We start from the raw sequence: 144,179 nt of genomic DNA on the forward strand, positions 1-144,179 counted from the left end.
CCACCATGAACCCATGATCAACCACCAACCCGAACCATTATCAACTGATCATCGATTTCTGTTTTGAACCGAAGCAACCAACACCATCGAAGAACAAACCCAAACCGAAACCCATTTCAATTGTCTCCTTTCGTTCTATTTTTTTTATTTAAATATAACACAACCACCATATACACGTCTAATCCTATTACTTAACCATCACCTTAGTCGACAACCACCTTTACCTACTATGATCATGAAAAACCTCCACCTACTCCTTTAATCATCCATCGTTTTATTTTTATTCCAATTACCAACGAGACCCAAACCATCAACTTATAGTGGCTTACTATACAAACCAAACATCACAACATCTTGTTAACTGCTGCTAATTTCATTCCCGTTGTGTTTTGTTCGACAACCACCACCCGGGTGACCCGCTTGCTTGACAACCTCATCAAACCCACAAACAAATTCACCTTCGTGACTACGAACAACAACTAACCACATAAACCAACTAACGGCTTCTACTCCTGTTTATTTTTCTCCTGATAACAACAACAACAATAATGAATAAAGATAATGATGAAGATGATATCCAATAACCTATTTTGTTTTTGTTGAAAAACGTGAACCGCCACCATCCTCTCCAAGTTAAGCACCATCGATCCCTCTTAATTTTTTTTTCTTCTTCGTTGGCAGCATCAACAAGCCATCACCACCACTGCCATAATTATTTTTTTTTAGTGGTCTGATCGAACAGCAACTCAGGTTGCTGTTTTCCTGTCTAAATATCACCATATAACCCTACCATTTGAGTAGACACAATGATGCTATATATACAAAAAAATGATGAAAGGGTACATGATATGATAAAAAGTAAAGATAATATAAATGATGATTAAAGGTTAATAAGAATGTTAGAGTGCTGGCCAGCTTCGGTATCCACTCCATATTATATTAATTCCAAAACAGCTTTTTTAAAAAAAATATATTATACTGGCTATCTACTTCGGGTGCTATGTAAACACAAACGGGTTAATGGAGTTCTTTAAATTGGGCCAAGAGATTCTATTACTTTTGTTGGGTTTATTATTTAATCGTTGGGCTATTGATTGGGCTGAATTGATGAAGAAAAAGAACAGCAGATAAAGGTTAAATAAATTTAAGTTGTGATGTAAATCAGAAAGTAAGTAGCAGCGTGATGGTTTGGGTTGTTGATGGGGTAACTTGAGGTCGTGGGTTCTATCCTGGATAGCCGCATAATTTTTATATAAATCTTGTCTTCAAAGGTTGTACATTATTATTATTGTTATTATTATTATTATTATTATTATTATTATTATTATTATTATTATTATTATTATTATTATTATTATTATTATAGGTACTATAATTACAATTCAAAACTTATTAGTATTATCATTACTAGCAATATTATTGTTAGTATTATTATTACTGTTATTATTACTAATATTATAATTATTATCATTGACATTAGTATTAAAAACATTTAGAAATTATAATTATTTTTAGTAAAAGTATTATTATTAAGATTACCATTAGTAAAAAGATTGTTATAATTATTATTATTAAGTATTATGTACTAATATCAAAAATTATTATTTTCACTACCATTATTACTAAACTATTCATTTTATCAAAAATTACTGATATTATCATTATGTGATTTTTAATTAAAAACTATCATCAATATTATTATTAGCAAAATTATTAACTTTAATGTTTTTATTAGTAACATTAGGTATTATCATTATTATCATTTTTACCATTACAAATACTATTTTAATATTATTATAACTATTAATTTTAACAAACAAATGTTATATATATATATAAATATAAAAACAATATAACATGAGGAGAATTAATATTTTTGAATATAAGTTATTAAAATAAATAATTATACCAGTAAAAATAATATATAGATTTATTCGATTACATGTATGTATTAATACATATATGAATGATATATGTTCGTGAATCTGAGGCTAACCCTGCATTGTTCAATTGTTTAATATAGTCATATGTATTTTTACTACAAAATACATTAGGTGAGTTCATTTGATTCCCTTTTACTCTTTACATTTTTGGGACTGAGAATACATGCGCTCCTTTTACAACTGCTTTATTAAATGTTTTTGAAATACATTTTGAACTGCGAATACATGAAATGCTCTTATAAATGTTTGACGAGATAGACACAATCAAAACATTCCTCGAATGAATTATGTGGACATGATAATTGCCACCATTGAATTATGTGGACGTGATAATTGCCACAATTGATATGAATATTTTTCCCCTGATTATTATTGCTTGGTAACCTAAGAATTAGGGAACATTACTAATTTAGAGAATTAGTGCACGCCTAATTGACGCGAATCCTAAAGGTAGCTACCGGGTTTAACACCCCCACCCAGAATGTTCACTAGACGGAAGGGCTATTGGGCGTGGTGTTTAATACTTCGAAGTTTATATGATTATTATACCGATGAGATGTTCTGTTTTGGGGATATTATTATGCGCATTATATGTTTCGGTCGGTTACCAAGCCAAGCTATGAAAGCAATGAAAAGTGAATGTTATGTATCGAGAGAATGATTTTATACACAGGTTATGTGTATGTTATTTTTATGTACAAGATGTGTGTACGGTTACTAAGATTTATGAAAATGATTTTGTACACGAGAAAGGTGTACTATATTTAAAAGATATCGCATGTACATTACAGGTGGGTATAGGATTCGGGCCCATTTGTACCATGCAGCATTTAAATCTTGTGGTCTATCAAAATGATGAATTTTATTGTTTTAAGATAAAGCTATGAACTCACCAATATTTTGGTTGACACTTGAAAGCATGTTTATTCTCAGGTATGAAAGAAACCTTCCGCTGTGCATTTGCTCATTTTAAAGACATTACATGGAGTCGATCATCGCAACGGGACCAGATGTTGGTGACTTCGTTCAGATGGATTAGGACGGGTCTTGACATGTGGTATCAGAGCGGTGGTCTTAGCGAACTAGGTCTTGCATTAGTGTGTCTAACTAGTAGTTGTTTAGATGCATTAATGAGTCTGGACTTCGACCATGTCTGCATGTCAAAAGTTTTGCTTATCATTTAGTGTTGAAAATTATTTGCTTATCATCCTTAAAGTCTAGACATGTCTTACTGCCTCTATTGCACAAACTATGTATAGATAAATTCATATCTTAGCGTATCTGTTATTGTTACCTTTGCCTGACAGCTTCCGTAGATTTCTCCGTAACTTATGGGATTTTAGTATTATATATGCATATATAAATTATGTATTGCAGGGTACTAATCTACATCCTATAATCTATTTCTTATCAAAAAATCCTTCATCTGATCGTACAAGATGAATCCCTCAACCAGTTCGAATTCCTCGGATTCTGACAGCTATTTCGATATGGAGTTTCACCCAAGCTCCGAAAGCAGTGTCACCAGAATGAATCAACCAATTCATCAGATGGATTCGTAGCCTACTTAATCATTGGAGACAAAAAGAAGATGATCCTTTCCATCAACCAAATCCACCTCTTGACAAAGAACCTGAAGCACTTACCGGTGAACCAGTCCGAAATATCATTTTCACCCTCATTTATCGAATATCTCGTCATGATTACATAATATCTCAGATTTTAAACCTTATTCATTCACTCGTTCCAACCGATAATCATCCCGGAATAATAGAAGAAGTCAACAAACTTCGCGCTAGAAAAATAAATTTGGAGAATATGGTGCAAAATTTACCAGCATCGGCAACATCACCGGCACCAACAGTACCACCAACAACCCAAGTTTCAACATCACATGCCTCAACATCTCATTCTGTACCTCAAGAATAATCATCGTTCTACATGACGTTCTACATCATTTATCTTCGTTCGACATGATGGTTATGTAACCTCTAATGTTTTAGAGATTATGTACTTTAGTTCTAAACGTAAACCAAATGAGTTTAATATCATATTAACTCATTAAATCCATGATTACATCTGAAGAAAATATATACGTATATGTGTTTTCATAAAGATTGTAATTAAAAATTCTTTTGTACAAACTGTTAATGGTGAAAATATTTAACGGGTAGGTAATACCCGAGGAATAATTAGATTTCATCTTAATAAGTTATATTGTACATTCGTCGAAGCTGATTCAACAGTCATTTACTATTATACTTACAACCACCGATATACGTATCCGTTCACCGCAGAATAACCATTTTCATTCAATTTTATATTTGGATTTTGACCTATCAGAATCCAACAAGTGGCATAATGAAGAAAACATATGACAAAATAAAATTTGTTAGAAACAGACAAATTAACTATGAGAATTTTTGTTAAGAATCCACGCTAACTGTTCCTAGCTAACTGATTACATTTTTAATTATCGCAGTTTATATTCTCACAATTTTATTTATCGTCATTTAATTTCTGTTATTTATTTTATGCACTTTAAAAATCGGGACACGTATACAAGGTTTTGACATATCATATCGACGCATCTATATATATTATTTGGAATAACCATAGACACTCTATATGCAGTAATGCTGGAGTTAGCTATACAGGGTTGAGGTTGATTCTACAATAATATATATACTTTGAGTTGTGATCGAGTCTGAGACATGTACACGGGTCACGATACGTATTAATTAATTCGAATATTATAAATTAAACTATATATGAATTATTGGACTGTTAACTGTGGACTATTGACTGTGGACTAATAACATTGGACAATTAAAATGAATTAAAATATTGATTATAATATATGAAACTAAACATTTCTTCAAGTTTGCCACTTGATTTCATCTTAAACCTCATTGGTATTTTGACGGTTACAATCTGCGTTCAAACCTTTCATAATTCTTGAAAACACCTCAATCTAGAGGATGAACCAATTGCATCTCATCTACGGAAGAAAAGATTTATGCATATATTTATGCACCTGAAAAACTCTTGGAACCTGAGTAAAGGTTTAACACGTATCTGTGCTAGCTCCTTTGGCATTGTTATTACAGAAAATAACATTGAAATTCTTTTTCACAATAGTCAGTTTTGTCAAAGCTCTAGCAAGTCAACTTCGACTTTTCGTTCGAAACAATCTTATTATAACCTTGATATATATGCATGCTCTTTTATTGTTACCGGAGAACCTATTATATTCCCCCATATTACCAGCAGATGTACAAGCAACCTCGTTGCTCCTTGGTTTAAATCTCTCTGACAAATCACTATATTTATCTATTGAAGTCTTATCATGAACTCATCGGCATCTTGTAACGATAATTACCATACCAAATACCGGGAGGCATCAATCGATAATCTCGAATTCCTCAGGGATTCTACGACAACAATTATATATATATAAGTATATATATATATTCTATCTCCTGGATTTACAAAACTTCAATTCTGAATTTCTGAAAAGCGCTTTAGTCTATGAATCAGTTTTCTGAGTTTTGAAAAAGCTGATGAAATCTTTAGCGAATACCTTGCTCCTTAATCTAAATCTTTGCGGACGAATTTCTTCATCATCTTCTGATCTTAAATATTTTAAATTCTAAAGATATCATCGTATCTTTTGTTATAAATATCTTAGATATTTCTGAAGATACCTTCATAAATATCTTTATTCGAAATTATCTATCTCTTCGTGCTATCCGTGTTACGTCATAAAGGAAACTATCTTAGTTTCTAAATTTTTTTAAAATTCGAGTTTGAATTATGAATGGTTTCTGGAGAAGTGTTGGGAATTGAAGCATGAGTTAGTATAATATAATGACGTCAGGCCAACGTTGTAGTGACCCGAAATTTTCCATGTTTATATATATTAATTGAGATTGATATTTACATGACTAAATGTTTCCAACGTGTTAAGCAATCAAACTTGTTAAGACTTGATTAATTGAAATAGGTTTCATATAGACAATTGACCACCTAAGTTGACCGGTAATTCACGAACATTAAAACTTGTAAAATCTATACGATGACATATATATGGTTATATATATAGTTAACATGATTTTATTATAAGTAGGTATCTCATTAGGTATTTTAACAATGTGTTATATACATATAAATGAGATTATTAAATTAAGAAACTCGAAAACGATATATATAACGATTATCGTTATAACAACGTCTTACTAGGTACATATGAATCATATTAAGATATTGATACACTTGGTTAATTATGTTAAATGATAAGTAAATATATCATTAAGTGTATTAACAATGAACTACATATGTAAAAATAAGACTACTACCTTAATGATTTCGAAACGAGACATATATGTAACGATTATCTTTTTAACGACATTTAACTGTATATATATCATTCTAAGATATATTATATATCATAATATCATTATAATGTAATAATTTAACATCTCATTTGATATAATAAACATTGGTTTAACAACATTAATTGAGATCGTTAACTTAAAGGTTTCAAAACAACACTTACATGTAACAACTAAAGAAGACTTAACGACTCCATTAGAATGTATATACATGTTGTTTTTTGATATGTATTCTTACACTTTTGAAATACTTCAACACACATATCAAAGTACTTCTACTTAACAAAAATGCTTACAATTACATCCTCGTTCAGTTTCATCAACAATTCTACTCGTATGCACCCGTATTCGTACTCGTACAATACACAGCTTTTAGATGTATGTACTATTGGTATATATACTCCAATTATCAGCTATTAGCAGCCCATGTGAGTCACCTAACACATGTGGGAACCATCATTTGGCAACTAGCATGAAATATCTCATAAAATTACAAAAATATGAGTAATCATTCATGAATTATTTACATGAAAATAAAATTACATATCCTTTATATCTAATCCATATACCAACGATCAAAAACACCTACAAACACTATCATTCTTCAATTTTCTTCATCTAATTAATCTCTCTCAAGTTCCATCTTCAAGTTCTAAGTGTTCTTCATAAATTCCATAAGTAAAGTTTCATAAAAATCAAGATTACTTTCAAGTTTGCAAGTCTACTTCCAAGCTTTCTAATCCATTCCAAGTAATCATCTAAGATCAAGGAACCTTTGTTATTTATAGTAGGTTATCTTAATAATTCAAGGTAATATTCAAATTCAAACTTTGATTCAATTTCTACAACTATAACAATCTTATTTCGAGTGAAAATCTTACTTGAACTGTTTTCGTGTCATGATTTTGTTTCAAGAACTTTCAAGCCATCCAAGGATCCTTTGAAGCTAGATCCATTTTTTTCATTTCTAGTAGTTTTATCCAGAAAAATTAAGGTAGTAATGATGTTCATAACATCATTCGATTCATACATATAAAGCTATCTTATTCGAAGGTTTAAACTTGTAATCACTAGAACATAGTTTAGTTAATTCTAAACTTGTTCGCAAACAAAAGTTAATCCTTCTAACTTGACTTTTAAAATCAACTAAACACATGTTCTATATTTATATGATATGCTAACTTAATGATTTAAAACCTGGAAACACGATAAACACCATAAAATCGGATATACGCCGTCGTAGTGAAACCGGGGGCTATTTTGGTTTGGATAATTAAAAACTATGATAAACTTTGATTTAAAAGTTGTTCTTCTGGGAAAATGATTTTTCATATGAACATGAAACTATATCCAAAAATCAAGGTTAAACTCAAAGTGAAAGTATGTTTTTCAAAATGGTCATCAAGATGTCGTTCTTTCGACGAAAATGACTACCTCTTTAGTAATTGACATTTAACTTAAATTTCCAACTATAAACCTATACTTTTGCTGTTTGGATTCTTAAATTAGAGTTCAATATGAAACCATAGCAATTTGATTCACTCAAACCGGATTTAAAATGAAGAAGTTATGGGTAAAACAAGATTGGATATTTTTGATCTTTTTAGCTACGGGAAATGTTTAACAAATCTATACAAATCATATTCTAGCTAAATTATATTGTATTATACATGTATTCTAATATATTATGTAATCTTGGGATACCATAGACACGCATGCAAATGTTTTGACATATCATATCGACCCATGTATATATATTATTTGGAACAACCATTGACACTCTATATGCAGTAATGTTGGAGTTAGCTATACAGGGTTGAGGTTGATTCCAAAAATATATATACTTTAAGTTGTGATCTAGCCTGAGACGTGTATACACTGGGTCGTGGATTGATTCAAGATAATATATATCGATTTATTTCGGTACATCTAACCGTGGACAATTAGTTGTAGGTTACTCACGAGGATAGCTGACTTAATACACTCAAATCTTTAAAACATAATAAAAATGGTTGTAATTATATTTTGATCATACTTTGATATATATGTACATATTTGTATAGGTTCGTGAATCGATCCGTGGCCAAGTCTTATTTCCGAGGAAGGAAATATCTGTGAAAGTGAGTTATAGTCCCACTTTTAAAATCTAATATTTTTGGGATGAGAATACATGCAGGTTTTATAAATGATTTACAAAATAGACACAAGTACGTGAAACTACATTCTATGGTTGAATTACCGAAATCGAATATACCCCTTTTTATTAAGTCTGGTAATCTAAGAATTAGGGAACAGACACCCTAATTGACGCGAATCCTAAAGATAGATCTATTGGGCCTAACAAACCCCATCCAAAGTACCGGATGCTTTAGTACTTCGAAATTTATATCATATCCGAAGGGTGTCCCGGAATGATGGGGATATTCTTATATATGCATCTTGTTAATGTCGGTTACCAAGTGTTCACCATATGAATGATTTTTATCTCTATGTATGGGATGTGTATTGAAATATGAAATCTTGTGGTCTGTTGTTACGATTTGATATATATAGGTTAAACCTATAACTCACCAACATTTTTGTTGACGTTTAAAGCATGTTTATTCTCAGGTGAATATTAAGAGCTTCCGCTGTTGCATACTAAAATAAGGACAAGATTTGGAGTCCATGTTTGTATGATATTGTGTAAAAACTGCATTCAAGAAACATATGTCGATGTAATATATTTCTATTGTAAACCATTATGTAATGGTCGTGTGTAAACAGTATATTTTAGATTATCATTATTTGATCATCTACGTAATATTTTTTAAAACCTTTATTGATAAAATAAAGGTTATGGTTGTTTTAAAAATGAATGCAGTCTTTGAAACACGTCTCATATAGAGGTCAAAACCTCGCAACGAAATGAATTAATATGGAACGTTTATAATCAATATGAACGGGACATTTCAAACGTGGTTATATTACAGTAAGTCATGCTGAATTTCTAATGGAACGTGATGATAGTTCACAGATCTTACCCTCATCATGTGCCATGATACATAACTCTTTCATTCTACATAACCTCTAAACATATCAAGAGATTATTTTCTTGATAGTTCTATCCTTACCGTGATTCCAGCAGTTTGCTAATTAATCATGATATTACATTTTCTTTCTAATTAGAAGATTTCCTTAAATACCTTGAATTCTGGAAATCCGCCATGACTACGTCAAAAGTTCAGACGAAACTTTTCACTCTTTTGTGATAGCTTTACTCGTACGCTTCACATGATTGAATCATTGTATCTATATTAATCAATAATGATAAAACTCTAACTCATATTCGTCATGAAAACATTTTTATTGTTATCCATGACAACTTCACTCAAATTTCGGGACGAAATTTCTTTAACGGGTAGGTACTGTAGTGACCCGGAAAATTTCGACTAATTTTAAATCAAACTCTCGATACGATATTGTATTTTCAACACGATAAGCAAAGTCTGTTAGGTTGGATCTCAAAAATTTTGAACTGTTTCATATATTCAATTGACCATTTCCGACGATTCACGAACAACTATTTGTAAATAGTTACATATATATTTAAATATATATATATATATATATATATATATATATATATATATATATATATATATATATTACTTGTAAATATATAATATTATATTTAGTTGTTTAAAAGAATATAATTAATATATTTATTTACTTAAACTTGTTAATTAAGATTTGATATATATATATATATATATATATATATATATATATATATATATATATATATATAATGTGTATATTGAAAATGAATGATTTCGAGCCTAATTAGTAAACGTCAGCAACACTAGGTTGACGTTTCGTTAGTTTTAATATAGATATATTACATGTTCATGAAGGACTAAAATAAAAGTTGAACTGTAAATCGATTAAGAAGATGTTAGATTTGTTAAAAATATTTTTACCTTTTTAAATTTAAATATTAGTACTCCGTACATATAAATTGGAACAGAAAATAAATAATTATCGAACATTATTGATCAGGTTTCAAACAGTTAATGAGTGGAATAAATAAATGAACTTAATTTTAAAATATGGGATTTTTCTGAATTAAATTTATCCGTAACTGTTTAGTAATGGACACAATGTAATATCCCTGGAAAACTGTCGGTAGGATATATCTAAAAACTACGGCTGCTTCTCTGTTGCATAATTGAAACTTTAGATTCCTTTACTTTATGTTACTGTGTTTTATTTTTGTTTTCTTTTTCCCAAACATTGACATGCGGAGTAATATATTCATACATATACATGCAGTACATACATTTGAATGATTACATAACAAAACTCACTATTTTTTTCTGACTTTTTCTTTCTTGTCTAGTAACACACTCCCAATCACCAAATTACTTTCTGTTAACAATCTCTATCTATCCTATCTATTCTACCTTTCTATCTAATCTCTCTATATATAAACATTACACGTACTTATATATATATATATATATATATATATATATATATATATATATATATATATATATATATATATATCACCCACCATCTTGATTATATTCTCAATTACTTTCTTTACACAAACACCAAATTGCATAGTTGTTTACATGATACATTTTAATCTCTATATATACATCTATTTGCTTATTGAAAGACACCCACAAAACAAAACCCATTTCCTTATTGTGTTTCTTTTTCTCTCTGGTTGAGCAACCGAACACCATTTCATCTCCATTTTTCAATATCACTTTCAATATCCAAGAATTGAATTCGCTATCACATATAACATATATATTATTCACCTCTTGTTCAACCCAATAAACCACCATGAACCCATGATCAACCACCAACCCGAACCATTATCAACTGATCATCGATTTCTGTTTTGAACCGAAGCAACCAACACCATCGAAGAACAAACCCAAACCCAAACCCATTTCAATTGTCTGCTTTCGTTCTATTTTTTTTTATTTAAATATAACACAACCACCATATACAAGTCTAATCCTATTACTTAACCATCACCTTAGTCGACAACCACCTTTACCTACTATGATCATGAAAAACCGCCACCTACTCCTTTAATCATCCATCGCTTTATTTTTATTTCAATTACCAACGAGACCCAAACCATCGACTTATAGTGGCTTACTATACAAACCAAACATCACAACATCTTGTTAACTGCTGCTATTTTCATTCCCGTTGTGTTTTGTCCGACAACCACCACCCGGGTGACCCGCTTGCTTGACAACCTCATCAAACCCACAAACAAATTCACCTTCGTGACTACGAACAACAACCAACCACATAAACCAACTAACGGCTTCTACTCCTATTTATGTTTCTCCTGATAACAACAACAGCAATAATGAATAAAGATAATGATGAAGATGATATCCTATAACATATTTTGTTTCTGTTGAAAAACGTGAACGGCCACCATCCTCTCCAAGTTAACCACCATCGATCCCTCTTAATTTTTGTTTTCTTCTTCGTTGGCAGCATTAACAAGCCATCACCACCACTGCCATAATTATTTTTTTTAGTGGCCTGATCGAACAGCAACTCAGGTTGCTGTTTTCCTGTCTAAATATCACCATATAACCCTACCATTTGAGTAGACATAATGATGCTATATATAAAAAAAATGATGAAAGGGTACATGATATGATAAAAAGCAAAGATAATATGAATGATGATTAAAGGTTAATGAGAATGTTAGAGTGCTGACCAGCTTCAGTATCCACTCCATATTATATTAATTCCAAAACAGTTTTTTTAAAAAAAAAAATATTATACTGGCTATCTACTTCGGGTGCTATGTAAACACAAACGGGTTAATGGAGTTCTTTAAATTGGGCCGAGAGATTCTATTACTTCTGTTGGATTTATTATTTAATCGTTGGGCTATTGATTGGGCTGAATTGATGAAGAAAAAGAACAGCAGATAAAGGTTAAATAAATTTAAGTTGTGATGTAAATCAGAAAATAAGTAGCAGAGTGATGGTTTGGGATGTTGATGGGGTAACTTGAGGTCGTGGGTTCTATCCTGGATAGCCGCGTAATTTTTATATAAAGCTTGTCTTCAAAGGTTGTACATTATTATTATTATTATTATTATTATTATTATTATTATTATTATTATTATTATTATTATTATTATTATTATTATTATTATTATTATTATTATTATTATTATTATTATCCTTATTATTATAGGTACTATAATTACAATTCAAAACTTATTAGTATTATCATTACTAGTAATATTATTGTTAGTATTATTATTACTGTTATTATTACTAATATTATAATTATTATCATTAACATTAGTATTAAAAACATTTAGAAATTATAATTATTTTTAGTAAAAGTATTATTATTAAGATTACCATTAGTAAAAAGATTGTTATAATTATTATTATTAAGTATTATGTACTAATATCAAAATTTATTATTTTCACTACCATTATTACTAAACTATTCATTTTATCAAAAACTACTGATATTATCATTATATGATTTTTAATTAAAAACTATCATCAATATTATTATTAGCAAAATTATTAACTTTAATGTTTTTATTAGTAACATTAGGTATTATCATTATTATCATTTTTACCATTACAAATACTATTTTAATATTATTATAACTACTAATTTTAACAAACAAATGTTATATATATATAAATATAAAAACAATATAACATGAGGAGAATTAATATTTTTGAATATAAGTTATTAAAATAAATAATTATACCAGTAATAATAATATATAGATTTATTCGATTACATGTATGTATTAATACATATATGAATTATACAGGTTCGTGAATCCGAGGCCAACCCTGCATTGTTCAATTGTTCAATATAGTCATATGTATTTTTACTACAAAATACATTACGTGACTTCATTTGATTCCCTTTCACTCTTTACATTTTTGGGACTGAAAATACATGCGCTACTTTTACAACTGCTTTATTAAATGCTTTTGAAATACATTTTGAACTGCGAATACATGAAATGCTCTTATAAATGTTTGACGAGATAGACACAAGCAAAACATTCCTCGAATAAATTATGTGGACGTGATAATTGCCACCATTGAATTATGTGGACGTGATAATTGCCACAATTGATATGAATATTTTTCCCATGATTATTATTGCTTGGTAACCTAAGAATTAGGGAACATCACTAATTTTGAGAATTAGTGCACGCCTAATTGGCGCGAATCCTAAAGGTAGCTACCGGGTTTAACACCCCCACCCAGAATGTTTACTAGACGGAAGGGCTAGTGGGCGTGGTTGTAACAACCCAAACCAACACCCGACAAAACCTTGTGAAAATACGAAATAAAAAAAAAATTCTGTTGCAGACCATCGGCGCGCCGCGCCATATGGCCCGCGCGCCGCGCCATATCTGGCTGTCCCCGGGACTTTTAACCGCGAAAAGATTGACTAGTTCCCGGCACTTTTAGACAAATCGCTTTTTACCATACAACCAAATATGTAAAACTAACATGTTTCAAACATAAAATTAAAGTTTTACAAGCGGGGCCCACACGACCCAAATTACAATTTAGTACAATTTAGGAGTTTCGACCACCAAAAAGTTTAAGTTCCAAACTACACAATGAGCATGGCGTTTGGGATTAAACTACCCAACTATCGGTCAAACTCCGAGAGCTACTAAAACCAAAAGCGTCCCTTAGCAACAAGCGGGATCCCTAGTCCAAAACGATGCCCTTACCCTTGTCCAACACCGAACCTATAAAAGTGGTAAACAACGAGAGGGTAAGCAAAGCTTAGTGAATGCAATAATTACACATACATATATATCGCCCATCTATTTGCAATCACAACACAAGATACCTCGTACGAAACGTGTAACACAAAAGCATGTCATCAACCTCAAACACTTAACAAGTCATACAATAACATAACCGAGTTAGCATATACTCAACACAACCATAAATAATTTAGCATGCTAAATATCAACAAATCTTAATATGGTTAACCATGACGCTATGGTGCTACCGGCTCGTGGTTCACACCATACGCATTGAGTCTCACTCGTTTATAGTGCTACCGGCTCGTGGTTCACACTTTGTTTATAGTGCTACCGGCTCGTGGTTCACACTCGATGCTACCGGCTCGTGGTTCACATCAATTATTTTATAGTGCTACCGGCTCGTGGTTCACACTCGATGCTACCGGCTCGTGGTTCACATCAATTTACACACATGCTATGGTACTACCGGCTCGATGGTTCATACCATAACACCCACAAATAAACACGCCATATACACGAATGCATAATTATTCCACTCACCTCAAAATCTCTTGGTGAAAGATAACCGAGCTTGAACACTTCAATGTAACGCACCTATTACATTTATCACAATATCAAAATCACAACTCGAGTTGGTCAACACTCTAAAGCTCACTCCTAGTGTTAATTTGACCCATGGTGCAAATCTGACCCATTTGCACCCTTAACCCTAAAATCGGGTTAACTCATCACAAAACCCTATCATTAACCAAAGTAGGTTCATTACACATTTTAACACTAGTTTTAGGCTTCAACCACACATATTAATTAGCTTAGGTTCATTTTGACCCATTTGACACTTTCAAAGTCAACCTACCCGTTTTGGGTCAACCACTAACCCATTTACACCCATTTACATAAATCATGGTGTTCTAGCAATTTTACTAGCTAATTAGGGTTCTCTAACAACAATTAACTCTTCCAAACCCTAGTTAACCCAATATTGAGTCTACATGACTCAAATTACCCTAGAACACCCAAAACACTAACAAAATGGGTTTTATGTTCATCTTCACCCCAAGCCCTAGCCCTAAATCAAATTAAACAAAGAAATTAAGATTAGAGCATACCACAACTATCACAACGAAGCTAGAGGGAAGGCGAACAACTTTAATGCTTGGACTTAAGCAAGAAACCTTCTTCTTCTTCTCCAAAATGGGGTTTCCCTCACTAAAAGCCACTCTCTCTCTAGAATTGATTTGGATAAGTGTTGGTAGTTGTGGAAGGAGTAAATGAACTCCCCAAAACTGATCTAAGGCATTAAATCCGGCCTCCAAGTGATTTTACCAAAATACCCTCAAAATATCTAATTTAAAAGAAAGAGAGAATCTGTCCCAGACAGATGGCGTGGCGCGCCACTCTCCCAGTCCAGCTCCTTTTGCCTTTTTAAATATATACAACCAAACCCCGATTCGAGTACCGCACAATACACTTATATACACATGTGTACACTTCAATTATTCGGGTCTTACAACTCTCCCCAACTTATTCGGATTGCGCCCTCGCAATCCAAGCCGCATGACAAGAGGGAAGATACACTAACACGAACTCTTCGGGTTCCCAAGTGAACTCGGAACCCTTGCTACGCCGCCATTGGACTTTAAAAGTCCTCACTTCTTTATGTCTCAACCTCTTAACTTTCTCATCGAGTATGGCGACCGGTTCTTCGACATATTCCAACTTGTTGTTTAGCTCGATCTCGTCTAAAGGCATCCATAAGGAATCATCCGCAAGACACTTACGGAGGTGGGAAACATGGAATGTATTATGGATCCCCGCAAGCTCTTCGGGTAATTCCAATCGATATGCAACTTCACCAACACGAGCTAAAACCTTGAATGGCCCAATAAATCGAGGAGCTAACTTTCCCCGTTTTCGAAATCGAATAATACCCTTCCATGGCGAAACTTTAAGCATCACCATGTCACCTTCTTGAAATTCGATCGTTCGCCTACGTTTGTCGGCATACGACTTTTGCCTATCTTGAGCCTTCTTCAAATGTTCCCGAATAATATCAATCTTGTTGTTCGTCTCCAAAACCAAATCGGTACTCCCGATCTCTCGTTGACCCACTTCTCCCCAACAAACGGGAGTTCGACATCTACGCCCATAGAGCATCTCATACGGTGGCATCCCGATACTAGTATGATAACTATTATTGTACGAGAATTCCACCAAAGGCAAATGCTCGTCCCAACTACCACCAAAATCAATAATGCACGCCCGTAACATATCTTCTAGAGTTTGGTTCGTACGTTCGGTTGGACCGTCCATTTGAGGATGATACGCCGTGCTCAACTTCAATTGCGTACCCATATCTTCATGAAACTTTTCCCAAAATCGAGATGTAAAACGGGTATCTCGATCCGAGATAATAGATATATGAACCCCATGACGAGCGACCACTTCCTTGATAAACAACTTAGCCAAGGTCTCCGACGATATTGCTTCTTTAATGGGAAGAAACAAAGCGCTTTTCGTCAACCGATCAACTATAACCCAAATCGAATCATATTGAGTCCTCGCCGTCTTAGGTAACTTAGTGATGAAATCCATGGTAATGTGCTCCCATTTCCACTTCGGGATCTCTAACGGTTGCAACTTACCATACGGCTTTTGGTGCTCGGCTTTAACTTGCAAGCAAGTAACACATCGTTCAACATATTTCACAACATCGCGTTTCATGCCCGGCCACCAATAGTCTTTCTTCAAGTCGTGATACATTTTTGTCGCGCCCGGATGAATAGAATATTTTGACTTATGTGCCTCGTCAAGTAGCACCCGTCGGTAATCACCCATCTTAGGCACCCACACCCTTCCTTGAAACGACAATAAACCCCGCGGGCCCATAGTAATGAATTCCGATTGGCCCACAATTCGCTCCGCATGCTTATTGTGAACATAAGCCTCTATTTGATCTTCACCCATCTTTTCAAGAAAGTCGTTAGTGATAACTAAACGTAACGATGCTACACGTATCGCCAGATGTTGAGTCTTTCGACTTAACGCATCCGCGACCACATTCGCCTTACCCGGATGATAAAGTATCTCACAATCATAGTCCTTCACCACATCCATCCACCTACGTTGACGATAATTCAAATCTCTTTGAGTGAAAAGATGTTTCAAATTTTTATGATCCGAATATATCGTACACTTGACACCATACAAGTAATGGTGCCAAATTTTCAACGCATGCACAACCGCCGCCATCTCTAAATCGTGAGTCGGGTACCTCGTCTCGTGCTCCTTTAATTATCGAGAGGCATAAGCAATGACTTTACCCCTTTGCATAAGAACACACCCGAGCCCATTTAAGGAAGCATCACAATAAACTACCATATCTTCGACACCTTCCGGTAACACTAACACCGGAGCCTGACATAACTTCTCTTTTAACAATTGAAAAGCAATTTCTTGCTCGTTCTCCCAAGCAAACTTCGCATTCTTCCTTGTCAATTTCGTCAACGAAGAAGCGATCTTAGAAAAATCTTGGATAAACCGACGATAATAACCGGCCAACCCGAGAAAACTCCGGATTTCCGTAGGCGTAGTCGGTCGTCCCCAACTCTTCACCGTCTCAATCTTCCCCGGATCCACTTGGATACCGCCTTCGTTCACAATATGGCCAAGAAATTGGACCTCTCTTAGCCAAAATTCACATTTAGAGAATTTTGCATACAACTTCTCCTTTCTTAATGTCTTCAAAACTTCACGCAAGTGACGTTCATGTTCGTGCATACTTTTCGAGTAGACTAGTATGTCGTCAATGAACACAATGACCGACTTGTCCAACACAGGTTGGCACACCCGGTTCATAAGATCCATGAATGCCGTCGGTGCATTCGTAAGACCAAAAGGCATAACCACTAACTCATAATGCCCATAACGCGTTCGGAAAGCCGTTTTCTCAATGTCTTCCTCACGGACCCGCATTTGATGATAGCCGGACCGTAGGTCGATCTTAGAGAAATACGTCGCGCCTTGAAGTTGATCAAACAAATCGTCAATCCTAGGTAACGGATAACGATTCTTGATCGTCACTTTATTTAACTCACGGTAATCGATGCACATACGCATACTACCATCTTTCTTCTTCACGAATAAGACCGGAGCGCCCCACGGCGAAGCACTCGGTCGGATAAAACCTTTCTCAAGCAACTCTTGAATTTGATTCAACAACTCTTGCATTTCCGTTGGTGCTAAACGATAAGGAGTTTTAGCGATGGGGGTAGCCCCCGGAACCAACTCAATGCGAAACTCGACTTGTCTTTCCGCCGAAACATCCGGTAACTCATCCGGAAAAACGTCTTCAAACTCATTAACTACCGGAATTTCACGAATAGGTGGTGGCTCATTACGAGTATCAACCACATGAGTAAGGAAAGCCATGCCACCGGTAACAATGGAACGACGCGCCCGTGCAAAAGTGCATATCGGCACCGTTCTTCTTCTCTTATCACCATGAATAATCATTTCTCCCCCACTTGGGGCCTTAACACGAATAAACTTGTCATGGCATGCAATATCGGCTCTGTAATGATCGAGCCAATCCATACCAACGACAATATCAAAATCGCCCAAGGTCATTGGAATGAGATTAATTTTAAAATTTTCAGCACCAAAAACAACATCACAATTCCTACACACAACAACCACTAGCACCGTCTTGCCGTCCGCTATTTCGACTTCTACCGGACGACTTAACTTAGCTAACGGTCTATCAAGTTTAGGCACAAATTTAGGAGAAACAAACGACAAATTTGCACCGCTATCAAAAAGAATTCTCGCCGGTTTAGAATTAACCGTAAAAGTACCTGAGACAACTTCGTTCGATTGTTTGGCTGCATCATTAGTCATCAAATAGTTGCGACCCCTAGCCGTACCCGCCGCCCTCTCCAACCTTTTCACATTATCATTTCGCAAGTCGGGACACTCCGGCTTCTTATGCCCCTCTTTGCCGCAATTAAAGCAAGTAACCTTGGTCGACGCCTTAGGACATTCGCGAGCCATGTGCCCTCTTTGATTACAATTAAAGCAAGTGGGTCCAAAACTCCCGGAACCACCCTTCTTCGCACTATTAACGCTCTCGGCGCCTCTTTTGGACTTCTTGTTTGAAAAATTCGAATGGCTCGATCCTTCAAACTTCCTTTTCGAAAAAGTAAAATCACTCTTCCTAGGCACCTCCGGCTCAAAACCCCGAGCCAAATCAAACAATTCATCAAAAGTCTTAGCCATACCCCGGCTAATCTTGCTCTTGTAGTCGGCATTCAAGGTACGATAAAAATCTTTCATAAGCTTATGATCATCACCCACATACTCCGGGCAAAAACGAGTCTTTGCCAAGAATGTAGACTTGAGGGTAACTAAATCCATGGAACCTTGTTGCAAATGATGCAACTCGTCCCGGATTCGATCAAGATCGGATGAAGTTCGGTATTCCTTGAAAAACTCTTTCTTGAACTCCTCCCATGTCAAGTCCATGCATTGCTCTTCGCCATACAAATTGATTTTATCATCCCACCACAACTTGCCCTCTTCACGTAACATGCTAGACCCAAACCTCGTCTTCTTCTCGGGAGGACACTCCGCGGTACGGAAGGCCCCCTCGATGTCCGAAATCCAACAAGTACTTTTCAACGGATCCCTCACCCCATTAAACGTCGGAGGTTGAGTATCCTTAAAATTTTTGTAGTGGAAGTCTCTCTTTCCATCACCCCCTTCACCTCGAGGATAAACGTTTCTAGCATCAAGGGCCTCTTCAATAGTGGCCTTCATTCGTTCGTTTATCATTTCGGTCACTTGCCCATCGACCGACTCTTGGAAGACCTTTCGAACGTCCGCAAGAAAGTCCGATTTCAACTTCTTAAAGACGGCCTCGACCTTGGTCGAGAACTCGGCGTCTTCACTTGTACTTCCGTTATCGTGATCGGGACCGTTTCTCGTCTTCATTCTATAAAACGAGTTAGGTTAAACCACGAAACGAAAGGGCAAATATACACAATTACATACATATACGCCTCACTACCCCATCTCGCTCAACAATCGTCGTACATTGCTTGTTTGACCCGATTTGCACCCGTAGAAATGGTAGCTAGTCATTACTACGCGAGCACGTCGCGCTAACTCGCTAGTACAACGTCCATCTCGCTTGATGATTGCTAAACACAACACAAACAAATAGCGCATGATTAGTTCACATAACCCTATGCACTAATCATTCTGATCCGACCCAAAGTCCTACAAGTCCCGCATAATCACGCACACAAAAGTCTAAGTCTAGGCGCCTATCTCAAGTCACCTAAATCCCTTAGACCATGCTCTGATACCACTTGTAACAACCCAAACTAACACCCGACAAAACCTTGTGAAAATACGAAATAAAAAAAAAATTTCTGTTGCAGACCATCGGCGCGCCGCGCCATATCTGGCTGTCCCCGGGACTTTTAACCGCGAAAAGATTGACTAGTTCCCAGCACTTTTAGACAAATCGCTTTTTACCATACAACCAAATATGTAAAACTAACATGTTTCAAACATAAAATTAAAGTTTTACAAGCGGGGCCCACACGACCCAAATTACAAGTTTAGTACAATTTAGGAGTTTCGACCACCAAAAAGTTTAAGTTCCAAACTACCCAATGAGCATGGCGTTTGGGATTAAACTACCCAACTATCGGTCAAACTCCGAGAGCTACTAAAACCAAAAGCGTCCCTTAGCAACAAGCGGGATCCCTAGTCCAAAACGATGCCCTTACCCTTGTCCAACACCGAACCTATAAAAGTGGTAAACAACGAGAGGGTAAGCAAAGCTTAGTGAATGCAATAATTACACATACATATATATCGCCCATCTATTTGCAATCACAACACAAGATACCTCGTACGAAACGTGTAACACAAAAGCATGTCATCAACCTCAAACACTTAACAAGTCATACAATAACATAACCGAGTTAGCATATACTCAACACAACCATAAATAATTTAGCATGCTAAATATCAACAAATCTTAATATGGTTAACCATGACGCTATGGTGCTACCGGATCGTGGTTCACACCATAAGCATTGAGTCTCACTCGTTTATAGTGCTACCGGCTCGTGGTTCACACTTTGTTTATAGTGCTACCGGCTCGTGGTTCACACTCGATGCTACCGGCTCGTGGTTCACATCAATTATTTTATAGTGCTACCGGCTCGTGGTTCACACTCGATGCTACCGGCTCGTGGTTCACATCAATTTACACACATGCTATGGTACTACCGGCTCGATGGTTCATACCATAACACCCACAAATAAACACGCCATATACACGAATGCATAATTATTCCACTCACCTCAAAATCTCTTGGTGAAAGATAACCGAGCTTGAACACTTCAATGTAACGCACCTATTACATTTATCACAATATCAAAATCACAACTCGAGTTGGTCAACACTCTAAAGCTCACTCCTAGTGTTAATTTGACCCATGGTGCAAATCCGACCCATTTGCACCCTTAACCCTAAAATCGGGTTAACTCATCACAAAACCCTATCATTAACCAAAGTAGGTTCATTACACATTTTAACACTAGTTTTAGGCTTCAACCACACATATTAATTAGCTTAGGTTCATTTTGACCCATTTGACACTTTCAAAGTCAACCTACCCGTTTTGGGTCAACCACTAACCCATTTACACCCATTTACATAAATCATGGTGTTCTAGCAATTTTACTAGCTAATTAGGGTTCTCTAACAACAATTAACTCTTCCAAACCCTAGTTAACCCAATATTGAGTCTACATGACTCAAATTACCCTAGAACACCCAAAACACTAACAAAATGGGTTTTATGTTCATCTTCACCCCAAGCCCTAGCCCTAAATCAAATTAAACAAAGAAATTAAGATTAGAGCATACCACAACTATCACAACGAAGCTAGAGGGAAGGCGAACAACTTTAATGCTTGGACTTAAGCAAGAAACCTTCTTCTTCTTCTCCAAAATGGGGTTTCCCTCACTAAAAGCCACTCTCTCTCTAGAATTGATTTGGATAAGTGTTGGTAGTTGTGGAAGGAGTAAATGAACTCCCCAAAACTGATCTAAGGCATTAAATCCGGCCTCCAAGTGATTTTACAAAAATACCCTCAAAATATCTAATTTAAAAGAAAGAGAGAATCTGTCCCAGACAGATGGCGCGGCGCGCCACCAGGCCGCGCGGCGCGCAACTCTCCCAGTCCAGCTTCTTTTGCCTTTTTAAATATATACAACCAAACCCCGATTCGAGTACCGCACAATACACTTATATACACATGTGTACACTTCAATTATTCGGGTCTTACAGTGGTGTTTAGTACTTCGAAGTTTATATGATCATTATACAGACGAGATGTTCTGTTTTGGGGATATTATTATGCGCATTATATGTTAAGGTCGGTTACCAAGCCAAGCTATGAAAGCAATGAAAAGTGAATGTTATGTATCGAGAGAATGATTTTATACACAGGTTATGTGTATGTTATTTTTGTGCACAAGATATGTGTACGGTTACTAAGATTTATGAAAATGATTTTGTACACGAGAAAGGTGTACTGTATTTAAAAGATATCGCATGTACATTACAGGTGGGTATAGGATTCGGGCCCATTTGTACCATGCAACATTTAAATCTTGTGGTCTATCAAAATGATGAATTTTATTGTTTTAAGATAAACCTATGAACTCACCAACCTTTTGGTTGACACTTGAAAGCATGTTTATTCTCAGGCATGAAAGAAACCTTCCGCTGTGCATTTGCTCATTTTAAAGACATTACTTGGAGTCGATCATCGCAATGGGACCAGATGTTGGTGACTTCGTCCAGATGGATTAGAACGGGTCTTGACACTTGATGCCGCTAGATGTCTCCATTCTAGCCAATATCTAGAAGATACTAGATATTCAAAGTTGTCAATTTTGACTATGGATATGAAAGTAGCAAAATTGAATTCAATGACGGCTAGCCACTTGTATTAAACGTTCACACCATAAGGAAGTAGCAAAATTGGAAACAGTTACGGCTAGCCACCATTTTTTGTGTTCACACTATCTCCGTTCACACCATTCCACCTCCTCAGAATTTCCTATAAATAGAGGTGCAAAGTTCCATTGTAATTCATTCAGAAAAGTGTAATCACACCTAGTTAGTGTGTGTGAGTTAAAGTGTAATCCTAACCAAGAGTGAATACATCCCTAGAGAGTGGTGATATTCCTGGTGTGTTAGTTTGAGAGTTTTTGTTTTTGAGTTTTGTAATACTCTGTAATCTATTCTTGTGAGTAATAGAGTTATTTTCTCTCAAAATTTGTGTGTACCAACGTCCAGTCGATCCCCTCTTAATCACAACAAGAAGAAAACCAAACCAATGAGGTGAAAAACAAACCGAGTGCGAAAGAAATTAAGGAATATCAATGACCCATTTGAACCAGATGATGCATCAGTGAGCTGTGAGAAAACAATCTGGAATATGAGCCTAACAAATAGAAGGATACCGCCAACAATAATTTAAACCTTACACTAAACACCGTTTGATGACACTTAAACACCTAGAAACACCATAACCAACCAATATGTCGACCAAATGCTACCATAAACCTTAAATCAAACTAAAAGTCGCGAAAATCACCTTTACCACAGTCTAAACCTAACAAGGAACTCACGGAAATTGCTTTCTAAGCTACACAATCAAGACTACAAGGATGCCAAAATACAAGACTATCGTAATTTTTGAAGTATCTATTGTCTTCAATTAAAAAAAAAAATTAACAGTCGGATAAAACAAATTCACAATGAAAATTCGGAAAGAATATACACACACAAAAAAAAAAAATACATTTTTTATATGTAATGCATTAAGTCCTTTTTAACACAAAAATAAAAGGGTTAAAGCCACAAATTGGTTATATACTTTCTCAAATATCTCGATGTCGCCCATATACTCATTTGCGTCCAACTGTCGTCTACAAACTTTCAAAAAATGTACCGATGTCGTCAACTATACTTTTTTATCTGTAACAAAAACAATTGATGACGTGGCTTGTAGGTAGTCATGACACGTCGATGATACATCGGAACAGAAACTGAAAGTATATGGGCGACATCGGAACACAACTGAAAGTATATGGGCGACATCGGAACATATAAAATGAAAAAAAAAAGTTAAATAAATAATATTACCGGTTCAGCAGGTAACCCGTAACGAAATGTTTACATTGGTACATTTTTTTTAAAAGTTTGTAGACAACAGTGAGACGCAAATGGGAATATGGACGACATCAGGACATTTGAGAAAGTATATAGCCAATTTGCAGCTTTAACCCAAAATAAAAATTAAAGTAAAGAATTAAATCAGAAAACATGATTTTTTTAGTTATGTATTAGTCGGATTACTCGTAGGAAATCAACTTATTAAGGTATTATATCTCACAATAATTACTAGACCTCACCTTAACAATAAATTCCTTTTCCGAAAAAGAGCTTAGCAATCAACAAAATGGGTCATTAAGGTATTAAGGTCATTTTGCGGCCTGTGATGACTTTGTAGATTCGATGAGGCTTCTTAAACATGAATGGGTTGTGCAAATTTTTAGGGGCTAAATGGGTCAGGTTTGGGTCATTTTGTTAATGTTTTGATCAGCACTATGTCCTGAGCCCTCTCGGTTTGACTACTCAATTGAGCGTCTAATGTCCTGCTTGCATGTTTTTGATTTATTGGTAATTTTAGATGTGTAGTTTCATTGTATATTCTCTTTGTACTTTTTGTTTGTTTTCTTTTTCATGAGACGATCACCTCTCTATTGTTTTGTATATTATATATTGTTTGATTGATAAAATGCTCTCTGTCTTTTAAAAAAATCGACTAAAATGTTTGAAAAGACTTAATAATGAATACCGCATTATAATTATATTTTTTATAATATATATACTCCCCATCTATTTAAAATTTAAAATAGAAATATATAGTAAAAATATGTTTACAAGTCGTTAAAAATGACTTCTTTTTGTTAAAAGAAATAAACAAAATAAATAGAGAAAATTGTGCGGATAGTCTCCGTGGTTTGTACCATATTGCATGGATACCCAAAGTAGTTGTTTTAAGTGTGGATAGTAGTTGTTTTTGTGGTTTTCAAGTGGAGTAAGGATAACTCACTACACTAACACTGTTAACTTTTTTCGTTAAAATTAAATCATGTGCCAAGCATGTGAGGTTATTTTTGGTATATTCTTCCTTTTACACTTCCCATTTATCTGTGAATTTTTTTTTATTTTCAACCTTTTTACTTAAATCTTCATCTTCTTCAATAATAAAATCTAATTTTATTTAAACATAATCATAACATCCGCATCATTAACTAACAATACAAATCACAAACCCTTAAATTCTTGATGTATCATTTATGTCTCGGTGGCTTTGATTTTTTTAGTCTCAAGTGAGATTGATTTTGAAATCTCGGGTACTGAAATTGCGTTTTAAGTCTTCATCGAAAATGTACAATTTAATTTTATTTTGTACTCCGTATTAGACTTTTAGATATCATGGATTATGTATTTTGAAATAAATGGATTATGTATATGTATTTTGAAGTAAATGTTGATTTTTTAATTTGGATTATGTTTTGATTTGTTATTGGGATTGGGATTTGAAGTAATTAAGGATTTAAGGGTTTATGATTTGTATTGTTAGTTAATGATTTGGATGTTATGATTATGTTTAAATAAAATTAGATTTTATTACGTAGTATTAAAGAAGATGAAGGTTAAAGTAAAAATGTTGAAGATAAAAAAATTCATAGATAAAAGGGAATTGTAAATAGATGGATATATCAAAAATACCCTCACATTCTTGGCACATGATTCAATTTTAACGAAAAAAGTTAACAGTGTTAATTAACTGGCTATCCTTGCTTCACTTGAAAACCACTGACTATCTACACTCAAAACATCTAATTTAAATATGTAATATGATACAAACCATATAGATTATCCGCGCAATTTTCTCAAATAAATAACAAAGTCAAATGGAGATTAAATCCAAGTATGGAATTTGGAACTCCAAGTGTATGACCTTCTGTTGATTTGGTCCTACCCACATTTTATAATTAAACTTGTCACGTCAAAACATAAGAAACTTTCAGAAAAATGAAATTAAAAACAATAACAATAAACAAATAACATAAAAAAACAGTTGTAGCTTAATTACTGGACTATAAATATAGAATGTAAGGAATAATAATTATATAGTACCGATTATTTATTATTATTCTTATTATCGTTAGATGTTAGATATAGATATAGTATTTAACCATGGTAATTTTGATAACAAATAAGAATTAAACTAGTAAAATGACGCGTAAAATTACGGGTTTGTTTAAAAGAAACAGTTTAATGATATGTTTGAGGTATTAAGTGAATGTAAATGCAAAGTCATTTATTTAATCACCCGTGGAACAACGGATTCCAACTAAGAAACTTGTCGTTGTTTTACAAACATATTAATGTATTTAACTTGGTTAAATTAAATAAACTACATTCATTCTTCCACCACTCTCTTTCAAATTTCATTAAAGTTACTATTTTTTTTGTCATAAAAACTTACATTTTAATCATTTATTGAGATATATATTTTGCATACATATATAACATAATTAAAGATAACTTCTAGATATACTATAGAATTGTAATTTTATGATGTCTCACATATTAGAAGTTACTATTTTATGATGTCTTCGAATTAGAGATTTACTACCTCCGTCCCACTACAAGTGTCCACTTACTTTTTGCACACAGTTTTAGGAAATCTCACTAACTCCATTCTCAACCAATCAGAAATCTTCTATCTCCAGAATAACCTCTTCTCATTGGTTAAAACACAAAGTGGACACTTGAAATGGGACATCTCAAAATGAAAATGTGGACACTTGTGGTGGGACGGAGGGAGTAATATATATTATAGAAGATTATAAATTATATTCTTAAAATACTTCTTAAAAATAAAATATAAAATATAAAATATATATATATATATATATATATATATATATATATATATATATATATATATATATATATATATATATATATATATATATATATATATATATATAGTCAAGGGTTCATTTGAGAACCAAATAAATATAAGGAACCTTGAGAACTCGTTTTGTACATAAACTAGTAAGGGTAGTTAAGTAATTGTACACTTAGTTATTGCTATTAATGAAATCAAATAAAAATAAAAAATAAATTTTCATAAATAACTCCTCATTTGTTCTGTACGTTTACATCTAGCAGTTACATTTACATTCCTTGATTCTAGGTAATCTTGTTCAACTTGACGACGTTTTCTGATCGCAGTTACATCTATTTTCAATTAGTCGATAATATCTTTCTTTACTTCCGATTATCATCATATATCATTCTACAATTCATCTGAATTTCACCATTCTACATATCGCTACTTGTTTAATCGTAATATTAAACATGTTGAGGAAGAGAATAAAGGTGAATGTAAATAAAATTATTAGTTATCGTTATCATTTGCATTTGACTTACATATTTATGTACTCCCTCCGTTCCACCATAATTGTCCACTTTAATTTTTGACAGTCTTTATTTGTCAACTTTGACTATAAATATTTATGTTCGTGCTATATAATATCCGATGAAAATTATATGAATGAATTGAGTTTTAATTGTGTTTTCATTGATATAACCTTCATCAAATATTATGTAACATCAACAAAAATATCTAAAGTCAAAGTTGAATAAGAAAAACTGGAAAAAGTCAAAGTGGACATTTCTGGTGAGACGGAGGTAGTATTTTCTTTCATTCTTGCTCTATTAATCAGTGTAACATTATTGCAGGTGTTGCTATTGAAGATGCCAATTATTATGACGAAGTTTAAATGTTTATATTAATGAAGCATATGTACCTTCTAGATGTGATTTATTAGATGGGTTGAATTCCCATTCTAGAAGAGGCGTTCTATATTTGAAAAGATATAGTTTTGCACTAAATAATACTCTGTAAAATATAAAAGACATCTTTAGTTGTGTCCCATTATATAATTGTGCCATCCGATCTTCAATAATATTAACAGACCTTTTATAGAATCTACAATACATACAACATCAACATTTGTCCAAATTGTTAATTTGGGCCAGTCAGGCGGTCAGTAAACATCACCCATAAATGCATCAGAGAAAACGCTTCTATAACTCTTCATAAATGTTTTAATATTTGTACATCAGAGAAAACGCTTCTATATTTTTTGATTTTCTATACACAATGGCTATATGGCCTGAAACATGTATGTATATGCAATAGAAAAGTCTAATAACATAAAAATTATGTAGCAACTCAAAACCAACTTAAAAATCCAAATAACATCCATTTAAATTCTCAATCCTTTCAAAACCAACATAAATAAAGCCATTAAATCCTACTAGCCGCATGAACTGATGTGCGATTGTGAAACATGGACCGTTGAACATATGTCCATATTAAAAAATAAATGTTCAAAGGTTCAGATGTCAAATGAACGAATGTTCAAATGTTCAAAGACTCAAACGAACAAATGTTCAAATGAACAAATGTTCAACCTATACGCGAGGATTAAGTACAAAATGTTGTAAAGTTTTAATCTCCAGTTATGTATAGACGCTCGTTTCTTGAGAGAAATGGACTTACTAAGGAGGAAATAAATGAAGCATTTCGTCGTGTTCATGTAATATTTGTATTTGCTAGCCTAATATGGTGCATATATAATATGCGATTATAGGATTATTGATACATTGAACCCGTGTTTGGTGTTAAATGGAAGAATGATTCTCCTAGTCTTTCAACGACTTAAATGAACAAATGTTCGAATGATTCTCCTAGTCTTTCAACGACTCAAATGAACAAATGTTCAAATGAACAACCATCCATCTTGTACAAATGAACATTGTTCAAATTTTGTAGGTTCACCGCATCATTATCAGAAATTTTTTTTGAAATAGTAATATTTTTTAATATGTTTATAAAACTAGAAATTTGGAAAAAATCTTTACAAAACTAGTAAAACCGGAGTTTCAAACTCCGGTTTGGGCCAAACCGGTGTTCCAAAGTCCGATTTTTATCTACTTTGTCCACATGGCAGAGTGACATGGCAAACCGGACTTTGAAACACCGGTTTGCCACGTGGCATTTTTTTTTTTTTTTTAAGGATTCTGGGATGAGCTCGTTTAGTTTTTTAGCATGCCCTCAAATACTGATTGATTCAATAGTTAACAACGTATAATAAGGGCATATTTTTTATTAGTCGCACTGGGCATCAAAAACATTAGGACCGGCCATGTTCATAAGCACTTCTTCACATGCAAACATAACTCAGTTTTCTCAATCTAAAATCTTATTAAGAATCACAATAAAAACATTTTTATTGCCTTCTTTAAACCAAACCCATATATGTACTTTTAAAATAACCCTTGATGTTATTACTCTAATTCACATGTATCACAGTAACACCAATATGTAACTGAACAATTGTGCATATTTGTGAATATACAATTTCTTAATAATTCTTAAGTCTATAGATATAATTATATCTGATGTTTTCCTATTCGACTTTCTTTTTCCGATCCCCATTCCATCGATTAAATGAATAATCGCGGTTAATTTGGCAGAAATACGGCATAATAGTTGATAGCATATTGTTCTGATTAATATGATTACAGAGAATCCCAGATTTTTTGGGGTTTTTGAATTCATGATTATGAAATATATTCAATCTTCCACAAATTACGTTTCCTTCCTTATTTAAAACATAAATCGATGGACAATAGTGCCCTTTTTGTTAGCGGGAGTAAATTATAACAATGGATATTTACAAGTGTGCCACCCCTTATATTATCCATTGATTAAAAAGATCTAACGGTTAAGATTTGTTCTCAAGGTTCTGTATTTTTTAATGGTTCTCAAATTATATATATATAAATTTATGAGTAAAAAATTAAAAAAATATAAAGGAAGTAACCATGGAATCCACCGCATCATGTTTCACATACCATAAAAATCTTCACGCAATTCCACCCATCTTTTTTCTCTCTCTCCTACATGTAATAACCTATACATACACATACACATACACAATTGTATATATATCTTATACACTATCTTTATTTTATATTTTCGAATATTTAGCAATAAATACTCCGTATCAAATTAATTTGAATTATTTGTTACTGCAAGTTTTTGTCTACCGCTCACCTATCAAATAATTAACCTTACAATTTTTAAATCTATAATTAGTTAACAACATAAATGGAGTGTATTGAAGCAAGAGCATTAAAATCAAGTTTCTATTCTGAAATAATTGGCATGAAATCAGCACAGTATCAACAACAACAACAACAAGAAGCTTCAATTGAAGATATTTGGTGCGTCAGCGGAATTAACGTCACCGCCGATGAATTTTCCGTTGACGATCTTCTAGATCTTTCCGATAAGGATTTCAGTAATTCCGGTGATGTTTCGTTTGAAGAATCCTCCCAGGAGGATTTTACCTCGGTCTCGTCTTCGGATTTTGATAATAATTCGTTGAATTCTAATCATTTTTCGAGCTCCAACGACGTCGTTTCCCTCACCGTCAACCAGCTCCCCGTTCCGGTAATTAAATACATATCATATATACACATGTAATTATTAGTATACGTACACGTGTAATTTCATATATATATATATATATATATATATATATATATATATATATATATATATATATATATATATATATATATATATATATATATATATATAGACACGCGTAATATAATTTTTGGTTTGTTGCGGCATGCAAACATACGGAGTAAAATTTATGTTAAAAATCATCAGAAAATTTTTATCAATTACGGAGTAACAAGGAATAATATATTAATTTATTAATTTAATATAATATAATTTTAATATAATTTTATTTATTTAATTTCAGAGTTATGATATGGAAAGCTTGGAATGGTTATCACAACTTGTGGATGATTCCGTGTTGGAGGTTCCGGTTTTAACTTCAGCAGTGAATTCTAAGGAGAGAACCGGCGAGGTTGCAACGAACCGGTTTGAACCGTTGAATAATATTATAGCTCGGAGTTTCACGGTTTTGGGATTAAACTACCCGGTTCCGAAGAGGTTAAGAACTGAACGTTCGCGAAAAGCTGGCCGAATCTGGTCGACCGGGTCGAGTTCGCTTACTGAGTCGTCTTCGAGTTCATCGTCATCTCATGACTCGTCCATAACTTCTCCTATGCTTTTCAAGACCCCGGTTTATTTCACGGAGTATTTTGTAAAGCAACCGGCTGGAAAGAAGCAGAGGAAAACTCAATTTTTCCAAACCGGACCAGGTTCAAATGAGTCACTGAGTCAACGTAGGTGTACTCATTGTCAAGTTCAAAAGACACCTCAATGGAGAACCGGTCCATTAGGTCCTAAAACTTTGTGTAATGCTTGTGGAGTCCGGTTCAAATCCGGTCGGCTGTATCCCGAGTATAGACCAGCTTGTAGCCCTACATTCTCCGGCGACGTTCATTCTAACAGCCACCGGAAAGTGTTGGAAATGAGAAAGAAAAAGGAAACAGAAGTTGAACCGGCCTTGAATGTAGCGGTTCAGATAGCCTCGATATAGTTAGATAGTTGAACCGGTTCAGTAGTATAGTTCGTACCGGTTTAAATTTTTGGTGGGCACATTCAAGGACTTTAGTTAGATTGATAAGGTAGGTTCGGAAGGTTTGATTAGGTTTTATTTACTTTAATTTTAATTAATTAAGACTAGAATTCGGTTGTTTTTCTTATTACTTTTAATTTAAAATCAGGTTAAATGAACTATACGTTATGTATTAGAAGTTGTACCTTGTGAATTTGTGATGGACTTGGCAATTTTGCAATTTAGAAATATGTTTGCATGCAAGTGTCAGTCGTAATTTGTAAAAGATTTCCAAGCGATAAGTTTGAAGTCGTTCTCATATTTAAAAAATTCTGGTACAAATTTGAAATATTCAAATTTGGTTTGTTGGTTTACTGTCAACTGGCTGCTAATGACGTTCTCTTACTATTCTTGGTAAATGTTAGGTACGTTTTGTTGATCAAACGTTGATAAATTGTGTATTATTGTCGTATGTCTTTATTTTTGTATACGCGTTGTCAATACCTTTATGAAAAATTAAAACGAACCAAGTAGAGTAAGTTCATGTTTAAATGAGTCGAGTTACTTGAGAACTACTTGAGTTCGATCTCTCGATTCATTAAAGCTCGATAAAGCTCGATACGAGCCGACCTTAAACAAACTCGAGCCGGAACTTCAGAGTATTTTAAAGGTCGTTTAGTAAACGAGTCCGAACGGATATTTCCTTTGTAAAAAATAATTACTATAGTTTTTTATATGCGAGTAATGGGTATTGCATAATGTGTAAACGACCAGATCATTGTCTTGTATAGTATATCAAACGAGAGCTCGAGCTGGATACATTACTATTACTATTAGGTTCAAAATGAGCTTAGGATAAGCTTAGTCGAGCTTGATTTGGCTCGTTCATGGTTCACACCCCCTAAGTGTAGGTGACTATAGGTGTTCATGAAGGAGCCTTGTATATTCTAATTATAAGTCTTGTTGTATCATTGTAAATATAGGTTCTTGTGTAAATTCGAGTCATAGTGTCGCGTGAGCAATGCCTATGCTCACCACTTTGTAATTTTTAGTTTATTAATAAAAGTTGCTTTTCAAAAAAAAAAATGAAAATAATTTAGATATGTCTATTAATTATATTATATTATACTATACACTAAACATGGACACCACCCTCTAATCATAACCCGCCACATACCCCAACATATACCCCAACATACACTGTACCTACTGTAGTACAATGTAGCTACAGTAAAGATTTTTTTTTTTTTTTTTTTTTACTAACAGTGGTAATTGCCATCCAACAAACAACCATCATCCTCTCCACCTTCAATAAACATCGACTCCATCCAGAATCCATCCCCGCATGGCCACCGTCGCAGTCGCAAGATACGTGTTCTCCTCCCTTATCGTGTATGTGACTTCCATTTTTTAATTACAGGTAATATTTGCTTCTCTTACGAATTTGTGAATTTAGGGTTTCGATTTTTGCTCTTAAATTGGCTTAAACAATTGAGAAGCTCTTATTATACTCACTTAATCCATCATTGGCCACATTGTGGCAAGAGTTTATGATTGCTTGAAGATATTCAATTTGATAATAGACCCATCAAATCTTTGATTTCTGCTTCTCTTCCTCCTAGTATTGATATATGTTGATTTTTATGAAGTAGTTAATTTTTTTTTCTTCTGTGGTTTGATAGGTCCAGGCTTTAACATCTTTCAATTGAGTCATTTGTGGCTTCTAAACCTGTAATAAATAGGATAAATGAAGGTGCTGAAGATTACAATGATGTCGTTACTTAAATATGACAATGATGATGAAAAAAGGTTCTTTTCGTATTGAACAATTGAATTATTAATGACCAGCTTTTTAATTCCGTTGCAAAGTGATTTTGAATATTGTTATGCCTGGATGTTAGAAACTTACTCAGGTGAGTCTTTTTATTTGTTCATGTTTTGACAAAAATAGTCAATAGCTGCTATAAAATTTGAATCTTTATCTTTAGCCAATAAAAAAAATTGAATCATGGTAGTAGACTGTTGTGGTAGTAGACTCTATCATATTAAATTGAAAGCTAAAGTTGGAGTTTCGTAATGGTAACAAATACGGAGTAGTATATCTATTTTTAATTATAATACTAAAACTAATTACTTCATTTTGACTTTCATTAGTTGGTATTGTATTTTAATATGCTAAACATGAATTTCGAATGGTCTACAAAGTTTTCATGCCAACACAGGTTAGATAACTAACATTGCACTAATTTACATTAATTTTGCAGAAATGCTATTGGTTAATATTCATTTGAACACCGATATGTACAGGGTTTGAAAGAGCGTTCATAATGAAGAAATGAGAGATAGCATTGTTTACATTGCCACCAACTTTTTTGATTTGGGGGTGTGGGTAAGGAGGTTGTTCCACAAAATTCTGTTATTCAGTTTGAGGTGGAGCTCTTGGATGACCACAGTGGATGTCTGCAAAGACGGAGGTATTCTTAAAAGAGTAGTAAAGAAGGGTAAACAAATAGGGAAACCTGGTGATTTGGATGAGTTCAAAGGTAATCTGTTAGACTTCGTTTACAAATTGCGACGGGTGTGTTGGTATCGAGTCAAAGCGGGTAGTTTTTTTTGTACCAGTTGAAATGGGTCGGGTTGACTCTAAAAAACTTTCGGGTAACGGGTGGCTACTTGGCTGATCTTGAGGGACAAAAATATATGTCAGCTCTTATTAGAGTTTGAATTATATATGTCAATATGTCAATTAATAATTAACTTTGTTTATATTACTTCAAGTGGTATTCATATTTTTTTATCAAAATTTTTATTGGACTTCATTTTTATTTTATTTGGATTGGATTGAGATTTGTGAATGACTTAATAAAGTTGGAACTTTTTTGGTCACATGAGCTTTTAAAGGTCAATTCAGGGGACAATCTGTTTGGGAATGTTAACGGACAATATGTTAAGGACCCGCGATGAATGGCTTATGGCTTAACCTGCAATTCACATATTGGTCTTGACATATCTACTTCATGCTTCTGTATGCAATTGTCAACTACCTGCAACGCTTTCATAGTGCTTAAAACTTGCATATAACGTTTAAATCCTATCATTTTGTGTGTATACATTTACTCCTTTATTTGTTTTGTTTGTTTCATTTTGCAGTTGGATGAGAATGGCTTTAATCTCGATATTCATGTATTCAGCGTTTAATTTACACGGTATTTATAATGGTACTTAACGTTGTGATTCTTTTGAATACACCTGATTTGAGCGAATGGCAAACGTATCTTGGCCCATTCCATTATGGGTCTTATTGTTAAATATTCAACTTCATATGCAACACATGTGATGCCCCGTACAAAATCATCGTGTACGAATCATCAACAACAGGATCATTACAAGGTTAAGTACTATATGCGATTTCAAAAAGAGTTTGCATTGAATAATAAAGTGATGTCTAAACCAACATCGAATGTTTTACAATCCAAAAGCATGCTTCACTAAGTAGAAGCAAATAATAAGTGTATGTGACCACAATGGTCGTTACAAGTCATAGTTCAAAAGTACTAAAGTTTGAATGCAAGGTAAAGTAGTTCATGCGATGACAACTCTAAGCAGCGGGTGTCTACAGCACGACTAGTACACAGCGGAAGCTAACCTCAAGCACCTGAGAAAAACATGCCTAAAAACGTCAACACAAAGGTTGGTGAGCTATAGTTTAAGTATAACAGTATGTAAGGTAGGCCACGAGATTTCAGTGCTACAAAGAGCGTTTCAAAACAGTATGATAAAGTATATGTTAACCGTGGGCACTTGGTAACTAACTTAACGTTTATACCCCCTGAAAGTACACTTGGCAAGTGCGTATGTCTACGAAGTATTAAACACTCGTTAAATGCTAGCGCTACTAGCCCGAGTGGGGATGTCAAACCCTATGGATCCATATCTAAGATTCGCATTCACGGTTCAAAAACCAATGATTAAACGTTACCGAGCTAAAGGGAATGTTTATGCCGTTGTATAACCCACACATATATAAGTTTAAGTACTCGTGCCTAGTATGTAAAACATAAAATCCGCATGTATTCTCAGTTCCCAAAATAAGTTAAAATAAAAAGGGAATGCTATAACTCACAATGATAATGTAGTCGTAAAGTCGGTTCGGAAAAGGTGTGCAAGTAATCGGTCCGAAGGTCCTCAACCTAAGGCAAATAGTACTAAGTCAGTAAATCATCTTAATAGGTTTAAAAGTATGTAAATAAGGTCTTAAGGGTCATCATCATTCATCATCAAACAAATGGCGTAAAGTAAGTTTCGTTTCTTAAAGTAGTTTAAAACAAAGGCTGATTTTGATCAGTCACCACGGCCTCTACCCTTACTGAATTAAGGTGAGACCAGTGGCCATGGCTCCGTATATGAGTCCTTTAAGTGTGGTAAAATTTACAGAAGCAAACTCGTCTTCGTTTGACCGTGGCGACGGTCTAAGTACGAGTAGGTCAGAAATTTCTGCACAACGTTAAAGGACATAGTGACGATCGGAGGGCCATAAATCCTAAACCGTAACTCGGATTAAGACGAGTCCTATATGAAAATTATCTACTCGAAAAGATCTATTTGAAAATAATAACCACAACAGCCCAGGTCTACTGGTCTGTTACAGAATCAGCAAAACAATAGGGTTTGGACAGAAACAGTAAGTTTAAGTGAGTTCCGGTGGTCTTGGTGCTTGATGTTCATCATGGTTCTCATCCTTGATGCATATAGCTTCAAGTGTACAACTCATTGATGTGTCTACATCATCTCAACCAAGTCTTGACCATCATAACACTAGTGCAAGTCTAAGACATGAAGCACAACTTACTTAAGAGTTGCATGTAGTTTGATGAACCAAAGTTACATCAAAGTCTTAGGTTTGACACTTACATGAACTATAAAAGAAATATTGAACTATAAACTTGAAAGTAAACTAACTAATCAAGATCTTAAGATGTAGAACATAGTTCTTAGTTAGATCTTGAAGATCCAAGACCCAAAAGTCTAGATCAAGCATAAGTATACAAAGTTATGTTTAAAGAAAACTTATTTGTGTGTTCTTGAACTTTCAAGGTTAACTTTTAGTTCCAAGAGATATGAGATCAAGACTAACTTTTAGTACTTGACCAACAACAACCAAAATCATAAAATTAAAGTGCAAGTAAAACTAAATAAACAAGTAAATAAGTTCATGAGTTTCATACTTTAAAGATTTAGAAAGTAAACATTAAGTTCACTTCATGTACTTCAAGTATGAGTTACAACACAAGAACTTTGAATCTTTTGACATAATGTATGTAGAACAAAACTAGAAAGTTAGTTCTTGTATGTTCTTGAAAATATAACTAGAAAGTTGATTCTTGTAACAAGTATGTAACAACAACAAGTAAGTAACAATAAACTTCAAGTAACTTAAACAACAACCAAATACAAGTAGCAAACAATGAATGATGATGATAAATGGGGTGTTTGAAATCGGTTTCAACAAGAAAAGAAGAAAGAAAGAAAGCCTTGTAACTTACAAAGTTTAGAGAGAAAGGAGAGGAAAAAAAAAGTATGCAAGTGTGTGTTTGGAATGAATGAAGTGTGAGAGAACTAGTAGCCAAGTTATCAAAATTTGAAAGCCAAAAACACCTCCCCATGAGGCCTAGCTCACGGCCAGCAGCAGAAAAAGAAGAGGGGAGGAGAAGTTCAATGGTTACTTGGATGAAAAGCTTACAAAAGATGGATATTAGATGGGGTTTCATGGGGATTATATGTTAACTAGATTCTTAATGAAGTAACTAGCTAGTTTCCATGTACAAGTACTACTTACAAGTCTTATGGGCTAATTAAGTCCATTTAAAAAGGTAGGGTGGGCTTGGAAGCCCAATATTCAAGAGTCCATTACACTAATCAAAGCCCAAGTTCAATAATTAACAAATAAAGTCCAACAAAAGCCCAAGTAATTAACCAACAACCTTAGTTAATTAAAATGATTAATAAAACTAATCATGAATGTAAATAATATCTAAAAATATTATTCGTGAAAGTTCCGGGTGTCACAAAGACGTTTCGAGCAATTAAAGTCAAGTTCGGGCAATCATGACAACATGTAAATGTAATAACATACATTCGTTTTATCACACGTATTAATAATAATAATTATTAATAAATAAACGTTGGAAATTCCAGGGTCGTTACATTACCCACCTGTTAAAGAAAATTTCGTCCCGAAATTTAAGCTGAGGTAGATGGAGGAGTCGGGAAAAGGTGAGGATACTTCCGCATCATTTGATCCTCTCGCTCCCATGTAAACTCAGGTCCTCGTTTGGCATTCCATCGTACTCGGACGATCGAAATCTTGTTGCGTTTCAAAGTTTTGATCTCACGATCCATAATTTCAACAGGTTCTTCCACAAAGTGGAGTTTATCGTCAATTGTAAGTTCCTCAAGTGGTATGATAAGTTCAGGTGCAGCAAGACACTTCTTCAAGTTCGACACGTGGAAGGTAGGATGAACTGAGCTCAATTGTGCTGGTAGATCCAAACGGTATGCGACGGGTCCAACACGTTCCAAGATTTCAAAAGGACCAATGTATCGTGGGTTTAACTTTCCACGTTTTTCAAAACGGATCACACCTTTCCAAGGTGCAACCTTTAACATTACACGGTCGCCCACGTTGAATTCAAAGTCTTTACGTTTAAGATCGACATAACTCTTTTGACGATCGCGGGCAGTCTTAAGTCTAGCTTGAATCTGAGCAATCTTTTCCGTTGTTTCATGGACTACCTCGGGTCCGGTGATTTGCTTTTTGCCAACTTCGGCCCAACAAATAGGAGATCGGCACTTACGGCCATACAATGCTTCAAAAGGTGCAGCATTAATGCTCGAGTGATAACTGTTGTTGTACGAGAATTCAGCGAGTGGCAAATGCCTTTCCCAGGCCTTTCCGATATCAATGACACATGCACGCAACATGTCTTCCAATGTCTGAATCGTTCGTTCACTTTGTCCGTCAGTCTGAGGATGATAAGCAGTACTCATGTCAAGACGAGTTCCCATGGCTTCTTGCAAAGAACGCCAAAATCTAGAGGCAAAACGGGGATCGCGATCGAAGATGATCGATAAAGGTACACCATGACGAGATACAACCTCCTTGATGTATAATTGAGCAAGTCTTTCCATTGTATCAGTTTCCTTCATCGCTAGGAAGTGTGCAGATTTGGTGAGGCGGTCAACAATAACCCAAATGGTATCGTATCCGCCCACCGTCTTTGGCAGCTTGGTGATAAAATCCATTGTGATCCTTTCCCACTTCCATTGTGGGATCTCCGGGTGTTGAAGTAAACCAGAAGGTCTCTGATGTTCGGCTTTAACTTTCGAACAAGTCAAACACTTACCAACATAAGTCGCAACGTCCTTCTTGAGATTCGGCCACCAATACTGTTCTTTAAGGTCGTGGTACATTTTGCCCGCTCCAGGATGAATCGAATATCTCGATTTGTGTGCTTCATCAAGTATCAAGTTTCGTAGATCTCCATAACAAGGTACCCAAATTCTTCCGGCATAACATCGGAGTCCAGACTCCCTAACCTCGAATCGAGAGACAAGTATGTTCAAATGTTCGTGAGATATGTTCTCCTCCTTGAGAGCCTCATCTTGGGCTACTCTGATCTGGCTGTTGAGGTTCGAATGGATGGTGATGTTCAGAGCCCTAACACGAAGAGGTGCCGTCCTCTCCTTTCGGCTTAAAGCGTCAGCTACAACATTGGCCTTGCCATGGTGATAACGGAGTTCACAATCGTAGTCGTTGAGCGTCTCGATCCATCGACGTTGTCTCATATTCAGTTGCTTCTGATCGAAGATGTGCTGGAGACTCTTGTGATCGGTGAAGATAGTACTCTTAGTTCCATACAAATAGTGTCTCCACAATTTGAGCGCAAAGACAACGGCTCCAAGTTCAAGATCGTGAGTAGTGTAGTTCCGTTCGTGAATCTTCAATTGTCGAGGAGCATAGGCAATAACCTTTGATCGTTGCATCAGTACACAACCAAAACCACTCTTCGATGCATCACAATAAACAACAAAGTCGTCACTGCCTTCGGGAAGTGATAGGATAGGTGCGGAGGTTAACTTCTTCTTCAAAGTTTGAAATGCTGATTCGTGTGCGGGTTCCCAAATGAACTTCTTGCCCTTGTGAGTCAGCGCGGTCAAAGGACGCGCAATCAGAGAAAATCCTTCAATGAACCTTCGGTAATAACCGGCGAGACCTAGGAATTGGCGAATATGCGTTGGAGTAGTGGGGGTCTCCCACTTGCTGATGGCTTCAATCTTGGTGGGATCAACTTTGATACCCTAGTCGCTCACAACATGACCCAGAAATTGTACTTCCTTTAACCAAAATTCACACTTGGAGAATTTGGCGTAAAGTTGCTCTTGTCTCAAGAGTTCAAGTACTAATCGGAGGTATTGCTCATGTTCTTCTTCGCTCTTAGAGTAGATGAGGATATCATCTATGAAGACGATAACAAACTTATCCAAGTACGGCTTGCAGACACGATTCATGAGGTCCATGAACACAGCAGGTGCATTGGTCAATCCGAATGGCATCACGAGAAACTCATAATGACCATAACGAGTTCTAAATGCAGTCTTCATCACGTCACTTTCCTTCACCCTCAGCTGCTGATATCCGGATCGCAAATCGATCTTTGAGTAAACGCTCGATCCTTGTAGTTGATCAAAAAGATCCTCAATTCGTGGAAGAGGATACCGATTCTTGATAGTCAATTTGTTGAGTTCACGGTAGTCGATACACATACGGAAGGATCCATCCTTCTTCTTCACAAACAACACAGGTGCGCCCCAAGGCGAGAAGCTTGGTTGGATAAATCCTCGATCAAGTAGTTCTTGTAGTTGGCTTTGTAATTCTTGCATCTCGGAAGGTGCGAGTCTATAAGGTGCGCGAGCTACAGGTGCAGCTCCTGGCATTAAATCAATCTGAAACTCTACGGCTCTAGGCGGCGGTAATTATAACAACCCTCACTTTTTGACTTCTGAAATTACTGAAATGACCCTAGGGTTTACTGTCTGACTATACGTATTAATTATTTAAGGGTTGTTATATACACAATCAATTTAACGTTGACCAAATAATAAATTTTTATTCGACACTCACTGCTAATTAAAATTTATGAATTTCAGTAATATTATTTATAACTATTAATCTATAAGTAATAAATAAAAAGTGACATTTATATAAATAATAAAACAATTGGGAACTAAATAAAAATAAATACAAGTCATGAATTAGTAAAAAGAAAATAATACTTATCATGTAGTAAATGTAAATAATAATAATAGTAATAGTAATAGTAATAGTAATAGTAATAGTAATAGTAATAGTAATAGTAATAGTAATAGTAATAGTAATAGTAATAGTAATAGTAATAGTAATAGTAATAATAATGAGACTAAAGAATCTTAAACAATTACATCCTTATGTTGACTAAAAATAAAGTATAAACTAGTACATCCTTATGTTGACTAATTATAAACTAGTACCACCTTTTGTTGACTAAAAATTATAAAACAAAATAAAATCATTAATTAGAACATCCTTATGTTGACTAACACTCTAATACTTGCACTATATAAACACTCCTAGACTCCTAGTTTCTCATTCACAAATCACACCAAAATCCTCTCTCAAAAACAATCTCTCCCTCTCCCTCTCTTGTGGTATTCGGATCTTCAAGCTTGTTCTTCGTGTTCTTCAAGAATCTTCAAGGAGTTCTTCAAGATTTTCAAGGCTTTGATCTTCCATCTTCATCGTGTTCATCTTTTCTTTGTTAATTATCTTGAATCTTCAAAGGTATAACATAAACCCTAAACTATTTACATAAACTTTAATCTTTGTTAATTCATATTCATATTATAAACTTGTTATTCATAAGTATATACATAAACACACCTAGATTTATATATACATATATACATGTAAAAAAATATATTTTTATATATATACATATATATACGAATTATATATACATATACATATTAAAACCTTAAACCCTAATACTACTTATACTAGTACTTAACATGTATACACTATTACTATTACTAGCACCTATAACCTACTACTTATATTGTAGCACAAAAACATTTTGGGATATGTATTAGAGATGTATAGATCTTCGAACTTTCTTGACGAATGGTTTCTACGAGATTCTAGGCAGAGGGTTTGGATTTCCGATTTAAAGGGTCCTAAGGCTCAAGCCCCTAGATCTAAATTAGTCATTCGAAGGGAAATGGGTGATTGGAAGCTTATCTAATACAGCAAGTATCCTAAAATGAAAAACACTCATAAAAGTAGAAACTCTCTAGTCATAGAAACTTAGTAAAATAAGAAACTTTCTAAAAATGGAAACTTTATAAAAATAGTAACTTACTAGGAATAGAAACTTAGTAAAACAAACTATACTTAAACACATACTTAAACTTAAACATGGGCAAAACACTTAACTACTCTTAAATGTCAATAGGTTGACTTTTCTGCTCACTCGTTCAACTCTTTATTCCGAGAAATAACTCTCTCTCTCCTTACTAAGGTGAATTCATAGCCCCACTCTTTATTGCTAGCAAACTTATTTAACTTTTTGGGGTGAGACACATGCTGCTTTTACTATTTACAATTTAGACACAAGTACCAACTGTTAAAACTATGCTATACCCGGCTATGTCCGACTAAGTCCCTACAGTGATATTTTTAAGTGCTGCGGCATGCTTATTTATTGGGGGTAGGCCTATCGGGAGTAACGTCCCCGATACATTTGACTAAGTCTTTGTATTACTTGATAATGAAATTAAACCGACAAGGACAGACACAACTTGTCATGGGGTAAACTTGAATGTTTAGTCTAAATATCACGCACTGACATAACTTTTGGATCTGCGAGATCTACTTTTTGATCCTGCGGGAGATCAACTTTACAACTAAATCTTGTGGTCTAAAAACAACGATAACTACTTTTGTTAAACCTATGAACTTCACTCAACCTTTTTGGTTGACACTTTAGCATGTTTTGTCTCAGGTGATGTTTAATTCAAGCTTTCCTATCTACTGCTTATGTGATGCTACTTGGACATAGGATCAAGAGATTATCGCATTTATTACTACTGCATTTAAACAATTACATATTTCTTTTGTAACGACATTTCATTTTCCGCTGCGTACTCATTCCAGTTAATTTTATCATTTAGTATTGTTCTCGTATTATAATATGTTGGTTTATTTGATATCAGTAACGTTTCTTCCAGACCCTATTGGGAGGACGTTACAGATTGGTATCAGAGCCAGGCCAGGCTGTTATAGAGAACCAGGATTGCATTTTTACGTGTGCCTTACTTGCTAGCTAGGGTGCCTTAACAATCTAGGAAACTATAACCTTTCCTGTCTTAGACTTAAAGCACTTAGGATTGCCTTATAATCTTAACAATCATGCTTTACCAAACTTGACTTAAAGATTCTAATCAAAATCTCTTTCCTAATGTAGGACTACAACTTTCCTTGACCATAGTGCCTTTAATTGTTGCCTTTAACTGTTAAATGCTACACTATACTTTAGAAACTTTACTTATCTTAGAATGCCGAGCTAATCTAAGAACTCTGCTCACTTTCCTGAGTACTATCCAATTACACCACCACATCTAAATGCGACACAATGATTTCAGAAATTCTTGACATTCATAAGTCATCTATCATGGTTATGTGTATTACATATGTATTACATGAAATATTATCCATGATTTTGAAACTCTTATAATTGTTACTACTCACAATCAAACGTATATAACTCCCTATTATATCACGTACCTATATGCCTTATGCCTTCATGCATCGGTTTGCGAATCGAAAAATGTTATTGGGCTATCACAGTATACGAATTGAAAGTCTTTAATCAAAAGATTATTAGATTACATACTTATCACTTTATGATCTCGACACGTCATACTGCCATTATTAAAGTATAGACACATCATATCTTATTATATCTTATCGTATCTATCCCAATAGATTTTGTTTAACACTTTTCCTAAATTCCCACCGTAAATTACGGAAATCTTTTTGCTATATACACGTATTCGAGGAGACGAATATATCATCCAGTATTCAACACTAATCTCATATCAAAAACCCTATTCCAAACACATAATATGGATTCCTCGAACTCTTCGAGCTCCAATGGCAGCGTAACCGGAATGAACGAACCAATCAGCCATCATCTATTTTGGATGAATTGGGGATGGGTTCGTAGCAAACTTAATCAATGGAGACAAGAAGAAGGTGATCCCTTCCACCAACCGAATTCACCTCTTGGTGAAGAACCTGAAGCACTTACTGGCGAACCCGTTCGGAACACTATTTTCACCCTCATTTCCAGGATATCCAGTCACGAATATATAATATCTAAAATTTTAGATCTTATTCATCCACTTGTCCGAACCGCCAATCATCCCGGAATAATAGAAGAAGTCAACGAGCTTCGCGCTCGAGTAGTGGCTCTGGAGAATATGGTGCGAAACCTACAAACACCAGCAGCAGCACCAGCAGCATAACCAGTACCACCAGTACCATCGGCATCACCACCAACATCACCAGCTTCACCAACGACAACATCCGCATTCCACGCCTCAACATCACACTCAGTACCTCAAACATCAACATCATACACCCCATAGATACCAAGGAATATTAGTAATAATGAGTTAAGATGTATTGACTCATTCTTCCTGAAGAATTACATATGTATACTTTATATATATGGATTGGAACAATAATAAATCTTTTCGTACTAAGCTATTACGTGTGAATCTTAACTAGTATGTACTACATGGTTAATTCATATCATAATATGCTATGATGTACATCTTTTGTTAATAACTTAACAATCGTTAATCATTGCTTCAACACAATAAACTCCATTTCGTAATAAACCAAGTGTATTACTCAAATACATGATTGATTGTATACTTTAATTTTCGATGTACTCGAAACTTTCTAGAAAACATCATTAGTGCCTTATGAATTTCACAAGAATTCCACGAGCACCAATATCATATACCGAAGTATATCAATAATAATGAATGATGAAGTATTGATTCATAACTTCATTAGCGAAATATTTCACGACAATTATGAAATCTCAAAGGTTTTGGAGATTATTTATTCTCGTTTCAACAGCAAATCAAATGAGTTTAATATTATATTAACTCATTAAAACCATGATTACATCTGAAGAATACATATATGAACGTATATCTTCTCTTTTGTAATTGTGAAAAATATTTTAACGGGTAGGTAAAACCCGAGAGATATTCATATCTCATATAAATATGTTACATTGTACATTCTTCCATTCTGATTCAGCAGTTGTTAACTATACTACTTACATTCACATGATATATGTATATGTTCACCAAAGAACAACCATTTTCATACAAATTCAGTTACATATTCTGATTTTGACATATCGAAACTTAAGTAAAGCTTTAGCAAGTGTTATCTTCCTAAAGATCACTACATTCATGAATTATATTCATTCGTATTCTATGATGAATTATCACATCAAACCACCGAACTTACCATTCCTTACTTTTGAAAATCACAACATTTCTTCGTCAACCGTTAGATCCATTGATGGATGCATCTTACGCTTAAACACTTCAAATTCAAAATTCTTGAAAACATCCTTTGAATCTTGACGATCGCAATCAGCGTTTAATCATCTAAAAATGAAATTTCTTGAAACCATCTCGGATTGATAACCGATGATTCAAATATGGCTGCATTAAATGCAGAGGAAACAGAAAAATTGTAGATGGTCTTAAGGGCCAACAGTTTGATAATAAAGAATGGTACATTGGAAAAGCTCAAAAGAAAATTTTGAACTGAAAAACGGATTGAGCTAACCATGGAGGAGACCAAGGACAAACACAAGGGCCAAACCCTATATTCAAAGAATCCAGGTAATTCTGGATCCGGTGAAATCTTTAGAGAATATCTTGCTCCGAAGTCATGTTAAAAGCTTGCGGAAAATTTTTCTTCATCAACTTTCAAACTTAGAAATTCCAAAATATCATCATAAATATCCTCTATATTTTGGAAGATATCTTCATAACGATTCATGTTCGCAATTAAGTATCTCTTTGCGATATCTTTATAAAGGAAACTGTTTTAGTTTCTATATTCTGTAAAATTCGAGTTTAAATTATAAATGCTTTGAAGAAGTGTTGGGAATTGAAGCATGAGTTAGTATAATATAATGACGTCAGGCCAACGTGATTATATTACAGTAAGTCATGCTAAGTTTTTAATGGAAGATGATGATTCATAGATTTTATAATCATCATTTGCCATGTTACACGACTCTTACATTCTATTTAACCTCTAAACATATCAAGAAAATATTTTTCTTGATGATTCGGTCTTTTCTGGATATTCTGGTAATATGACAAATCAAATCGTGCTATTACCTTTCCTTTCTACTTTATATATTATGATCATTTTAAACTTCATACCTATGAATTCTGGACCATTACTCGCTTGACTTGAAGTCGAGAAGAAGAAACAAAAGCATAAAGCTCCGACATATAAGGGAAAATATAAAGCCCGATAACGACTCCGAAATTACAAACCGTGTATATCAATGCGTATAGCAATATAAAGACACGGGATAATTAAAAACACTATAACCCCAAGAGCATAGTAGAAGTAAACAGATTCCTCTGGCGGTAAAAGAAAAAAAAAGAATGACTGCATATATGGTCAATATAATAACCAGGATCAGAACTGGATTAAGCATTTTCTTACTCTTTTGGAAGTTTGAATTGAGGAAGAAAGTATAGAAGTGGTGAAGATAATGAAACGGAAGAAGCTAATTTATAGCAAAATTCCAAACACAACAATCGAGACAATCCACCGCATTTAATCAAAGAAAATCTCAAATTCCTTAATTACCGGAGAATCAAATCTTATAGATTACGAAGATTTCCTTTAATTCCTTGAATTCCGGAAATCAATCGTGACTACGTCAAAAGTTAAGGCGAACATTTAATTTTCTCATTTCACTCTTTTATGATTGCTTCGTTTATACTCTTCCTATAAACGAATCGTTTTATCCATATTATCTAATAGTGATAAAACTTTATTTTTCAACTTATATTCATCATTAAAATATTTTTGTTGTAAACAATGAAGATCTCTATCAAATTTCATGACTGCGATTTTCACGAACTCCTCTCTGTTTGTCTGCTCTAATATTGTGGCATAAAATGCTCAAGGTTTTAAATGAGCTCAATACTATTCATAACACATTTCATGTATCCAATTTACTGAAATGACTTGTATAACATCATCATTTTGAATGATCTTCGCATTAATGATAAAATGCACTTCGTTGAAGAACCTATAGAAATCATGGAAGGAGAGGTCAAACAAACGCGTAAAAGCAACATACCTATCATTAAAGTCTGTTGGAATTCGCGTAGAGGCCCCGAATATACCTGGGAACGCAAAGACCATATGAAACGGAAATATCCCCATCTCTTCTCAACTGCTGATGCATCCGAGAAGTCTACCTAAAACTTCAGGATGAAGTTTTTATTAACGGGGAGGTACTATAACAACCCTCACTTTTTGACTTCTGAAATTACTGAAATGACCCTAGGGTTTACTGTCTGACTATACGTATTAATTATTTAAGGGTTGTTATATACACAATCAATTTAACGTTGACCAAATAATAAATTTTTATTCGACACTCACTGCTAATTAAAATTTATGCATTTCAGTAATATTATTTATAACTATTAATCTATAAGTAATAAATAAAAAGTGACATTTATATAAATAATAAAACAATTGGGAACTAAATAAAAATAAATACAAGTCATGAATTAGTAAAAAGAAAATAATACTTATCATGTAGTAAATGTAAATAATAATAATAATAATAATAATAGTAATAATAATGAGACTAAAGAATCTTAAACAATTACATCCTTATGTTGACTAAAAATAAAGTATAAACTAGTACATCCTTATGTTGACTAATTATAAACTAGTACCACCTTTTGTTGACTAAAAATTATAAAACAAAATAAAATCATTAATTAGAACATCCTTATGTTGACTAACACTCTAATACTTGCACTATATAAACACTCCTAGACTCCTAGTTTCTCATTCACAAATCACACCAAAATCCTCTCTCAAAAACAATCTCTCCCTCTCCCTCTCTTGTGGTATTCGGATCTTCAAGCTTGTTCTCCGTGTTCTTCGAGAATCTTCAAGGAGTTCTTCAAGATTTTCAAGGCTTTGATCTTCCATCTTCATCGTGTTCATCTTTTCTTTGTTAATTATCTTGAATCTTCAAAGGTATAACATAAACCCTAAACTATTTACATAAACTTTAATCTTTGTTAATTCATATTCATATTATAAACTTGTTATTCATATGTATATACATAAACACACCTAGATTTATATATACATATATACATGTAAAAAAAATATATTTTTATATATATATATACATATATATACGAATTATATATACATATACATATTAAAACCTTAAACCCTAATACTACTTATACTAGTACTTAACATGTATACACTATTACTATTACTAGCACCTATAACCTACTACTTATATTGTAGCACAAAAACATTTTGGGATATGTATTAGAGATGTATAGATCTTCGAACTTTCTTGACGAATGGTTTCTACGAGATTCTAGGCAGAGGGTTTGGATTTCCGATTTAAAGGGTCCTATGGCTCAAGCCCCTAGATCTAAATTAGCCATTCGAAGGGAAAGGGGTGATTGGAAGCTTATCTAATACAGCAAGTATCCTAAAATGAAAAACACTCATAAAAGTAGAAACTCTCTAGTCATAGAAACTTAGTAAAATAAGAAACTTTCTAAAAATGGAAACTTTATAAAAATAGTAACTTACTAGAATAGAAACTTAGTAAAACAAACTATACTTAAACACATACTTAAACTTAAACATGGGCAAAACACTTAACTACTCTTAAATGTCAATAGGTTGACTTTCCTGCTCACTCGTTCAACTCTTTATTCCGAGGAATAACTCTCTCTTTCCTTACTAAGGTGAATTCATAGCCCCACTCTTTATTGCTAGCAAACTTATTTAACTTTTTGGGGTGAGACACATGCTGCTTTTACTATTTACAATTTAGACACAAGTACCAACTGTTAAAACTATGCTATACCCGGCTATGTCCGACTAAGTCCCTACAGTGATATTTTTAAGTGCTGCGGCATGCTTATTTATTGGGGGTAGGCCTATCGGGAGTAACGTCCCCGATACATTTGACTAAGTCTTTGTATTACTTGATAATGAAATTAAACCGACAAGGACAGACACAACTTGTCATGGGGCAAACTTGAATGTTTAGTCTAAATATCACGCACTGACATAACTTTTGGATCTGCGAGATCTACTTTTTGATCCTGCGGGAGATCAACTTTACAACTAAATCTTGTGGTCTAAAAACAACGATAACTACTTTTGTTAAACCTATGAACTTCACTCAACCTTTTTGGTTGACACTTTAGCATGTTTTGTCTCAGGTGATGTTTAATTCAAGCTTTCCTATCTACTGCTTATGTGATGCTACTTGGACATAGGATCAAGAGATTATCGCATTTATTACTACTGCATTTAAACAATTACATATTTCTTTTGTAACGACATTTCATTTTCCGCTGCGTACTCATTCCAGTTAATTTTATCATTTAGTATTGTTCTCGTATTATAATATGTTGGTTTATTTGATATTAGTAACGTTTCTTCCAGACCCTATTGGGAGGACGTTACAGTAATCCAGGCAATTCTTCAGGGAAGACATCGGAAAATTCGTTCACAATTCGAACGTCGTTCACGCTTTTCACCTCAGTTTCTACCGCTTTCACATGTGCTAGGACAGCAAAACGTCCCTTCTTCATAATCTTTTGCGCTTTCACGCAACTAATGAGGTTCAACTTCGAGGTACATCTCTCTCCATAGATAACCAGTGGTTTGCCATCTCCTTGTGGTATGCGTAGTGCTTTATCTCCACAGATAATATCAACCCTTATCTTGCTCAACCAATCCATACCGACGATCACGTCAAAACTTCCCAGTTTGATAGGTATCAAATCAATTTCGAAATCTGCGCCAGCTATGTTGATAATAGCTCCTCGACCAATGTGGTCAACCTTTTCAAGTTTTCCATTGGCGACCTCGACAAGCATACTTTCTTTTAACCGGACTAATGACCAATTAATCTTATCGCAAAAATGTCTACATACATAACTTCTATCCGCACCAGTATCAAACAAGACAGAAGCTAAAAGATTGTTGATTTTGAATATACCTGTCACCAAGTCGGGGTTATCGCGTGCATCCCTTGTATTAACATTAAAAGCTCTACCACGGGGTGGCCCGCCATCTTTTCGCTTGTTGGGGCATGCATTTCTGAAATGGCCCGTCTGTCCACATTCGTAGCACTTCTTCGGCCCATTGGTGTTTGGCTTCCCATTCAAAGTGGTGACCTTGCAGTCTTTCCCGATATGCCCAGCCCGTTGACACTTCTCACAGACAACATTGCAATACCCAGTGTGGTGTTTGTAACACCTCTTGCATTGTGGTAAGGTTCCTTTGTAGTTCGGGTTGGTGTTGGTGGTGTTGTTGGGATTAGGGTTTCCACCGTTGTTGTGCCTCTTGGCGGGGGTTTGATCATAGTTTCTCCCCCTGTTGTTGTTGTTGTTGTTGTTGTTGTTGTTGTTGTTGTTGTTGTTGTTGTTGTTGTTGTTGTTGTTGTCCCATTTCCTCTTTTCGCTACTACCAGCCTCAAACTTAGCCTTCTCCGACTCATCAATAAGAATCTGATTCATGAGTGTATGCGCCATGCGCATTGCTTCGGGAACATTCGGTGGTTTGGACGAGGTGACGCTACCCTTGATGCTCTTAGGGAGTCCCTAGAAGTACCTTTCCATTCGCTTGAATTTCGGGGTGACCATTGTCGGACACATAAGAGCTAGTTTCAAAAATCTCCTGTTGTAACCATCAAGGTCGTTCCCAACGGCCTTTAACTGCATAAATTCGATTTCCATCTTCTGGATTTTGGTCCTCGGACAATACTCATCAATCATAGCCGCTTTGAATTCCTCCTATGGCGTAGCATACGCCTCATCGATACCTTTCGCTTGAGCTAACGTGTTCCACCACGTTAGTGCGCCGTCAGATAGCGTGCACGAAGCAAACTTGGTCTTGTTGTTCTCCGAACAGTTGCTAACTCGGAATACTGATTCAAGTTTCTCGAACCATCTGGTGAGACCAACCGGTCCCTCGGTTTCACTGAAGTTATGCGGTTTGCAGCTCTGGAATTCCTTGTAAGTACACCCATTTCGAACGGGTGGGATAACTGGTGGTGGTGGCGGTGGAGCTTGGAGGTTTCTTTCTGCTAGGGCTGCGGCTACACGTTCTTGGATCATCTATTCAATTTGAGCAGCAGTAGGTGTGGATCGACCGTTAGCCATGATGTTCTAAACAAAATTTTTGACTCAAGTCAAAATTCAGTATGCAAATAGTAATAATACAGTATATAGTAACCAACATGGAATCAAAACATCGCATGTTATTAAATAACGCATCTAGGTTCAAATACCACAGAATCATCGTACAGTAATGTAAATAGAACATCGTGCAAGAATTAAATAACGCAAAGTTCCATTAATAATAATAATAAGTTTCATACATCCGAATAAGTCCGTACAATACATGAGTAATACAATAAATTACAATTAGATTACATAACGAAATCTAAATACAAAAGTCCTACGGTGAAGGTGGGTGAAGGATGTCTAAAACCTGAGCCAACTGCTCCTCGAGCTCAGTAACCCGAGCTCGGAGGATTCCCACCTCCCTTGTCAATTCCTCGACAGTGGGAGTTGGTGGGGCAGGCGGTGCAGGTGGTGCCGGTGGTGCAGATGGTGCCAGTGGTGCAGATGGTGCTGGTGGAGCGGGTGGTGCTGGTGGAGCGGGTGGTGCAGATGTCCCGGCTCCAGAAATAGTCAGCACGTAACGAGGTGCCTTACGTATGAGTGGGTCGGCAGGGTACGACACAAGCCGCTTACGGGCAGTAACCCTCCGACGCCGACCAAAAGCGTCAGTGAAAGCACGACCTCCATTCACCCCTGGAATAACGGTGCCATCAGGACGGTACCGCTTCTTCGGCGGGATGGAGGGTGCCTGTATAGGTATATCAGCAACGTCCTCGTCATCACTGTAGTCATCCGAAGAGGTCTCGTCTGATGGAGCATCAGTGGAAGACCCGTCGTCTGAATCATGTGGTGGCGACACGGGTGGCTCAACTGGCAGTCCGAAGGAGGCCAATATCTGTCTGTGTCTGCCTGGCGGAATCGGCACTAAACGTCCGTCTGGAGTGCGTCGGCAAGGCGTGCGCATATGGTTACGAAATGGCCCTTCCCCGAACTCCGCGGGAATCTCAATCCCACCGATGCGTGGCTGTGACCCCGAGGGTCCGGGAGCAGACGGAGCTGGAATCTCCGTAGGGCCTACGTGTCCATCGGAAGCAGCCACTGGGGCAGGTGTACTACTACTAGCTCCGAAAGTAGAAGCGCCGGGATCACTAATGGGTAGCGGGACCGGTGTATCGGCAGCAGCAGCAGGTGGGGCGACGGGGTCTGAGTCTGAACTGCCCAAAACGCTAGCAGGTGGTACATCCGACATCTGAACAAGGAAAAAATAAATTTTCCATGTCAGTAAGTCATAAAGCAAGCACGTATTAGGCCAACAGTTTAAATCATGTATAACAATAAGTAGCATGGCAATAACAGCAAATCGTACGAAGGTAACATGCAATCGAAAGCAAGTAATAGCATGCAGTAGTGAAATCATGTAGTAGCATACGGCATATAGCAGTAACAGTAAGCAGCAGCATGCAGTAAGTTCAGCGGAAACACGTAAACTAGCAAGTTGTAGATTAGTCCTATTAGTGAATCCTACTCGGGTCGGTCTTAGACTCACTAATGCAACCTAATTTCCTACAACCAATGCTCTGATACCAAATGTGATGCCCCGTACAAAACCATCGTGTACGAATCATCAACAACAGGATCATTACAAGGTTAAGTACTATATGCGATTTCAAAAAGAGTTTGCATTCAATAATAAAGTGATGTCTAAACCAACATCGAATGTTTTACAATCCAAAAGCATGCTTCACTAAGTAGAAGCAAATAATAAGTGTATGTGACCACAATGGTCGTTACAAGTCATAGTTCAAAAGTACTAAAGTCTGAATGCAAGGTAAAGTAGTTCATGCGATGACAACTCTAAGCTGCGGGTGTCTACAGCACGACTAGTACACAGCGGAAGCTAACCTCAAGCACCTGAGAAAAACATGCTTAAAAACGTCAACACAAAGGTTGGTGAGCTATAGTTTAAGTATAACAGTATGTAAGGTAGGCCACGAGATTTCAGTGCTACAAAGAGCGTTTCAAAACAGTATGATAAAGTATATGTTAACCGTGAGCACTTGGTAACTAACTTAATGTTTATATCCCCTGAAAGTACACTTGGCAAGTGCGTATGTCTACGAAGTATTAAACACTCTTTAAATGCTAGCGCTACTAGCCCGAGTGGGGATGTCAAACCCTATGGATCCATATCTAAGATTCGCGTTCACGGTTCAAAAACCAATGATTAAACGTTACCGAGCTAAAGGGAATGTTTATGCCGTTGTATAACCCACCCATATATAAAGTTTAAGTACTCGTGCCTAGTATGTAAAACATAAAATCCGCATGTATTCTCAGTTCCCAAAATAAGTTAAAGTAAAAAGGGAATGCTATAACTCACAATGATAATGTAGTCGTAAAGTCGGTTCGGAAAAGGTGTGCAAGTAATCGGTCCGAAGGTCCTCAACCTAAGTCAAATAGTACTAAGTCAGTAAATCGTCCGAAAAGGTTTAATAGTATGTAAATAAGGTCTTAAGGGTCATCATCATTCATCATCAAACAAAAGGCGTAACGTAAGTTTCGTTTATGAAAGTAGTTTAAAACAAAGGCTGACTTCAGTCAGTCACCACGGCCTCTACGCTTACTGAATTAAGGTGAGACCAGTGGCCATGGCTCCGTATATGAGTCCTTTAAGTGTGGTAAAATTTACAGAAGCAAACTCGTCTTCGTTTGACCGTGGTGACGGTTTAAGTGCGAGTAGGTCAGAAATTTCTGCACAACGTTAAAGGACATAGTGACGATCGGAGGGCCATAAATCCTAAACCGTAACTCGGATTAAGACGAGTCCTATATGAAAAGTTATCTACTCGAAAAGGTCTATTTGAAAATAATAACCACAACAGCCCAGGTCTACTGGTCTGTTACAGAATCAGCAAAACAGTAGGGTTTGGACAGAAACATTAAGTTTAAGTGAGTTCCGGTGGTCTTGGTGCTTGATGTTCATCATGGTTCTCATCCTTGATGCATATAGCTTCAAGTGTACAACTCATTGATGTGTCTACATCATCTCAACCAAGTCTTGACCATCATAACACTAGTGCAAGTCTAAGACATGAAGCACAACTCACTTAAGAGTTGCATGTAGTTTGATGAACCAAAGTTACATCAAAGTCTTAGGTTTGACACTTACATGAACTATAAAAGAAATATTGAACTATAAACTTGAAAGTAAACTAACTAATCAAGATCTTAAGATGTAGAACATAGTTCTTAGTTAGATCTTGAAGATCCAAGACCCAAAAGTCTAGATCAAGCATAAGTATACAAAGTTATGTTTAAAGAAAACTTATTTGTGTGTTCTTGAACTTTCAAGGTTAACTTTTAGTTCCAAGAGATATGAGATCAAGACTAACTTGTAGTACTTGACCAACAACAACCAAAATCATAAAATTAAAGTGCAAGTAAAACTAAATAAACAAGTAAATAAGTTCATGAGTTTCATACTTTAAAGATTTAGAAAGTAAACATTAAGTTCACTTCATGTACTTCAAGTATGAGTTACAACACAAGAACTTTGAATCTTTTGACATAATGTATGTAGAACATAACTAGAAAGTTAGTTCTTGTATGTTCTTGAAAATACAAGATTAATATGAAGAATCTAACTAGAAAGTTAATTCTTGTAACAAGTATGTAACAACAACAACAAGTAAGTAACAATAAACTTCAAGTAACTTAAACAACAACCAAATGCAAGTAGCAAACAATGAATGATGATGATAAATGGGGTGTTTGAAATCGGTTTCAACAAGAAAAGAAGAAAGAAAGAAAGCCTTGTAACTTACAAAGTTTAGAGAGAAAGGAGAGGAAAAAAAAAGTATGCAAGTGTGTGTTTGGAATGATTGAAGTGTGAGAGAACTAGTAGCCAAGTTATCAAAATTTGAAAGCCAAAAACACCTCCCCATGAGGCCTAGCTCACGGCCAGCAGCAGAAAAAGAAGAGGGGAGGAGAAGTTCAATGGTTACTTGGATGAAAAGCTTACAAAAGATGGATATTAGATGGGGTTTCATGGGGATTATATGTTAACTAGATTCTTAATGAAGTAACTAGCTAGTTTCCATGTACAAGTACTACTTACAAGTCTTATGGGCTAATTAAGTCCATTTAAAAAGGTAGGGTGGGCTTGAAAGCCCAATATTCAAGAGTCCATTACACTAATCAAAGCCCAAGTTCAATAATTAACAAATAAAGTCTAACAAAAGCCCAAGTAATTAACCAACAACCTTAGTTAATTAAAATGATTAATAAAACTAATCATGAATGTAAATAATATCTAAAAATATTATTCGTGAAAGTTCCGGGTGTCACAAAGACGTTTCGGGCAATTAAAGTCAAGTTCGGGCAATCATGGCAACATGTAAATGTAATAACATACATTCGTTTTATCACACGTATTAATAATAATAATTATTAATAAATAAACGTTGGAAATTCCAGGGTCGTTACAACACAGACCAACTACTGGTGCTGCTGCTCCAGTTGCTGACACACTCCTAGATGGGATAAATTCTGATCAAAAAGTAGTTATATATTGCCACCTTCACGGGTCATGATCATAAGAGTGAGCACTTGGTCGAAACTCTTGAGGCACATTATTCAGTACTTGACATTTAATACAATCGTATTGTGTTTAAATTATTTGACATAGAATGCTACAAGACATACAAATAAATCTGTGGAAACTAACCATGTAAATCTGTTGACAATTGTTCGCTTCCATCAGATTTTGATATTCTTTTTGCCAGTTCCACGAACGATGCTAACGAGTCGTCTTTGAATGGTAAATAGATTTGTGAATGCGTTATCTTATTTTATTTTTTATCATTTTTTGTTACGAACGTCTTTGCTCCACGTGTGTTAATAATATTTTTTTTATGATAATTGCAGCTGCAGTCTCCCAATCTTTAACACAGACAATGAGTCATAGCAATCGAATATGCAGATCACCCGTTGCTCATGAGTCAGGGCTCTTTAAATGGTATGCCTCTTTCAGAATTCTTATTACCCCCTTCCCTTATGTGTATGTTCAATTACATTTTTTGTGATAAGTGTTTTTAAATTGGTATATTGTTCACACATGTTCAGTAAAACACACATGATTACTTATATATATAAACAAATTCTTATAATAGGTTGATCTCATTGTGGAGTAACTTTTTGTTATATTTATGGGTATTTTAACTTTATTTGATTCTTTTGGTAATGCTGATGCTTTAGTTTAGGCGGTTAACCATAATTTGTGTCTTGCAAACCTGCCTCCTGCTTCTCCGAGACAAACTGCGGTTAGAAATATGTTGAGTTATCAACCGTCTTCGACTGTTGGTTCTTTTGGAACTCTTGAAACTTTAAAAGTGAATTGTAGACTTATCAAGTTCTATTATTAGTTCATCAGATGTTCCTAATCATGCTACTTTCAATAGTAAACTTTGATTTTATGTCATGTTTGCATAATTCTGTACCTACTAACTTTTATTTTTTTTACCTTATAATAAGAAGCTGATTTTGGTAATTTGTTTGTTTGCTTACAACGATCAGATATATCGGTTACCTGCTGATAATCATGCTGGCCAGTTCAATTCTGAAGGTATGTCGTCTTTAACTTCATTATTTTTTAGTTGTTTTACATTATTTTATTGGTTTCTTTGTCAGGTGCTTAAGATTTGGGTGAGTACAGTTACAGTTGTACCATTTATAAAGCTAACTTTCAGTTTTGTTACTATGATTTACTGGCTAATTTTTCCATACTTGGTTTTAGGAAAATATATGGTAATATTTCTAACGTGACAACACTTTACAGGCGCTACAAATTCTCACAGTATAGCAAACTTAGTCACCGTAGCAGCTGCTACAAGTTCTCACGAAGATATTGTCCGTGCAAAACGACAACAATCATGTTAATCATCAATTAGGTAGACATCGAAGAAAAAGACACCTCCTAAAAATGGTAGTTGCAAACTTAGTTACTTTAGACATGTATCAACATTTTTACATTTATAATGTATGCCGCTTTCATAAACACCTTCGAACATGATAAGCGAAAATGTGGTCCGTCGCCGCATCGCGCGGTTGACCACATGCTATACTAAACTTGGATCATTTGTCATGATCTATATGTGTTTTAACTCAAAGATTTTCGTCTCTTATTGTGCGAAATTATCCATCTAATTAATAGTAAAAAAAAAAAAAAAAAAAACAACTAATGATTAATATACCATCATATTAACCTTATATTACTAAAAGTGGTGGAAAGTGATGTAATTTTAGTTATATTTGGTTGTAGTTTTGATTTTTTTGCGTTCACATTACAAAGAGTCTCTCAACTTTGCCTACATTTCCACATTGGTCCCTCAATTTTACACTTTTTAAGGGGTGAAAAGTGTAAATTATATAATTTAATATACCATCATATTAACCTTATATATTACTAAAAGTGGTGGAAAGTGATGTAATTTTATATTACTAAAAGTGGTGGAAAGTGATGTAATTTTAGTTATATTTGGTTGTAGTTTAGATTTTGCGTTCACATTACAAAGGGTCTCTCAACTTTACCTAAATTTCCACATTGTTCCCTCAAGTTTACACTTTTTAAGGGGTGATGTAACGACCCGCACTTTTTCGATCATACTATACTTATAAGATTAATATTTACATAAATTAAACCTTGCCAACATGATAAGCAATCCAAATTGTCGAGACTGATATTTCCGAAAAGAGTTCTACACAACGTTTGACCGTCTAGTTTGACCGATGATATCACGAACTATACAATATATGATAATTATACGTTTGTGTATATATATATGTATATATACATATTTAACATGATTAATGAATGTTTTAATACCTCATTTTATATTAATAACAATAAGTTACAAGTATATTTTGAAACTACTAACTTAAGTTTTCAAAACGATAAATATACGTAACGTTATTTGACATAAATACTTAAGACTTATAATGTTTATACATATATCGTATAAGTAATGTATTTAATCACTTTTAAGAACTTAAATACATAAAATCATATAAGTGTATTCACAAAAGATAGCTATATTTAAATCCTCATTCCATTTTTCACAAAATTTCTATACGTATACCTAGAGTATTTGTACTCGTATCATACCAAGCTTCTATACGTATTTACTATTGGTATATACACATCAAATCACCACCTAACCAGCCCTTATTCATGCCTTATGTATAAGGTAATTACTTTTGAATCATTGCAAGACTAATTACAAAAATACAAACTAAAATTTTGTCATGTTATCCTTAAAGATCACATTTTTAGGAGTATATATGTATCATCATTTTGATCCATTTTTACTACCATTTTCTTATCAAAAACACACACTCTTTCTTACTCTCTAAACTCCATAACAATCCAGCAAATAACCAAGAAGATCTAGCCATAAAAACCATACTAAAACACCATAAGAAAACTCTTACAAAAACACTTCAAGAAAACCTTCCAAGAACACCAACTTACTTCCAAACTTTCATCCACTTCTATCACCCTTTTGATTCTAGCTTCTTACTTCTCTTTTACAGCAACTTCATCCAAGGAACTTGAGGTAGAATCTATGTTCATAACCTTATTCGATTCATATATATATAGCTATCTTATTTTGTGGTACAAAAGTTTAACAACAAGAACATAGTTTGAATGTTTTCAAACTTGTTTGCAAACTAAATAGATCCTTCTAACTTAACTTTTAAAATACTTCAAGACCTGTAATATAACTTATGTATATGCTAATTTAACAAGGTAAAACTTGGTTTTTCAAAGTATAAGTATTTTTAGAAAAATGGTCATTAAATGATTTTGTTGTAACAAAAATGTTTAACTTCATATGTTTCACTAATGTTTCACTTATGCCGTATGATTTTGAATACAAACCAAGGTATTTACAGTTCATAGTCTTAAAGAAGAACTCGATCCAAGAAGATGGCAATTTGAATCAACGAAAACGGATTTGTAACGAAGAAACTATGACCGAAACAAAATTGGTTATCCTAGATCATTTCAACTACGGGATCAATTGGAAAAAATGATATAAATCACATATTTCTAAGATAACATGATATTTTATATATATGTACTTATAATTCAATTTTATATGGTTCAGGATCACCCGTAAACAACACGAGAAGATTAATCATAAGATCCCATGATTGTACGCAACACGTCATTTGACAACACCGGTACTTTATGTACGCAACACGTCATTTGACAACACCGGTACCATGGGTCAAGATTAATCTCGACCAATACATATACGATGGGGTTTTATTTATTTCATTGGGGGTTTTGTTTATTGCGGGTATATTAAACATCTAAAAATGAACCATTAAAAATTGAATTACTAACATCGGAATGCTAACTACGGACTAAGGAAATATTCAAAATATTAAAAGTATAACAAGTATATATATATAACGTTTGTTTTAAAATGAAAACATATTGATATATTATATATGGATAGGTTCGTGATATCAACCGGAAGACCGAGTCAAAATATATATATCATCAAGACAAGAGTGAGTATATAGTCCCACTTTTAAACTCTAAATATTTCGGGATGAGAATACATGTATTTTATGTTTTACGTTATGGACACAAGTAACTGAAAAATATATTCTACGTTGAGTTGTACCACTGGCATACTTCCCTGTAGCTTGGTAACTAATATTTACAGCGGTATTGTAAACGCGAATCCTGTTGATAGATCTATCGGGCCTGACAACCCCAATCGGACTGGACGACCAGTATTCAACGGTTGCACAGTACTTCGTTTTGTGACTACACTTGGTACGGTGTAGTAAGATTTCATATTAAAGGGAATATGCGACGTGAAAATGTTAAGTATGGTTACCAAGTGCTCAACCACTTAGAATATTTTTATTGAAATGTTTATATACGAAATCTTGTGGTCTATATATATATATTGCTGCGCACTAAACCTATATCTCACCAACTTTATGTTGACGTTTTTTAAACATGTTTATTCTCAGGTGATAATTAAAGCTTCCGCTGCATTATGTTGAATCTAAGCAGGATCATGCGTACTCATATTTGTGTCAAAAATAAAACTGCATATCCGAGGACGTGTGTTGTAAAATATGCTAGAAATCGTGTTGTTATTATCATTTGTAAAGTTTGTAAGTCGAAGATTATCGTTAAACGATAATCATCTTTTTATTGTCTAAAGCTTGTAACAAAAATAATGGTTTGGTTTGTAATGTATAATATATGCAGTTTTCCTTTTTAAAAATGTCGCATATAGAGGTCAATACCTCGCAATGAAATCATACGTTATCTAACACGTTCTTATGGTTAAGGACGGGTTATGACATGTGGTATCAGAGCGTTGGTCTTAGCGAACCAGGTCTGCATTAGTGTGTCTAACCGAGAAGCCGTTAGGATACATTAGTAAGTCTGGACTTTGACCGGGTCTGATTTAAAAAAAAAAAAACCATTGCTTATCACTGTTGGTTAAAATTTATATGTAAATATTATATAAGTACTAATGGGTTAGTTGTTGTGTGATAGATGTCGAGCTCAAAAATTGTTATCACAATCAACGACTCCGAATCAGAATCTTCAGATGGCGTTCCAGTCATTAACCTGTCCGATGACGAAAATGATATCCTTGGGGAAGACTCACAAATTCCGGATGAACCCGAGGAGGAAAGTGAACCCGAGGAGGAAAGTGAACCCGAGGAGGAAAGTGAACCCGAGGAGGAAAGTGAACCCGAGGAAGAAATACAGGAAATTACAAAAGACGAGTTCGAACTAGGAAAGAAACGAAAGGCTAATGAATTAGAAAATCCAAATTCCGAGTTTAATGAGAATGATGTGGCACCAATTCCACTCAACACTACCACCCCTATCCCCGCTATTCCTATTCGTTCTGTCCCGGCATCCAGTTCTTCAGTCCCACAGCCAAAATATAGGCAGACAGTTAGGATAAGCGTTAAGCAAATCTTTGTGTCTAAACGTCCTAGAAAATAGATCAAACGATGCGCTGCTGTGTCAAACCATGGAACCGAATAATGTTTTGTATAATATTAATAGTGTGGTTTGCTTAATGTTCGATGTAAGATAAGCATATGTAAAATATTGAAGTATGAAATGCAATAATTTTCCATGGTTAATTATTATTTAGATTGTAGTAATTGATTCTGTACTAAGCTATTAAGTATGAACATTAACGGGTAGGTACTACCCAAGATATAATTATAAAACGCTAATAAGAAGAAAAGGCTTTTATAATAATACCTAGTTCATATTATTAATAAGCTATAATGTACTATAAATACACACTACATCTATAATAATCCATGTGAATAATTATTTTCTTTCATTAGGAAATGACGCGATTGAATCGAATGACGGAACAAGAACTCGAGGAACTCATCAACCAGCGAGTGAACGACAGAATGTTATGGGTTGAAGCTGCAAGAGCTGCTGCAGTTAATCCAAATCCTCGTGTAGGATGCTCCTACAAGACGTTCCAAGCTTGCAAGCCATCATCATTCAGTGGAACGGAAGGACCGATCGGTTTAACCCGGTGGATAGAAAAGATGGAAACTGTGTTCAAAATCAGTGGTTGTGTTGAAAAGGACATGACCAAATACGCATCGTGCACTTTACAAGATAGTGCACTCACGTGGTGGAAAAATTATGTGAAGGCTGTGGGAGGAGATGTAGCTTATGATACTCCGTGGGAAGAATTCAAAACAATGATAATCACCGAGTATTGTCCAAGGAATGAGGTTATTAAGTTAGAAGATGAGTTACGAAGTTTGAAGGTGGTTGGTACTGAAATCACCAACTACAACCAGCGATTCATGGAATTAGTTTTGCTATGTCCTGAATTGGTTCCAACCGAAGAACGGAAGATTGAAATGTACAAAGCTGGTTTGCCCAAAAAGGTCAAGGCAAATGTTACAGCATCGAAACCTAAGACAATTCATGAAGCTATAACCATGGCAAACGAGCTAATGGATCAGGTCATCATGGATAAGAAAGTATCCAATACTGATGTGAAGGTATCAGGTAACAAAAGAAAGTGGAATGGAAATTATGATCGAGGTAACCAACAACAATCTTTTAAGAAACAAGAAAACACGCAAGGTGCGGGTAGTGGTTTAAGCTTTGGTTATAAAGGACAAAATCCTTTATGCAACCGTTGCCACAAACATCACTTTGGTTACTGTAGTGTGTTATGCACCAAGTGTAATCGACAAGGTCATCTTGCGGAAGATTGTAAGGCTCTCGTTACAAATGGTAACAAGACTCCTGCCACCAACGCAAATAGAACTGCTTTGGCTACCATTACTTGTTTTGGTTGTGGAAAACAAGGTCACTATAAGAGTCAGTGCCCGAATCAGAATGGCGGACCTGCACGTGGAAGAGCGTTTGTTATTAATGCTAGAGAGGCACGAGAAGACCCGGAGCTTGTTACGGGTACGTTTACCATTAATAACTTATCAGCATCTATTTTATTTGATACTGGCGCCGATAGAAGTTACGTGTGTATAAATTTTTACACTAAATTGAATTGTTCATCATTACCTCTAGATGCTAAGTACATGATTGAGTTAGCTAATGGTAAACTAATTAAAGCCGATAAAATTTGTCGTGATTGTAAGATAAATTTAGCCGGAGAAACATTTAAGATTGATTTGATACCCGTAGAATTAGGAAGTTTTGATGTAATAGTCGGCATGGACTGGATGTCCAAAGTAGGAGCGGAAGTTGTTTGTGCCAAGAAGGCAATTCGTATTCCTGGTAAGGATAAAATGCCGGTGATGATTTACGGAGAGAAGGGTGATTCAAAGCTAAAACTCATTAGCTGTTTGAAAGCCAAAAAGTGTTTAGAAAAGGGATGTTACGCTATTTTAGCACATGTTAATAAAGTCGAAAAGGAAGAGAAGTGCATCAATGACGTGCCTGTGGCAAGAGATTTTCCCGAAGTTTTTCCGGAAGAATTGCCGGGATTACCTCCATTTAGATCGGTAGAATTTCAAATAGATTTAGTACCAGGAGCTGCACCAGTGGCTCGTGCTCCATATAGACTTGCACCGTCCGAGTTAAAAGAACTTCAAAGTCAGTTAAAAGAATTACTGGACCGTGGATTCATACGACCGAGTACTTCACCGTGGGGAGCTCCAATTTTGTTTGTTAAGAAGAAAGATGGATCTTTTAGGATGTGTATAGACTATCGTGAATTAAATAAGTTAACTATCAAGAATCGGTATCCACTACCCAGAATTGATGACTTATTTGATCAATTGCAAGGATCATGTGTTTATTCGAAAATCGACTTAAGATCGGGCTATCATCAACTACGCGTCAAAGAAGAGGACATTCCGAAAACTGCTTTTCGGACACGTTATGGTCATTACGAATTTTTGGTTATGCCGTTTGGATTGACGAATGCGCCAGCTGTATTCATGGACCTCATGAATCGAGTTTGTAGTCCGTATTTAGATAAGTTTGTTATCGTTTTCATTGATGATATTCTTATCTATTCCAAGAGTGAGCAAGAGCATGAAGAGCATTTAAGGTTGATACTGGAGTTGTTGAGAAAAGAACAACTTTATGCTAAATTTTCTAAGTGTGCTTTCTGGTTGAAAGAAGTACAATTTCTTGGCCACGTTGTTAGTAGCAAAGGAATTCAGGTTGATCCAGCAAAAATTGAAGCCATTGAAAAATGGGAGACTCCTAAGACACCAATGCAGATACGCCAATTTTTGGGTTTAGCCGGTTATTATAGAAGGTTTATTCAAGATTTTTCTCGAATAGCTAAGCCGTTGACAGCATTAACGCAAAAAGGGAAGAAATACGAATGGACCTCGGAGCAGGAGAACGCATTTCAATTATTGAAGAAGAAGTTAACTACGGCGCCTATTTTATCGTTACCTGAAGGGAACGATGATTTTGAAATATATTGTGACGCTTCGCGACAAGGTTTTGGTTGTGTTCTTATGCAACGAAAGAAAGTAATTGCATTTGCATCCCGACAATTGAAGATTCACGAGCGGAATTATACGACGCATGATCTAGAACTGGGAGCAGTCGTGTTTGCATTGAAGATGTGGAGACATTACTTGTATGGGGTTAAATTCACTGTGTTTACTGATCATAAAAGCCTTCAACATATTTTCGATCAAAAACAGCTGAACATGAGGCAACGTAGGTGGGTTGAGTTAATAAATGACTATGATTGTGAAATTCGTTATCATCCCGGGAAAGCGAACGTGGTGGCCGACGCTCTAAGCAGAAAGGAACGAGAACCAATTCGAGTACGAGCGATGAACATAAAAATTCGCATGAATCTCAACTCACAAATCAAAGAAGTTCAACGAGAAGCACTTACTAAAGAAAATATAGGAAATGAAATAATGAAGAAGTATGAGAAGCAACTCGTTATGCGGGAAGATGGAATTCGATATTTTGCAAATCGTATTTGGGTACCGAAGTTGGATGGATTAAGGAAGTTGATATTGAACGAGGCACATAAGACAAGATATTCGATACATCCTGGAGTTGGAAAGATGTACCAAGATCTTAAGACGCATTATTGGTGGCCTAATTTAAAAACAGACGTTGCAACATATGTTGGGGAGTGTTTAACTTGTTCCAAGGTTAAAGCAGAACACCAGAAGCCGTCAGGGTTACTTCAACAACCAGAAATTCCAGAATGGAAATGGGACGGTATTACCATGGATTTCATCACGAAGTTACCAAAGACTGCCTGGGGATACGACACCATTTGGGTGATTGTTGATCGTCTCACCAAGTCTGCACATTTCTTGCCTATAAAGGAAACGGATAGAATGGAGAAACTATTACGATTGTATATAAAGGAAGTTGTTTCAAGGCATGGAATACCTATTTCCATTATATCCGATCGTGATAGTAGATTTACCTCAAAATTCTGGCAATCACTACAGGAGGCACTAGGAACTCGGTTGGATATGAGTACCGCATATCATCCACAAACCGATGGACAGAGTGAAAGAACGATTCAGACTCTCGAAGACATGCTCAGGGCATGTGTGATCGATTTTGGAAACGGATGGGATAAATATCTACCGTTAGCAGAATTCTCGTATAATAATAGTTATCATGCGAGCATTGGAGCTGCGCCATTCGAAGCATTGTACGGAAGGAAGTGTAGATCTCCTATCTGTTGGAATGAAGTAGGAGATCGACATTTAACTGGTCCCGAGATCATACATGAAACGACTGAGAAGATAGTGCAAATCAAGGAGAGATTGAAAACAGCCCGTAGTCGCCAAAAGAGCTACGCCGATGTTCGAAGGAAACCATTAGAGTTTCAGGTCGGGGACATGGTTATGCTAAAGGTGTCACCTTGGAAAGGTGTAATACGTTTCGGCAAAAGGGGTAAACTGAACCCAAGATACGTAGGCCCGTTTAAGATCATCGAACGCATTGGACCGGTAGCTTATCGACTCGAGTTACCACAACAACTCGCCGGAATACATAATACCTTTCACGTCTCAAACCTTAAGAAGTGTCTTGCAAAGGAAGACCTCACCATTCCTCTTGAAGAAATTCATGTCGACGAGAAACTACAATTCGTCGAAGAACCAATCGAAATCATGGACCGTGAAGTTAAACAGCTCAAACAGAGTAATATACCGATTGTTAAGGTTCGTTGGAATGCTAGAAGAGGTCCCGAGTTTACTTGGGAACGAGAGGATCAGATGAAGCAAAAGTATCCACACTTGTTTCTCGATGACGCAAAATAGGTACAATTTTAAAATTTCGGGACGAAATTTATTTAACGGGGAGGTAATGTAACGACCCGCACTTTTTCGATCATACTATACTTATAAGATTAATATTTACATAAATTAAACCTTGCCAACATGATAAGCAATCCAAATTGTCGAGACTGATATTTCCGAAAAGAGTTCTACACAACGTTTGACCGTCTAGTTTGACCGATGATATCACGAACTATACAATATATGATAATTATACGTTTGTGTATATATATATGTATATATACATATTTAACATGATTAATGAATGTTTTAATACCTCATTTTATATTAATAACAATAAGTTACAAGTATATTTTGAAACTACTAACTTAAGTTTTCAAAACGATAAATATACGTAACGTTATTTGACATAAATACTTAAGACTTATAATGTTTATACATATATCGTATAAGTAATGTATTTAATCACTTTTAAGAACTTAAATACATAAAATCATATAAGTGTATTCACAAAAGATAGCTATATTTAAATCCTCATTCCATTTTTCACAAAATTTCTATACGTATACCTAGAGTATTTGTACTCGTATCATACCAAGCTTCTATACGTATTTACTATTGGTATATACACATCAAATCACCACCTAACCAGCCCTTATTCATGCCTTATGTATAAGGTAATTACTTTTGAATCATTGCAAGACTAATTACAAAAATACAAACTAAAATTTTGTCATGTTATCCTTAAAGATCACATTTTTAGGAGTATATATGTATCATCATTTTGATCCATTTTTACTACCATTTTCTTATCAAAAACACACACTCTTTCTTACTCTCTAAACTCCATAACAATCCAGCAAATAACCAAGAAGATCTAGCCATAAAAACCATACTAAAACACCATAAGAAAACTCTTACAAAAACACTTCAAGAAAACCTTCCAAGAACACCAACTTACTTCCAAACTTTCATCCACTTCTATCACCCTTTTGATTCTAGCTTCTTACTTCTCTTTTACAGCAACTTCATCCAAGGAACTTGAGGTAGAATCTATGTTCATAACCTTATTCGATTCATATATATATATCTATCTTATTTTGTGGTACAAAAGTTTAACAACAAGAACATAGTTTGAATGTTTTCAAACTTGTTTGCAAACTAAATAGATCCTTCTAACTTAACTTTTAAAATACTTCAAGACCTGTAATATAACTTATGTATATGCTAATTTAACAAGGTAAAACTTGGTTTTTCAAAGTATAAGTATTTTTAGAAAAATGGTCATTAAATGATTTTGTTGTAACAAAAATGTTTAACTTCATATGTTTCACTAATGTTTCACTTATGCCGTATGATTTTGAATACAAACCAAGGTATTTACAGTTCATAGTCTTAAAGAAGAACTCGATCCAAGAAGATGGCAATTTGAATCAACGAAAACGGATTTGTAACGAAGAAACTATGACCGAAACAAAATTGGTTATCCTAGATCATTTCAACTACGGGATCAATTGGAAAAAATGATATAAATCACATATTTCTAAGATAACATGATATTTTATATATATGTACTTATAATTCAATTTTATATGGTTCAGGATCACCCGTAAACAACACGAGAAGATTAATCATAAGATCCCATGATTGTACGCAACACGTCATTTGACAACACCGGTACTTTATGTACGCAACACGTCATTTGACAACACCGGTACCATGGGTCAAGATTAATCTCGACCAATACATATACGATGGGGTTTTATTTATTTCATTGGGGGTTTTGTTTATTGCGGGTATATTAAACATCTAAAAATGAACCATTAAAAATTGAATTACTAACATCGGAATGCTAACTACGGACTAAGGAAATATTCAAAATATTAAAAGTATAACAAGTATATATATATAACGTTTGTTTTAAAATGAAAACATATTGATATATTATATATGGATAGGTTCGTGATATCAACCGGAAGACCGAGTCAAAATATATATATCATCAAGACAAGAGTGAGTATATAGTCCCACTTTTAAACTCTAAATATTTCGGGATGAGAATACATGTATTTTATGTTTTACGTTATGGACACAAGTAACTGAAAAATATATTCTACGTTGAGTTGTACCACTGGCATACTTCCCTGTAGCTTGGTAACTAATATTTACAGCGGTATTGTAAACGCGAATCCTGTTGATAGATCTATCGGGCCTGACAACCCCAATCGGACTGGACGACCAGTATTCAACGGTTGCACAGTACTTCGTTTTGTGACTACACTTGGTACGGTGTAGTAAGATTTCATATTAAAGGGAATATGCGACGTGAAAATGTTAAGTATGGTTACCAAGTGCTCAACCACTTAGAATATTTTTATTGAAATGTTTATATACGAAATCTTGTGGTCTATATATATATATTGCTGCGCACTAAACCTATATCTCACCAACTTTATGTTGACGTTTTTTAAACATGTTTATTCTCAGGTGATAATTAAAGCTTCCGCTGCATTATGTTGAATCTAAGCAGGATCATGCGTACTCATATTTGTGTCAAAAATAAAACTGCATATCCGAGGACGTGTGTTGTAAAATATGCTAGAAATCGTGTTGTTATTATCATTTGTAAAGTTTGTAAGTCGAAGATTATCGTTAAACGATAATCATCTTTTTATTGTCTAAAGCTTGTAACAAAAATAATGGTTTGGTTTGTAATGTATAATATATGCAGTTTTCCTTTTTAAAAATGTCGCATATAGAGGTCAATACCTCGCAATGAAATCATACGTTATCTAACACGTTCTTATGGTTAAGGACGGGTTATGACAGGTGAAAAGTGTAAATTATATAATTTAATTAAAATATACAAAACTAAATCCATCCGAATTTATAACGGGCCCTATCTTCTCGCTGGATGCGAGTTAAATTTTTCAGAGACCACTGTTCAACTTGAAAAAATCTTAGCAACTCAACGGGACTAACTATACGCGAAACGGATACTTCTCAAAAAAATCCACCCGAATTTATAACGGACCCTATCTTCTCGCTGGGTGCGAGTTAAATTTTTCAGAGACCACCGTTCAACTCGAAAAAATCTTACCAACTCAACGGGACTAACTATACGCGAAACGGACACTTCTCAAAAAAACACTAAACACAACGACAACCCTTATCTTTCCGCTCGGCACGAGTTAAATTTTTTCGACGGCAGCGCCAGACTCGAAATAATCTTATGAACAAAACAAAACTAACCACGTTCGAAACGTACACTTTTTAAAAAACGCTAAACACAACGACAGCCCGTATTTTCCTCCTCGACGCGAGTTAAATTTTTCCGACAGCACCGTTGTAGCGACCCGACAAAATCGTCATTGACGGCGCCGTTAACTTAGGTCCCGTTGCGTGGTCATAGTCCCTAAATGAGACGCGTTTGACCAAAATTATATCGCATTCATTGAAACGTGTAAGACTTACAAAATTTAGTTACCAAACGGTTTGACAAAGAGTTTAAGTTTACAAAAGTTATAAAGTATAAATGAAATAACTTGCGACATAATTAGTTGAAAATTACAGTTGCTATAAATAGCGTAAGTATGTATGCTTTAAGTTGAATCCAAAGGTGCTATCACTAGCATATGCATGTATGCTTGACCCCAAGCAAGTAATCAAAGTGTGCGGAAGTATGTATCAAGTAGCCAAGTATGAACCTGAGAAACATATAGAAAACTGTCAACGAAAAACGTTGGTGAAATCATAGGTGTATTTGTAAACTTTGTTTTGAACCACAAGATTTTTTATTTCCATAACGTTGATTATCTGAATCGTTTGCATTCCAAAAGTATGTTCGCGAGCATCCAATTATCAAACTTAACTGTTTTGTACCCTGTTACGTAGTGTTAGAACATACACTATACTCGAAAATATATTTCATCCGCTAACGGTAGCGAACCGTCCGAATGAGGGCTCGTCAAGCCCATGTGATCACATAACATAAGTTCACGTTTACACCCTGCAAGTGTAACTAATGATAATTGAATTGAGGCTTTTTGTTCTAACTCGCTATAGAATGTTTGTTTTCGTACTTGTGTTCAAAGCATAAAAGTATGATACGTATATGTTTCTCATCCCATGTTTAAAGAGTAAAAGTTGTTGAAAAGATGGGACTATGATCTCACCGTAGTTGCATGCCAAAGTACTTGAAATTAAACGTTGTGCAATGAAAGTTGCTTAGCCTTGACCTAAACTGTTGGGATTTAACAAGTTTGAAACTCTTAAAACCATTTAAGATTATAATCAAAACGGAAGCGTGTAATTATAAATTAAACTTGTTAATCTTTAAACCAATTTAAAGTTAAATCCCAATAGGATCAAGTTATGAAATCATGCTTACAAATTAACAAGAAAGGGAGAGTTATATATACCTCCTTAAAACAAGTTTAAGGGCTGTTCAAATGCTTATAAGATGATGAACAAATGTGTAGAACTTCAAGCCTTTGATCCTCCAACACCACCCTTAAGTTTACTAGACTTTATAACCTTAACACCCTTGTTAATCTAGCTTGAAACCCCTTTTTTTGTACCCAAAATTTCTGGACAGCAGCCCTCAAGAAATGATGCTGAATGCAAGTTCCAAAAGCATGAAACCTCAAGTTGTTATACCCCAAACTTGTGACCAACACCTTGTACTTTGGTTAGGATTTTATCAACACTTGAGAATAAGCTTGTTAAAAGAAAATTGGTCACCTTATCTCCCTTGGAACCCCACGGCAGAAACAGCAAAAGGAGGGAGAAAGATGCAGTTTTTCTTGCTTATTTTATGTGTATTTGCATGTATTACTTGAGTCTCAAAAAGAGCAAGGCATGTGTGTATGGATATATGGAAAGAGTGGTCAAATGCACAAGTTCTTAACACTAGAACTCAAACTCCCATGCCACTTCCCTTTAGTTTAAAAAAAAAAGATTAGTTTTATAAAAGTATTAGTTTTTATAAAACCATTCTTTTATAAACATCCATAATTAGATATGTTTATAAATACATTTTATATAAAACCAATTATATATAAAATGTAACATAACATTATTAATTATTTAACCTATAAATAATTAAATCCATATTATATAAATTATTCCATAATTTATATATATATACACATCAAGTAATAATTAAGAAAACCATTTTTCTTAAAGTTCAAGTGTCGCGTATTTAATCAACGATCCATTCGCTAATATCAAATACGAATAAGGTGTTGGTAAGCTTGTTATTGGGTATGACCCGACTTGGATCATAACATGTTAGCCACATTAATTTAATATGTCTCTCGGGCATATGAAATACCTTCAATCTCCCACTTGCACGAGAAACATAAGAAATTAATGCAAGTGATGGATACCACCTAACGACCGTCCATCACCCCCAATATGTTATGACTTTGTGCCATTCAATAACATCATCCCTTTCGAGTTCCTATCTCGAATATGAATAGGTGAATATTTTCATTATATCCTTTCGTCCTAGATGTCATGTTAAATCCAAGAGACACAGAGTGATCACTCTCTTCTAGATTTAACTTTATCAGGCCTTGGACATCTGACTCTCAACGAATAAGAGGAACAAATTCCATCTTGACTACATACGTCCTAAATATATATACCTTGTATTATACCTGAGCTCTTCCTTATGAACTACCATATTTCAGAATAGCGAAGGAATGAATCAAGGCACAATACTTGGTAAATATCCGAACCCAATATGTATCTCAGGTCAGAGGATACAATGATATTCGCCTTTACTCAAGACTACATGTGATCAACCACAAAGGCTCCATTTAGTAAATCTTGAGGGCGGGTCTTCCAATATTTGTATCCCACAAATATCTATGAACCTTGGTTGCAACCTTGCCCCACATTCAGTCCGTGAATGTATACCAATCCAAGTTCATAATAGTCTAAACCTCACGCTTGTTCCCACAAATGTGATCAACTACGGAATTTAGAATAATTGCTTATTCATGGATAAAATATGCAAAATAGGAACTTAACTCAAAATAAATTAAACCATAATTATATTAATGAGTTTGAACAATTTCGTTTCGTTACAATACTTAAAACAGATCATGACCAATCACTAGAATATCGAAGCCCTAATGCACAAACATGTCCAGCATGTTTTGATCCATGTAAGAGCTTCATGAGAGGATCCGCTATGTTAAGATCTGTGTGAACTTTGTGAATACATATCTTTCCCTTTTCAACTTCATCCCTTATGTAGTTGAATCTCCGCTCAATATGACGGGTCTTTTGGTGAGCACGAGGTTCTTGGATTTGAGCAATCGCACCCTCGTTGTCACAAAAGATCTCAAGAGGGTCCTGAATGGATGGGACCACTCCTAAGTCGTCTATGAATTTCTTCATCCATGCAGCTTCCTGAGCTGCCAATGAGGCGGCAATGTACTCCGACTCTGTAGTGGATAATGCAACAACATCCTGTTTTGAACTCTTCCAAGAGACCGCACCACCATTTAATGTGAAGACATAACCGGATTGTGATCGAGAATCATCTCGATCAGTTTGGAAACTCGCATCCACGTAACCTTTTACAGCGAGTTCCTCCTCACCAGACCCATATATCAGAAACATATCCTTAGTCCTCCTAAGGTATTTCAATATACTTTTAACATCAATCCAATGACCGTTTCCTGGGTTATTCTGGTATCTACTTGTCAGGCTAAGAGCGCATGACACATCCGGTCTAGTGCATATCATTGCATACATGATTGACCCAATGGCAGAAGCATATGGGACTTTCTTCATTCTCTCCTGTTCATCTTTCGTGGTGGGGCACTGAGATGAACTGAGAAGTGTTCCCTTTTGAATAGGTACCAAACCTTTCTTAGAGTTCTCCATCTTGAACCTTTTCAAGATCTTTTCAATGTATGCACTTTGATTTAAACCTATCAGTTTCTTGGATCTATCCCTGTAGATCCCAATCCCCAAAACGTATTGTGCTTCTCCAAGATCCTTAATGGAGAAGCATTTGCTTAACCAAGTTTTAACACCTTGCATTGCCGGAATATCATTTCCAAATAACAATATATCATCCACATATAGTACAAGGAACATGATAGTGCTCCCACTAGCTTTCTTGTATACACAAGCTTCATCACCATTTTTAATGAAGCCAAATTTCTTGGCCTCCTCATTAAAACGATGATTCCACATTCTAGATGCTTGTTTCAATCCGTAGATTGACTTCTTTAACTTGCATACCTTTTTAGGATATTTCGGATCAACAAAACCCTCAGGCTGAACCATATAGACATCTTCCTCAAGATGTCCATTTAGGAAAGCGGTCTTGACATCCATTTGCCATATTTCATAATCATAATGAGCAGCAATGGCAAGTAATATCCTAATAGACTTTAGCATTGCCACAGGCGAAAAAGTTTCATCATAGTCAACCCCTTGAGTTTGAGTGAAACCTTTTGCTACAAGTCTAGCTTTATATGTATCCAAGTTTCCATGTATGTCGGTTTTCATTTTGAAAAGCCATTTACAATCAACTAGCCTTGAGCCAGTAGGTTGTGTAACAAGTTCCCAAACTTGGTTGTCATACATGGATTGCATCTCAGCGTTCATGGCTTCCTGCCATTTATCTTTATCAATCCTTGATAAAGCATCTTGGTAGTTTATTGGTTCATCCAAATCAACCACATAGCAACCATCCATGAGAAACCCATATCTCTCAGGAGGATTACTAATCCTACCAGATCTGCGAACGTCTTGTGTATTTTGATCATCCATTTGATCATTCTCAACATTTTCATGTTGAGTGCTAGTGTCAACCAATTGTGTATCATCTACTTGATCTTGAACCTCCTCAAGATCTATCTTCCTTTCACTATTTCCTTCCATTAGGAACTTAGTTTCAAGGAATTTCGCCTTCCGAGCAACAAATACATTCTGCTCGGATGGATCATAGAAATAATATCCCATATCATTCTTGGGATATCCTATGAAGATACACTTCGTGGATCGAGCATTCAACTTATTAGGGACGTAACGCTTAGGGTAAGCTTCACATCTCCATACCTTTAAGTATGAAAGAGATGGAGGTTTTCCAAACCACATCTCATGAGGTGTTCGTTCTACTTTCTTGGTTGGGGCCATATTTAAAATACGAGCCGCGGAGCATAGACAATAACCCCAAAATGATAGAGGTAATGAGCTTCTAGCCATCATAGATCGAACCATATCCATTAGGGTTCGGTTCCTCCTTTCGGAAACTCCATTCAGTTGGGGTGTTCCAGGAGGAGTGAGTTGTGAGATAATCCCACAACTTCTAAGATGATTTTGGAAGGCATCGCTTAGGTATTCACCTCCTCTATCGGTACGCAGTACCTTGATTGTCTTGTTGAGTTGATTTTGTACTTCGTTTTGATATTCTTTGAATGCTTCAAAAGTTTCATCCTTATGCCTTAACAAGTAGACATATCTGAAACGACTGAAGTCATCAATGAATGTAACAAAGTATCTTTCACCATTCCTAGTCATGGGCTTAAAGGGTCCACACACATCCGAATGTATTAATCCCAATAAGTCTTTAGCCCTTTCATAGGTCCCTTTGAAAGGTGCTTTAGTCATTTTGCCTTGTAAACAAGATTCACATACATCAAACGAGTCCATCTCATTTGATTTTAAAAGTCCATTCTTTTGAAGTGTATGCATTCGGTTCTTGTTTATGTGACCAAGGCGACAATGCCATAAGTAGGAATCACTCAAATCCCTTTTGAGTTTCTTGGTGCTTGTATGGTACATTGAGCTACTAGATGATGTGTCATCATGAACCAATTCATAAATTCCATTTGAAGGCGAAGCCTTGAAATAGAATACATTATCTAAACAAACATGGATATCATCATTAATAAAATTAACATTAAAACCATATTGTTTCAAACGGGAAACAGAAATAATGTTTCGACACAAGTCGGGTGCATACAAAACATTGTTCAAAATAAGTTCCAAACCACTTGGAAGCTTTAATACAAAGTCTCCTTGAGCCTTCACTTGCACTTTGGCTCCATTACCCATAAAGAGACTTGATGTTCCCGTTTGCTTGCTACTTCTTTTGAACCCCTGCAAAGAATTGCAAATGTGAGTTCCACATCCAGTGTCTAATACCCATGTATTAGAAGAAGTAATACTAAGCTCTATATATACCATATATATGTTACCTGAGGATTGCCCCGCATCCCTCTTTTCCTTCAACTCCTTAAGGTAGACCGGGCAATTGCGTTTCCAGTGACCCATTTCACCGCAACCGAAGCACGGGTCTTCCTTGGGGTTTGCTTGTCCGGCAACCTTTTGCTTCTTGTTCTTGTTTTTGGTTGGGGTAACCATCCTCCCCTTTCCTTTGCCTTGATGGGTGGGTCCTTTCCTCTTAGCCGCCTTTGGCTTAGAGGTGTTGTTACCTTTGGACCCACCATCATTGATCATTAGCACGGGTGAAGCCCTCTTACCCATGCTAGTTTCCGTCGTCCTTAACATGCCATGAAGTTCACCAATGGTCTTATCTATCCCATTCATATTGTAATTAATTACAAATTGGTCAAACCTCTTTGACAAGGAGTTTAGGATAAGATCGGTGGCTAGCTCATTGGAAATGTTGAGGTTAAGACGGTTTGCGCGATCAATGAGGCTTTTCATTTTGAGGACATAGGAGGAGACGGATTGGGTGTCATCCATACGACATGCATGTAGCGCTCGAACCGTTTCGAAGCGCTCGACACGTGCTTGTTGAAGGAACATCTCCTTCAATTGCGTTATCATGTCATATGCACTATGATGTTCGAAATCCTTTTGGAGTTCGGGTATCATAGTCCCAAGCATTAGGCAACCAACTTGCACCGAATCGGCACAATATTTTTCATAGTAAGCCATGCCCTCCGTATCATCCATGTCGGGTTGATCGGGAATGGGGTCCTCCAACACATACGCTTTATCCTCGAGTTTGAGGACAATCCTAAGATTACGGAACCAATCCATAAAGTTCGTATGGTTGAGTTTGTCTTTCTCGAGGAGAGACCTTAACGATAGGTTGTTTAGGTTAAGTGGTGCATTTTGCATGTTGTTGTTGTTATTAGCGGCCATCTACAAAATTAACAAAGTTCATTTAAGTATTGATTTCAAATTTAATAAACAATACCCTTTTATATTATAATTGTCTTATTAAATATTAGAATTCAACGGTAAATCAAATTTCGGTTAGGTGACCTTTATCCCGTTATTTGATTTAGCTAGGTAGTCATTTATATGACAATTGCAATCCTTTTGCAACTTCTAAATTATGGGATCATGCAATCCTTTTGCATGGCATATTTATCCCATCAACGCCTATTTGTTCCTCATGCTTCGGTGACCCTAAGTTCATGATTCCCAAATCAAGTCGTCCTACTTGTGTAAACATGTAAAATTAACATGCAAATGGTTAGGTGACCTTTATCCCACAAGCATGTGAATTTTACCTTTACCATATTAGTTTGCTTATAACGGTTAGGTGACCTTTATCCCATTATGAGTTCACTACTATGTTCAAGTGTCCCACAATAGGATGGCGTTTAACTTGTTTTCCTTGTTTGTAAAAGGGATTTTAAGTTTTCATTAATACTAGTTTGAGAAAACTTTTATGCCATACACCAACATGCATTTAGTGTATGGTACTTATGAAAAACCATTTTCATGTCTTGTAATTTGCCAATTACTTGATATAAACCATTTTATATATATATGATCCTTTTCTTGTTCTTAATAACCATTTATTAAGGTCTTTAGTTGCTTTTAATTTAACCAATTAAATTGTCATTTTGCATGTCATTAATACATCTAATTTAACCATTTAAATTGTCGTTTTGCTTGTTGTTATCTTGTGATTAATTGTATCAACCAAACATACAATACAATAAACAAACAAACAACCACACATGTAAAACAAGTATGTTCACAATCTAGCCATTTTGGTGGACATTTGTTTAGCCGAAAACAAATGTCACCGGGTTAAGGGGTAATAATACAAAGTAGGAGATTTCAAATCTCCCACTTAACCTTGCATCCATATGCTCCTTGTGTTCTTCAAGCCTTCATCATCTTGTATCTTCATTTTTACAAAATATGTATCCTAATACATTTTTATCTAGAAAATGAAAATACAACCTATTCTATTTTACATACCAAATGTAAAACAAATTACATAGCCAAATGAATGAATTATTACATGCCATATGAATGAATAATATTACAAACCAAATAACATTACAAATCAACCAAACACACATGCATGCAACACAAGGTCAAGGCTAAGATTGTGAACATTAACATGTAACCAAATATGAACCAAATGGAAGAGCCCAAACCCACTTTTGGACCCTTTTGAATTCGGCATTCATCATAAACCCACCCAAACCCATTTGTTTTTGCAATCTACATTCATGCATGTTCATAGATTGCAAATATAGTGGGTTTAAAACAACAATTCGAAGCATATTTCAACAACTTCGGCTCTAGATACCATTGTTGGGATTTAACAAGTTTGAAACTCTTAAAACCATTTAAGATTATAATCAAAACGAAAGCGTGTAATTATAAATTAAACTTGTTAATCTTTAAACCAATTTAAAGTTAAATCCCAATAGGATCAAGTTATGAAATCATGCTTACAAATTAACAAGAAAGGGAGAGTTATATATACCTCCTTAAAACAAGTTTAAGGGCTGTTCAAATGCTTATAAGATGATGAACAAATGTGTAGAACTTCAAGCCTTTGATCCTCCAACACCACCCTTAAGTTTACTAGACTTTATAACCTTAACACCCTTGTTAATCTAGCTTGAAACCCCTTTTTTTGTACCCAAAATTTCTGGACAGCAGCCCTCAAGAAATGATGCTGAATGCAAGTTCCAAAAGCATGAAACCTCAAGTTGTTATACCCCAAACTTGTGACCAACACCTTGTACTTTGGTTAGGATTTTATCAACACTTGAGAATAAGCTTGTTAAAAGAAAATTGGTCACCTTATCTCCCTTGGAACCCCACGGCAGAAACAGCAAAAGGAGGGAGAAAGATGCAGTTTTTCTTGCTTATTTTATGTGTATTTGCATGTATTACTTGAGTCTCAAAAAGAGCAAGGCATGTGTGTATGGATATATGGAAAGAGTGGTCAAATGCACAAGTTCTTAACACTAGAACTCAAACTCCCATGCCACTTCCCTTTAGTTTAAAAAAAAGATTAGTTTTATAAAAGTATTAGTTTTTATAAAACCATTCTTTTATAAACTTCCATAATTAGATATGTTTATAAATACATTTTATATAAAACCAATTATATATAAAATGTAACATAACATTATTAATTATTTAACCTATAAATAATTAAATCCATATTATATAAATTATTCCATAATTTATATATATATACACATCAAGTAATAATTAAGAAAACCATTTTTCTTAAAGTTCAAGTGTCGCGTATTTAATCAACGATCCATTCGCTAAGATCAAATACGAATAAGGTGTTGGTAAGCTTGTTATTGGGTATGACCCGACTTGGATAATAACATGTTAGCCACATTAATTTAATATGTCTCTCGGGCATATGAAATACCTTCATAAACAAATAAGTCGTATCAATTACCGGTCACGACACAAGGTCGGTCGAAATGTGTTCAATTAGTCTTATGGCTCGTTACGAATCGATTATATTGCATGTAAATCAAGTTGTCAAGTTTCATGCAAGATTCAAGTATAAAAGAGGATTAGAACGATTGCATAAGTTTTTGATTAGGTTTGACTAAAAGTCAAACTTGGTCAAAGTCAACGGGGTCGGGGCGGGTATCCGACAATTTTCCCATGACGAGAAATCATATATGAGCATATTAACCACGTTTCATGTTAATCGGAGTTGCGGTTAAGCGAGAAAGAAATTTATGAAAAATAAAACACAAGGAAAGTTTGGCCAGGGGATGTGCGCGGCGCGCACTAAGGCGTGGAACCAGGTCAGGTGGAATCTCAGGGGTTAAACATTTTGCACCTCATCATGTGCGCGGCGCGCTCAAGTCTGCGCGGCGCGCTTTACTGGAAAAAGTGTTGGTGCTGCAGTTTTGTTAAGTCTCGAACCAAAACTCAATTTAACATAACTCATGAACCGAAAACATTCAAAACGCATGCCATACATCGTTGGAAAGGTATTTTAATGAGGAACACAACTAAACACATTTCATCAACCAAGTTAATCATTTACAACAACAAAAACCTCTTCGAATGATCGTTAAAAGTTCATAATCAAAGTTTCAAGTTCGTAAAACGTATAAGATGATTCGGGAATCCAATTTACACATACGATATGCCGTTTCGAAGGAAATTACTTATACAATGCAACTAAACAATTACCAACAACATTGAAAAGCATTTTGTGCATCAAAAGTTCGTTTTAAAATCTATCAAACCCTAACCAAGAATCATGAAATCAATAATCATGTTAATGAGGTCTTACAAAGCCAACCAATATATCAAATTGAAGCTAATGATGCTAGTAACACATTTAACACAATAGGTTTAACATCTAACAACATTTAATCAATCAAAATCAAAGATTAAACTAACCCATTCCAAGTGTTCATGCTAGTTACACCAAATAACAAGATCGAGCATACAAATTACATACACGACATCATAATGAGCCATAGACACTAATTAACACCATTTCAAGTCAAAAACACTAAGAACATGAAATCTAGAGTTTTTAGAAAGTTACCCAAATGAGATGAAATTTGTATCAAGTTGTAGAGGATGAAGAGAGGATTCCAAAAGTATGATTTGTTTTGATGTTTGCTTCCTTGAAATGATTTAGATGATGATTCTTTGTATGATGAGTTTGAGAGAAATGGTGGAAGTATTAAAAAAAAAAAAAGAGGTGGATAATGAATGGTGGAGATGGTGGGTTGACTAGTTGACCTAGTCAACTAGTTTGCCCACTAGACAACTTTGGTCCCTCGAATTTAAAGCGGGTGCGTGAATTAACCAAACGAATTATTTTTAAAAAAATGCTAGAGTAAACGAGAGATGTTATAATTAAATAATGAAAATATTGGAAACACTTATTAATGGGGGATACGAATTTGGATAACGAAAGATATTATCTAAAAAAAGACGGTGTTAAAATAAATTTAACGCAAAAAGGCGGGATGTTACATTGAAGCAAATAACCAAAACACTTAATTGATTAAAGCTACACTTCGAGTGACATAGTTTATCAATGATTAAGTTTAATTTTTGATAAAGGTACACGTCGCGTAACGAAAAGTACTAGTTTTCTAAGCGTACGAAAATGCATTCGAGAAACCCGAACTGGGACATAAGTCGAGTGACAACGTACGAGTCAACGGACCAAAAATTACAAGTCAACTATGCACGTGAATATAATATAATATATAATTAATTATATAAATTAAATATATTATATATAATTAAATAATATGTCGACAAGCTACACGATAAATCAATTGTGAGCTGTAATCTAGTCCCATGCGATCGCATGGGAATGTGGCTTGATAGCCATGCGATCGCATGGCTATGGAATCCAGGAAAGATCTATAAAGCGAGCTCGTTTCTCATTTCTCTGATCACTCTATCTCTAAATCTCTCAACTATCTGTATATATTTATAATTATTATTATTATTATTATTATTATTATTATTATTATTATTATTATTATTATTATTATTATTATTATTATTATTATTATTATTATTATTATTATTATTATTATTATTATTATTATTAAGATTAATAATATTATTAATCGTATTATTAATATTTAGTAGTATGAGTATTATTCTTAGTAGTATACATAAAATACTACGACGAGGTCATGAGCGAGTTATTTCAAAACGGGTTTTGTGAGCGGGATAGAGCTAAGGAAACTATGGGTTGTAGCTATGGAGGTTATGGGTAATGTTCATGAGTATTGTTCGCAAGTCAAACCTAGTGTTTATCATCTCCGTTGCGTCTACGTACTTTCCTACAATATTGAATCACAATATTGATAAGTAAGCATTTATATTTTATCTTTTATAAATTAATAGTGTATCCATGACTAGTGCTCAAGTATATATGTTTATGCATGCTTGTATGCTTTAATTTTGTCGTTAGATAGTTTATGATGAATCACGAATTTGATACATATGTTATTGATAAAAGGTATATGATATGCATGTTGTTGGAAAGCTGTCGAAAAATTAATAACTTTTCATTTAGAAATCGTGTGTTTTCGAGGAACGGATTAAAAGTCATGGTCAACTGAATTATGATTAACATTAATCGGAATTGCTTTTGAATCTGCAATTGATATTTAAACAACTTGTTTATCAGATTGATAAATTAGATTTTCAAAATATTACTAATCGAGTAAATGAATTTCTATATAAGGCACGTCTCGTCTTGTTGAACAATTGTCAAAGTTGACTGTCTTATCATGTTTTAAAGCTTTATAAACACTATAATCTAATTTTACAAGTATTGAAAAACTATGTGAAATAATAAAATATGTTCGATTGCCATGATAATTCAAATATAATATAGCTCCTGAAATAAATAATACTTTAAGCTTAATAAACTATAAATTCGTTCAATTATCAAGACTTATATTATGTTAATAAACATGTATAGATTTAAAGATCATATTGGGTCAGGTTGACTTTTGATATGACTTTTGTTAACGTTTTTGAGCATTAGGATTGTGATACACTATGACTCAACCTAGCTTATTAGACATGTATTGACCAGCATATGTTCTCTAGGTTGAGATCTACGATTAATTTTGCATTCCGAGTTTCGGTCACATTTCAGTGAATGACCTTATGTGCTGCTAAGGTGAGTTTCATATGCTCCCTTTTTAATTGCTTTTGCAATCTATATTTTTGGGCTGAGAATACATGCACTTTATTTTATACGCAATGGATACAAGTACATACTAAATTCTACACTGAGTTTGAATCGAAAATCCCTTAGCTTTGGTAACTAGTAACTGCCAGTTATAAGAACTGATGGGCGCGAGTAGTAGTATATGGATCCATAGGGCTTGATATCCCCGTCCGAGCTAGAGCACTAGCCTTTTAATGGACGTATGCTATTTGAGAAGCGTACACGTTGGTTTACGCGTATTATTAAGATGATTATACAAAGGGTATAAATTATATATACGTTAAGTTTAGTTACCAGGGTGCTCAATTTCGTAGAATATTTTGATAAACGTTTCTAGATAAAACAACTGAAAACTTGTGATTCACCTTTATATACAGATTATGCGCAACATTAAAACTATGAACTCACCAACCTTTGTGTTGACACTTTTAAGCATGTTTATTCTCAGGTTCCTAGAAGTCTTTCGCTGTTTGCTTATACGTTATACAAGATATGTGCATGGAGTCATACATGATTTATTCGAGAAAACTTTGCATACACAAAATCATCACCATGTATCTTATTTTGACTGCATTGTAAACAGATGTATTATGGTAAACTATTATATACGATGATTGTCTATACGTAGAAATCAACAGATGTCGAAAACCTTAGATTTATATATTCATTTATGGTGTACCTTTTTAAAGGAATGCAATATTTACAAAACGTATCATATAGAGATCAAAACCTCACTATGAAATCAATGAATGATGTATTCGTCCAAGTGGATTTGGACGGGTCGTCACAGGTAATCTTGACCCATTATGACAAAATGACGATATTGACACTAGTAACAAGAGCATGAGCATCGGGATAAGCTACCTAACTACCAAAAACTACCAAAAGTACTAGCCTTAGCTACAAGTAAGCATCCAAAAGAAATCTTCACACTAGCAAGCTACCGGTCAAGTTTACCTTTCCCTTTATCCAATTCATTACCAATAGAATGTGTAAACAACAACGAGTAAGCAAAGCTTAGTGAGAATGTAACATCCTCAATCGGGCCTAGCTGTAAGATTACTAAATTGCCCTTAAGTTGGTATTGTGTTATTATATATTTTTATTAATTATTTATTATTTATTATTATTTATTGATGAGGTTAGGACTAGTTTGTGACAAGGGTCACAGAACAGGTTTGTTTATTTATTTTGGACTTCATTTGGGTTGCCAAATGATGTGCGAAAGATATCAGATAACTGATAAATAACCGTGTGTGATGGGGTATGGTGTTTAACTTAATTATATAAGCTTGTACCAGCTCATTTGTGATGTTTCTTTCAGATTCTTCATTTTCACACACACACTTAAATCTAATTCAAGAACTCTAATCTCTTAAATCTCATTTTTGTGTTGAATCTTTGTGTGTAATTAGTTCTTTGTGATTTCAGTGTGTTAATCAAGGTATATCTCAACTGAATTCGTGTTCAAATCAGTGAGTTTTGTGTTGTTAATTAGGTTTTGGTTCAAAATGGGGTTTTGGATCAAATCTTGTGGTTTTGGTGTTGTTTTGGCATAATTTGTTGGGGTTTAAGTTTCTATAAGTGTTATAAATGTTTTCTAAACGAATTTTGGTGTCAAAACGTCCAGAAATCGAGATTTAGGTGATTTTGGCTCGAAACCCGTCACTTTCTGCTGCTGTTGCTCGATGAACACAACCGTACGGTTGCAGATTGCAACCGCACGGGTACACTGTGCAACCGTACGGGTGCAAGTGCAACCGTACGGATGCAGTGGTGTTGGTGTAACCGGGCAGTGGGTGTGCAACCGTACGGGTGCACGATGCAACCGTACGGATGGACTTGCAACCGTACGGATGCATGTGCAATCCTACGGATGTAGATCAGTGATGCATTATAGTGAAATTTAGCTGTATCCTAGCCGTTATGCTGCCCGTTTATTTATTGATGATCAGGATGTAAATTTTGAAAATGCACAAGTGTTAAGCAAAAAAATTTAGCGGACGCTTTTTGATACAAAATTTCTGTAATGTGTTATTTGGTGTTAACGGACAGTAACTAACTTGATTTGCCTTATGTTCAGGTGATAAGGATAAGGAAGCCGCTCAGTAGTAGATTATCTGAGCTGGTTGCTGGTATTTGGTGAGTGGGACTAACTTGAGTATATGGTATAGAGTAGCATGTTATATTATGATTGCCATGCTTGTTAGATATACTTGCTATTACTGTTAGTTAGTATGTTGTGTTGACAGCATGTTAGTTGATGCTTGTCTGCTAGAGCCCAGTGCGTCCCTATTGTGTGGTAGCCTCGGTAGGAGAGATCAACCTGCGGGTTGGGTTCCTCATGTGGTAGCCTAGTCAATCGTGGTGTATATATATGTGAATGACGCGTCTGTCGCGTGTGGATTATGTATATACATACGGTGGTGGAGGAACTTCTGGTAAGCCCCAGTCTGATCAGCTGGTGGTTAATGGTTTGGTCAAGCCGCCAGAGTCTCTGTAGACGGAACTTGGGTGATGTTTGTGTGTTAGTTTCCATGACATGATTAGTATGACGGTTCCTGTATACTATTGCCTGTAGTTAGTCGTACTCACTTAGCTTCGTGCTAATTCCCCTCCATCCTCTCCCTGCAGGTTGTTAGCTTTTGTAAATGTTGCATTTTGAGGAGAAGACAGGCATGGTGATTGTTATGTTTGACAGGAGTAAACTCTGATGTGATTTTACTTAATTGAAATGTGTTCTCTTGTAAACATTATACATTTGCATCTATTCCATTTAAAATATGTATTTTGTATGTTGTCACGTGACACTGGTAAGTGTAAATTGTAATTAATTAATAAATGCTTCCGCCACGTTTAAAAAAAAATATTTAGCAATGTAACAAGTTGGTATCAGAGTTTGGTTTGGCAGCATGTACATTGTGATCTAAATGTCATGTTCCCAAACTTCGTAGAGTCTTGTCAAACATAACATGCTGGGGATGGGTTAAGTGAGTATTAGGACAGGTTATGTGTTAGTTGATAGTACTAACAGAGTTTATACTAAGCTTTGGTGTGAGTGTTGTGGTAGTGCAGTAATGGCAGATAATGAAGCAAATGCTACTGGCCTTACTGTCCCTAGAACTGGTACTTTTCGAGCCCCCGATGAAGATGGGCATGTGTCATCAGAAGAGGAAACCTCACAAGAAGTTATAAACCTTCAGAGTTGACTACTAGAAGCTCAGGAGAAAATTAAAGAACTGGAACAAGAACGAACAAGATGGAACCCTAATACCACTCCGTTGAACACAACTTTTCCTTCAAACCTTTATACTCAAGTCGGTGGCAGTTCTCAGTCACAGTTTCCTTAAACTACCCATCAAAACCTCCAAATGTCATTCCCATTTAACCAGTCGTTTCCAAATCAGATGATATACCCATTTCAAGTTCCCGAGACAAGAAAGAAGTGTACATATAAACAGTTCTTGGACTGTAAACCTCCTGAATACAGTGGTCACATAAACCCTACGATAACCCTCAATTGGTTAAGAGTAGTAGAGCAAGCATTGGAAGCATGTTTCTGTGAGCCTGAATCTATGGTACTGTTCGCTAGTAGGCTTCTCAAAGGTGAAGCAATGGAATGGTGGGACTCTATCACTGCATATTTACCCAAAGAACATATCAGTCAAATAACCTGGGAACAATTTGCTGCTAATGTGCGTGAGCAGTATTGTTCTGAGTATGAGATGGAAAGATTAAAAACGGAGTTTCTGAATATGAGAATGACAGAAAGTATGACAATTGATGAGGTTTTCAGAGATTTTACATCGAAACTAATGTTCGCCCAACAATGGGTACCGACTGAGAAAGATAAGATTCAGCATTTTATGCGGGTGAAAAGCCGGAGTACAGAACCGTTGCGAGATTTGCAAAAACCTTGGCGCAGGTTCATGAGATGGCCAAGGTTACTGAAGGTGATGTAATGGCAGCGAAAAGAGAAAGTTCAAAAGGTAGATATTTTTGGGGAAAATCAGAAAGTCAAACAGGTAGTCAGTCTATTCAGTAATCAAGTAAGCAATCTGGTTTTCGTGGTAAAAAGTCAGGCGAGTTTCATCAGAAGAGTAAGTCTGGTATGAGCGGAAAGGGTTCTAGTCAGTCTGGTTGGTGTAATGTTTGCAAATCGACCTATGTCGGTCCATGTTCTCCAATGACCCGAAGATGTCTAAAATGTGGAGTGCTAGGTCATGAATCAACCGCTTGTTCCTTTAAGTCTAATGTATGTTAGAGTTGCCATCAAGAAGGACATAGATCATCGAATTGTTCATCTGCGTCAAGAGCCGGTTCTGGGGCAGGGTCAGGGGCGAGGTCAGTACCTTCTGGGGGATCTTTTGCTTCTACTGCCGGGCAGAAGAGAAAAAACCCTCCAACAGCAGAGGCAAGGGTGTTTTAGATGACGGTAGACGCTGCAACCGCTACCGATGACGTTATTACTGGTATGTCCTTGGTTAATTCCTTGCCAGCTCGTGTGTTGTTTGATTCAGGAGCGAATTGTTCTTTTATGTCCTTAGGCTTCTATGATAAGTTAAAGTTTCCTGTTAGGATGTTAGATGCGCCTTTGAGAATAGAAGTAGCTGATGGTAAAATGGTTCCATGCACATCATCTGTGTCTGGAGTTACCATCGAAATCGATGGCCATCCCTTCCCTTTAACCTGTTTGTTGATGCCTATACCTAGATTTGATGTAGTCATAGGCATGAATTGGTTAAGAGCTAATAGGGCCAATATTAAGTGTGATAAGAATATGATTTCTTTCCGTTTGGTCGATGGGTCCCGAGTGATAGCTAGGGGAGAGCGCAGTGGATTTAACTTTCCTATGGTTTCCCTAATGAAAGCTCAGAAGGCGATATCGAAAGGGTGTGATTCGTTCCTTGCTTATGTGATCGATGTTAAGAAAGAAAAGAAGCAGGTGACCGATATTCCCGTTGTGTCAGAATTTCCTGAAGTGTTTCCAGATGATTTACCAGGGTTACCTCTAGTACATGAAGTAGAGTATAAAATTGATCTGGTTCCGGGTGCTACACTAGTTGCAAAAGCTCCTTACAGATTAGCTCCATTAGAAATCCGAGAAATGATGTCTCAGATTCAGGAACTGTTAGATAAGGGGTTTATTCGACCAAGTTCTTCACCGTGGGGTGCTCCTATTTTGTTTCTGAAAAAGAAAGATGGGTCGCTTCGTATGTGTATAGATTACCGTGATTTGAATAAGAGAACAATAAAGAATAAGTATCCGATACCGAGAATAGATGATTTATTCGATCAGTTACAGGGTGCTTCTTACTTTTCGAAGATTTATTTACATTCAGGGTATCATCAGGTACGTGTTGCAGAGAACGATATACCGAAAACAGCGTTCAGAACTAGATATGGTCATTATGAATTTTTAGTTATGCCATTCGGGTTAACAAACGCTCCATCAGTGTTTATGGATTTAATGAACAACGTGTGTCGTTAGTATCTTGACAAGTTTGTGATTGTCTTCATAGATGATATCTTGATATATTCGAAAATCGAGAAAGATCATGCTACGCATCTGAGGTTGGTGTTAGAACTTCTGAAATAGGAACAGTTGTACGCTAAATTTTCCAAGTGTGAATTTTGGCTGCGGGAAGTACAGTTTCTGGGTCATGTGATTTGTGAACAGGGAATCAAAGTAGATCAGTCTAATATAGAAGCTGTAATGAACTGGAACTCGCCGAAAACGCCGACAGAAATTAAGATTTTTGTAGGTTTAGCAGGTTATTACCGCAGATTTATTAAAGACTTTTCAAAAATAATAGGTCCGTTGAATAAGTTAACCAGAAAAGATGTAGCCTTTCGATGGACTGATGAACAAGAAAAGGCTTTTCAGACTCTTAAACAGTTGTTATGTCAAGCGCCGATTTTAGCTTTACCAGAGGGAACAGAAGATTTTGTGGTTTACTGCGATGCGTCACGCGCAGGTTTGTGATGTGTTTTGATGCAAAGAAATAAAGTTATAGCGTATGCTTCACTACAGTTGAAAAATCATGAATGAAATTACCCTACTCATGATTTATAGTTAACTGCAGTTGTGTTTGCTTTGAAGCTTTGGAGACACTATTTGTATGGTACACATTGTGAAATCTATACAGATCATAAGAGTCTTCAGTACATCTTTTCGCAGAAAGAATTAAATATGCGTCAACGTCGATGTCAAGAATTGATTAAAGACTATGATTGTGAGATTAAATGTCATCCGGGAAAAGCAAATGTGGTCGCAAATGCTCTGAGTCGAAAGAAAACCGTCGAAAATGTCAGATTTATGAGAATTGAGATAGTTTCAGACTTGTTCGATCGATTGAAAACCGTTCAGTTAGCAGCATTGAATGATGAAAACCTAAAGACTGAGCAAATGACCAAAAGAAAATTTGACCTATGCAATGATTCTAGAGGATTAAAGACCTATAAAGGCCGAATTTGGGAGCCTATGCTTGGAGATTTGAGAGATTTAATCCTTACAGAAGCGCATAAATCAAGATTGACAGTACATCCGGGTAGTACTAAAATGTACAGAGATTTGAAAACATTGTATTGGTGGCCGACAATGAAGACATATGTTGCAAATTTCGTCGAAAAATGTCATATATGTGCGCAAGTTAAAACAGAACATTAGAAACCATATGGATCTCTACTGTAGTGACCTGAACTTTTCGATGTTTATATATATTAATTGAGATTGATATTTACATGATTAAATGTTTCCAACATGTTAAGCAATCAAACTTGTTAAGACTTGATTAATTAAAATATGTTTCATATAGACAATTGACCACCCAAGTTGACCGGTGATTCACGAACGTTAAAACTTGTAAAAACTATATGATGACATATATATGGATATATATATAGTTAACATGATACTATGATAAGTAAACATATCATTAAGTATATTAACAAGGGACTACATATGTAAAAACAAGACTACTAACTTAATGATTTTTAAACGAGACATATATGTAACGATTATCGTTGTAAAGACATTTAATGTATATATATCATATTAAGAGATATTCATACATGATAATATCATGATAATATAATAATTTAAAATCTCATTTGATATTATAAACATTGGGTTAACAACATTTAACAAGATCGTTAACCTAAAGGTTTCAAAACAACACTTACATGTAACGACTAACGATGACTTAACGACTCAGTTAAAATGTATATACATGTAGTGTTTTAATATGTATTTATACACTTTTGAAAGACTTCAATACACTTATCAAAATACTTCTACTTAACAAAAATGCTTACAATTACATCCTCGTTCAGTTTCATCAACAATTCTACTCGTATGCACCCGTATTCGTACTCGTACAATACACAGCTTTTAGATGTATGTACTATTGGTATATACACTCCAATGATCAGCTTTTAGCAGCCCATGTGAGTCATCTAACACATGTGGGAACCATCATTTGGCAACTAGCATGAAATATCTCATAAAATTATAAAAATATGAGTAATCATTCATGACTTATTTACATGAAAATAAAATTACATATCCTTTATATATAATCCATACACCAACGACCAAAAACACCTACAAACACTTTCATTCTTCAATTTTATTCATCTAATTGATCTCTCTCAAGTTCTATCTTCAAGTTCTAAGTGTTCTTCATATATTCTACAAGTTCTAGTTACATAAAATCAAGAATACTTTCAAGTTTGCTAGCTCACTTCCAATCTTGTAAGGTGATCATCCAACCTCAAGAAATCTTTGTTTCTTACAGTAGATTATCATTCTAATACAAGGTAATAATCATATTCAAACTTTGGTTCAATTTCTATAACTATAACAATCTTATTTCAAGTGATGATCTTACTTGAACTTGTTTTCGTGTCATGATTCTGCTTCAAGAACTTCGAGCCATCCAAGGATCCGTTGAAGCTAGATCCATTTTTCACTTTTCCAGTAGGTTTATCCAAGAAACTTAAGGTAGTAATGATGTTCATAACATCATTTGATTCATACATATAAAGCTATCTTATTCGAAGGTTTAAACTTGTAATCACTAGAACATAGTTTAGTTAATTCTAAACTTGTTCGCAAACAAAAGTTAATCCTTCTAACTTGACTTTTAAAATCAACTAAACACATGTTCTATATCTATATGATATGCTAACTTAATGATTTAAAACCTGGAAACACGAAAAACACCGTAAAACCGGATTTACGCCGTCGTGGTAACACCGCGGGCTGTTTTGGGTTAGTTAATTAAAAACTATGATAAACTTTGATTTAAAAGTTGTTATTCTGAGAAAATGATTTTTATTATGAACATGAAACTATATCCAAAAATTATGGTTAAACTCAAAGTGGAAGTATGTTTTCTAAAATGGTCATCTAGACGTCGTTCTTTCGACTGAAATGACTACCTTTACAAAAACGACTTGTAACTTATTTTTCCGACTATAAACCTATACTTTTTCTTTTTAGATTCATAAAATAGAGTTCAATATGAAACCATAGCAATTTGATTCACTCAAAACGGATTTAAAATGAAGAAGTTATGGGTAAAACAAGATTGGATAATTTTTCTCATTTTAGCTACGTGAAAATTGGTAACAAATCTATTCCAACCATAAATTAATCAACTTGTATTGTATATTATGTAATCTTGAGATACCATAGACACGTATACAATGTTTCGACTTATCATGTCGACACATCTATATATATTTCGGAACAACCATAGACACTCTATATGTGAATGTTGGAGTTAGCTATACAGGGTTGAGGTTGATTCCAAAATATATATAGTTTGAGTTGTGATCAATACTGAGATACGTATACACTGGGTCATGGATTGATTCAAGATAATATTTATCGATTTATTTCTGTACATCTAACTGTGGACAACTAGTTGTAGGTTACTAACGAGGACATCTGACTTAATAAACTTAAAACATCAAAATATATTAAAAGTGTTGTAAATATATTTTGAACATACTTTGATATATATGTATATATTGTTATAGGTTCGTGAATCAACCAGTGGCCAAGTCTTACTTCCCGACGAAGTAAAAATCTGTGAAAGTGAGTTATAGTCCCACTTTTAAAATCTAATATTTTTGGGATGAGAATACATGCAGGTTTTATAAATGATTTACAAAATAGACACAAGTACGTGAAACTACATTCTATGGTTGAATTATCAAAATCGAATATGCCCCTTTTTATTAAGTCTGGTAATCTAAGAATTAGGGAACATACACCCTAATTGACGCGAATCCTAAAGATAGATCTATTGGGCCTAACAAACCCCATCCAAAGTACCGGATGCTTTAGTATTTCGAAATTTATATCATATCCGAAGGGTGTCCCAGAATGATGGGGATATTCTTATATATGCATCTTGTTAATGTCGGTTACCAGGTGTTCACCATATGAATGATTTTTATCTCTATGTATGGGATGTGTATTGAAATATGAAATCTTGTGGTCTATTATTATGATTTGATATATATAGGTTAAACCTATAACTCACCAACATTTTTGTTGACGTTTTAAGCATGTTTATTCTCAGGTGATTATTAAGAGCTTCCGCTGTCGCATACTTAAATAAGGACGAGATTTGGAGTCCATGCTTGTATGATATTGTGTAAAAACTGCATTCAAGAAACTTATTTTGTTGTAACATATTTGTATTGTAAACCATTATGTAATGGTCGTGTGTAAACAGGATATTTTAGATTATCATTATTTGATAATCTACGTAAAGTTTTTTAAACCTTTATTGATGAAATAAAGGTTATGGTTTGTTTTAAAATGAATGCAGTCTTTGAAAAACGTCTCATATAGAGGTCAAAACCTCGCAACGAAATCAATTAATATGGAACGTTTTTAATCAATAAGAACGGGACATTTCAGTTGGTATCCGAGCGTTGGTCTTAGAGAACCAGAAAATTTGCATTAGTGTGTCTTATCGAGTTTGTTAGGATGCATTAGTGAGTCTGGACTTCGACCGTGTTTTCTTTAAAAATGATTGCTTAACATTTTTGTTGGAAACTATATATTATTAACATGTATATATTATGTGATATATTAATCTCTTAACATGTTTGATATTGTGTGATAGATGTCTACCTCTAGCACAAATCCCATTGACTCACCTAATAATAACGAAGAGTCGAATATATATTGGACTGATTCACAAGTTCCCGAAGAGGAACCGGAAGAAGAATCAGAACCGGAAGAAGAATTAGAACCGGAAGAGGAGGAACCGGAGGAGGAAATAGAACTGGTGGGGGAAATAATAAAACGGTTAATGTAACGACCCGCACTTTTTCGATCGTTCTATACTTATAAGATTAATATTTACATAAATTAAACCTTACCAACATGGTAAGCAATCCAAATTGTTGAGACTTATGTTTTCGAAAAGAGTTTTACACAACGTTTGACCGTCTAGTTTGACCGATGATATCACGAACTATACAATATATGATAATTATACGTTTGTGTATATATATGTATATATACATATTTAACATGATCTAAGAATGTTTTAATATCTCATTTTGTATTAATAACAATAAGTTATAAGTATATTTTGAAACTACTAACTTAAGTTTTCAAAACGATAACCATACGTAACGTTATTTGACTTAAATACTTATAACCTATAATGTTTATACATATATCGTATAAGTAATGTATTTAATCACTTTTAAAGGGCTTACATACATAAAACAATATAAGTATATTTACAAAAGATAGCTATATTTGAATCCTCGTTCCGTTTTCTCAAAGATTTCTATACGTATACCTAGGGTATATGTACCCGTATCATACGCAGCTTCTAGATGTATTTACTATTGGTATATACCAATAAAAATCTGCTCCTTAGCAGCCTTAAATGATTAAGAAATATGTGGAACCTACCATTTGTCAAGTAGCATGAATTATTTAGCAAGAAAACAAAGTTAGGTATCTTTTTTTTCCTTTATAACCTAAAAACGTTTTTATGCATGCACACCATTTCTTCACCCCATTTTCTCATACTTACACTTCCATTTCTCTCTCAAAATACTCTTAACTTCATACTTGATCATCTCCAAGCATTTTCCCCATCATTTAGCTTCAAAAACAACACTTAAACCTCATAAGAAAACCTTACAAAAACACTTCAAGAAATCCTTCCAAGAACACCAACTTACTTCCAATCTTTCATCCACTTCCATCACCCTTTTGGTTCTAGGTTCTTACTTCTCTTTTACAACAACCTTGTCCAAGGAACTTGAGGTAGAATCTATGTTCATAACCTTATTCGATTCATATATATATAGCTATCTTATTTTGTGGTATAAAATTTTAACAACAAGAACATAGTTTGAATGTTTTCAAACTTGTTTGCAAACTAAATAGATCCTTCTAACTTAACTTTTAAAATACTCCAAGACCTGTAATATAACTTAAATATATGCTAATTTAACAAGGTATAACTTGGTTTTTCAAAGATTATCTTAAAAACTATTTTTACGACGTCGGAGTGCCACCGGGGGCTGTTTTGGGTTGGATAATTAAAAACCATCTTAAACTTTGAATTGGAGGTTTATTTTCTGGAAAAATGATTTTTACTATGAATATGATAACACATAAAAATTTCATGATTTAACTCAAAGTATAAGTATTTTTAGAAAAATAATCATTTAAGGTTGTTTACATGATGGAAAATGATTAACTTCATAAGTTTCACTAAAGTTTGACCTATGCCGTGTGATTTTGAATACAAACTAAGGTATTTACAGTTCATAGTCTTAAAGAGGGACTCGATCCAAGGAGATGGCAAGTTGAATCAACGAAAACGGAGTTGTAACGAAGAAACTATGACCGAAACAAAATCGGATATCCAAGACTAGTTTAGCCACGAAAATAATTGGGAAAAATTAAATAAATCACATCTTTTTAAGTTAACATGATATTTTATATATATGTACTTATAATTCAATTTTATATGGTTCAGGATCACCCGTAAATAACACGAGAAGATTAATCATAAGATCCCATGATTGTACGCAACACGTCATTTGACAACACCGGTACTTTATGTACGCAACACGTCATTTGACAACACCGGTACCGTGGGTCAAGATTAATCTCGACCAATACATATACGATGGGGTTTTATTTATTTCGTTGGGGGTTTTATTTATTTCATTGCGGGTATATTAAACATCTAAAAATGAACCATTAAAATTGAATTACTAACAACGAACTGCTAACTACGGACTAAGGAATTATTCAAAGTATTAAAAGTATAACAAGTATATATATGTGACGTTTGTTTAAAAAGAAAAGGTATTGATATATTATATATGGATAGGTTCGTGATATCAACCGGAGACCAAGTCAAATTATATATATATCTTCAAGACGAAAGTGAGTATATAGTCCCACTTTTAAACTCTAAATATTTCGGGATGAGAATACATGTATTTTATGTTTTACGTTATGGACACAAGTAACTGAAAAATATATTCTACGTTGAGTTGTACCACTGGCATACTTCCCTGTAGCTTGGTAACTGTTATTTACAGCGGTATTGTAAACGCGAATCCTGTTGATAGATCTATCGGGCCTGACAACCCAAACCGGACTGGACGACCAGTATTCAACGGTTGCACAGTACTTCGTTTCGTGACTATACTTGGTACGGTGTAGTAAGATTTCATAATAAAGGGAATATGCGACGTGATTAAATGTTAAGTATGGTTACCAAGTGCTCAACCACTTAGAATATTTTTATTAAACTGTTTATATACGAAATCTTGTGGTATATATATATATATTGCTGCCGGCACTAAACCTATATCTCACCAACTTTATGTTGACGTTTTAAACATGTTTATTCTCAGGTGATAATTAGAAGCTTCCGCTGCATTATGTTGAATTTGAGCAGGATCTTGCGTACGCATATTTGTGTGAAAAATAAAACTGCATATCCAAGAACTTGTGTTGTAAAATATGCTAGAAATCGTGTTGTTATCATCATTTGTAAAGTTTGTAAGTCGAAGATTATCGCTAAACGATAATCATCTTTATTTCGTCCAAAGCTTGTATCAAAAATAAGAATCATGGTTTGTAATGTATAATATATGCAGTTTTTCTTTTAAAAATGTCGCATATAGAGGTCAATACCTCGCAATGAAATCATACGTTATCTAACACGTTCTTACGGTTAAGGACGGGTTATGACATGTGGTATCAGGGCGGTGGTCTTAGCGAACCAGGTTTGCATTAGTGTGTCTAACTGATAAGTCGTTAGGATACATTAGTAAGTCTGGACTTTGACCGGGTCTGATTTAAAAACCATTGCTTATCATTGTTGGTTAAAATTTATATGTAAATATTATGTAGTACTAATGGGTTAGTTGTTGTGTGATAGATGTCGGGCTCAAAACTTGTTATCACATTCAGCGACTCCGAACCAGAATCTTCAGATGATGTTCCAGTCATTAACCTATCCGATGACGAAAATAATATCTTTGGGGAAGACTCACAAATTCCGGATGAACCGACTATAGAGAACCCGGAAAGTGAACCCGAGGAGGAAAGTGAACCCGAGGAGGAAAGTGAACCCGAGGAGGAAAGTGAACCCGAGGAGGAAAGTGAACCCGAGGAAGAAATACAGGAAATTACAAAAGACGAGTTCGAACTAGGAAAGAAACGAAAGGCTAATGAATTAGAAAATTCAAATCCCGAGTTTAGTAAGGATGATGTGGCACCAACTCCACTAGACACTACCACCCCTATTCCCGCTATTCCTATTCGTTCTATCCCGGCATCCAGTTCTTCAGTCCCACAGCCAAAATATAGGCAGACAGCCAGGATAAGCGTTAAGCGATTCTTTGAACCTAAACGTCCTAGAAAATAGACCAAACGATGCGCTGCTGTATTAAACCATGGGATCATATAATGTTTTGTATAATATTATTAGTGTGGTTTGCTTAATGTTCGATGTAAGATAAGCATATGTAAAATAGTGAAGTGTGAAATGCAATAATTTTCCATGGTTAAGTATTATTTAGATGGTAGTAATTGATTCTGTACTAAGCTATTAAGTATGGACATTAACGGGTAGGTACTACCCTAGATATAATTATAAAACGCTAATAAGAAGAAAAGGCTTTTATAATAATACATGGTTCATATTATTAACAAGCTATAATGTACTATAAATACACACTACATCTATAATAATCCATGTGAATAATTATTTTCTTTCATTAGGAAATGGCGCGATTGAATCGAATGACGGAACAAGAAATCCAGGAACTCATCAATCAGCGAGTGAACGACAGAATGTTATGGGTCGAGGCTGCAAGAGGTGCTGCAGTTAACCCAAATTCTCGTGTGGGGTGCACTTACAAAACTTTTCAAGCTTGCAAGCCCTCATCATTCAGTGGAACAGAAGGACCAATCGGTTTAACCCGGTGGATAGAAAAGATGGAGACTGTGTTTAAAATCAGTGGTTGTGTTGAAAATGACATGACCAAGTATGCATCGTGCACTTTACAAGATAGTGCACTCACGTGGTGGAAAAATTATGTGAAGGCTGTAGGAGGAGATGTAGCTTATGATACTCCGTGGGAAGAATTCAAAACAATGTTAATCAACGAATATTGTCCAAGGAACGAGGTTAGGAAGTTGGAAGATGAGTTACGAAGTCTGAAGGTTATTGGTACTGAAATCACCAACTACAATCAGCGATTCATGGAATTAGTTTTGCTATGTCCTGAATTGGTTCCAACCGAAGAACGGAAGATTGAAATGTACAAAGATGGTTTGCCCAAAAAGGTCAAGGCAAATGTTACAGCATCGAAACCTAAGACAATTCATGAAGCTATAACCATGGCAAACGAGCTAATGGATCAGGTCATCATGGATAAGAAAGTATCCAATACTGATGTGAAAGTATCAGGTAACAAAAGAAAGTGGAATGGAAATTATGATCGAGGTAACCAACAACAATCTTTTAAGAAACAAGAAAACACGCAAGGTGCGGGTAGTGGTTTAAGCTTTGGTTATAAAGGACAAAATCCTTTATGCAATCGATGCCACAAACATCACTCTGGTTACTGTAATGTGGTATGCAACAAATGTAATCGAAAGGGTCATCTTGCTGAAGATTGTAGGGCTCTCGTTACAAATACAAATGGTACCAAGACTCTTGCCACCAATGCAAATAGAACTGCTTTGGCTACCATTACTTGTTTTGGGTGTGGAAAACAAGGTCACTATAAGAGCCAGTGCCCGAATCCAGAGAAGAATATCGGACCTGCACGTGGGAGAGCATTTGTTATTAATGCTAGAGAGGCATGTGAAGACCCGGAGCTTGTTACGGGTACGTTTACCATTAATAACTTATCCGCATCTATTATATTTGATACTGGTGCTGATAGAAGTTACGTGTGTAGAGACTTTCACGCTAAATTGAATTGTTCATCATTACCTCTAGATGCTAAGTACATGATTGAGTTAGCTAATGGTAAACTAATTAAAGCCGATAAAATTTGCCGTGATTGTAAAATAAATTTAGCCGGAGAAACATTTAAGATTGATTTGATACCCGTAGAATTAGGAAGTTTTGATGTAATAGTCGGCATGGACTGGATGTCCAAAATAGGAGCTGAAGTTGTGTGCGCCAAGAAGGCAATTCGCATTCCTCGTAAGAATAAAACGCCAGTAATGATTTATGGAGAGAAGGGTAACTCAAAGCTAAAACTCATTAGTTATTTGAAAGCTCAAAAGTGCTTGAAGAAAGGGTGCTATGCTATCTTAGCACATGTTAATAAAGTCGAAAAGAAAGAAAAAGAGAAGTGCATCAATGACGTGCCTGTGGCAAGAGATTTTCCTGAAGTATTTCCGGAAGAGTTGCCGGGATTACCTCCATTTAGATCTGTAGAATTTCAAATAGATCTTGTACCAGGAGCTGCACCGGTTGCCCGTGCTCCATATAGACTTGCACCGTCCGAGTTAAAAGAACTTCAGAGTCAGTTAAAAGAATTACTGGATCGTGGATTCATACGACCAAGTACTTCACCGTGGGGAGCTCCAATTTTATTCGTCAAGAAGAAAGACGGATCTTTCCGAATGTGTATAGATTATCGTGAATTAAATAAGTTAACTATCAAGAATCGGTATCCACTACCGAGAATTGACGACTTATTTGATCAACTCCAAGGATCATGTGTGTACTCGAAAATTGACCTAAGATCGGGCTATCATCAATTACGTGTCAAAGAAGAAGATATACCGAAAACTGCTTTTCGGACACGTTATGGTCATTACGAATTTTTGGTCATGCCGTTTGGGTTGACAAATGCGCCAGCTGTATTCATGGACCTCAAGAATCGAGTTTGTAGTCCATATTTAGATAAGTTTGTTATCGTTTTCATTGATGATATTCTTATCTATTCCAAGAGTGAGCAAGAGCATGAGCAGCATTTAAGGTTGATATTAGAGTTGTTAAGAAAAGAACAGCTATATGCTAAATTTTCTAAATGTGCTTTCTGGTTGAAAGAAGTGCAATTTCTTGGCCACGTTGTTAGTAGCAAAGGAATTCAGGTTGATCCAGCAAAAATTGAAGCCATTGAAAAATGGGAGACTCCTAAGACACCAACGCAGATACGCCAATTTTTGGGTTTAGCCGGTTATTATAGAAGGTTTATTCAAGATTTTTCCCGAATAGCTAAGCCGTTGACAGCGTTAACGCAAAAAGGGAAGAAATATGAATGGACCTCTGAGCAGGAGAACGCATTTCAAATACTAAAGAAGGAGTTAACTACGGCGCCTATTTTATCGTTACCAGAAGGGAACGATGATTTTGAAATATATTGTGACGCTTCACGACAAGGTTTTGGTTGCGTTCTTATGCAACGGAAGAGAGTTATTGCATACGCATCCCGACAATTGAAGATTCACGAGCGGAATTATACGACGCATGATCTAGAATTGGGAGCAGTTGTGTTTGCATTGAAGATGTGGAGACACTACTTGTATGGGGTTAAATTCACTGTGTTTACTGATCATAAAAGCCTTCAACATATTTTTGATCAGAAACAATTGAACATGAGGCAACGTAGGTGGGTCGAGTTAATAAACGACTATGATTGTGAAATTCGCTATCATCCCGGGAAAGCGAACGTAGTGGCCGATGCTCTAAGCAGAAAGGAACGAGAACCAATCCGAGTTCGAGCAATGAACATAAAAATTCGCATGAATCTCAACTCACAAATCAAAGAGGTTCAACAAGAAGCACTCAATAAAGAAAACATAAGAAATGAAATAATGAAGAAGTATGAGAAGCAACTCGTTATACGGGAAGACGGAATTCGATATTTTGCAAATCGTATTTGGGTACCGAAGTTGGGTGGATTAAGGAAGTTGATATTGAACGAGGCACATAAGACAAGATACTCGATACATCCTGGAGTTGGAAAGATGTATCAAGATCTTAAGACACGTTATTGGTGGCCTAATTTAAAGACAGACGTAGCAACATATGTTGGGGAGTGTTTAACTTGTTCCAAGGTCAAAGCAGAACACCAGAAGCCGTCAGGGTTACTTCAACAACCAGAAATCCCAGAATGGAAATGGGATGGTATTACCCTGGATTTCATCACGAAGTTACCAAAGACTGCCTGGGGTTACGACACCATTTGGGTGATTGTTGATCGTCTCACCAAGTCTGCACATTTCCTGCCTATAAAGGAAACGGATAGAATGGAGAAACTATTACGATTGTATATAAAGGAAATTGTTTCAAGACATGGAATACCTATTTCCATTATATCCGATCGTGATAGTAGATTTACCTCAAAGTTCTGGCAATCACTACAGGAGGCACTAGGAACTCGTTTGGATATGAGTACCGCATATCATCCGCAAACCGACGGGCAGAGTGAAAGAACGATTCAGACTCTTGAAGACATGCTCAGGGCATGTGTGATCGATTTTGGAAACGGATGGGATAAATATCTACCATTAGCAGAATTCTCGTATAATAATAGTTATCATGCGAGCATTAAAGCTGCACCATTCGAAGCATTGTATGGAAGGAAGTGTAGATCTCCTATCTGTTGGAATGAAGTAGGAGATCGACAATTAACTGGTCCCGAGATCATACACGAAACGACTGAGAAGATAGTACAAATCAAGGAGAGATTGAAAACAGCCCGTAGTCGCCAAAAGAGCTACGCCGATGTCCGAAGGAAACCATTAGAGTTTCAGATCGGTGACATGGTTATGCTAAAGGTGTCACCTTGGAAAGGTGTGATACGTTTTGGAAAAAGGGGTAAACTGAACCCAAGATATGTAGGCCCGTTCAAGATCATCGAACGCATTGGACCGGTAGCTTATCGACTCGAGTTACCGCAACAACTCGCCGGAGTACATAATACCTTTCACGTCTCAAACCTTAAGAAGTGTCTTGCAAAGGAAGATCTCACCATTCCTCTTGAAGAAATCCATGTCGACGAGAAACTACAATTCATCGAAGAACCAATCGAAATCATGGATCGTGAAGTTAAACAGCTCAAGCAGAGCAACATACCGATAGTTAAGGTTCGTTGGAATGCTAGAAGAGGTCCCGAGTTTATGTGGGAACGAGAGGATCAGATGAAACAAAAGTATCCACACTTGTTTCTCGATGACGCAAAATAGGTACAATTTTAAAATTTCGGGACGAAATTTATTTAACGGGGAGGTAATGTAACGACCCGCACTTTTTCGATCGTTCTATACTTATAAGATTAGTATTTACATAAATTAAACCTTACCAACATGGTAAGCAATCCAAATTGTTGAGACTTATGTTTTCGAAAAGAGTTTTACACAACGTTTGACCGTCTAGTTTGACCGATGATATCACGAACTATACAATATATGATAATTATACGTTTGTGTATATATATGTATATATACATATTTAACATGATCTAAGAATGTTTTAATATCTCATTTTGTATTAATAACAATAAGTTATAAGTATATTTTGAAACTACTAACTTAAGTTTTCAAAACGATAACCATACGTAACGTTATTTGACTTAAATACTTATAACCTATAATGTTTATACATATATCGTATAAGTAATGTATTTAATCACTTTTAAAGGGCTTACATACATAAAACAATATAAGTATATTTACAAAAGATAGCTATATTTGAATCCTCGTTCCGTTTTCTCAAAGATTTCTATACGTATACCTAGGGTATATGTACCCGTATCATACGCAGCTTCTAGATGTATTTACTATTGGTATATACCAATAAAAATCTGCTCCTTAGCAGCCTTAAATGATTAAGAAACATGTGGAACCAACCATTTGTCAAGTAGCATGAATTATTTAGCAAGAAAACAAAGTTAGGTATCTTTTTTTTCCTTTATAACCTAAAAACGTTTTTATGCATGCACACCATTTCTTCACCCCATTTTCTCATACTTACACTTCCATTTCTCTCTCAAAATACTCTTAACTTCATACTTGATCATCTCCAAGCATTTTCCCCATCATTTAGCTTCAAAAACAACACTTAAACCTCATAAGAAAACCTTACAAAAACACTTCAAGAAATCCTTCCAAGAACACCAACTTACTTCCAATCTTTCATCCACTTCCATCACCCTTTTGGTTCTAGGTTCTTACTTCTCTTTTACAACAACCTTGTCCAAGGAACTTGAGGTAGAATCTATGTTCATAACCTTATTCGATTCATATATATATAGCTATCTTATTTTGTGGTATAAAATTTTAACAACAAGAACATAGTTTGAATGTTTTCAAACTTGTTTGCAAACTAAATAGATCCTTCTAACTTAACTTTTAAAATACTCCAAGACCTGTAATATAACTTAAATATATGCTAATTTAACAAGGTATAACTTGGTTTTTCAAAGATTATCTTAAAAACTGTTTTTACGACGTCGGAGTGCCACCGGGGGCTGTTTTGGGTTGGATAATTAAAAACCATCTTAAACTTTGAATTGGAGGTTTATTTTCTGGAAAAATGATTTTTACTATGAATATGATAACACATAAAAATTTCATGATTTAACTCAAAGTATAAGTATTTTTAGAAAAATAATCATTTAAGGTTGTTTACATGATGGAAAATGATTAACTTCATAAGTTTCACTAAAGTTTGACCTATGCCGTGTGATTTTGAATACAAACTAAGGTATTTACAGTTCATAGTCTTAAAGAGGGACTCGATCCAAGGAGATGGCAAGTTGAATAAACGAAAACGGAGTTGTAACGAAGAAACTATGACCGAAACAAAATCGGATATCCAAGACTAGTTTAGCCACGAAAATAATTGGGAAAAATTAAATAAATCACATCTTTTTAAGTTAACATGATATTTTATATATATGTACTTATAATTCAATTTTATATGGTTCAGGATCACCCGTAAACAACACGAGAAGATTAATCATAAGATCCCATGATTGTACGCAACACGTCATTTGACAACACCGGTACTTTATGTACGCAACACGTCATTTGACAACACCGGTACCGTGGGTCAAGATTAATCTCGACCAATACATATACGATGGGGTTTTATTTATTTCGTTGGGGGTTTTATTTATTTCATTGCGGGTATATTAAACATCTAAAAATGAACCATTAAAATTGAATTACTAACAACGAACTGCTAACTACGGACTAAGGAATTATTCAAAGTATTAAAAGTATAACAAGTATATATATGTGACGTTTGTTTAAAAAGAAAAGGTATTGATATATTATATATGGATAGGTTCGTGATATCAACCGGAGACCAAGTCAAATTATATATATATCTTCAAGACGAAAGTGAGTATATAGTCCCACTTTTAAACTCTAAATATTTCGGGATGAGAATACATGTATTTTATGTTTTACGTTATGGACACAAGTAACTGAAAAATATATTCTACGTTGAGTTTTACCACTGGCATACTTCCCTGTAGCTTGGTAACTGTTATTTACAGCGGTATTGTAAACGCGAATCCTGTTGATAGATCTATCGGGCCTGACAACCCCAACCGGACTGGACGACCAGTATTCAACGGTTGCACAGTACTTCGTTTCGTGACTACACTTGGTACGGTGTAGTAAGATTTCATAATAAAGGGAATATGCGACGTGATTAAATGTTAAGTATGGTTACCAAGTGCTCAACCACTTAGAATATTTTTATTAAACTGTTTATATACGAAATCTTGTGGTATATATATATATATTGCTGCCGGCACTAAACCTATATCTCACCAACTTTATGTTGACGTTTTAAACATGTTTATTCTCAGGTGATAATTAGAAGCTTCCGCTGCATTATGTTGAATTTGAGCAGGATCTTGCGTACGCATATTTGTGTGAAAAATAAAACTGCATATCCAAGAACTTGTGTTGTAAAATATGCTAGAAATCGTGTTGTTATCATCATTTGTAAAGTTTGTAAGTCGAAGATTATCGCTAAACGATAATCATCTTTATTTCGTCCAAAGCTTGTATCAAAAATAAGAATCATGGTTTGTAATGTATAATATATGCAGTTTTTCTTTTAAAAATGTCGCATATAGAGGTCAATACCTCGCAATGAAATCATACGTTATCTAACACGTTCTTACGGTTAAGGACGGGTTATGACATGTGGTATCAGGGCGGTGGTCTTAGCGAACTAGGTTTGCATTAGTGTGTCTAACTGATAAGTCGTTAGGATACATTAGTAAGTCTGGACTTTGACCGGGTCTGATTTAAAAACCATTGCTTATCATTGTTGGTTAAAATTTATATGTAAATATTATGTAGTACTAATGGGTTAGTTGTTGTGTGATAGATGTCGGGCTCAAAACTTGTTATCACATTCAGCGACTCCGAACCAGAATCTTCAGATGATGTTCCAGTCATTAACCTATCCGATGACGAAAATAATATCTTTGGGGAAGACTCACAAATTCCGGATGAACCGACTATAGAGAACCCGGAAAGTGAACCCGAGGAGGAAAGTGAACCCGAGGAGGAAAGTGAACCCGAGGAGGAAAGTGAACCCGAGGAGGAAAGTGAACCCGAGGAAGAAATACAGGAAATTACAAAAGACGAGTTCGAACTAGGAAAGAAACGAAAGGCTAATGAATTAGAAAATTCAAATCCCGAGTTTAGTAAGGATGATGTGGCACCAACTCCACTAGACACTACCACCCCTATTCCCGCTATTCCTATTCGTTCTATCCCGGCATCCAGTTCTTCAGTCCCACAGCCAAAATATAGGCAGACAGCCAGGATAAGCGTTAAGCGATTCTTTGAACCTAAACGTCCTAGAAAATAGACCAAACGATGCGCTGCTGTATTAAACCATGGGATCATATAATGTTTTGTATAATATTATTAGTGTGGTTTGCTTAATGTTCGATGTAAGATAAGCATATGTAAAATAGTGAAGTGTGAAATGCAATAATTTTCCATGGTTAAGTATTATTTAGATGGTAGTAATTGATTCTGTACTAAGCTATTAAGTATGGACATTAACGGGTAGGTACTACCCTAGATATAATTATAAAACGCTAATAAGAAGAAAAGGCTTTTATAATAATACATGGTTCATATTATTAACAAGCTATAATGTACTATAAATACACACTACATCTATAATAATCCATGTGAATAATTATTTTCTTTCATTAGGAAATGGCGCGATTGAATCGAATGACGGAACAAGAAATCCAGGAACTCATCAATCAGCGAGTGAACGACAGAATGTTATGGGTCGAGGCTGCAAGAGGTGCTGCAGTTAACCCAAATTCTCGTGTGGGGTGCACTTACAAAACTTTTCAAGCTTGCAAGCCCTCATCATTCAGTGGAACAGAAGGACCAATCGGTTTAACCCGGTGGATAGAAAAGATGGAGACTGTGTTTAAAATCAGTGGTTGTGTTGAAAATGACATGACCAAGTATGCATCGTGCACTTTACAAGATAGTGCACTCACGTGGTGGAAAAATTATGTGAAGGCTGTAGGAGGAGATGTAGCTTATGATACTCCGTGGGAAGAATTCAAAACAATGTTAATCAACGAATATTGTCCAAGGAACGAGGTTAGGAAGTTGGAAGATGAGTTACGAAGTCTGAAGGTTATTGGTACTGAAATCACCAACTACAATCAGCGATTCATGGAATTAGTTTTGCTATGTCCTGAATTGGTTCCAACCGAAGAACGGAAGATTGAAATGTACAAAGATGGTTTGCCCAAAAAGGTCAAGGCAAATGTTACAGCATCGAAACCTAAGACAATTCATGAAGCTATAACCATGGCAAACGAGCTAATGGATCAGGTCATCATGGATAAGAAAGTATCCAATACTGATGTGAAAGTATCAGGTAACAAAAGAAAGTGGAATGGAAATTATGATCGAGGTAACCAACAACAATCTTTTAAGAAACAAGAAAACACGCAAGGTGCGGGTAGTGGTTTAAGCTTTGGTTATAAAGGACAAAATCCTTTATGCAATCGATGCCACAAACATCACTCTGGTTACTGTAATGTGGTATGCAACAAATGTAATCGAAAGGGTCATCTTGCTGAAGATTGTAGGGCTCTCGTTACAAATACAAATGGTACCAAGACTCTTGCCACCAATGCAAATAGAACTGCTTTGGCTACCATTACTTGTTTTGGGTGTGGAAAACAAGGTCACTATAAGAGCCAGTGCCCGAATCCAGAGAAGAATATCGGACCTGCACGTGGGAGAGCATTTGTTATTAATGCTAGAGAGGCATGTGAAGACCCGGAGCTTGTTACGGGTACGTTTACCATTAATAACTTATCCGCATCTATTATATTTGATACTGGTGCTGATAGAAGTTACGTGTGTAGAGACTTTCACGCTAAATTGAATTGTTCATCATTACCTCTAGATGCTAAGTACATGATTGAGTTAGCTAATGGTAAACTAATTAAAGCCGATAAAATTTACCGTGATTGTAAAATAAATTTAGCCGGAGAAACATTTAAGATTGATTTGATACCCGTAGAATTAGGAAGTTTTGATGTAATAGTCGGCATGGACTGGATGTCCAAAATAGGAGCTGAAGTTGTGTGCGCCAAGAAGGCAATTCGCATTCCTCGTAAGAATAAAACGCCAGTAATGATTTATGGAGAGAAGGGTAACTCAAAGCTAAAACTCATTAGTTATTTGAAAGCTCAAAAGTGCTTGAAGAAAGGGTGCCATGCTATCTTAGCACATGTTAATAAAGTCTAAAAGAAAGAAAAAGAGAAGTGCATCAATGACGTGCCTGTGGCAAGAGATTTTCCTGAAGTATTTCCGGAAGAGTTGCCGGGATTACCTCCATTTAGATCTGTAGAATTTCAAATAGATCTTGTACCAGGAGCTGCACCGGTTGCCCGTGCTCCATATAGACTTGCACCGTCCGAGTTAAAAGAACTTCAGAGTCAGTTAAAAGAATTACTGAATCGTGGATTCATACGACCAAGTACTTCACCGTGGGGAGCTCCAATTTTATTCGTCAAGAAGAAAGACGGATCTTTCCGAATGTGTATAGATTATCGTGAATTAAATAAGTTAACTATCAAGAATCGGTATCCACTACCGAGAATTGACGACTTATTTGATCAACTCCAAGGATCATGTGTGTACTCGAAAATTGACCTAAGATCGGGCTATCATCAATTACGTGTCAAAGAAGAAGATATACCGAAAACTGCTTTTCGGACACGTTATGGTCATTACGAATTTTTGGTCATGCCGTTTGGGTTGACAAATGCGCCAGCTGTATTCATGGACCTCAAGAATCGAGTTTGTAGTCCATATTTAGATAAGTTTGTTATCGTTTTCATTGATGATATTCTTATCTATTCCAAGAGTGAGCAAGAGCATGAGCAGCATTTAAGGTTGATATTAGAGTTGTTAAGAAAAGAACAGCTATATGCTAAATTTTCTAAATGTGCTTTCTGGTTGAAAGAAGTGCAATTTCTTGGCCACGTTGTTAGTAGCAAAGGAATTCAGGTTGATCCAGCAAAAATTGAAGCCATTGAAAAATGGGAGACTCCTAAGACACCAACGCAGATATGCCAATTTTTGGGTTTAGCCGGTTATTATAGAAGGTTTATTCAAGATTTTTCCCGAATAGCTAAGCCGTTGACAGCGTTAACGCAAAAAGGGAAGAAATATGAATGGACCTCTGAGCAGGAGAACGCATTTCAAATACTAAAGAAGGAGTTAACTACGGCGCCTATTTTATCGTTACCAGAAGGGAACGATGATTTTGAAATATATTGTGACGCTTCACGACAAGGTTTTGGTTGCGTTCTTATGCAACGGAAGAGAGTTATTGCATACGCATCCCGACAATTGAAGATTCACGAGCGGAATTATACGACGCATGATCTAGAATTGGGAGCAGTTGTGTTTGCATTGAAGATGTGGAGACACTACTTGTATGGGGTTAAATTCACTGTGTTTACTGATCATAAAAGCCTTCAACATATTTTTGATCAGAAACAATTGAACATGAGGCAACGTAGGTGGGTCGAGTTAATAAACGACTATGATTGTGAAATTCGCTATCATCCCGGGAAAGCGAACGTAGTGGCCGATGCTCTAAGCAGAAAGGAACGAGAACCAATCCGAGTTCGAGCAATGAACATAAAAATTCGCATGAATCTCAACTCACAAATCAAAGAGGTTCAACAAGAAGCACTCAATAAAGAAAACATAAGAAATGAAATAATGAAGAAGTATGAGAAGCAACTCGTTATACGGGAAGACGGAATTCGATATTTTGCAAATCGTATTTGGGTACCGAAGTTGGGTGGATTAAGGAAGTTGATATTGAACGAGGCACATAAGACAAGATACTCGATACATCCTGGAGTTGGAAAGATGTATCAAGATCTTAAGACACGTTATTGGTGGCCTAATTTAAAGACAGACGTAGCAACATATGTTGGGGAGTGTTTAACTTGTTCCAAGGTCAAAGCAGAACACCAGAAGCCGTCAGGGTTACTTCAACAACCAGAAATCCCAGAATGGAAATGGGATGGTATTACCATGGATTTCATCACGAAGTTACCAAAGACTGCCTGGGGTTACGACACCATTTGGGTGATTGTTGATCGTCTCACCAAGTCTGCACATTTCCTGCCTATAAAGGAAACGGATAGAATGGAGAAACTATTACGATTGTATATAAAGGAAATTATTTCAAGACATGGAATACCTATTTCCATTATATCCGATCGTGATAGTAGATTTACCTCAAAGTTCTGGCAATCACTACAGGAGGCACTAGGAACTCGTTTGGATATGAGTACCGCATATCATCCGCAAACCGACGGGCAGAGTGAAAGAACGATTCAGACTCTTGAAGACATGCTCAGGGCATGTGTGATCGATTTTGGAAACGGATGGGATAAATATCTACCATTAGCAGAATTCTCGTATAATAATAGTTATCATGCGAGCATTAAAGCTGCACCATTCGAAGCATTGTATGGAAGGAAGTGTAGATCTCCTATCTGTTGGAATGAAGTAGGAGATCGACAATTAACTGGTCCCGAGATCATACACGAAACGACTGAGAAGATAGTACAAATCAAGGAGAGATTGAAAACAGCCCGTAGTCGCCAAAAGAGCTACGCCGATGTCCGAAGGAAACCATAGGAGTTTCAGATCGGTGACATGGTTATGCTAAAGGTGTCACCTTGGAAAGGTGTGATACGTTTTGGAAAAAGGGGTAAACTGAACCCAAGATATGTAGGCCCGTTCAAGATCATCGAACGCATTGGACCGGTAGCTTATCGACTCGAGTTACCGCAACAACTCGCCGGAGTACATAATACCTTTCACGTCTCAAACCTTAAGAAGTGTCTTGCAAAGGAAGATCTCACCATTCCTCTTGAAGAAATCCATGTCGACGAGAAACTACAATTCATCGAAGAACCAATCGAAATCATGGATCGTGAAGTTAAACAGCTCAAGCAGAGCAACATACCGATAGTTAAGGTTCGTTGGAATGCTAGAAGAGGTCCCGAGTTTATGTGGGAACGAGAGGATCAGATGAAACAAAAGTATCCACACTTGTTTCTCGATGACGCAAAATAGGTACAATTTTAAAATTTCGGGACGAAATTTATTTAACGGGGAGGTAATGTAACGACCCGCACTTTTTCGATCGTTCTATACTTATAAGATTAATATTTACATAAATTAAACCTTACCAACATGGTAAGCAATCTAAATTGTTGAGACTTATGTTTTCGAAAAGAGTTTTACACAACGTTTGACCGTCTAGTTTGACCGATGATATCACGAACTATACAATATATGATAATTATACGTTTGTGTATATATATGATAATGCTAAAAACGAACATATATTTCATAGCATTATTCCTCAAGAAAGACAAGCTTTTAGTTGCAATTGTTCTATTTACAAGTGATATTCGTTTGTATAATAAAAGGTGAAGACAAAAGACAGATTCGATGAATTGAAGACGCAAACGACCAAAAAGCTCAAAAGTACAAAAGACAATCAAAAAGGTTCCAATTATTGATAAGAAACGTCTCGAAATTACAAAAGTACAAGATTCAAAACGCAAAGTACAAGATATTAAATTGTACGCAACGGACTAAAAATTACAAGTTAACTATGTATATAAATATAATATAATATATAATTAATTATATTAATTATATATATATATATTATATATATAATAAAAACCGTCGGCAGAGAAAACTCCAAGATGTGAGCTGTAATTTCTATCTCCGCGACTCGCGGAGTGTGAAGGCCAAAAGGGCCGCGAGTCGCGGAGCCCCAAAAATCACAAATCCCTATAAAGCAAACCGAATTCTGATCAAAATTTCAATTTCTATTTTCTCTCTTCTCTATCTATACGATATATATATATATATAATTTATATTTTAATTTTAATTTTAATTATAATTCTAATAATAAGGGTATGTTAGCGAATGTTGTAAGGGTGTAAGTCGAAATTCTGTCCGTGTAACGCTACGCTATTTTTAATCATTGTAAGTTATGTTCAACCTTTTTATATTAATGTCTCGTAGCTAAGTTATTATTATGCTTATTTAAAACGAAGTAATCATGATGTTGGGCTAATTATTAAAATTGGGTAATTGGGCTTTGTACCATAATTGAGGTTTGGACAAAAGAACGACACTTGTGGAAATTAGACTATGGGCTATTAATGGGCTTTATATTTGTTTAACTAAATGAAAGTTTGTTAATGTTAATATAAAGATTTACAATTGGGCGTCCCTATAAATTACCATATACACTCGATCGGACACGATGGGCGGGGTATTTATATGTACGAATAATCGTTCATTTAACCGGACACGGGAATGGATTAATAGCCACTAGAATAATTAAAACAGGGGTGAAATTACATTCAAGGGTAATTGGTGTAATTGTTAACAAAGTAGTAAAACCTTGGTTTACACGCAGTCGATAACCTGGTGTATTCATTAAACAAAGTATTAAAACCTTGTTACAATTCGAATCCCCAATTAGTTGGAATATTTATCTTCGGGTATAATAATAATTTGACAAGGACACTTGCAATTTATATTTATGACTGATGGACTGTTATGGACAAAAACCAGACGGACATATTAAATAATCCAGGACAAAGGACAATTAACCCATGGGCATAAAACTAAAATCAACACGTCAAACACCATGATTACGGAAGTTTAAATAAGCATAATTCTTTTATTTCATATTTAATTTCCTTTATTTTATATTTAATTGCACTTCTAATTATCGTACTTTTTAATTATCGTAAATTTTATTTTATCGCATTTTTATTATTCGCAATTTCATTATCGTTATTTACTTTACGCTTTAATTTAAAGTCTTGTATTTATTTTATATTTTACATTAGGTTTTAACTGCGACTAAAGTTTTAAAATCGACAAACCGGTCATTAAACGGTAAAAATCCCCCTTTATAATAATAATATTACTTATATTTTTATAAAAGTAAACTAATATAGCGTTGAGCTTTGTTTAAAGATTTCCCTGTGGAACGAACCGGACTTACTAAAAACTACACTACTGTACGATTAGGTACACTGCCTATAAGTGTTGTAGCAAGGTTTAAGTATATCCATTCTATAAATAAATAAATATTTTGTGTAAAATTGTATCGTATTTAATAGTTTTTCCTAGTAAAATATAAACTATTTTATATACACCTCGTACGACATCAAGTAATTTTTTGGCGCCGCTGCCGGGGAATCATCTTAAAAGCCGGAAGCGCAACGCTAATATAAAAAAAAAAAAAAAATTTTTTTTTTACTTTTATTAAAATTCGTTTTGTAAAAATACTTTTTAAATATTCGAAAAATATAAAAAGAAAAACAAAAATATAAGTATTTTTAAGATTTTGTTAAATATTTAAGTTTTATAAGTCTCTTTATTTTTATTTTAGTTTATAAAAATATAAGTTTTATTTTAAAATCTTTTATTTATTAAAAAAAAAAACAGAAAACAGAAAATAAAATAAAAAAAAAATAAATAAATAAAGAAAAAACGCGTCGAATATTGCAAGCTGTCAACTGAATTTCTGAACCCCGCGACTCGCGGGGTTTAAAGCTTTAATTGCCGCTACTCGCGGAGCTTCTCTGACACGCGACAGAAACCCTAATCCTGCATTAATTACGAGATTTAATTAATTATTATTATTATTTAACCTAATTATTATTATTATTATTATTATTAGTTTTATTTTTACTTTTACTTTTTATTTAATTTATGTATTTAGTATTAATTAGTTTTATTAAATTGTAAAATTAGTAGTTTTATAAAAAAAAATAATATAAAAATAATATTTTTATAAAAATTGTACTTTTTACAACTTTTTGTATATTTTTATATTTTGTACCTTTTTAATCGCTGTAGCGTAATATTTGTATTTTTTCGCTCATATTTAATTTTAAACTTAGTTTTTGCCATAGTTATTTTTACTCCTAGATTTTTAGGCTTTGCCGTAGAATTCCTTAAGTGCTTTTTCTTTAGACTAAGATTTAGGTGCTTTAGAATTTTGCGACGCCTTTTTAAGTTTTAGTTTCTTTTTAAGTTATTTCCATTTGGGATTTAGTTTTTCCTGTAAGCTTTAATATTTTTAGACCTTTTACTATGTATCAATTATCATTCCAATTAGTAATTTCAATTTGCGATTATAATTTTAAGTTAGTTGTAGTAATAAGGTTAGGTTAGTTAAGTATTTTTAAGTTTCTTTTATTTTTCCGTCACCTTTTATTTTTCAACCATTTTTTTTTCGTTTTCTACCTTTTGCGACGAACTCTTTTTCTTTCTTATTTCTCGCCATTCTAGTTTTAGGACTTAGAATTTTTTTTCTACTTCTTATCTAATTTTCTTAAAATTACGAAAATTTATTTTAAGTGGTTAAATTAATAGAAATCAAAATTTTCTGGTTCGTAGTAATAGTTGGATTTGTACGTGGACCGGGTTATTGGAGCCAAACAGTCCTCAATTATATTGAGACCAAACGAATCCTGCCCCTCTGCTGCATCTTTTGGCTATTCGAAACGTGGGCAAAATCAGAAAAGTCTATTGATTGGATAACTTATTATAATTTTTCTTTCCTTTTTAAAACTAATAAGATATTCAGTGAATGCACCGAGCAAGACGTTCATCACCTTTTGTACGTTCACCACCTGTAACTAGATCAAGACATTTAGCAAATATAACCGCCGTTGATTTTTCTTTAGAATCGTCATCCAGTCAACCAAGTACTTCAGTTCAAATTTCCGATAATCCATTTTTTGAACCCAACCTCACAATTGAGAATCCAGAGAATATTCAGGAACGGTTCATAGATCCTGAACCATTAAACTTTCCTCCGGAACCACCAATCATTCAAACAGAGATTGTTGAGGAACGAACTATTAAATCAGAATCATCTAGTGATACCGATTCAACAAATTCAATTATGGAGAATCTGGAACCTTTAAGTATGGAAGACCGAATGAGAGCTAAACGCACTGGCCAAGGTCACGCAATTACTCATCCAGACATTAATGCGCCAGATTATGAAATCAAAGGACAAATTCTACACATGGTGACTAATCAATGCCAATTTAGTGGTGCGCCGAAGGAAGATCCAAATGAACATCTACGTACCTTTAATAGGATCTGCACACTATTTAAAATACTAGAAGTGGAGGATGAACAGATATATCTCATGTTATTTCCCTGGACTTTAAAGGGAGAAGCCAAAGATTGGTTGGAATCGTTACCTGAAGGGGCGATCGATACATGGGACTTTTTAGTTGACAAATTTCTTAAACAATTCTTTCCTGCATCTAAAGCCGTAAGACTTCAAGCAGAAATTGTTACGTTCACACAAAAGCCAAATGAAACTCTATATGAGGCGTGGACAAGATATGGAAAGTTGTTAAGAGGATGTCCGCAACATGGTTTAAACACCTGTTAAATAGTACAAATATTCTACCAAGGATGCGACATCACTACAAGGAAAGATATAGATATAGCAGCTGGTGGTTCTATTATGAAGTAAACCGAAACTGATGCTTACAAAATTATTGATAACACTGCTTCCCACTCACATGAGTGGCACCAAGAAAAAGATATCATTAGATCATCTAAAGCAGCTAGAGCCGATTCTAGCCATGACTTAGATTCCATTTCCGCAAAGATAGATGCTGTGGAGAGACGAATGGAAAAGATGACTAAGGATATTCACTCAATACGAATTAGTTGTGAGCAGTGTGGAGGACCACATTTGACAAAAGATTGTCTCAGTATTGAATTAACAATGGAACAAAGAGAGAATATTTCATACATAAACCAAAGGCCTGGAAATAATTATCAGAATAATTATCAACCGCCAAGACCGATTTACAATCAAAACCAGAATTATAACCGAAATATTCCATACAACAACCAACAAGGTCCTAGCAATCAACAAGTATCCAATAATACTTATAATCAGCAAAGACCGAATTTTCAAAACAAACCACCACAACAAACCGACGAGAAAAAGCCAAATTTAGAAGATATGATGACGAAGCTAGTTGAAACTCAAACGCAGTTTTTCACATCTCAGAAACAAACCAATGAACAAAATGCTCAAGCATTTAGAAATCAACAAGCTTCTATTCAAAATCTGGAACAAGAAGTAAGTAACCTAGCAAGGTTAATAGGTGAAAGAAAACCGGGAAGTCTACCTAGTGATACAAATGCTAACCCACGAAATGAAACAGCTAAAGCTATTACCACAAGAAGTGGTACAACACTTAAACCACCTGAAATACCTGTAACTTCTGATGAAACTATTCCTACTCCACAAGAACCACAACCTGATCAAGATAAGGAAAAAGAACCGGTAGTTGAAAAGGTTAATGAAGATAACACAGTTAAGGATAAACCTTATGTTAAACCATACCAACCACCACTTCCTTACCCAAGTAAAATGAAGAAAGAAAAACTTGAAGCCGAGCAATCCAAATTCTTGGATATGTTTAAACAGATAAATGTAAATCTTCCTTTCATTGATGCGATTTCAGGAATGCCAAGATATGCTAAATTCTTGAAAGATCTAATCACGAATAGAAAGAAAATGGAAGAACTCTCGGCTGTTACTATGAATGCTAATTGTTCAGCAGTGCTGTTGAATAAGATACCAGAAAAATTATCTGATCCAGGAAGTTTCACAATTCCATGTTTTCTGGGTAGTCTTAGTTCAATAGAAGCATTGGCAGACTTAGGTGCTAGTATAAATCTAATGCCGTATTCACTATACGCTAAACTAGACCTTGGAGAATTGAAACCAACAAGAATAAGTATACAACTAGCCGACCGATCAGTAAAATATCCTAGAGGGATAATGGAGAACATGCTAGTTAAAGTTGGTACTTTAGTATTTCCAGTAGATTTTGTTGTTTTGGACATGGAAGAAGATTCTCAAGTTCCTCTCATATTAGGAAGACCATTCTTAAACACGGCTAAAGCAATGATAGACGTGTTCGGTAAGAAACTGACCCTAAGTATAGAGGATGAGAGTGTTACCTTTTCAGTTGATAGAGCAATGCAACAACCACAATCTGCAGATGATACATGTTATTATATTCAAACTATAGATGCACATGCAGAATTATTAGAAGAATTTCCAGAATTACAAGGAACAGGAGAATGTTCTTTAGGAGAAGGTAATGAACCAATTGATGAAGCTGAAATGTTAGCTACACTTATAGCTAATGGATATTAACCAACAACAGAAGAAATTCAAATGCTAAAAGAAGAAGACAGATATCGATACAAATCATCGATAGAAGAACCTCCGAAATTAGAGTTAAAGCCACTTCCAAACCATTTGGAATACGCTTATTTACATGGTGAATCTGAATTACCTGTAATAATATCGTCTTCTCTTACTGAAAATGAAAAATCTTAACTCATTTCTGTGTTGAAAGCTCATAAACCAGCCATTGCATGGAAGATTCATGATATTAAAGGAATAAGTCCTTCGTATTGCACACATAAAATCCTTATGGAAGAAGGTCATAAAACGTATGTGCAACGTCAACGAAGACTAAATCCTAATATGCAAGATGTAGTTAAGAAAGAGATTATTAAACTGCTAGATGCCGGTTTAATTTATCCAATCTCTGATAGTCCATGGGTAAGCCCAGTTCAATGCGTACCTAAGAAGGGTGGCATGACTGTCATTACAAATGAGAAAAATGAGCTTATTCCTACTAGGACTGTAACAGGATGGCGTGTGTGTATTGATTATAGAAAATTAAATGACGCCACCAGAAAAGATCACTTTCCCTTACCTTTCATAGATCAAATGTTGGAAAGATTAGCCGGAAATAGTTACTATTGTTTTCTAGATGGATTTTCCGGATATTTTCAAATTCTAATAGCACCCGAAGATCAAGAGAAAACCACATTCACGTGCCCTTATGGTACTTTTGCTTACAAACGCATGCCATTTGGACTTTGTAACGCCCCTGCAACCTTTCAAAGGTGTATGATGGCGATTTTTCATGACATGATAGAAGAATGCATGGAAGTATTCATGGATGACTTTTCAGTCTTCGGTGATACATTTAAATCATGTCTAGTTAATCTGGAACGAATGCTAATTAGATGCGAAAAATCAAATCTAGTACTTAATTGGGAGAAATGCCATTTCATGGTTAAAGAAGGCATCGTTCTTGGACATAAAATTTCAAAAGAAGGAATTGAAATGGATAGAGCTAAAGTAGATGTAATTGCTAAACTTCCACATCCCACCAATGTTAGAGGAGTTAGGAGTTTTCTAGGGCATGCCGGTTTTTACCGACGTTTCATAAAATATTTTTCTAAAATTGCCACTCCTATGAATAAACTTCTAGAAAAGGATGCGCCATTCATCTTTTCAGATGAGTGTATCAAATCTTTTAATATTCTTAAAGAAAAACTCACTAATGCGCCGATCATGATAACACCAAATTGGAATCTACCATTTGAACTAATGTGCGATGCAAGTGATTTTGCAATGGGAGCCGTTTTAGGACAAAGGATTGAAAAACGATTTCAACCTATATATTATGCTAGTAAGACATTACAAGGAGCACAAACAAACTATACAACTACTGAAAAAGAACTCCTTGCTATTGTATTTGCTTTTGACAAATTTCGATCATATCTCGTTCTAGCAAAAACGGTGGTCTATACCGACCATTCTGCTCTTAGATACCTATTTTCAAAACAAGATGCTAAACCAAGATTAATCCGTTGGATCTTACTCTTACAAGAGTTCGATATTGAAATCCGAGATAAAAGAGGAGCAGAAAATCTCGCCGCTGATCATCTTTCTCGTCTTGAAAATCCTGAGTTAGAAGTTCTAAATGAATAGGCCATACAAGACAACTTTCCTGATGAATATCTATTGAAGATAGATTATAAAGAAATCCCATGGTTTGCAGACTATGCAAACTACTTAGTTTGTGGATTCCTTGAAAAAGGATTATCGTACCAAAGACGAAAGAAATTTTTCAGTGATATAAAACACTATTTCTGGGAAGATCCACATCTGTTTAAAAGTTGTCCCGATGGAATAATACGCCGATGTGTATTTGGAGATGAAGCTAGTAAAATTTTAAACCATTGTCACACAGGACCAACAGGAGGGCATTATGGGCCTCAACTAACAGCAAGAAAAGTTTATGAAGCTGGATTCTATTGGCCTACAATTTACAAAGACGCACACCTTCTTTGCAAATCCTGTGATGCTTGTCAAAGGGCCGGAAAAATAAGTCAACGTGATGAAATGCCACAAAATGTCATCCAAGTATGTGAAGTATTTGACATTTGGGGTATTGACTTTATGGGTCCATTTCCAAAATCTCATAATAATTTATATATACTCGTAGCCATTGATTATGTATCTAAATGGGCGGAAGCACAAGCTCTCCCAACTAACGATGCACGAGTTGTAGTCAACTTTTTAAAACGTCTTTTTGCAAGATTTGGAACACCGAAAGCTTTAATAAGTGATCGGGGTACTCATTTTTGTAATAATCAACTTGAGAAAGTTCTTAAAAGATATGGAGTAACTCATAAAATCTCCACCGCATATCATCCACAAACAAGTGGACAAGTTGAAAATACCAACCGAGCTTTAAAACGTATTCTAGAGAAAACCGTAGGATCAAATTCGAAGGAATGGTCCATTAAATTGGAGGATGCACTCTGGGCTTTTAGAACAGCCTACAAAACTCCAATTGGAACCACACCTTTTAGACTTGTTTATGGAAAAGCATGTCATCTTCCAGTAGAAATTGAACACAAAGCATTTTGGGCTTTGAAGACATGTAATCTTGATTTACATGAAGCCGGACGTCTACGATTAAGTCAACTAAACGAATTAGAAGAATTAAGACATGAAGCATACGAAAATTCGTTAATCTATAAAGAAAGAACGAAGAAATGGCATGATAAAAGAATCAGAAGTTCAAAAGAATTTAAAGAAGGAGACAGAGTTCTTCTTTTCAATTCACGATTCAAGCTATTTCCTGGAAAATTGAAATCAAGATGGTCTGGACCATTCATAGTCAAAAGAGTTTTCCCATACGGAACGATAGAATTAATAAATTCAAATGGGATTGAATTTAAAGTTAATGGTCACAGAGTTAAACATTACATACATGGTCCGATGGAAGTCGACAACGAAGTTAATCACAATTTCGACACCACAGCTAACTAAGTGTGGGGAGAATCAAGTCTTTAAAGGATAATATGTATTTCTGTTAGAGTTAGATTGTCTGTTTTCATGTAGTTTTCGAAAATGGAACACGTATGGTCTTTCCCTAGCAGACCCTAAAGAACTAGTCTTCTCCCCCCATTCTGAATTTTTATTTTTTTTAGGTTTTTACGAAATGAAGACTGCCTGTGAACTAAACCATGGTCTAATGCTACACGCTTTGATCACTAAACGTAATAATGACATACTACCGAGCGAATTAGTATCAGTAATCAGAGAAAGAATGGACGGAGTTAGAAAAGAATCCAGATGCGAAGATAATAAGTTACAATTTGGTAAAGGAAAATCAAAATCCGCAGCAAAAAGAAGAGCACGACACCTAGAAAGATGTCACAAATGCGGAAAATGGTCACATGGAGGTAAATGTTCAAATAATCAAACCTATTCAAACACTGAATTTGTTACTTTATGCAGAGATGGACCGTTCATATGTTTAGAAGAAAAGACACTGAATGCTCGAGGTTACGCCTATGTAGCCATGGAAAACCAATTAAACCGACTATCTTATGAATGGGATAGATCATATAACTAAGAAATCTATTTCACAGGTATGTCTGTACAGTTTTTATTTTTATTTTTATTTTTAACCTTTTGATAATAAACGCTAATTTGTTCGCTATAAAGTATTAAATTGGTATTGAATAAAATTAGGTTTGGCGACCGAAATTATTGATATCATTCAAAAATTTATTACATCACTGCGAAATTTAACGTTTATTCTTAAGGTATAAATATCTTTAATCAATCAACCCAAAATATTTCAAAAATTCGTCTTGAGTTAAATTAGGTCTTGGAACCGAAATTACTTTACCGAAAAGAGGGGCACATATTTTTGATAATATTTGATTGATTAAAGTGGGATAAAAAGCCAAAAAGATTTTTAATTTTATTTTTACCATGTTTTTAAAATTAATATAAATCTTAAATTAATATGGTAAACTTTGTAAAAACAATATATTTAAAATTGTAAATATTTGAAAAATTAATATAAGTTTGGTGTGAATTTATAATATGAATTTTTAAATTAAGTTTGGTGTGAATTTTTAATTTTTAAAATATGAATTTTTAATTTTATGCATTTCAAATTTTAAGTTTGGTGTGAATTTTTAATATTAATTTTGAATTTCATATTTAAGTTGTGTGAATTTAAAAACAAAAATTTACTTTATCTCATTAAGTTAAGAATATGATTTTTAAAATTCGTCGTAAGTTGAAGACTAGGTCTTTGAACCGAAATTGCTTTACCCGAGGGAGGGACGAGAACTTTTATTATCATTATTTTTAATCTTATTGATTTAAAGTATGCCAAAAACATAAAAAAAAAACCAAAAATCTTAGCTTTTAAAACAATCGCTACAAAAAGACAAATTTTAAAATTTTGTCGAGAGACGGACTAGGACATCGATCCGAAACGACCTCGTCCTAAATAACAAGGGAAACAAAATTTTAAAATTAAATACTTAATTGTTTTATAAGTTAAAGATTATAAAAAAAAAAAAAAAAGAGCAAACTCCGCGACTCGCGGAGTTTGAAAGGGAAACCTCCGCGACTCGCGGAGGGACCAAAACCCAGAAAAAAAATAAAACGCAAAAACAGATCAGTTTACTCCCCACAAAAAACACACTGCAAAAATACAGCTCGAAACTGCACCCGAAAAACACAAAAAAAACCCCTAAAAATCCCAATTTTTAACCGTTAATCACCAAATTTTTTGCTAAAATCATGTTGAGAAGGATGCTATCTAAGAATTACTCAAGAAAAACGGTAAATTTCTACACCTAAACACCATTTAATTCGAAATTTGATGTTCTTGAGCTATTTTTTCCCCAATTTGATTTTGATGCTTTTTAGTGTAATTAAGCTTAAATTGTTTATGTATTATGCTTGTATAACCTAGATTGATGCTGTTTAACATGATTAGAAGCCTTAAACTTCAAATTTTGAGTAATCTAGGGTTTGTGTTCTTGAGCAAATTTGGGGCTTTTTGATATAAACAGGTTATGGCCGATTTTTGTCATGAATTGTTGCTAAATTGAGTAGTGTAACATGTCTAGGTAGTTAAATGATCCAAACTTTGAGCCTAAACATGATTTTGAGAATTAAAGTGGAGTTTTTCAAGTCTAAAATTCATGAACTTGATTTTTGAAAGATAATGCCATTTGAGACTTGTTTAATTGCTAGTAATGATTATTTTGACATGTTATTTGAGTTGAATGCTTATGAACTTGGCGAAAATTTTCGTATATGCTTATTTGAAAAAGTGTAGATTTGATAAAAATGTTAAAATAAGCTTAAGTTTGATATAAATTGATAATGTCATTGTAATTATTTTAATTGATGATTTTGCTGACACTAATGCATATTTGGATGCACAAAATTTGTGTTTGATGTGTTTTGCAGAATGAAAGGGGTGAATCTTCATCCCAAGCCCGCAATGCTCCTGCTGAGAATTTGGAACAACAGGAGGTGGATAACTACTACAAGCAGGATGTACCTCATCCAGTCATGACCTTTTCCGATATGCATTTGGAAGAGTTGCACCCGAACCTGAGATTTGACAGACTTTGGATAGATTATCCAAAATATCAACGGGGTTTGCATACTCTTCACTCTAAGGTTGTTGAGGTACCGAGGGTCATAGAATGGGGACCCTTAGAAGCTGTAGAATTGGCCGGGCCAATTAGGGAATTACTTGTACAGAGGTATGGTAGTTCTTCTTTTAATGACTGGATATGTTTATTCTCCATACGTAGACCTGTATATAAAGTATGGTGTGAAGAGTTGTTATGTAGTATAGAGTTGAATGATCGGGTAGCTAGTTTAACCGATCGTTCTTTTATTAGATTTTTGTTAGGCGGTTCGATGCGCCACATGTCTTTACTAGACATGGCTCAGGCTTTACGTATATATACGCCTGAGGAGTTAGCGTCTGCCGATTGTAGAGGATTGATACTAAACGGTAGAAAGATAGATGAGAATTTTGATACACACGGTGTGTGGAGTCAAATGACAAGCCATCACCGTTTCAAAGGGGGAAACTACTCTTATTTGGATATAGATAGAGCCGAATTAAGAGTGATACATAGGTTTTTAGCTAATTCGATTACACAAAGGGGTAAGAACAAAGAAAAAGTAAATGAACAAGATTTGTTTTACCATATGTGTATTCGAGACCCACAGAGCGCTGTAAGTATACCATATTGTGTGGGTTATTATTTATCAGCTATGGTTCGGGGGATGCGACCACATAGCATAATAGGAGGTGGTATTTTTATTACTTTGATTGGTGAATATCTCGGTGTGGATATAAGTCGGGGGGGATTATTACTAGAAGAGCCGGAACCCCGCGATACTATAGGTTTAAATGTATACCATGGTGCGAAAGTTTTGAAGAGGCGAAATAACGCCGCAGTACGATACCATGGTAGACATCCACAGGTGGAGAGAAACCAGCAACAAGGTAATGTAGGAGGGGGGAATGAGATGCAAGAAATGCATAGGTTTATAGCTTCTCAGGAATACGAAAATGCTAGACAGAGAGCATTTGAAGATTGGCAAGTTCATCAGAACCAGATCATAGCTCATTGCCAACATATAAGTAGAAACTATATTCCTACACCGAAACCCGTCTTCCCTCCTTGGTCTATAGAGATGCAGCCACCATATCCTACGTATGACCCTGCCGAAGCATTCTATAGCACTTATGGTTATGCCTGGAACCCCTATTGGTACCAATATCATCCTTAGTTTACTTATTATTATTTTTTTTTTTATTTTGTAATTTGTAATTATTGATACATTTAATATTTTAGTTAATATTGTAATCATTTTTATAATTATCTAACTTTTATTCTTAGATTTTAATAATTTTTGAATGTGGGGTAATATACCAAACTTCAAAAATATGTATATATGTTTGCAGTTTATCTTATGTACACAACAGGGTAAAACAACGCATTTTCAAAGACTGGCATTAAGTTTAACAAAAGCAACTAATTTTGACGACAAGATGCAAAATATATGTGAAATAACAACAAGACGGAATGAACAAATGATGTGCACCATTTATCATTCAGCAAACAAACGCCAATATATTTGGAAACTTTGGTAAAAATTTAATCATTTTCACACAAATCACCCTCAATAATTTAAATTGTTACAGATTTCTTGCAAATGAGGGCATTGCAAGATCTTAAGTGTGGGAAGGGATTAAATTCTTTCGGATTTTAAAATTTTTATATTAAACACTTGGTTACCATTAAAAATACTAGTAAAGCAGTAGTTGTATTAGAATCTAGTGCTCTCTGATAAAAAAAGAACAGCCCTAGTCTTATATACTGACTACCCAATTCTAGTAAAATTTTTCAAAATTTTCAATTAAATGAATTCAAAATCATGTTTATACATATTTATGAACGATAAAACTAGGTTTTAACACCGAAATTATTGTTACCTCGGAAAGGACATAAATTGAGAAACAAACTAAAATGTTAAAATTCATTTAAAATGGAATAGAGGACGATAAAAAGGAAAATAAAAGCCAAGTGTGGGAAAATTTACCAAGTTATTTTAAACATATGTCACATATATCTGTAACAAATAACTGAAAATACTTTTGCTTTGGACTAAACTAAACTGTTTTACCCGATGAAAGAAAAGAAGAGATGGATCTACACGATGAATCAATTCCATCATTAAAAGGAAGTAAAGTCTTCCGAAAAAGACACGCGCTTCTTGATTTAGGTCATGAAGTTGTCGTCCAGACCAGCTGTAGGTTGACGAAAAATCTAGAAAAGTCATCACTAAAATCAGCAGGAAATCCACGGACCTCAGCATTAAACAGGGTCGCCAAGTGGTCAGATTTATCCTAACCATGAGAAGGATTTATCTCGTACAATGGGGAGGCACCGTGCAAATTAGCTTGATAAGACTAATGAATCAGATCCCCAGAAAGGATAATCTCCTCAAAGATTAAAAATCAGCTTTTAAGACTGATATTACTCAATCCTTGAGATTGACCTTAAAGATTGAGAATTCAAACTCATGGAATTCAATGATATCTAAACTCGAGCTTAAACGAGAAAATATTTTGATAAAAATTACAAACCGATTTGTTTTCTGAAAACCCTATTTTCAATGCGTTCATTACCATTGAACGTAAAATCCTAGGAATTCACCTGGAATTCATTAGGTCACCTGAACCAAATCGGGTGTCAACCGTAAGAACGGTGGTTGCATAGTGGTCAAAGACAGGACCTTGTGCCAGACCGAAAAATTATAAGGGTGAGCTTTACTATTGCTCCTACCAAGGATAGTAATTGCGTCCGACACGTTATAGACCATAATCAAAAGCATGTCACGGGACATTGCCTTAACAGTTGCTTGTTCAACGCTTTCCTTTACAACCGGACGGTAGTTTGCCGAAAGGTAATATACGGAACAAGTAAACTGGACGTGTTGCTTTCCAAATACAAGGTTAGCAAGTGGGTGACACAAAATAACAAGTTTTGAGCTAAAATTTTCAAATCTAAAACCCACCAAACCCACAAAAATATTTTGCAAACACCGGTAAAGGGTTATTCCGGAAAACTTATCTAGGGTAAAAACTAGATTTAATTTTCAAAAGATCAAATGTTTTCATAAAGATCCAATTTCCTTAATGGATCTAAATTTTTATAGTCATGTGGGACTGTAAACCATATCATTACTACCATTGTTTATACCGCCGTATAGAAATCACTGATGTACAAAGTGTGAAGAATAAAGAAGTGATTCTAGTGTTTCAAGACGATATTGCTTGAGGACAAGCAACGCTCAAGTGTGGGAATATTTGATAATGCTAAAAACGAACATATATTTCATAGCATTATTCCTCAAGAAAGACAAGCTTTTAGTTGCAATTGTTCTATTTACAAGTGATATTCGTTTGTATAATAAAAGGTGAAGACAAAAGACAGATTCGACGAATTGAAGACGCAAACGACCAAAAAGCTCAAAAGTACAAAAGACAATCAAAAAGGTTCCAATTATTGATAAGAAACGTCTCGAAATTACAAAAGTACAAGATTCAAAACGCAAAGTACAAGATATTAAATTGTACGCGAGGACGTTCGAAAATCCGGAACCGGGACCAGAGTCAACTCTTAACGCTCGACGCAACGGACTAAAAATTACAAGTTAACTATGTATATAAATATAATATAATATATAATTAATTATATTAATTATATATATATATTATATATATAATAAAAACCGTCGGCAGAGAAAACTCCAAGATGTGAGCTGTAATTTCTATCTCCGCGACTCGCGGAGTGTGAAGGCCAAAAGGGCCGCGAGTCACGGAGCCCCAAAAATCACAAATCCCTATAAAGCAAACCGAATTCTGATCAAAATTTCAATTTCTATTTTCTCTCTTCTCTATCTATACGATATATATATATATATATATATATAATTTATATTTTAATTTTAATTTTAATTATAATTCTAATAATAAGGGTATGTTAGCGAATGTTGTAAGGGTGTAAGTCGAAATTCTGTCCGTGTAACGCTACGCTATTTTTAATCATTGTAAGTTATGTTCAACCTTTTTATATTAATGTCTCGTAGCTAAGTTATTATTATGCTTATTTAAAACGAAGTAATCATGATGTTGGGCTAATTATTAAAATTGGGTAATTGGGCTTTGTACCATAATTGAGGTTTGGACAAAAGAACGACACTTGTGGAAATTAGACTATGGGCTATTAATGGGCTTTATATTTGTTTAACTAAATGAAAGTTTGTTAATGTTAATATAAAGATTTACAATTGGGCGTCCCTATAAATTACCATATACACTCGATCGGACACGATGGGCGGGGTATTTATATGTACGAATAATCGTTCATTTAACCGGACACGGGAATGGATTAATAGCCACTAGAATAATTAAAACAGGGGTGAAATTACATTCAAGGGTAATTGGTGTAATTGTTAACAAAGTAGTAAAACCTTGGTTTACACGCAGTCGATAACCTGGTGTATTCATTAAACAAAGTATTAAAACCTTGTTACAATTCGAATCCCCAATTAGTTGGAATATTTATCTTCGGGTATAATAATAATTTGACAAGGACACTTGCAATTTATATTTATGACTGATGGACTGTTATGGACAAAAACCAGACGGACATATTAAATAATCCAGGACAAAGGACAATTAACCCATGGGCATAAAACTAAAATCAACACGTCAAACACCATGATTACGGAAGTTTAAATAAGCATAATTCTTTTATTTCATATTTAATTTCCTTTATTTTATATTTAATTGCACTTCTAATTATCGTACTTTTTAATTATCGCAAATTTTATTTTATCGCATTTTTATTATTCGCAATTTCATTATCGTTATTTACTTTACGCTTTAATTTAAAGTCTTGTATTTATTTTATATTTTACATTAGGTTTTAACTGCGACTAAAGTTTTAAAATCGACAAACCGGTCATTAAACGGTAAAAATCCCCCTTTATAATAATAATATTACTTATATTTTTATAAAATTAAACTAATATAGCGTTGAGCTTTGTTTAAAGATTTCCCTGTGGAACGAACCGGACTTACTAAAAACTACACTACTGTACGATTAGGTACACTGCCTATAAGTGTTGTAGCAAGGTTTAAGTATATCCATTCTATAAATAAATAAATATCTTGTGTAAAATTGTATCGTATTTAATAGTTTTTCCTAGTAAAATATAAACTATTTTATATACACCTCGTACGACATCAATATATGTATATATACATATTTAACATGATCTAAGAATGTTTTAATATCTCATTTTGTATTAATAACAATAAGTTATAAGTATATTTTGAAACTACTAACTTAAGTTTTCAAAACGATAACCATACGTAACGTTATTTGACTTAAATACTTATAACCTATAATGTTTATACATATATCGTATAAGTAATGTATTTAATCACTTTTAAAGGGCTTACATACATAAAACAATATAAGTATATTTACAAAAGATAGCTATATTTGAATCCTCGTTCCGTTTTCTCAAAGATTTCTATACGTATACCTAGGGTATATGTACCCGTATCATACGCAGCTTCTAGATGTATTTACTATTGGTATATACCAATAAAAATCTGCTCCTTAGCAGCCTTAAATGATTAAGAAACATGTGGAACCAACCATTTGTCAAGTAGCATGAATTATTTAGCAAGAAAACAAAGTTAGGTATCTTTTTTTTCCTTTATAACCTAAAAACGTTTTTATGCATGCACACCATTTCTTCACCCCATTTTCTCATACTTACACTTCCATTTCTCTCTCAAAATACTCTTAACTTCATACTTGATCATCTCCAAGCATTTTCCCCATCATTTAGCTTCAAAAACAACACTTAAACCTCATAAGAAAACCTTACAAAAACACTTCAAGAAATCCTTCCAAGAACACCAACTTACTTCCAATCTTTCATCCACTTCCATCACCCTTTTGGTTCTAGGTTCTTACTCCACTTTTACAACAACCTTGTCCAAGGAACTTGAGGTAGAATCTATGTTCATAACCTTATTCGATTCATATATATATAGCTATCTTATTTTGTGGTATAAAATTTTAACAACAAGAACATAGTTTGAATGTTTTCAAACTTGTTTGCAAACTAAATAGATCCTTCTAACTTAACTTTTAAAATACTCCAAGACCTGTAATATAACTTAAATATATGCTAATTTAACAAGGTATAACTTGGTTTTTCAAAGATTATCTTAAAAACTGTTTTTACGACGTCGGAGTGCCACCGGGGGCTGTTTTGGGTTGGATAATTAAAAACCATCTTAAACTTTGAATTGGAGGTTTATTTTCTGGAAAAATGATTTTTACTATGAATATGATAACACATAAAAATTTCATGATTTAACTCAAAGTATAAGTATTTTTAGAAAAATAATCATTTAAGGTTGTTTACATGATGGAAAATGATTAACTTCATAAGTTTCACTAAAGTTTGACCTATGCCGTGTGATTTTGAATACAAACTAAGGTATTTACAGTTCATAGTCTTAAAGAGGGACTCGATCCAAGGAGATGTCAAGTTGAATCAACGAAAACGGAGTTGTAACGAAGAAACTATGACCGAAACAAAATCGGATATCCAAGACTAGTTTAGCCACGAAAATAATTGGGAAAAATTAAATAAATCACATCTTTTTAAGTTAACATGATATTTTATATATATGTACTTATAATTCAATTTTATATGGTTCAGGATCACCCGTAAACAACACGAGAAGATTAATCATAAGATCCCATGATTGTACGCAACACGTCATTTGACAACACCGGTACTTTATGTACGCAACACGTCATTTGACAACACCGGTACCGTGGGTCAAGATTAATCTCGACCAATACATATACGATGGGGTTTTATTTATTTCGTTGGGGGTTTTATTTATTTCATTGCGGGTATATTAAACATCTAAAAATGAACTATTAAAATTGAATTACTAACAACGAACTGCTAACTACGGACTAAGGAATTATTCAAAGTATTAAAAGTATAACAAGTATATATATGTGACGTTTGTTTAAAAAGAAAAGGTATTGATATATTATATATGGATAGGTTCGTGATATCAACCGGAGACCAAGTCAAATTATATATATATCTTCAAGACGAAAGTGAGTATATAGTCCCACTTTTAAACTCTAAATATTTCGGGATGAGAATACATGTATTTTATGTTTTACGTTATGGACACAAGTAACTGAAAAATATATTCTACGTTGAGTTGTACCACTGGCATACTTCCCTGTAGCTTGGTAACTGTTATTTACAGCGGTATTGTAAACGCGAATCCTGTTGATAGATCTATCGGGCCTGACAACCCCAACCGGACTGGACGACCAGTATTCAACGGTTGCACAGTACTTCGTTTCGTGACTACACTTGGTACGGTGTAGTAAGATTTCATAATAAAGGGAATATGTGACGTGATTAAATGTTAAGTATGGTTACCAAGTGCTCAACCACTTAGAATATTTTTATTAAACTGTTTATATACGAAATCTTGTGGTATATATATATATATATTGCTGCCGGCACTAAACCTATATCTCACCAACTTTATGTTGACGTTTTAAACATGTTTATTCTCAGGTGATAATTAGAAGCTTCCGCTGCATTATGTTGAATTTGAGCAGGATCTTGCGTACGCATATTTGTGTCAAAAATAAAACTGCATATCCAAGAACTTGTGTTGTAAAATATGCTAGAAATCGTGTTGTTATCATCATTTGTAAAGTTTGTAAGTCGAAGATTATCGCTAAACGATAATCATCTTTATTTCGTCCAAAGCTTGTATCAAAAATAAGAATCATGGTTTGTAATGTATAATATATGCAGTTTTTCTTTTAAAAATGTCGCATATAGAGGTCAATACCTCGCAATGAAATCATACGTTATCTAACACATTCTTACGGTTAAGGACGGGTTATGACAGTTAAGTAAAAGAAAATCCTCAACCAACCGACCAAGGTTAATTATGGTCAATGGTGTTTCCGCCAAGGAAGCAAAATATTGGGAGGATTACCAATTCTCCGATGAATCGGATTCTGACGAGAATTCCGATGATGTTATAGAAATTACCCCAACTGAATTTAAAAAAAGCAAAAGAAAATAATAAGGGAAAGGGCATAAAAATAGAGAAATCTAATTCCAACCCCGATGAACTTTATATGTATCGTCAACCCCCGAAGTCCTTAAGTTGTAACAATGACCCGGAAACCTCTAAACCACCAGGTTTTTCTGAACCGTTGTGAAAAACGACAGCTAGTATTAGGGGAACATCATATATCCCTAGAAACTTGGCAAAACGAACCAAAACCGAAGAAGAAGAAGAAACGAGCGAGTCGGAATAAGATAGTTGTATTCATGTGGTGTAATATATGTAATATAGTGTGCTTATGCTTTATGATATATGTAAAAATTGCTTGTATTAATAAGTATTTTTTTATGAATCTAACTCTTGTCTATTTTACAGTTTAAAAACACAAAATGGATAGACAACCCAATATTTTAAGAGACCTACCCGGAGACATGATTGATGAAATCTTGTCTAGAGTCGGTCAGAATTCCTCGGCACAACTATTTAAGGCGAGATCAGTTTGTAAGACATTCGAAGAATGTTCCAAGAATGTCTTGGTTTATAAGAGACTTTCGTTTGAAAGATGGGGGATATCACATTGGAAAACCCATAAGTTACGATGTGTTTACTTTGACGCATATATTGCGGGGAACCCAAATGCTATTTTACGCAACGGGTTAAGAAATTATTTTGACTCAATGTATCCGAATATAGGACTTCATGATTTAGAAAAAGCGGCTAACATGCAACATAAAGAAGCATGCTATGCTTACGTGTCATAACCCGTCCTTAACCATAAGAACGTGTTAGATAACGTATGATTTCATTGCGAGGTATTGACCTCTATATGCGACATTTTTTTAAAGAAAAACTGCATATATTATACATTACAAACCATGATCCTTATTTTTGATACAAGCTTTGGACAAAATAAAGATGATTATCGTTTAGCGATAATCTTCGACTTACAAACTTTACAAATGATAATAACAACCCGATTTCTAGCATATTTTACAACACAAGTTCTTGGATATGCAGTCTTATTTTTGACACAAATATGCGTACGCAAGATCCTGCTCAAATTCAACATAATGCAGCGGAAGCTTTAGTAATCACCTGAGAATAGACATGTTTTAAAAGGTCAACATAAAGTTGGTGAGATATAGGTTTAATGCCGGCAGCAATATATATATATATAGACCACAAGATTTCGTATATAAACAGTTTAATAAAAATATTCTAAGTGGTTGAGCACTTGGTAACCATACTTAACATTTAATCACGTCGCATATTCCCTTTATTATGAAATCTTACTACACCGTACCAAGTGTAGTCACGAAACGAAGTACTGTGCAACCGTTGAATACTGGTCGTCCAGTCCGGTTGGGGTTGTCAGGCCCGATAGATCTATCAACAGGATTCGCGTTTACAATACCGCTGTAAATAACAGTTACCAAGCTACAGGGAAGTATGCCAGTGGTACAACTCAACGTAGAATATATTTTTCAGTTACTTGTGTCCATAACGTAAAACATAAAATACATGTATTCTCATCCCGAAATATTTAGAGTTTAAAAGTGGGACTATATACTCACTTTCGTCTTGAAGATATATATATAATTTGACTTGGTCTCCGGTTGATATCACGAACCTATCCATATATAATATATCAATACCTTTTCTTTTTAAACAAACGTCACATATATATACTTGTTATACTTTTAATACTTTGAATAATTCCTTAGTCCGTAGTTAGCAGTTCGTTGTTAGTAATTCAATTTTAATGGTTCATTTTTAGATGTTTAATATACCCGCAATGAAATAAATAAAACCCCCTAACGAAATAAATAAAACCCCATCGTATATGTATTGGTCGAGATTAATCTTGACCCACGGTACCGGTGTTGTCAAATGACGTGTTGCGTACATAAAGTACCGGTGTTGTCAAATGACGTGTTGCGTACAAACATGGGATCTTATGATTAATCTTCTCGTGTTGTTTGCGGGTGATCCTGAACCATATAAAATTGAATTATAAGTACATATATATAAATATCATGTTATCTTAGAAATATGTGATTTTATTTAATTTTTCCCAATTAATCCCGAAGTTAAACAAGTCTTAGATATCCGATCTCGTTTTGGTCATAGTTTCTTCGTTACAACTCCGTTTTCGTTGATTCAACTTGTCACTTCCTTGGATCGAGTCCCTCTTTAAGACTATGAACTGTAAATACCTTAGTTTGTATTCGAAATCACAGGTCATAGGTCAAACTTTAGTGAAACTTATGAAGTTAATCATTTTCCATCATGTAAACAACCTTAAATGATTATTTTTCTAAAAATACTTATACTTTGAGTTAAATCATGAAATTTTTATGTGTTATCATATTCATAGTAAAAATCATTTTTCCAGAAAATAAACCTCCAATTCAAAGTTTAAGATGGTTTTTAATTATCCAACCCAAAACAGCCTCCGGTTGCACTCCGACGTCGTAAATTCAGTTTTTAAGGTGTTCTTTGAAAAACCAAGTTATACCTTGTTAAATTAGCATATATTTATGATATATTACAGGTCTTGAATTATTTTAAAAGTTAAGTTAGAAGGATCTATTTAGTTTGCAAACAAGTTTGAAAACATTCAAACTATGTTCTTGTTGTTAAAATTTTATACCACAAAATAAGATAGCTATATATATATATGAATCGAATAAGGTTATGAACATAGATTCTACCTCAATTTCCTTGGACAAGGTTGCTGTAAAAGAGGAGTAAAAAGCTAGAACCAAAAGGGTGATGGAATTGGATGAAAGATTGGAAGTAAGTTTGTGTTCTTGGAAGGATTTCTTGAAGTGTTTTTGTATGGTTTTCTTATGGTGATTAAGTAAGGTTTTTGAAGCTAAATGATGGGGAAAATGCTTGGAGATGATCAAGTATGAAGTTAAGAGTATTTTGAGAGAGAAATGGAAGTGTAAGTATGAGAAAATGGGGTGAAGAAATGGTGTGCATGCATAAAAACGTTTTTAGGTTATAAAGGAAAAAAAAGATACCTAACTTTGTTTTCTTGCTAAATAATTCATGCTACTTGACAAATGGTTGGTTCCACATGTTTCTTAATCATTTAAGGCTGCTAAGGAGCAGATTTTTATTGGTATATACCAATAGTAAATACATCTAGAAGCTGCGTATGATACGGGTACATATACTCTAGGTATACGTATAGAAATCTTTGAGGAAACGGAACGAGGATTCAAATATAGCTATCTTTTGTAAATATACTTATATTGTTTTATGTATGTAAGCCCTTTAAAAGTGATAAAATACATATCTATACGATGCATGTATAAGTAATATAGGTTATAAGTATTTACGTCGAAAAACATTACGTATAGTTATCGTTTTGAAAACTTAAGTTAGTAGTTTTAAAATATACTTATAACTTATTGTTATTAATACAAAATGAGATATTAAAACATTCTTAGATCATTTTAAATATGTATATATACATATATATACACAAACGTATAATTATCATATGTTATATAGTTCGTGATATCATCGGTCAAACTAGACGGTCAAACGTTGTGTAAACTCTTTTCGGAAATATAAATCTCGACAATTTGGATTGCTTATCATGTTGGTATGGTTTAATTTATGTAAATATTAATCTTATAAGTATAGAATGATCGAAAAAGTGCGGGTCATTACATTACGGGTTAGTAATGTTCGCTTCTCACCAAAGTGAGAAAAAGAACATCGGGCTACAGCTATTAAACAAAACGTTCCCACAAGTGACGGAGTCGGTAATTGGGGTAAGAAATGAGGTTTTTAGGTTATTACGAGATTGTTGGTCATTACGTAACCCTCGTCCCTTTGATGACGTTACAACACGCTGTCTTATCAACGGCCATAACGGTTATGTTCCACAAGACCAAGGATGGGAAGTAGTCCTAGTAAAACAAGAATGCATGACTTGTTTCTGGACGTATGAATTACGTGTCTTTATTGCCTTTGCTGAACGACTTGTGTACTAGCTAGAATTATCTTCACAACTATCTTGTATAAAAGTTATTGTGTGCTATATTTCAAGCTTTATGTAAAATAAGCGGTATTGTAAGTTTGTAAAATATTGTATAAAAGTTTGAACGCGAAATATTATTATAATCAGTTTTTCATATAGAATTGTAGTAGTTGAATTGAATATTAGCTACTAAGTATGAACTTAACGGGTAGGTACTACCCGAATTTAAACTTATAAAACGCTAATATGAAGAAAAAGCTTTTATAAATGAGTTCATATTATGCTACGAAATACTATTAACTACTCTTAATATTCTGTATGATTAACTTGTTCCATTTGACTATTTTGAAGGAAATGGCACCAACTACTCGACACACCGTGAATATGAATGAAGAGGAATTCCGTACTTTTCTAGCTTCAAACATAGCCAAAGTACAGGCTGCGCTACATACCAACAATAACCTTGGATCTAGCAGTACAGGAAATCGTATAGGATGCACCTACAAAGAATTCACTGCCTGCAAACCTTTGGAATTTGATGGAACCGAAGGACCGATCGGATTGAAACGGTGGACCGAGAAGGTCGAATCGGTGTTTGCCATAAGTAAGTGTACTGAAGAGGACAAAGTGAATTACGCTACACATACTTTCACAGGTTCTGCGTTAACATGGTGGACTACCTATCTAGAGCAAGTGGGACAAGATGATGCTTATGCACTACCGTGGTCAGCATTCAAGCACTTGATGAACGAGAAGTACCGTCCCAGAACCGAGGTTAATAAGCTCAAGACAGAACTTAGAGGGTTACGAACCCAAGGATTTGATATTACCACATACGAAAGACGATTCACAGAATTGTGCCTATTGTGTCCGGGAGCGTTCGAAGATGAGGAAGAGAAGATCGACGCGTTTGTGAAAGGATTACCGGAAAGAATCCAAGAAGATATAAGTTCACACGAGCCCACCTCCATACAACAGGCATGTAGAATGGCTCACAAACTAGTGAACCAGATTGAGGAAAGAATTAAAGAACAGACGGCTGAAGAGGCCAATGTGAAGCAAGTCAAAAGAAAGTGGGAGAAAAACGGTGATAAGAATCACCAATACAACAACAACAGCAATTACAATAATAATCGCAATAATTATCCCAACAATCACAACATCAATCGCAACTACAACAAATGGCCCAACAACAACAACAGCAACAACAACAACAGCAACTACAACAATCGTCCCAACAACAATAACAATCGCAACAACAACAACAATCAGAAGCAGCTATTCCAAAGGTGTGAAAAGTATCACTCGGGGTTCTGCACCAAATTTTGCAACAAGTGTAAAAGAAATCGTCATAGCGCGGCGAAGTGTGAGGTCTACGGACCAGGGATTAACAGAACGAAAGGAACAAATGGTGTCGGAAAGAGTAATGGCGGAGCAAGTAGTGTCGGAGCAAGTTATGCCAATGTAGTTTGTTATAAATGTGGAAAACCGGGCCACAATATTAGAAATTGCCCGAACCAGGAGAACACGAATGGACAAGGCCGCTGAAGAGTTTTCAATATTAATGCGGCAGAGGCACAGGAAGACCCAGAGCTTGTTACGGGTACGTTTCTTATTGACAATAAATCTGCTTACGTTTTATTTGATTCGGGTGTGGATAGAAGCTATATGAGTAGAGATTTTTGTGCTAAATTAAGTTGTCCATTGACGCTGTTGGATAGTAAATTTTTACTCGAATTAGCAAATGGTAAATTAATTTCAGCAGATAATATATGTCGGAATCGAGAAATTAAACTGGTTAGCGAAATTTTTAAGATTGATTTGATACCAGTAGAGTTAGGGAGTTTTGATGTGATAATCGGTATGGACTGGCTGAAAGAAGTGAAAGCAGAGATCGTTTGTTACAAAAATGCAATTCACATTATACGAGAAAAAGGAAAACCCTTAATGGTGTACGGAGAAAAGGGCAACACGAAGCTACATCTTATTAGTAATTTGAAGGCACAAAAACTAATAATAAAAGGTTGCTATGCTGTTCTAGCACACGTCGAGAAAGTACAAACTGAAGAAAAGAGCATCAATGATGTTCCCATTGCAAAAGAATTTCCTGATTTATTTCCGAAAGAATTACCGGGATTACCCCCACATCGATCCGTTGAATTTCAAATAGATCTTGTACCAGGAGCTGCACCAATAGCTCGTGCTCCTTACAGACTCGCACCCAGCGAGATGAAAGAACTGCAAAGCCAATTACAAGAACTTTTAGAGCGTGGTTTCATTCGACCAAGCACATCACCGTGGGGAGCTCCTGTTTTGTTTGTCAAGAAGAAAGATGGTACATTCAGGTTGTGTATCGACTACCGAGAGTTGAACAAACTTACCATCAAGAACTGCTACCCACTACCGAGAATCGACGACTTATTTGATCAACTACAAGGCTCGTCTGTTTATTCAAAGATTGACTTACGTTCCGGGTATCATCAAATGCGGGTGAAAGAAGATGATATTCCAAAGACTGCTTTCAGAACACGTTACGGTCATTACGAGTTTATGGTCATGCTGTTTGGTTTAACTAATGCACCAGCTGTGTTCATGGACCTTATGAACCGAGTGTGTGGACCATACCTTGACAAGTTTGTCATTGTTTTCATTGATGACATACTTATTTACTCAAAGAATGACCAAGAACACGGTGAACATTTGAGAAAGGTGTTAGAAGTATTGAGGAAGGAAGAATTGTACGCTAAGTTTTCAAAGTATGCATTTTGGTTGGAAGAAGTTCAATTCCTCGGTCACATAGTGAACAAAGAAGGTATTAAGGTGGATCCGGCAAAGATAGAAACTGTTGAAAAGTGGGAAACCCCAAAAACTCCGAAACACATACGTCAGTTTTTAGGACTAGCTGGTTACTACATAAGGTTCATCCAAGACGTTTCCAGAATAGCAAAACCCTTGACTACATTAACGCATAAAGGGAAGAAATTTGAATGGAATGATGAACAAGAGAAAGCATTTCAGTTATTGAAGAAAAAGCTAACTACGGCACCTATATTGTCATTGCCTGAAGGGAATGATGATTTTGTGATTTATTGTGACGCATCAAAGCAAGGTCTCGGTTGTGTATTAATGCAACGAACGAAGGTGATTGCTTATGCGTCTAGACAATTGAAGATTCACGAACAAAATTATAAGACGCATGATTTGGAATTAGGCGCGGTTGTTTTTGCATTAAAGACTTGGAGGCACTACTTATATGGGGTCAAAAGTATTATATATACCGACCACAAAAGTCTTCAACACATATTTAATCAGAAACAACTGAATATGAGGCAGCGTAGGTGGATTGAATTGGTGAATGATTACGACTTTGAGATTCGTTACCACCCGGGGAAGGCAAATGTGGTAGCTGATGCCTTGAGCAGGAAGGACAGAGAACCCATTCGAGTAAAATCTATGAATATAATGATTCATAATAACCTTACTACTCAAATAAAGGAGGCGCAACAAGGAGTTTTAAAAGAGGGAAATTTAAAGGATGAAATACCCAAAGGATCGGAGAAGCATCTTAATATTCGGGAAGACGGAACCCGGTATAGGGCTGAAAAGATTTGGGTACCAAAATTTGGAGATATGAGAGAAATGGTACTTAGAGAATCTCATAAAACCAGATACTCAATACATCCTGGAACGGGGAAGATGTACAAGGATCTCAAGAAACATTTTTGGTGGCAGGGTATGAAAGCCGATGTTGCTAAATACGTAGGAGAATGTTTGACGTGTTCTAAGGTCAAAGCTGAGCATCAGAAACCATCAGGTCTACTTCAACAACCCGAAATCCCGGAATGGAAATGGGAAAACATTACCATGGATTTCATCACTAAATTGCCAAGGACTACAAGTGGTTTTGATACTATTTGGGTAATAGTTGATCGTCTCACCAAATCAGCACACTTCCTACCAATAAGAGAAGATGACAAGATGGAGAAGTTAGCACGACTGTATTTGAAGGAAGTCGTCTCAAGACATGGAATACCAATCTCTATTATCTCTGATAGGGATGGCAGATTTATTTCAAGATTCTGGCAGACATTAAAGCAAGCATTGGGAACTCGTCTAGACATGAGTACTGCCTATCATCCACGAACTGATGGGTAGAATGAAAGGACGATACAATCACTTAAAGACATGCTACGAGCTTGTGTTATTGATTTCAGAAACAGTTGGGATCGACATCTACCGTTAGCAGAATTTTCCTACAACAACAGCTACCATTCAAGCATTGAGATGGCGCCGTTTGAAGCACTTTATGGTAGAAAGTGCAGGTCTCCGATTTGTTGGAGTGAAGTGGGGGATAGACAGATTACGGGTCCGGAGATAATACAAGAAACTACCGAGAAAATCATCCAAATTCAACAAAGATTGAAAACCGCCCAGAGTCGACAAAAGAGCTACGCGGACAGTAAAAGAAAAGATATAGAGTTTGAAATTGGAGAAATGGTCATGCTTAAGGTTTCACCTTGGAAAGGCGTTGTTCGATTTGGTAAACGGGGGAAACTAAATCCAAGGTACATTGGACCATTCAAGATTATTGATCGTGTCGGACCAGTAGCTTACCGACTTGAGTTACCTCAACAACTCGCTGCTGTACATAACACTTTCCACGTCTCGAATTTGAAGAAATGTTTTGCTAAAGAAGATCTCACTATTCCGTTAGATGAAATCCAAATCAACGAAAAACTTCAATTCATCGAAGAACCCGTCGAAATAATGGATCCTGAGGTTAAAAGACTTAAGCAAAACAAGATACCAATTGTTAAGGTTCGATGGAATGCTCATAGAGGACCCGAGTTCACCTGGGAGCTTGAAGATCAGATGAAGAAGAAATACCCGCATCTATTTTCAGAAGATTCGTCAACACCTTCAACAGCTTAAAATTTCGGGACGAAATTTATTTAACGGGTAGGTACTGTAGTGACCCGAACTTTTCCATGTTTATATATATTAATTGAGATTGATATTTACATGATTAAATGTTTCCAACATGTTAAGCAATCAAACTTGTTAAGACTTGATTAATTGAAATATGTTTCATATAGACAATTGACCACCCAAGTTGACCGGTGATTCACGAACGTTAAAAGTTGTAAAAACTATATGATGACATATATATGGATATATATATATAGTTAACATGATACTATGATAAGTAAACATATCATTAAGTATATTAACAATGAACTACATATGTAAAAACAAGACTACTAACTTAATGATTTTTAAACGAGACATATATGTAACGATTATCGTTGTAAAGACATTTAATGTATATATATCATATTAAGAGATATTCATACATGATAATATCATGATAATATGATAATTTAAAATCTTATTTGATATTATAAACATTGGGTTAACAACATTTAACAAGATCGTTAACCTAAAGGTTTCAAAACAACACTTACATGTAACGACTAACGATGACTTAACGACTAAGTTAAAATGTATATACATGTAGTGTTTTAATATGTATTTATACACTTTTGAAAGACTTCAATACACTTATCAAAATACTTCTACTTAACAAAAATGCTTACAATTACATCCTCGTTCAGTTTCATCAACAATTCTACTCGTATGCACCCGTATTCGTACTCGTACAATACACAGCTTTTAGATGTATGTACTATTGGTATATACACTCCAATGATCAGCTTTTAGCAGCCCATGTGAGTCACCTAACACATGTGAGAACCATCATTTGGCAACTAGCATGAAATATCTCATAAAATTACAAAAATATGAGTAATCATTCATGACTTATTTACATGAAAATAAAATTACATATCCTTTATATCTAATCCATACACCAACGACCAAAAACACCTACAAACACTTTCATTCTTCAATTTTCTTCATCTAATTGATCTCTCTCAAGTTCTATCTTCAAGTTCTAAGTGTTCTTCATATATTCTACAAGTTCTAGTTACATAAAATCAAGAATACTTTCAAGTTTGCTAGCTCACTTCCAATCTTGTAAGGTGATCATCCAACCTCAAGAAATATTTGTTTCTTACAGTAGATTATCATTCTAATACAAGGTAATAATCATATTCAAACTTTGGTTCAATTTCTATAACTATAACAATCTTATTTCAAGTGATGATCTTACTTGAACTTGTTTTCGTGTCATGATTCTGCTTCAAGAACTTCGAGCCATCCAAGGATCCGTTGAAGCTAGATCCATTTTTCTCTTTTCCAGTAGGTTTATCCAAGAAACTTAAGGTAGTAATGATGTTCATAACATCATTCGATTCATACATATAAAGCTATCTTATTCGAAGGTTTAAACTTGTAATCACTAGAACATAGTTTAGTTAATTCTAAACTTGTTCGCAAACAAAAGTTAATCCTTCTAACTTGACTTTTAAAATCAACTAAACACATGTTCTATATCTATATGATATGCTAACTTAATGATTTAAAACCTGGAAACATGAAAAACACCGTAAAACCGAATTTACGCCGTCGTAGTAACACCGCGGGCTGTTTTGGGTTAGTTAATTAAAAACTATGATAAACTTTGATTTAAAAGTTGTTATTCTGAGAAAATGATTTTTATTATGAACATGAAACTATATCCAAAAATTATGGTTAAACTCAAAGTGGAGGTATGTTTTCTAAAATGGTCATCTAGACGTCGTTCTTTCGACTGAAATGACTACCTTTACAAAAACGACTTGTAACTTATTTTTCCGACTATAAACCTATAATTTTTCTGTTTAGATTCATAAAATAGAGTTCAATATGAAACCATAGCAATTTGATTCACTCAAAACGGATTTAAAATGAAGAAGTTATGGGTAAAACAAGATTGGATAATTTTTTTCATTTTAGCTACGTAAAAATTGGTAACAAATCTATTCCAACCATAACTTAATCAACTTGTATTGTATATTATGTAATCTTGAGATACCATAGACACGTATACAATGTTTTGACTTATCATGTCGACACATCTATATATATTTCGGAACAACCATAAATACTCTATATGTGAATGTTGGAGTTAGCTATACATGGTTGAGGTTGATTCCAAAATATATATAGTTTGAGTTGTGATCAATACTGAGATACGTATACACTGGGTCGTAGATTGATTCAAGATAATATTTATCGATTTATTTCTGTACATCTAACTGTGGACAACTAGTTGTAGGTTACTAACGAGGACAGCTGACTTAATAAACTTAAAACATCAAAATATATTAAAAGTGTTGTAAATATATTTTGAACATACTTTGATATATATGTATATATTGTTATAGGTTCGTGAATCAACCAGTGGCCAAGTCTTACTTCCCGACGAAGTAAAAATCTGTGAAAGTGAGTTATAGTCCCACTTTTAAAATCTAATATTTTTGGGATGAGAATACATGCAGGTTTTATAAATGATTTACAAAATAGACACAAGTACGTGAAACTACATTCTATGGTTGAATTATCAAAATCGAATATGCCCCTTTTTATTAAGTCTGGTAATCTAAGAATTAGGGAACAGACACCATAATTGACGCGAATCCTAAAGATAGATCTATTGGGCCTAACAAACCCCATCCAAAGTACCGGATGCTTTAGTACTTCGAAATTTATATCATATCCGAAGGGTGTCCCGGAATGATGGGGATATTCTTATATATGCATCATGTTAATGTCGGTTACCAGGTGTTCACCATATGAATGATTTTTATCTCTATGTATGGGATGTGTATTGAAATATGAAATCTTGTGGTCTATTATTATGATTTGATATATATAGGTTAAACCTATAACTCACCAACATTTTTGTTGACGTTTTAAGCATGTTTATTCTCAGGTGATTATTAAGAGATTTCGCTGTCGCATACTTAAATAAGGACGATATTTGGAGTCCATGCTTGTATGATATTGTGTAAAAACTGCATTCAAGAAACTTATTTTGTTGTAACATATTTGTATTGTAAACCATTATGTAATGGTCGTGTGTAAACAGGATATTTTAGATTATCATTATTTGATAATCTACGTAAAGCTTTTTAAACCTTTATTGATGAAATAAAGGTTATGGTTTGTTTTAAAATGAATGCAGTCTTTGAAAAACGTCTCATATAGAGGTCAAAACCTCGCAACGAAATCAATTAATATGGAACGTTTTTAATCAATAAGAATGGGACATTTCATCTACGACAATTAGAAATTCCTCAGTGGAAATGGGATCATATAACGATGGATTTTGTAACTAAGTTACCCCGAACTCAGAAAGGACACAACATGATCTGGGTGATAGTGGATCGTCTAACTAAGAGTGCTCACTTCTTAGCTACTCGTGAAACTGCTTCATTAAGTGATTTGGCAGAGTTGTACTTGAAGGAAATCGTTAGTCGACATGGTGTACCGTTGTTAATAGTTTTCGACAGGGATAGTAGGTTCGTATCAAACTTCTGAAAAAGTTTACAACAGAATCTGGGTACGCGTGTGAATTTAAGTACAACATATCAACCACAAACAGACGGCCAGAGTGAACGAACGATTCAAACGTTAGAAGACATGTTGAGAGCGTGTGTCTTAGAATATGATGGTTCTTGAGATTCGCATCTTCCATTAATAGAGTTTGCTTACAACAATTCGTATCATTCGAGTATCGGAATGCAGCCGCATGAAATTTTTTATGATCAAAAATGCAGAACTCCCACGTGTTGGTTAGAAGCAGGTGAGAAACAATTTACAGGTCCTGAAATTGTTCAGATAACCGCAGAAAAGGTCGAAATTGCACGTGAGAAGTTAAAAGCAGCCAGAGACCAACAAAAGATGTATGCTGATCCACGTAGACGTCTGGTAACATTTAATGTAGGTGATCATGTGTATTTGAAAGTTTCACCGTGAAAAGGGGTGATCAGATTTGGTAAACATGGTAAACTAGCACCGAGGTTTATTGGGCCATTTCCGATCAGAGAAATTTTAAATGATTAAGCCGTTATTTTAGAACTTCCAGCAGAGTTAGCAGGAATTCACAACACGTTCAATGTGTGCTATCTGAGAAAGTGTAAAGTAGACGATGAAAATCAGATTCTCCCATTAAAAGATTTGAAAGTGGATTTAAGCAAGAAATTAGTAGAAGAGCCGATTAAAATAGTAGACAAGAAAGTCACGAAGTTAATAAAGAAGCATATTCCTATGATATTAGTAGAGTGGCGGCACAGTTTAGGGTCTAACTTGACATGGGAAACCGAGGAGTTAATGAGGGCGCGCTATCCCCATTTGTTTAACCTTGACCAGATTCCGAGGACGGAATCTTCTTAAGGGGGTAGATTTGTAACATCCTCAATCGGACCTAACTGTAAGATTACTAAATTGCCCTTAAGTTGGTGTTGTGTTATTATATGTTTTTATTTTTATTTATTATTTATTATTATTTATTGATGAGGTTAGGACCAGTTTGTGACAAGGGTCACAGAACAGGTTTGTTTATTTATTTTGGACTTCGTTTGGGTTGCCAAATGATGTGCGAAAGATATCAGTTAACTGATAAATACCCGTGTGTGATGGGGTATGGTGTTTAACTTAAATATATAAGCTTGTACCAACTCATTTGTGATGTTTCTTCCAGATTCTTCATTTTCACACACGCACTTAAACCTAATTCAAGAACCCTAATCTCTTAAATCTCGTTTTTGTGTTGAATCTTTTTGTGTAATCAGTTCTTTGTGATTTCAGTGGGTTAATCAAGGTATATCTCAACTGAATTCGTGTTCAAATCAGTGAGTTTTGTGTTGTTAATTAGGTTTTGGTTCAAAATGGGGTTTTTGGTCAAATCTTGTGGTTTTGGTGTTGTTTTGGCATAATTTGTTGGGGTTTAAGTTTCTATAAGTGTTATGATTGTTTTCTAAACGAATTTTGGTGTCAAAACGTCCAAAAATCGAGATTTGGGTGATTTTGGCTCGAAACCCGTCACTTTCTGCTGCTGTTGCTCGATGAACACAACCGTACGGTTGCATATTGCAACCGCACGGGTACACTGTGCAACCGTACGGGTGCAAGTACAACCGTACGGATGCAGTGGTGTTGGTGCAACCGGGCAGTGGGTGTGCAACCGTACGGGTGCACGATGCAGCCGTACGGATGTAGATCAGTGATGCATTATAGTGAAATTTAGCTGTTTCCTAGCCGTTATGCTGCCCGTTTATTTATTGATGATCTTGATGTAAATTTTGAAAATGCACAAGTGTTAAGCAAAAAATTTTAGCGGACGCTTTTTGATACAAAATTTCTGTAATGTGTTATTTGGTGTTAACGAACAGTAACTAACTTGATTTGCCTTATGTTCAGGTGATAAGGATAAGGAAGCCGCTCAGTAGTAGATTATCTGAGCTGGTTGCTGGTATTTGGTGAGTGGGACTAACTTGAGTATATGGTATAGAGTAGCATGTTATATTATGATTGCCATGCTTGTTAGATATACTTGCTATTACTGTTAGTTAGTATGTTGTGTTGAGTGCATGTTAGTTGATGCTTGTCTGCTGGAGCCCAGTGCGTCCCTATTGTGTGGTAGCCTCGGTAGGAGAGATCAACCTGCGGTTTGGGTTCCTCATGTGGTAGCCTAGTCAATCGTGGTGTATATATATGTGAATGACGCGTCCGTCACGTGTGGATTATGTATATACATACGGTGGTGGAGGAACTTCTGGTAAGCCCCAGTCCGATCAGCTGGTGGTTAATGGTTTGGCCGAGCCGCCAGAGTCTCTGTAGACGGCAGTTGGGTGATGTTTGTGTGTTAGTTTCTGTGACATGATTAGTATGACGGTTCCTGTATACTATTTCCT

The 144,179-nt window shown here is 35.0% G+C and overlaps 1 protein-coding gene and 1 long non-coding RNA gene across 4 annotated transcripts; both read left to right on the forward strand.

The window, feature by feature from the left end:
- The first annotated feature begins 30,370 nt into the window (after positions 1-30,370).
- LOC139847437 (GATA transcription factor 5-like) lies at positions 30,371-32,117 on the forward strand. Its single transcript, XM_071837109.1, has 2 exons — positions 30,371-30,857; positions 31,180-32,117. The coding sequence occupies exons 1-2, from the start codon at positions 30,513-30,515 to the stop codon at positions 31,864-31,866; spliced, it is 1,032 nt and encodes a 343-aa protein (XP_071693210.1). The 5' UTR covers positions 30,371-30,512; the 3' UTR covers positions 31,867-32,117.
- A 1,048-nt stretch (positions 32,118-33,165) lies between these two features.
- On the forward strand, positions 33,166-57,583 carry LOC139847639 (uncharacterized). 3 transcript variants are annotated; one of them, XR_011759600.1, is made up of 9 exons: positions 33,172-33,304; positions 33,567-33,693; positions 34,192-34,427; positions 35,035-35,217; positions 55,955-56,062; positions 56,225-56,281; positions 56,389-56,479; positions 57,037-57,085; positions 57,299-57,583. It is a non-coding gene; the product is annotated as an uncharacterized lncRNA (long non-coding RNA). The 3 variants fall into 3 exon arrangements; XR_011759601.1 differs by lacking the exon at positions 33,567-33,693 and having other exon boundaries at positions 33,166-33,304; positions 34,149-34,427; XR_011759602.1 differs by lacking the exon at positions 33,567-33,693 and having other exon boundaries at positions 33,168-33,304.
- Positions 57,584-144,179: the final 86,596 nt, after the last annotated feature.

The sequence above is a fragment of the Rutidosis leptorrhynchoides genome, chromosome 5 (genome assembly GCF_046630445.1).
Source record: "Rutidosis leptorrhynchoides isolate AG116_Rl617_1_P2 chromosome 5, CSIRO_AGI_Rlap_v1, whole genome shotgun sequence".
Lineage (NCBI taxonomy): Eukaryota > Viridiplantae > Streptophyta > Magnoliopsida > Asterales > Asteraceae > Rutidosis > Rutidosis leptorrhynchoides.

Excerpts from the sequence above, each read along its gene's own strand:
- LOC139847437 (XM_071837109.1), top strand. The coding sequence starts at position 30,513 with ATGGAGTGTATTGAAGCAAGAGCATTAAAATCAAGTTTCTATTCTGAA. Across the intron at positions 30,858-31,179 it reads TCAACCAGCTCCCCGTTCCG|AGTTATGATATGGAAAGCTT; the intron begins GTAATTAAATAC and ends ATTTAATTTCAG.